The sequence below is a fragment of the Delphinapterus leucas genome, chromosome 7 (genome assembly GCF_059928025.1).
Source record: "Delphinapterus leucas isolate spDelLeu-1000000601 "Yukka" chromosome 7, BTC_Dleu_Yukka2, whole genome shotgun sequence".
NCBI lineage: Eukaryota > Metazoa > Chordata > Mammalia > Artiodactyla > Monodontidae > Delphinapterus > Delphinapterus leucas.
In genome coordinates this window covers 10442883-10585694 of record NC_143135.1, presented here as the reverse complement: position 1 = coordinate 10585694, position 142812 = coordinate 10442883, and the positions used below count along the sequence as shown (strand labels likewise).

The following is a 142812-nucleotide window of genomic DNA, read 5'->3' as shown; positions in this document are numbered from 1 at the left end:
TTGAGTTTATTTTTGAGTATGGGGTTAGGGAGTATTCTAATTTCATTCTTTTACATGTAGCTGTCCAGTTTTCCCAGAACCACTTACTGAAGAAACTGTCTTTTCTTCATTGTATATCCTTGCCTCCTTTGTCATAAATTAGTTGACCACAGGTGCATGGGTTTATCTCTGGGATTGCTATACTGTTCAATTGATCTATATTTCTGTTTTTCTGCCAATACCATATTGTCTTGATGGCTGTAGATTTGTAGTATAGTCTGAAGTCAGGGAGTCTGATTCCTCCAGCTCTGTCTTTTTCCCTCAAGATTGCTTTGGCTATTAGGGGTCCTTTGTGTCTCCATACAAATTTTAAGATTTTTTGTTCTAGTTCCGTAAAAAATGCCACTGGTAATTTGATAGGGATTGCATTGAATCTGTAGATTGCTTTGGATAGTATAGTCATTTTCACAATGTTGATTCTTCCAATCCAAGAACATGGTACATCTCTTCATCTGTTTGTGTCATCTTTGATTTCTTTCATCAGTGTCTTATAATTTTCTGAGTACAGGTCTTTTACCTCCTTAGGAAGTTTTATTCCTAAGTATTTTATTCTTTTTGTTGCAATGGTGAATGGGATTGTTTCCTTAGTTTCCCTTTATGATCTTTCATTGTCAGTGTATAGGAATGCAGGAGATTTTTGTGCATTAATTTTGTATCCTGCAACTTTACCAAATTCACTGATTAGCTCTCGTAGCTTTCTGGTGGCATCTTTAGGATTTTCTATGTATAGTATCATGTCATCTGCAAAACAGTGACAGTTTTACTTCTTCTTTTGCACAGTTTTACTTCTTCTTTTCCAGTATTTATTCATTTCTTTTTCTTCTCTGATTGCCATGGCTAACACTTCCAAAACTACGTTCAATAATAGTGGTGAGAGTGGACATCCTTGTCTTGTTCCTGATCTTAGAGGAAATTCTTTCAGTTTTTCACCATTGAGAGTGATGTTTGCTGTGGGTTTGTCATATATGGCCTTTATCATGTTGAGGTAGGTTCCCTCTAGTCCACTTTCTGGAGAGTTTTTATCATAAATGGGCGTTGAATTTTGTCAAAAGCTTTTTCTGCATCTATTGAGATGACCATATGGTTTTGATTCTTCAATTTGTTAATATGGTGTATCACATTGATTGATATGCATATATTGAAGAATCTTTGCATGCCTGGGATAAATCCCACTTGATTATGGCGTATGATCCTTTTAATGTGTTGTTAGATTGTGATTGCTAGTATTTTGTTGAGGATTTTTGCATCTATATTCATCAGTGATACTGGTCTGTAATTTTCTTTTTTTTGTAGTATCTTTGTCTGGTTTTGGTATCAGGGTGATGGTGGCCTCGTAGAATGAGTTTGGGAGTATTCTTTCCTCTGCAGTTTTTTGGAAGAGTTTGAGAAGGATGGTGTTAGCTTTTCTCTATATGTTTGATAGAATTCACCTGTGAAGTCATCTGGTCCTGGACTTTTGTTTGTTGGAAGATTTTTAATCACGGTTTCAATTTCATTACTTGTGATTGGTCTATTCATATTTTCTATTTCTTCCTGGTTCAGTCTTGGAAGGTTATACCTTTCTAAGAATTTGTCCATTTCTTCCACGTTGTCCATTTTATTGGCATAGAGTTGCTTGTAGTAGTCTCTTAGGATGCTTTGTATTTCTGCGGTGTCCACTGTAACTTCTCCTTTGTTCCTAACTTTATTGATTTGAGTCCTCTTCCTCTTTTTCTTGATGAGTCTAGCTAAAGGTTTATCAATGTTATCTTCTCAAAGAATCAGCTTTTAGTTTTATTGATCTTTGCTACTGTTTTCCTTGTTTCTATTTCATTTATTTCTGCTCTGATCTTTATGATTTCTATCCTTCTACTAACTTTGGATTTTGTTTGTTCTTCTTTCTCTAGTTCCTTTAGGTTAGATTTTTATTTAAGATTTTTCTTGTTTCTTGAGGTAGGGTTGTATTGCTATAAACTTCCCTCTAACTGCTTTTGCTGCATCCCATAGGTTTTGGATCATCGTGTTTTCATTGTCATTTGTCTCTAGGTTTTTTTTGCCTTCCTCATTGACTTCTTCAGTGATCTCTTGGTAATTTAGTATCATATTGTGTAGCCTCCATGTGTTTCTGTTTTTTACGTTTTTATCCCTGTTATTTATTTGTAATTTATCCTATAGCATTGTGGGCAGAAAAGCTGCTTGATAAGATTTCAATTTTCTTAAATTTACTGAGGCTTGATGTGATATATACCAATATACCAAGATGTGATATATTCTGGAGACTGTTCCTTGTGCACTTGAGAAGAAAATGTAATCTTCTGTTTTTGGATGGAATGTCCTATAAATGTCAATTAAATCCATCTGATCTATTGTGTTTCCTTATTAATTTTCTGTCTGGATGATCTTTCCATTGGTGTCAGTGAGGTGCTAAAGTCCCCCACTATTATTGTGTTACTGTCAAGCTCCTCTTTTATAGCTGTTAGCATTTGCCTTATGTATTGAGGTGTTCCTATGTTGGGTGCATATATAATTGTTATATCTTCTTCTTGTATTGCTCATGATCATTATACAGTGTCCTTCTTGTCTCTTGTAACATTATTTTAAGTCTATTTTATCTGATATGAGTATTCCTACTCCAGCTTTCTTTTGATTTCCATTTGCATGGAATATCTTTTTCCATCCACTCACTTTCAATCTGTATGTGTCCCGTGGTCTGAAGTGGGTCTCTTGTAGACAGCATATAGATGGGTCTTGTTTTTGTATCCATTCAGCAAACCTGCGTCTTTTGATTGGAGCATTTAATCCATTCACATTTAAGGTAGTTATCAATATGTATGTTCCTATTATCAGTTTCTTAATTCTTTTGGGTTAGTTTTTGTAGGTCCTTTTCTTCTCTTGTTTTTCCCACTTAGAGAAGTTCGTTTAGCACCTGCTGTAGAGCTGGTTTGGTGGTGCTGAATTCTCTTAGCTTTAGCTTGTCTGTAAAGCTTTTGATTTCTCTGTCGAATCTGAATGAAATCCTTGCTGGGTAGAGTAATCTTGGTTGTAGGTTCTTCCCTTTCATCACTTTAAATATATTGTGACACCCCCTTCTGGCTTGTAGAGTTTCTGCTGAGAAATCAGCTGTTAACCTTATGGGAGTTCACTTGTATGTTGTCGTTTTTTCCCTTGTTGCTTTTAATAATTTTTCTTTCTCTTTAATTTTTGTCAATTTGATTACTGTGTGTCTCAGTGTGTTTCTCCTTGGGTTTAGCCTGTATGGGACTCACTGCGCTTCCTGGACTTGGATGACTATTTCCTTTCCCATGTTAGGGAAGTTTTTGACTATGATCTCTTCAAATATTTTCTTGGGTCCTTTCTCTCTCCCTTCTCCTTCGGGGACCCAAGTAATGCAAATGTTGGTGCATTTAATGTTGTCCCAGAGGTCTTTTAGGCAATCTTCATTTCTTTTCGTTCTTTTTTCTTTATTCTCTTCTACAGCAGTGAATTGTACCATTCTGTCTTCCAGGTCACTTATCCATTCTTCTGCCTCAGGTATTCTGCAATTGATTCCTTCTAATGTATTTTTCATTTCAGTTATTGTATTGTTCATCTCTGTTTGTTTGTTCTTTAATTTTTCTAAGTGTTTGTTCTTTAATTCTTCTAGGTCTTTGTTAAACATTTCTTGCATCTTCTCGATCTTTGCCCCCATTCTTTTTCTGAGGTCCTGGATCATCTTCACTATCATTATTCTGATTTCTTTTTCTGGAAGGTTGCCTATCTCCACTTCATTTAGTTGTTTTTCTGGGGTTTTATCTTGTTCCTTCATCTGGTACAAAGTCCTCTGCCTTTTCATTTTGTCTGTCTTTCTGTGAATGTGGTTTTCCTTCCACAGGCTGCAGAACTGTAGTTCTTCTTGCTTCTGCTGTCTGCCCTCTGGTGAATGAGGCTATCTAAGAGGCTTGTGCAAGCTTCCTGATGGGAGGGACTAGTGGTGGGTAGAGCTGGGTGTTGCTCTGGTGGGCAGAGCTCAGTAAAACTTTAATCTGCTTGTCTGCTGATGGGTGGGGCTGAGTTCCCTCCCTGTTGGTTGTTTGGCCTGAGGTGACCCAGCACTGGAGCCCACAGCCTCCTTGGTGGAGCTAATGGCAGACTCCAGGAGGGCTCACACCAAGGAGTACTTCCCAGAACTTCTGCTGCCAGTGCCCTTGTCCCCACAGTGAGCCATAGCCACCCCCTGCCTCTGCCAGAGACCCTCCAACACTAGCAAATAGGTCTTGTTCAGTCTCCTATGGGGTCACTGCTCCTTCCCCTGGGTCCTGATGTGCACACTACTTTGTGTGTGCCCTCCAAAAGTGGAGTCTCTGTTTCCCCCAGTCCTGTTGAAGTCCTGCAATCAAATCCCGCTAGCCTTCAAAGTCTGATTCTCTAGGAATTCCCCCTGCCGTTGCCAGACCCCCAGGTTGGGAAGCCTGACGTGGGGCTCAGAAGCTTCCCTCCAGTGGGTGGACTTCTGTGGTATAAGTGTTCTCCAGTTTGTGAGTCACCCACCCAGCAGTTGTGGGATTTGATTTTATTGTGATTGCGCCCCTCCTACCATCTCATTGCGGCATCTCCTTTGTCTTTGGATGTGGGGTATCCTTTTTGGTGAGTTCCAGTGCCTTCCTGTAGGTGATTGTTCAGCAGTTAGTTGTGATTCCGGTGCTCTCGCAAGAGGGAGTGAGCGCATGTCCTTCTACTCCACCATCTTGAACCAATCTCCTAGTTTTTAATAATTGTTATCTATATTATCATAATAATAATAGTCACTACTATTAAATACCCCTTGTTTAATTGGAAGTTCATTATCTACTGATAAAATTTCCATACTTTCTCTGCAGATCCTTCCAGTCACAGGTCATATAATTGCAATCCCAAACCCACAGGTTGCCACCATGGGTATAACTTTCTCTCACCTAGTTGAGAGGATCACTAAAGGTGGGGAACATAATTTTCTAGAACACTTACAGTTACTGGTAGCCCTTATTTCCAAACTCTAAACTCTGAATAATGAGCTCCATATTGGCTTAAGAAAGAAGTTTTCTCTTCCGTTATAAAAATGAATCCTTATATTTCAAAACTTAATGTTTAATTAGTAATATTAGTCACTTTTCTGTAAAGCTCAGTTTTACGAACATGTTGCTAAACTAATAATGCAAAAGAGATTATAAAATGATACTACACCTCCTGCCTTATTACAAGCTATAGGGTGGTTGAAGAAATAAGAATCAAAATAATACCTGGCACAATCACATCACTATTGGCGCCAACCACACAGTTATAAGACCAGGAAGGAGAGAGAACAATGCAGAAGTCTTATTAGTAAGATTCACTGCATGGAGGTGGGCCTGGAAGGTCACCAGAAGAGAGATCATTCTGGGCTTAAAAAAACACCATTCATAGGGTTTTCTGCCTATGTTTTCCTCTAAGAGTTTTATAGTGTCTGGCCTTACGTTTAGGTCTTTAATCCATTTTGAGTTTATTTTTGTGTGTTGTGTTAGGCAGTGTTCTAATTTCATTCTTTTACACGTAGCTGTCCAGTTTTCCCAGCACCACTTATTGAAGAGGCTCTCTTTTCTCCATTGTATATTGTTGCCTCCTTTATCAAAAATAAGTTGACAATATGTGCGTGTGTTTATCTCTGGGCTTTCTATCCTGTTCCATTGATCTATATTTCTGTTTTTGTGCCATCACAGCAAGATCCTTTTCGACCCACCTCCTAGAAAAATGGAAATAAAAACAAAAATAAACATATGGGACCTAATGAAACTTCAAACCTTTTGCACAGCAAAGGAAACCATGAACAACACAAAAAGACAACCCACAGAATGGGAGAAAATACTTGAAAATGAAGCAACTGACAAAGGATTAATCTCCAAAATATACATACAGTTCATGCAGCTCAATATCAAAAAACAAACAACCCAATCCAAAAAGGGGCAGAAGACCTAAATAAACATTTCTCCAAAGAAGACATACAGATTGCCAACAAACACATGAAAGGACGCTCAACATCATTAATCATTAGAGAAATGCAAATCAAAACTACAATGAGGTATCACCTCACACCAATCAAAATGGCCATCATCAAAAAATCTACAAACAATAAATGCTGGAGAGGGTGTGGAGAAAAGGGAACCCTCTTGCACTGTTGGTGGGAATGTAAATTGATACAGCCACTATGGAGAACAGTATGGAGGTTCCTTAAAAAACTAAAACTAGAACTACCATATGACCGAGCAATTCCCACTACTGGGCATATACCCTGAGAAAACCATAATTCAAAAAGAGTCATGTACCACAATGTTCACTGCAGCTCTATTTACAATAGCCTGGACATGGAAGCAACCTAACTGTCCATCGACAGATGAATGGATAAAGAAAATGTGGCACATATATACAATGGAATATTACTCAGCCATAAAAAGAAACAAAATTGAGTTATTTGTAGTGAGGTGGATGGACCTAGAGTCTGTCATACAGAGGGAAGTCAGTCAGAAAGAGAAAAACAAATACTGTAGGCTAACACATATATATGGAATCTAAAAAAAAAAAAAATGGTTCTGAAGAACCAAGGGGCAGGATAGGAATAAATACGCAGACGTAGAGAATGGACTTGAGGACACGGGGAGGGGGAAGGGTAAGCTGGGACGAAGTGACAGAGTGGCATGGACATATATACACTAACAAATGTAAAATAGATAGCTAGTGGGAAGCAGCCGCATAGCCCAGGGGGATCAGCTCTGTGCTTTGTGACCACCTAGAGGGGTGGGATAGGGAGGGTGGGAGGGAGACGCAAGAGGGAGGGGATATGGGGATATACGTATTCGTATAGCTGATTCACTTTGCTATACAACAGAAACTAACACAACAATGTAAAGTAATTATACTCCAATAAAGATGTTAAATTAATTAATTAATTTAATTTAATGCAAAAAAACAAAAAAACCACCATTCATTTTACCGTTCTCTTTCTGCTGCCTGGATAACATGAATCACACAAATCATGAGTCACCATGATCCTGTGGTCTTTCTAAAACAAAGCTAAGTTCGTGTTCTCTAAATTACCTTCAGCCTTTGAGCAGTATTATTGCCTGAAATTGTCACTTTCTAAAGCTCAAAGCATTAATAAATCTTCAGTATCTTTTTTGTCCATTTTACATAAGGGAAAAAGAAAACATGGAAGAGGAATCTGTATTCACCATAACTTGTTCAACATACATGTAATGAGTTTACCATGTCTGAGACACTACAGAACACAGGGTGGGGTGGGGACAGACATCGGCCCTGCCCCAAGGATCTCTGCCCGCAAGACATTTATTTGTATCTGTGAGACAGGACTGAAAATAAATAATTGGAATGTAACAGGACACTTGCGACAAATGGAATAGCATGCCGCTGTTAAAAATGTAATGTACAGCACAGGGAACACAGTCAATATTTTATAATAACTTTGTATGGAGTGAAATCTATACAAATATCAAATTACTATGTACACCTGAAACCAATATACTATTGTAAGTCAACTATACTTCAATTAAAAAAAGAATTACAGTAAATATTTGTTGGCATGAAAAAGGTGTTCAGAAGACATTAAGCTAAGCAACATGATCCTAATTGGGTGATTTTCAAAATCACGTGTCTCTATGTGAAATACCTATTGACATACAAGCATTTAAAAATCTAAATAAAACTATTACCATTGAGTTGTGGCATTATGGATGCTTTTTTTTCTTACTCTTGGTTTTTTACTACCTATATTTTCCAATTTTGTTTAGTTAACATATAGGGCATTAAAAGGCAATATGATTCTGCACTAATGAATATCAAAAAGTGCAAAGAGGTTGGAGAAAATGAGCACTTAAGGGTTTGGGGGTTTCAGAAAAGACTTCCCAGTACAAAGGAGAGGAAAGTTGAAAGCACAGCATGTTCCAAAGTTTACCAATGGGCCTATGTATCCACTTAGGGTAGAAGAGTCAATGGTAAAAGGACTTTGGAATTAAATAAAGATAGGAGACAGGTTGGTTTGAAACAAGGAAGTTAAAAAGTACTAATAATATCCAAGTAAGTATCTCAGACCACGTCAGAGCTTGGAAAACGACAGAAAGCAGAGAGGTGCCAAAGGAACGGAGTGAGCCCACTGACAGACACATCTTTACCTATTTCTTCACTCAAATCAATGGGCATCAACGGTGGGGCTGGTCTACCTGCGTGGGTTCTCTGCAGCGTTCTGTTTTCCAGGCTGCAGAAATGGTGCCAACTCTTGACTCTCTGTTGGGCGAGTAGATAAGAAACCATAAGAGGGATGAAGCAGGAAAGAAATGCAAGAAGGGACGAAAGAAAACCAGGAGAGGAATGAAAGAGAACGGCAGTTACTATAAAACAGGTAAAAGATACTTCAAGAAAAAACAATCAAAAGTTAATGCTAAAAAAGGTGACAGGAGGTTCAAATGTATGCCATTCCATGAAGATTAATCAAGGAGGAAGCCGCTGTGAGCAAGTGACGATGGTGTGCAGATCACCCAACGACACAGCACCAGCAGGAAAACTGCAGCACTTCGTTCTGTAATGCATTTTAATGAAGGTGCTTTTTTTAATGGCAAAAACAAAAACAGGTGGGGAAAATCACTCATTTTGACTAGGTCGGTATTGTTGTTTGCAGATACACTGGGTGATACTGCGGAAATGATCTGGTGTTATGTTTTACTATATGCTACAATGTCTTCTCACAGACAGTAGTCAACTTCACCCCGTAATGTTAAAAGTGAAATTAGTGTGGAAGGGAGGTAGAAAGAAACTGGAAACAAGTAAATTTTTCCAATTTTTATTTGAAATTATCTAATCAGAGCAACTTGCTGCGCTTCCCTCTTATTGCTAACAGTCCTGCCTTTTTATCCCATTGGACCTTCTGTTTTTTGCTGTGTTCCTTGTGCTTAAAAATAAATACATTTGCTCTAATTTTTAGGTGGAAAAAAAGGCAACCAACAGTAAATATCTAACCAAAGGTCAAGAGAAAAATTGTACTAAACCAGTAGGTGGAATCTAAGAAAAGAGCTTATTCATTGGTTTCCCTTTTCTTCTATCATTTACAGGATTATCCTCATTTCAACTGAATAATTGCTTAGTTATTCCCCCAAGCATTCTTCCCTCCCTTTGTAACAAACTATATAGCCATTAAGGCTGTTTACACCTTAAGTCACTTTGGCATAAACTGAAAGAATTGAGACTGGCTCAGCTCTTTAATCCTTTTTATAAAACCAGAATTTGAACCAGGAAAAAAATGCATCTGAGACCAGTGTAATCTTTATAAAACTATTAATAATTTGGGTTCTATATGGAGCTAATAGGCCTTGGTCTAGCAACTAAACAGCAGATATGAAGTTTAAAAATGTTGATAAATAGATGACAAGCCTAGAGTTTTCTTATCAAATTACTCGATGAGACAAAAAAAATTACAGTGATCAATAACCAAAAAAGGAGGTAATGAGATCACATACATGTAGAAATAGTTTGGTTTTTTTATTTTTTTAATTTTTGGCCACACCACGTGGCTTGTGGGATCTTAGTTCCCCGACGAGGGATGGAACCTGTGCCCCCTGCAGTGGAAGTGTGGAGTCATAACCACTAGATCGCCAGGGAATTCCTGAAACAGTTTAATACTTTTTTAAAAACTCAAGAAAATTCTTGTTCTGGTTAATTATTGTACTGTGAGTCCCCATCTCCTATCTCCATTGACCTTCTGAAGTTCAATTTCTATGATAAACTTTCCATATGGCACATCCATTGTTTAAACAGGGATAGAAGACTTTTGGCTCTAATAATAGAATGACAGTTACCTTTTCTCAAGCTCTTGCCAACAGTGCTGGGCACTATTCCAACAGCTTCACAGGACTTAAGGACTTAGGATTATCTGATTTTCCCGCCAGCCCCTTTGAACGGCATCATTAGTCTCACTTTACAGTTGCGTCACAGGGACCAACAGGGATCTAGTTAAGAAAGTTAAGTTCCCAGTTAGGGAAGTAGCAGATCGGGGATGAGAGTGAACACTAAGTGACCACAGAAACCAGATCCATGGGGTATAAAAACTTCATATTCTCAAATGTCATTTGAGAGCTACAGTGAGTCACTCCAAGAATCCTAGCTGTGGAACTGATTCTTTTTCCATGTTTAAATAACCATCCGTAGATTAAAATGTTTCCACTTTGAAAAAGTAGTCCCTTTGGCATCAGATGTTTCCAAAATGTGTTTTCTGCCTTTATAGTGAGTGTTCAACCTTTTGCAATTGTATCCAGCATCTGAGCAGCTTAGGGTAAGGGTTATGAGTGTGGGTTCTGGATTTAATTATCTCACTGTGAAATGGGGGTGATGTTATTAGTACCTACCTCATGGGTGTTTGTAAGAACTTAGAGAGATAATATATCTCACCTATTTAACACAGCAATAATAATATAGCCAACCCATGCAGTTGTAACAGGTCCAATTCTAAACACTTTACATGGAATAACTCTTTAACACTCTAAAGCGACCCTATAAGGAGTATATTCTTATTATCCTCATTGTACAGACAAGGAACTAAGGCAGAGAGTGGCTAACAAACCTGCCAAAGACAGAGCTGGTGTTGGAGCCAGAATGCTAACCCCAAGTTCATGCTCATAACCATGACACGAGACAGCCCCCACTGTACCTACGGTAAGCGCTTAATGAAATGCTAGCTCTCTGGACAGCTCACCTGAGGCTCGCTGGGCAGAGGCCTTGCTAACTTAATTACTGAATCACTGAGAAGTCAGTCTGGTTTATAAAGTCCTCCCCACAGCATCAGAAACCAGTAGTTTTGTTTGCTGGGTAGTTACAGGTGCAGCATCAATCCCCCGTCACTCGGTGGCCTGGAAGACAAGCTCTGTAAGCCTCCTGGGTGAGCAGAGTGGCTGGAGGGGGCTCCCCACCAGCACTCAAGAGCCCATATTGTAGTCCTGACTCCGCCACACGTGGCCTGTGTAACCCTGACCCATGCATTTCACCTGTCGTGGCTTCAGTGTTTCCTCTGTAAACCAAGGGGAATGGGACAGGGTAACTGGAAAGGCTCTTTCCTACCCTGAAATTTCAGGATTCTATGAGGACAAGGTCTGAATAAGTGTTCCTGTTAAAACACCAGTGGTGCAAAGCTCCAGTAGGCTAATCACACTTCAAACCAGGGATGAGGGCATCCACAACTCCTACCTTCTTGAGATTCATGTTGTACAAGAAAACAGTTTGAGGAGGAGGTCTCAAAAAAGGAATCTAAGGACAAAGAAGACAATTTTTGTGTGTGTCATCATTTTTTTTTCAAGGGTTAATAATGATTGCTGTCCATATCTAATTGTGCTGATTTGTTTCCAGTAAAATTCCCACCAAGGACTTAAGATACTCTATGCTTCCAGAAGGACAAAAATGAATAGGGAATCTCAAGGGTACTCTTCTTAAAGAATGAGAGAATTAACTTAATTGGTCATAGGTGAATTATCTACCGGAAAAGTATTAACAAATCATTTTAGATCTTGGACTGCCTTTCATATTCCAATCATACTCTTGACCTCTATATTCATTCTCTATGTATTGATATGACAAATTACCAGAAACTCAGTGGCTTAAAACAATACAACTTCATCATCTGACAGTTCTGTAGGTCAGAAATCCAACACCAGTTTCACTGAGCTAAGATCAAGGTGTCAGCAGAGCTGCGTTCCTTTCTGACATCTCTAGGAAAGAATCTGTTTTCCTTGTTTTCTCTAGCTTCTAGAGGCCACCATATCCCTTGCCTCATGGCTCACTTCCTCCTCTTTAAAGCCCGCAGCACAGCATCTCTCCAACTCTACCTCCATCATCACATCTCTTTCTCTGACTCTCTTCTACCTCCCTCTTCCACTTTTAAGGACCCTTGTGATGGCACTGGGCCCACCCAAATAATCCAGGAAAATCTCCCTGTTTTAAAGTCAGCTGATTATCAATCTCAATGCCATCTGCAACCTTAAATACCTCTGCCATGTAACCTAACATATTCACAATTTCCTAGATTAGAATGTGGACATCTTTGGGGAAAGGAGAAGGGTGCATTATTCTGCCTACCACCATCTCTTCCCTCTTTCTGTTGTCCTTCAGATGCAATGAACTCACAGAAGATCAATATATATAAACACTTTACAAAATCAAATAGGAAGGGCTTCCCTGGTGGCGCAGTGGTTGAAGGTCCGCCTGCCGATGCAGGGGATGCGGGCTCGTGCCCCAGTCCGGGAAGATCCCACATGCCGCGGAGCGGCTGGGCCCGTGAGCCATGGCCGCTGAGCCTGTGTTCCGCGACAGGAGAGGCCACAACAGTGAGAGGCCCGCGTACCGCAAAAAAAAAAAAAAAAAAAAAAATCAAATGGGAATTGGAAAGTAAATGCATCCTCATCTTCCCCTCCTTCCGTTCTTTAAAACTGTAGGATGTACAGGATTCCAAAGTCAAATAAGTATCACTCATATTGGTTGTCATTGCCCATTAACTGCTCACTTGCTTTCCTTCATTTGCATAGATAATGGACATTTGACAAGATTTTCTTTAGTTTCCTTTCTGGGTAAATTTATCATTTTGCTATGTTTTGTAATACTTAGGACATAATGATGTCATCCAAGCCAACAGCCTTCCCCAGAATGTGTGAAACCAAACCTAATCCCTACCCACCAAGCTACTCTACGGCTCCTGGGTCTCAACAACCTCTGAGTTTCATCAGCCTAGGAAACCAAGCGCAGAGTGGCCAGCCTCCCTTCATTACTTCTCCAGGAACCTTCACCAAGAGTCGGCAGGGTCCAGGAAATATACAAATGGTAAGTTAAGCTAGAGGAGAAGCAGCTACAAGCTTTAAAGAAGAAGCAAAGACACTAGGGGTAAGTCTACTTACTACTAGAATTTTTATTTTGCATTTGTAAGGTTTTATTGTGCTTATAAGCTATAGGTGGAGAGAAGTTTATGATCTCATGACATACGCCCAATCATTAGAAAGGCTGGAATGCTACCCTGGAAACAGTATCCCTTTTAGGTAGACATAATTAGTCTGCATATAGATTTTGCCCCCAGATTCATTTTACTTTGGATTCAAGCAAAAATCTAATGGGTGACAAAGGATTCTTTGTAGCAGGATGATTCAGTAACACTGACATTCTGGAAATGCCACCACTTCTAGCTTGATCTCACTTTTGCAAAGGATATTCTGGGTACCCTCCATCCTGTCTCTGGATTAGTTTCAAGCCTGGTATTTGTATAGAGGCAAGCTCATATTGAGGGCTGCCTTAAAAACAGAAGGGACTACAAATGGGCTGTCTGGGGAAACTGGGTGTGAAAGAACTAGGGGCCATTCCATCTGCTCTCCCCTCACCCAGTGCCCATGGAGATGTTATGACTTAACTGCAGGTCAGTTCCATACGGGGCACTTTGACCATTCCTAATCTAGTTCATAGAGGCACTGTAAATAAAATAAGCCCTATATGTACGTGAAGACTCCACTGGCATAGGTGGCATTATTCGCTCCTTTGCTGTGCTTTTGAAGAACCTCTTTCACGCCACTAACACAACTCCTCCAAGTGGTACTGTCCCTCCCTGTGTGCAGCTCTAACTTCTCTGCTACAGGCTTCCATAAATTATATTGAGTGCCCATTACATGCCAGAACTCTTCTAGCCATCACAGGAAAGTAAAACTGAGCGTCGGCCCCCCTGCAGCAGGCAGATGTAAGCTGGGAGGTGGCCTCTCAGATCCTCCTCCTGCCAGAGAGAGGAAGTTCCCTGCTCCCATTGGGCCACTGGCACAAACTAGCACACCACACAGCTGGCCCCATACAGGTGCTGGGACTACGGCAGAGAACAAATCAGGCATAACCTCTGCCCTCATGGAGCTCAGAACCTAGTGGGAGAATCAGACTACACACATAATAAAGAATTAAGGTACACAGTGTGCTGGAAGTTGATAAAATATATGAAAAGAATAAAGAAGTGTGAAAGGGATAAACAGTTGCAGGCAGTGAGGGGGTAGCAGTTTCAAGCTGGTCAGAGCAGGCTTTCCTTAGAAGACGACATGTGAGCAAAGACATGAAGTGAGGAGTGAGCCTTGTGGATGTCAGGCAAGAGGTTCCCGGTAAAGTCAGAAGGTCTTTCGAGGAAAATGTGGCATGTTTGAAGAACAGGGAGGAAGCAGATAAAGTGGAATAGAGGGCTTCCCTGGTGGCGCAGTGGTTGAGGGTCCGCCTGCCGATGCAGGGGACACGGGTTCGTGCCCCAGTCCGGGAGGATCCCACATGCCACAGATATGGATATGGAAGAACGGTTTTTTAGAGGAGAAGACTCACAGCTTTTATCAGAGTCTCAACTTCATTATTCAAAAAATATTAATCTCTTAGCATTGTTTAGGAAGCTGTGGGGTTCTTTTCTAATCCTGATTCAATTTAATTGCATTTGGTAGCTACTTGTTAAAGAAATAAACACAGCAATCACTGTATTTTCAGTATTCCTGGACAGATAAGATGTAAACTTTGAAAGAAACAATTAACGTCCAGTCCAATCTAGCAACAGTTATCTCTCACAAATCTGTTTATCAAGGATGAAAGAAGGTATACTAAGAGGTACTGAGATGTATCCACTGTCTGAGAATACATGATGGGCCAATAAGGAAATGTTTGCATACCTGCAATTTGAAAAAGAACAATATAAATGAGTACAAAACTAAGAAATAAGGTGTGTGATTTATATCATAAGATACAACAGAATTTAAAAAAGAAAAACAAGGTAGCTTAAATTCACTGGTACAATCAAGAAGAGCTCATGGAAGAAGTGAAGCTGAGCCTGAGGGGATAGTTAAGACATGGGCTCTGGAGTCAATTTGCTGCATTAAATTCCCAGGTCTGGGGCTTCCCTGGTGGCGCAGTGGTTGAGAGTCCGCCTGCCGATGCAGGGGACACGGGTTCGTGCCCCGGTCCGGGAAGATCCCACATGCCGCGGAGCGGCTGGGCCTGTGAGCCATGGCCGCTGAGCCTGCGCGTCCGGAGCCTGTGCTCCGCAACGGGAGAGGCCACAACAGTGAGAGGCCCACGTACCACAAAAAAAAAAAAAAAATTCTCAGGTCTGCCCCTCAGTAATTGTGTGACCTTGGGCACTGCTATGGTCTGAATGTTTCTGTCCCCCTCCAAAATTCATAAGTTGAAGTCCTAACTCTCAAAGATGATAGTATTAGGAGGTAGGCCTTTGGGAGGTGCTTATTAGGTCATGAGAGTGGAGTGCTCGTGAATGAGATTATTGCCTTATAAAAGAGACTCCTGAGAGATCACTCACCCTTTGCACCATGTGAAGACACAGAGGCACGGGCTGTGAACAGGAAGAGGGCCCTCACCACAAGGTGACTGTGCTGGAATCTTGAACTTGGACTTCCCAGCTTCCAGAACTGTGCACAATAAAATTCTGTTGTTTATAAACCACACAGTCTGTGGTATCTTGTTACAGCAGCCTGAACAGAGTAAGACAGATACCTAATTTCTTAAAGTCTCTGTGTCTCCATCCCGTTGTTTGGGAGGATTACATGTACAATAAATGTAAAGTGCTTAGAAATTATCAAGCATATTGTTAATGCCTAATAAATTGTTTTTTCTTCATTGATACTTTCCCCAGAACTCGGATTACCTAAGCAGAGAACTGGTCCATTTGCAAAACACAGTCATTGAAGTCACAGTTACAGCAATTTTTTCTAAGAGTCTTGGAGGCTCTCAGGGGATGCTAATGCATGCCTATGCAGTAGTACTTTTTGAAGAATCCTTGGGCCACATGAACAAGCCTCCCCAAATACCTCAAACAAGGCTTTACTGAAAACTTCCCTAATATGGGAAAGGAAAGAGTCAATCAAGTCCAGGAAGCGCAGACAGTCCCAGACAGGATAAATCCAAGGAGAAACATGCCAAGCAAGACACATAATAATCAAAGTATCAAAAATTAAATACAAAGAAAAAATATTAAAAGCAGCAAGGGAAAAACAACAAATAACATACAAGGGAATCTCCATAAGGTTAACAGCTGATCTTTCAGCAGAAACTCTGCAAGCCAGAAGGGTGTGGTAGGACAAATATAAAGTGATGAAAGGGAAAAAACTACAACCAAGGTTACTCTACACAGCAAGGATCTCATTCAGATTTGACGGAGAAATTAAAACCTTTACGGACAAGCATAAACTAAGAGAATTCAGCACCACCAAACCAGCTTTACAACAAATGCTAAAGGAACTTCTCTAGGCAGGAAACACAAGAGAAGTAAAAGACCTACAATAACAAACCCAAAACAATTAAGAAAATGGTCATAGGAACATACATATCGATAATTATCTTAAACGTGAATGGATTAAATGCTCCAACCAAAAGACACAGACTGGCTGAATGGATACAAAAACAAGACCTGTATATATGCTGTCGACAAGAGACCCACTTCAGACCTAGGGACACATACAGACTGAAAGTGAGGGGATGGAAAAAGATATTCCATGCAAATGAAAATCAAAAGAAAGTTGGAGTTAGCAGTACTCATATCAGACAAAATAGACTTTAAAATAAAGATTATTACAAGAGACAAAGAAGGACACAACATAATGATCAAGGGATCAAACCAAGAAGAAGATATAACAATTGTAAATATTTATGCGCCCAACATAGGAGCACCACAATACATAAGGCGAATGCTAACAGCCATATAAGAGGAAATTGACAGTAACACAATCATCGTAGGGGACTTTAACACCCCACTTTCACCAAAGGACAGATCATCCAAAATGAAAATAAAAAAGAAAACAAAAGCTTTAAATGATACATTAAAAAACATGGACTTAATTGACATTTATAGGACACTGCATCCAAAAACAACAGAATACACTTTCTTCTCAAGTGCTCATGGAACATTCTCCAGGATAGATCATATCTTGACTCACAAATCAAGCCTTGGTAAATTTTAAAATATTGAAATCATATCAAGTATCTTTTCCAACCACAACGCTATGAGACTAGATATCAATGACAGGAAAAAATCTGTAAAAAATACAAACATATGGAGGCTAAACAATACATTGCTAGGTAACCAAGTGATCACTGAGGAAATCAAAGAGGAAATCAAAAAATACCTAGAAACAAATGACAAAGAAAACACAACAACCCAAAACCTATGGGATGCAGCAAAAGCATTTCTAAGAGGGAAGTTTATAGCAATACAATCCTACCTCAAGAAACAAGAAACATCTCAAATAAACAACCTAACCTTACACCTAAAGCAATTAGAGAAAGAAGAACAAAAAAAAAAAAACAAAGTTGGCAGAAGGAAAGAAATCATAAAGATCAGATCAGAAGTAAATGAAAAAGAAATGAAGGAAACAATAGCAAAGATCAATAAAACTAAAAGCTGGTTCTTTGAGAAGATAAACAAAATTGATAAACCAGTAGCCAGATTCATCAAGAAAAGAGGGAGAAGACTCAAATCAACAGAATTAGAAATGAAAAAGGAGAACTAACAATTGACACTGCACAGGATCATGCAAAGGATCATGAGAGATTACTACAAGCAACTTTATGCAATAAAATGGACAACCGCGAAGAAATGAACAAATTCTTAGAAAAGCGCAACCTCCCGAGACTGAACCAGGAAGAAATAGAAAATATAAACAGACCAATCACAAGCACTGAAATTGACACTGTGATTAAAAATCTTCCAAAAAACAAAAGCCCAGCACCAGATGGCTTTACAGGCGAATTCTATCAAAAATGTATAGAAAAGCTAACATCTGTCCTTCTCAAACTCTTCCAAAATATAGCAGAGGGAGGAACACTCCCAAACTCATTCTACGAAGCCACCATCACCATGATACCAAAACCAGACAAAGATGCCACAAAGAAAGAAAACTACAGGCCAATATCACTGATGAACATAGATGCAAAACTCCTCAACAAAATACTAGCAAACAGAATCCAACAGCACATTAAAAGGATCATACACCCTGATCAAGTGGGGTTTATCCCAGGAATGCAAGGATTCTTCAATATACGCAAATCAATCAATGTGATAAACCATATTAACAAATTGAAGGAAAAAAAACATATGATCATCTCAATAGATGCAGAAAAAGCTTGCGACAAAATTCAACACCCATTTATGATAAAAGCCCTCCAGAAAGTAGGCATAGAGGGAACTTAGCTCAACATAATAAAGGCCATATATGACAAACCAACAGCCAACATCGTTTTCAATGGTGAACGGTGAAAAACTGAAACCATTTCCTCTAAGATCAGGAACAAGACAAGGTTGTCCACTCTCACCACTATTATTCAACATAGTTTTGGAAGTCCTAGCCACGGCAATCAGAGAAGAAAAAGAAATAAAAGGAATAAAAATTGGAAAAGAAGAAGTAAAGCTGTCACTGTCTGCAGATGACACGATACTATGCATAGAGAATCCTAAAGATGCTACCAGAAAACTACTAGAGCTAATCAATGGATTTGGTAAAGTAGCAGGTTACAAAATTAATGCACAGAAATATCTTGCATTCCTACACACTAATGATGAAAAATCTGAAAGAGAAATTAAGGAAACATTCCCATTTACCATTGCAACAAAAAGAATAAAATACCTAGGAATAAACCTACCTAGGGAGACAAAAGGCCTGTATGCAGAAAACTATAAGACACAGATGAAAGAAATTAAGGATGATACAAACAGATGGAGAGATATACCATATTGATACAAACAGATGGAGAGATATACCATATTCTTGGATTGGAAGAATCAACATTGTGAAAATGACTATACTACCCAAAGCAATCTACAGATTCAATGCAATCCCTATCAAACTACCAATGGCATTTTTCACAGAACTAGAACAAAAAATTTCACAATTTGTATGGAAACACAAAGGACCCCGAAAAGCCAAAGCAATCTTGAGAAAGAAAAACAGAGCTGGAGGAATCAGGCTCCCTGACTTCAGACTATACTACAAAGCTACAGTAATCAAGACAGTATGGTACTGGCACAGAAACAGAAATATAGATCAGTGGAACAGGATAGAAAGCCCAGAGATAAACCCATGCACATATGGTCACCTTATCTTTGATACAGGAGGCAAGAATATACAATAGAGAAAAGACAGCCTCTTCAATAAGTGGTGCTGGGAAAACTGGACAGCTACCTGTAAAAGAATGAAATTAGAACACTCCCTAACACCATACACAAAAATAAACTCAAAATGGATTAAAGACCTAAATGTAAGGCCAGACACTATAAAACTCTTAGAGGAAAACATAGGCAGAACACTCTTTGACATAAATCACAGCAAGATCTTTTTTGACCCACCTCCTAGAGTAATGGAAATAAAAACAAAAATAAACAAATGAGACCTAATGAAACTTAAAACCTTTTGCACAGCAAAGGAAAACATAAACAAGGTGAAAAGACAACCCTCAGAATGGAAGAAAATATTTTGCAAATGAAGCAACTGACAAAGGACTAATCTCCAAAATTTACAAGCAGCTCATGCAGCTCAATATCAAAAAAACAAACAACCCAATCCAAAAAGGAGCAGAAGACCTAAATACACATTTCTCCAAAGAAGACATACAGATTGCCAACAAACACATGTAAGGATGCTCAACATCACTAATCATTAGAGAAATGCAAATCAAAACTACAATGAGGTATCACCTCACACTAGTCAGAATGGCCATCATCAAAAAATCTACAAACAATAAATGCTGTTGAAGTGGGAATGTAAATTGATACAGCCACTATGGAGAACATTATGGAGGTTCCTTAAAAAACTAAAAATAGAACTACCATACGACCCAGCAAACCCACTACTGGGCATATACCCTGAGAAAACCATTATTCAAAAAGAGTCATGTACCACAGTGTTCATTGCCGTTCTATTTACAATAGCCTGGAGATGGAAGCAACCTAAGTGTCCTTTGACAGATGAATGGATAAAGATATGTGGCACATATATACAATGGAATATTAACTAGCCATAAGAAGAAAAGAAATTGAGTTATTTGTAGTGAGGTGGATGGACCTAGAGTCTGTCATACAGAGTAAAGTAATTCAAAAAGAGAAAAACAAATACCGTATGCTAACACATACATATGGAATCTAAAAAAAAAGTTTTTGAAGAACCAAGGGGCAGGACAGGAATAAAGACGCAGACGTAGATAATGGACTTGAGGACACGGGGAGGGGGAAGGGTAAGCTGGGACGAAGTGAGAGAGTGGCATGGACATATATACACTAACAAATGTAAAATAGATAGCTAGTGGGAAGCAGCCGCATAGCATAGGGAGATCAGCCCGGTGCTTTTTGACCACATAGAGGGGTGGGATAGGGAGGGTGGGAGGGAGGGAGACACAAGAGGGAAAAGATATGGGAACATATGTATATGTATAGCTGATTCACTTTGTTATGAAGCAGAAACTAACACACCATTGTAAAGCAATTATACTCCAATAAAGATGTGAAGAAAAAAAAGAAAAAAACAAGGCTTTACGCTGAGGCCATGGCCCTAGCGTATGTCAAAGTCTTAATGGCCCACCTCCTGTAGAGGTATAGCTAAATGACAGCATGGATCTTGACAGAGTTGACAATAAATAAGGAGCAGCAGCAATGATAGTGATGTTTCAGTGGTGCCTGAAGATGAAGAAGCAATTTTTAAATGTCCGTTTTCTTTTTTCAGGCAATCCAGATCATGACTGGATTGATGCACATTGACTTCGGAATTACTTGGGGTTTAATGGCCTCTATTTATAACCAAGAGTTGGGTTTTGCTTCCTTGTCTTTTATTGACGGATATCCATTCTGGGGCGACCTCTCTGTGAGTAGCCTGCTGCAACAGCTGCCCTTCTCAGCTTATCAAGTAGAGCTGTCCCCAGTCTATGTACAACTCATCTTTTAATAAGCCCTGCATCTGATCAGCTGGAGAATTTAGATACTAGATATTAATATTAGATATTAATTAGATAGAGAATTAAAGAAAGAAGAGCTTTTGTTCTCCATTTTAACTTGCAGCCTAAACTCACACCCTAAAGTTTACACTAATCAAGTAACCAGCAAACCAAAGTTTTATTTCCCTATTACATTTTAGATGGAAATGTATGTGCTGGGTGGACAGTGGCAAAAAGAGGTGATCGGGAACATGATTAAAAATATGCAATTGATCATGAGAAGAGACTGAGCAGTCAGGTCAGAAGTCATCCGAACAAGGAAAACTTACAAGGGAATGAGGTCTTTTTATGAGAGAAACTAAGGAGAAAAAAGAAAAGGATGTCAAAAGGACATAGAAACCTCGAGAGTTACTCCAAAAAATTGAGAAGTACAAGAGGAATTTTTGAGAGGGAAATATAAATAGGTCAACCTTTCATCATATAAAGAGAAGTATTTCCCAGGAAAAATCAAAGGACCCATCATTTCACAAATAAATTTGTTTCTTTCTACAGTTCATTATTACTGGAGCACTCTCTATTTCGGCATCCAAGCAGTTTTCCCCTTGTCTGGTAAGTTAGAATGTTTCTACTTTTTAACCCCTTTAAAGATTAACTTATTTGGGTAAGAAAACTGAGAAGGCAGATTCAGCAAATAAGAAGGGGAGCATTTTTTTCCCAGAAGTATCTGTGGGTTGCCTCCATGGTACGTATGCCCTCACATGGTCTACACAATTTACCACTCAGAAATGGCAGAGCTCAACATCCCGACTCCTTAATTCACAAAAGTGGAAATTAGTAAAGATGGGGTTGTTTACTTCCAAGGCTCCCTGGTTCAGTGGGGTCACACTGCACGGGGGAAACTCCAAACAGAAACAAAGAAGTCAGGGGACACCCTCTTGCCACTTCAGTATCAAAGACTCTACTATGCATTTGCTATTTCTCAGTTCTGCCTTGCCTTGTATTGTTATTTTTTCTTTGTGCATGTCTCCTAGTCTTATCCAGATTTGACTTTTGTTTTATAGTTCTTCAGATCATCATGAAAAACACCTAGCTCAGTACCTATGAAGAGTCCATAAATCCCTGAGACAGGCCTTTCAATTCTTTCTGTCACAGCACTCCACCTTTTGCAATCTCCTGGTCCACTTTTGAAACAGGAGAAAGAAAATGGTTTGCCAAGAACTAGAGACAACTAGAACAGAAGTGGTTTCAAGATTATATTTAATCCAGCACAAGAGGGAAGAACTGGAAAATAGGAACACAGAGCCATGTTACTCATACTTTCCCAGACTAGAGTACACTTGACTAAAAATAAAATAAAATAAATCAGTCTAATCTTGACTACTCTTGTTGTAATCCAAAAACAAAATAAAATATCCTTTCACTGCATGATTTAGAGATCCTTCCCTCTAACTATGCTTGTCCAAGCATAGAATCTGTCCATTTGGAGAAGAGAGCTAAAATTATACCTAAAGCGATTCTTCTAGGAGCCCTTTAGAGGCCTTCAGAAGACTATCTAAGGCATGCTGAAGCAGTAGCACGTTCCAAAGAACTCCTAACAAGTCAGCTGAGGACTTGGTTTCACAATTATTCTGCTGAATTTCAAAGTCTTGTAGAAACTGGGGAACGTTTTATACTCTGCCCATTTACCCCTACCCTCAAAAGCCTAACAAGTTCCTCATTCTATATCTATCTAGTCCTTAGAAAGACAAGGGTTTCATGAATTCCTAAATTTATCAGCACAGATTTTTTTGTGTGTATATACTTTTCCATCTATAAAATTGGATGCTATATAGTACCACCTCACATAGTGGTTGTAAGAGTTCTACGAAATAACGCCTTTACATGATTTAGTACAGTGACTGTCACAGAAAAAATGCTCGTTATAAGTTTGTCATTTTATTGTTTTAAAAAGGGAATATAATTGTTATTTTGCATGAGGCTTAGACAAATATAATAGATGAGCTTCTGCTTTGTATTATTTACATTTTTCTACAGATCTTAGAAATATCCTACATTTAGGTGGCATATAGAATAGTTTTCATGGTAACTATCCAGAAGGGAAGAGGAAAAAAATCATTTCAATTTTTTTTTCAAGATTTCAAAGATTAAGAACCGTTAGATTTAATTGCTTCTTATTTCATTTAATTTCACTCATCTTACATATGATTTACTTTTCCTGCCATCTCCCTCAGATAAAAGGCAGCCTAGGAATGAACATTGTTAATTCTGTCTTTGCCTTCATTGGGGTGATTCTGTTGCTGGTGGATGTGAGCATTAATGGGCTGCCTAATCAAGACTACTGGGCAGTGGTAAGTATCCCATCACCTACCATGTGCCTCCTCTCTTTCCACTCACTTAGAGTGGATCTATATTTTATTTCTTATTACTGTACAGCAGCTCTAGTAGTAAATCCCTTTTTCTATTCCAGCCCTACTCCTGGTCATGTGATCTCTAGGACTAGAGAATAAAGTGGGAGAGTCACCTCTGTAGATGGACTAGGGCAGAAAGGGCACCCCTTCGTGGTCCATCTCATGGGTAGTCACATAGGGAAGACTCCTAAAGGGTATACAGAAATACTGGGAAAAAAAGCTCCCGGAAATAAAAGAGTAACTGAATTTGCACGCTGAATGAGAATAACCTATACTAGGAGAAAGAGATGCAAAATAAGTGAGATACAGATATAGATACATAGATATCAATACTGATGTTGATACATATTGAAATATATGTATCCTTGTTAAGGCATAAGGTATAGAAAAGGATTCTTTGAGGTTTTAGGCAGAAAAATCAAATTACTTACAAGCAGGAAAAAAAATCAGCTTGACTCAGTCTCTACTACAACAACTTTCAGTGAGGGAAAATCATGGAGCAAAATATCTATAAAGTTTTGATGAAAAGAAAATGTGACTCAAGAATAACAAGTCCAGGGACTTCCCTGGTGGTGCAGTGGTTAAGAATCCACCTGCCAATGCAGGGGATATGGGTTCAAGCCCTAGTCCGGGAAGATCCCACATGCCACGGAGCAACTAAGCCCCGTGTGCCACAACTACTGAGCCTGCTAGCCACAACTGCTGAGCCCGCGAGCCACAACTACTGAAGTCCACACACCTAGAGCCTGTGCTCCACAACAAGAGAAGCCACTGCAATGAGAAGCCCATTCACTGCAACGAAGAGTAGCCCCCTACTCGCCACAGCTAGAGAAAGACCGCACGCAGCAACAAAGACCCAATGCAGCCAAAAATAAATAAATAATTTTTTTTTAAATTTTAAAAATAAAAAAAGAATAACAAGTCCAATAAAATCCTTGTGAAAGTATAAAAGCAACAAGAAGATACTCTCAGTAAAACAACAATAACACACATGGGCACTGCTGCTAAAAAAAAAAAAGAATAGTAATATTCAACCATACATGAGGTAGATTAAATCAAGAATGTAGAAACGCAAGGAGAAGCTGTGTAAGGAGATTCATGAGAAGCACAAAAACTGGGAGGTGAAGAGAGAAGATGAGAGGTAAAACAAGCATGCTAATCTCTCATTTTTCATAATAAACAATCATCTAATAACTGCCTCAAACTGAAACTTGTAGGTTTAAAATGATGTCAACTTCTTCGTGGATTTCGTAAACTTGACTTCTTTTTGTTCTTTTAAAATCGGGTAATACTTTTATTTCAAAATAGGAAGTAAAAACAATTCCATTATTAAAAAATGGTGTTTCCCTCTATTGCTCTCTCATTCCCTCCCTTGCTTGTTCTCCTTTTTTCTCTCTCTTGCTGTCTCTCCATGCAACCACTTTTCTTTTTTTTTTTTTCTATTTTTTTGTCTGCCCTACACGGCATGCCAGATCTTAGTTCCCCAGCCAGGAATCGAACCTGCGCCCCCTGCAGTGGAAGCACAGAGTCCCAACCACTGGACCGCCAGGGAAGTCCCTGCATCCGACTTTTCTATTTGCCTTTTGCCCATACATAGAGTTCTAGAATAACAGGTCTCAGATGTTAATTTAGCTCATTTCTGGGCAGTGGCATTTGGGATGATTGGTCGTGTTCTATGTTACTTGATTTTTTTTTTTTATTTTAATGAGCAAGTAAATTTTTATTAGAAAAAAAAAGCCACTGCAAAGAAAAAAACTCTACTTCCTTTCTAATGTTTCTAAATAAAACAGTCTACTGGCAAAAAGGGAAGTCTTCTGGCATTTTAAAGAAATTCCGAAGTTAATTTACATTCCCCTGAAATAAGCATGTGATGACAGAGAAATGATCCCAGAGCTAGGTGAGTACAAGCAATAGTACATTTGATGAGTCAGAGCTTTTTGAAGCCTGGGTGAAGCCCTCCTGATTTAGTCAACATTTCAGTGTGTTTAATCCTGATTTCAGCTTGCTGGGAAAGGAATTTCAGCCATGCTGACCATCTTCTCTCTTTAGGAGTTTTGCATAACTTGCATCACAGTCCATTTTGCCAGCCAAGCAATCACCAACACCAATGGGGTGAGTGGGGCCTCTTCTGTGGAAGATAATCTGAGTATGTGCTGAAGGAATACAGACTTCAGTGTCAGCTAAGTCCCACTGGGGGCTTACCACAGCGCTCTTGGCCCTCTTCCCTGACGGGACCAGGGAGGTTACTGAACAGGATTATAGTAACAATATTGTTTGCTTGTTTCATTCTTTCCAGTCTGTCCTTGGTATTCCAATTGTGTATGCAAATAGTCCCTTGACAACAGGGTGGTCCTCAGTTCCTCCCAGAAATGATGGCCACCAAGCTCATACCACCTAATACCACTAGGTATTAAAAGAAAAAGGAGGCTCAATGCAATCTCATGGGGTAAAACTACCCACAGAAACTTCTTAAGAAGCGGCCTCGACTCTCCACGATGATTGCTGACCTTTAAAGACTGTGTTTCAGATTTGTTCTTAGTTTATCACGAATGATAACTGCATGGATCTCCCTGCCACTGTTTCTTCCTACATATGCCACTACCACTCACTGGCAAAGGCGAAGGGCCAGAGGACTGGAAATGACTGCAACTCTCTTAAAGTTAGAAAATTTCCTGTTAATGTTACCCTTTCCTCAATAAAATGTTACTAGGAACAGAAGCCTTTTTTGGTATTTTTCTATTCATTTGGTTTGTTATTGGTTGTTAAGTAGGAGATCTGACAAAATGTTGCAAAGCAGACTGATAAAACTTCTTTGATGATGATTTACAGGGTGTCCAAGTAGAAATGTTATATCCTACCACAGAAGTTATATGCCTATTATTAATATGATGCTATTTAAAGCCCTTACGGTAGTTTCATTCTGGAATATCTAAAAATGTATTCATTAATTCATTCATTTGCTCAAAAAAGGTATTACATTACTACTTTGTGACCAAACACTGTGCTATTCAATTACATAAAATTAAGATTTTACGTACTTTTTATTTGGGGTAGTATAAAATGGGATAAAGTGGGCTTTATTGAAATGCCAGTGTACACATGTTTTTTTTTTCAGGTACAAGTAACAAATGCTGGGTTTAAGTACAAAGACTTCACCCCAAAAATATAACTTAAACTGTATGAGAAAAACCAAAGTGCATCCTATATTTAGTCTCTTCATTCCTCAGAAGAATACAGGTTATTATTAGACCTCTAGGGTGTCTTCCAATTCTAAGGTTAATAATTCGTCATGAAATACATGGGTTCAAGAATTATCTTTCCACCCTTGTACACTGTTGGTAGGAATGTAAATTGGTGCAGCCACTGTGGAAAACAGTATAGAGGTTTCTCAAAAAACTAAAAATAAAAACTACCATATGACCCAGCAATTCCACTCCTGGGTATATACCCAAAAAAAAAACCCCAAAACACTAAATCGAAAAGATACATGCACCCCAATGTTCACAGCAGCATTATCTGCAATTGCCAAGACATGGAAACAACCTAAGTGTCCATCAACAGATGAATGGATAAAGAAGATGTGGTACATATATACAGTGGAATAGTATTCAGCCATAAAAAAGAACAATATTTTGCCATTTGCAGCAACATGGCTGGACTTGGAGGCTATTATGCTAAGTGAAATAAGTCAGTGAAAGATAAATACTGTATGATATCACTTATATGTGGAATCTAAAAAATATAACAAAATTAGTAAATATAACCAAAATAAAGCAAACACAGATATAGAGAACAAACTAGTGGCTACCAGTGGGGGGAGGGGGGTGTGCAATATAGGGGTGAGGGAGTGAGAGGTATAAACTGTTGGGTGTAAGATAGGATCAAGGATGTATTGTGCAACATGAAGAATATAGCCAACAATTTTGTAATAACTGTAAATGGAAAATGACCTTTAAAAATGTATAAAAATTAAAACTTTAAAAAAATAATACTTAAGCCAGAAACCAAAAAAAAAAAAAAAGAAAAAAGAAACGAATTCTTTCCAAAATCCATAAATGTATCTTAGATACATACATATCATTGATTCACACCAGGCCTACACAACATTTCAGGAAGCTCTTTTTCCCAGAGCGTGTTTTGCGTTTGTCACATCCCACTAAAAATCAATCAGTCACAATTGTCCCCTTCTCCCAAGGAGCTGGCCAAACCTATCCTGAATTTGGGTGATTGGGAGGGGGCGTGCAGGGAGTCCCTAGGCATCTATGTGCAGGAGTGATTTGAATCAGGGGAAAGATCTGGAGGAAGCTGTGAGTTCACGTATGTGAAGCTTGAGCTGAAAGGCCAGGAAGCGAGGTCCAGTTCCCAGCCTGGCCTCTGTGATGGGTTTGATCCCCCTGGAGAAAGGCATATTCTCCTCATTTGTGCACGGACTATAACCAGGTTCCTGCTCTGTAAGGAGGACCGAAGAAAATGCAAGGCTGTCTGAACACACCCAGGACTCGGAGCTTGAGGGGAGCTGGGAGATAGCAGCTGGGGTCAAGCGGCCTTCTCCCAGAGAAGCAGCTGCAAAGCCCGAGAAGGCTAAGATGTAGAAGGAAACTGGGTGCCCCACACACGCGGCAGAGGCTCAGCGGAGGCCTGCGGTGCTAGAAAACAATGTGAAAATTCTGGGGACTCCCAGAAATACTTCGGAAGTGGGGATGGGCAGAGAGTTGAGGTGTGTCTGGGCAGGTAGGGGTGCAAGCCAGGCAAGTGTGGCCATATCGCCAGTGATTCCTCATTCCCACAGGCTGAAGAGGTCTCAGACAGCAGCATTTCCCTAAAATCGGCTGTTTCTGCCTTTCTCCCTTCATTTCGTAATGAAAACAAAGCCTTTCTCTCTCCAAACTATTCTCTACAATTTATCACGTAGAAATGTTGTTCCTCTCCTCAAGCCCACCTCCTCTCCATGCCTCAGTACCCTGACTTCACTCTAAAAATGGGTAGCTGTTTACTCAATTCTACCAACTCAGCAGTACTCAGCCAGCTTCACTCAATCTCTCTCTCCACATGTGGTCTTCACCCAGTTTAAGCCTCACTCACAATTTTATTTTATTTTTCACAACTCCTCTCACTCCCCCAAATATTTAGCAACACTTTAAAATATGGTACGGGTGGGCTTCCCTGGTGGCGCAGTGGTTGAGAGTCCGCCTGCCGATGCAGGGGATGTGGGTTCGTGCCCCGGTCTGGGAAGATCCCACATGCCGCGGAGCGGCTGGGCCCGTGAGCCATGGCCGCTGAGCCTGCGCGTCTGGAGCCTGTGCTCCGCAGCGGGAGAAGCCATAACAGTGAGAGGCCTGCGTACTGCAAAAAAAAAATAAAATAAAATAAAATAAAATATGATACGGGGATCGCTCAAGATGGTGGAGTAAGAGGACATGGAAGTCGCCTCCCACCATAAACGCATCGAAAATACATCTACACGGGCTTCCCGGGTGGCGCGGCGCAGTGGTTAAGAAACTGCCTGCCAATGTAGGGGACACGGGTTCGAGCCCTGGCCTGGGAAGATCCCACACGCTGCGGAGCAACTAAGCCCATGCGCCACAACTACTGAGCCTGCGCTCTAGAGCCTGCAAGCCATAACTACTGAGCCCACATGCCACAGCTACTGAAGCCCGTGCGCCTAGAGCCCGTGCTCCACAACAAGAGAAGCCACAACAATGAGAAGCCCGCACACCAAAACGAAGAGTAGCCCCCGCTCATTGCAACTAAAGAAAGCCCTCGCACAGCAACGAAGACCCAATGCAGCCAAAAATAAATAAATAAATTTATTTATTTAAAAAAAAATACATCTACACGTGAAAAGATGCTCAACATCACTAAACATCAGGGATATACAAATCAAACCCCCAACGAGATTTTTTTGATCTGTCAGAACGGCTATGATCAAAAAGTCTACAAATAACAAATGTGGCTGAGGATGTGAAGAAAAGGGAACCCTTGTGCACTGTTGATGGGAATGTAAATTGGTGCAGACACTGGAAAACAGTATGGAGGTTTCTCAAAAAACTAAAAATAGAACTACCATATGATCCAGCAATTCCACTCCTGGGTATATATCTAGAAAAAAACAAAAACACTAATTTGAAAAGATATATGCACCCCAATGTTCACAGCAACATTATTTACTATTGCCAAGATATGGAAACAACCGAAGTGTCCATCAACAAATGGATGGACAAAGAAGATGTTGTATATATACATACAATGGAATACTGCTCAGCCATAAAAAAGACTGAAATTTTGCAATTTGCAGCAACATGGATAGACTTGGAGGGCATAATGTTACGTGAAATGTCAGACAAAGATAAATACTGTTATGATATCACTTATACGTAGAATCTACAGAATACAACAAACTAGTGAATATAACAAAAAAGAAGCAGACTCTCAGATATAGAGAACAAACTAGTGGTTACCAGTAGCGTGGGGAGGAGGGGTTATATAGAGGTAGAGGAATGGGAGGTACAAGCTACTGGGTGTAAGACAGGCTCAAGGATGTACTGTACAACACGGGGAATACAGCCAATACTTTGTAATAACTGCAAATGGAAAGTAACCTTTAAAAATTGTATAAAAATTTTTTGAAAATCTACATGTGGAACAATCCTCACTGAAAACTAACTGGAAACTGGCAGAAGGACCCCTGTACAACCAAGCCTGTAAGACAGATACAATATGTAATCAGGTAAAGGAAGAGAAGTGATCAGATCAGGATCTGTGACCCCAGGAGGCAACTCAGAGGAAAAGGGAGATTACATGGGTGGACACCCACCCTAGGGAGTGAGGGTGTGAACCACTTACTGGGCACCACAGCCCAGAGGTCTGACGTGGGGAATATGAGCCCTTGGCTGGTTGGAGAGCTTCTGGGACTAACAGGAAGGCTGTGGGAAGCCTGGACTCTGCCTGTGAGGAGCCCCAGAGCACTGGCTTGCCCCCAAGGACTGCTCTAGTGCATGTCCAGTGTCCCGCAACTGCCCCCCCCCCAGGCAACCCAGCATGAGCGCAGTGAACACTCCAGCCACTCTTACCCTACGTCACAGCTCTGCACTGGACCGAGGGCTGCCACTACCAAGGAGAGAGCTTGGTCTGGGACTCGGACCCGGGGCTGCACCTGAGCAGGGCGAGGGCAACAACTGCTGGCACCTGCAGAGGTGGCACATCGGAGGCAGCTGAGACCTCTGCCTGTGGCCGACCCTCCACAGCCCATACCCTGACACGAGCAGAGAGCCTGCGTGTCCCCCTCTTGCTTCAGCACTGCTCCACCGTGGGGCAAGGGTCCCAGTGCTGGGAGAGAGAAAGCACACACCTAAAGAGAACAGAGCCGACCCTGGGCTCAGAGCTTCTGCCCCAGCAACTTGGGATCTGACCCCCTCACAAGGCATTGTCAGCCACTGAGTAGAGGGGAACCCCACCTCACACACGGCAATGGCTCTGGCCCCTCCATCTCCAGCGTGCCAAGGCTAAATCAGGAAGAAACAGACAATTTGAACAGACCAACCACTAGGAATGAAATTGAATCTGTAATTTTAAAAACTCCCAGCAAACAAAAGTCTAGAGCCAGATGGCTTCAAAGGAGAATTCTACCAAGCATATAAAAAAGTGATAATAAACTATCCTTCTTGAACTGTTCCAAAAAAACTGAAGAGGGTAAAACACTCCCAAATTCATTTCACAAGGCCACCATTACCCTGATACCAAAAACAAAGACACTATAAAAAAAAAAAATTACAGGTCAATATCTTTGATGAATATAGATTCGAAAATGCTCAATAAAATATTAGCAAACTGACTCCAACAATACATAAAAAAGGATCATACACCATGTTCAAGTGGGACGTATTCCAGGGACACAAGGATTATGGTTCGATATTCGCAAATCATCCAATGTGATACACCACATTAACAAAAGGAAGGATTAAAAGCACCTGATCAAAAAAAGAAGAAAAAATACATGATCATCTCAATAGATGCAGAAAAAAGCATTTGACAAAATTCAAGCCCCAGTCATGCTAACAGCTCTCATCAAAGGGGATACAGAGGGGACGTATCTCAACATAACAAAGGCCGTTTATGACAAACTCACAGCTAACATCATACTCAAGAGTGAGAAGCTGAAAGCCTTCCCTCTAAATTCAGGAACAAGACAAAGATGCCCACCCTCGCCACTTTATTCAGCATAGTATCTGAAGTCCTAGCCACCCACAGCAATCAGACAAGAAAATGGAATAAAAGGCATCCAGGTTGGAAGGGAAGAGGTAAAACTGGCACTATTTGCAGATGACATGATACTATATATAGAAAACCCTAAAGTCTCCACCCAAAAACTATTAGAACAAAGAAATGAATTCAGCAAAGTTTCAGGACACAAGATTAATATACAGAAATCTGCTGCATTTCTTTACACTAACAATTAACTATCCTAAAGTAAAAAAAAAAAAAAAAATCTCGTTCAAAAAGAATAAAATACCTAGAAATAAACTTAACCAAGGAGGTAAAAGACCTATATTTTGAAAACTATGAAACACTGATGAAGGAAATTGAAGATGATACAAAGAAATGAAAAGATATCCCACCGTAGGGCTTCCCAGGTGGCAAAGTGTTGAGAGTCCGCCTGCCGATGCAGGGGACACGGGTTCGTGCCCCAGTCCGAGAAGATCCCACATGCCACGGAGCGGCTGAGCCCGTGAGCCATGGTCGCTGAGCCTGTGCGTCCGGAGCCTGTGCTCCACAACGGGAGAGGCCACAGCAGTGAGAGGCCCGCATACCGAAAAAAAAAAAAAAAAAAAAAGGTGTCCCACCGTGTTCTTGGTTTGGAAGAATTAATATTGTTAAGATATGCATACTACCCACAGCAATCTACAGACTTAATGCAATCCCTATCAAAATACCTGTGACATTTTTCACAGAAATAGAACAAATAATTCTAAATTTTATATGGAACCATAAAAGTGCAGTATGTACAGTGCAGTACACGCAGACTAGAGCTGAGAACCATCCCTAGACCTTGTGATTTTGCCAACAGAATTCTTCATGCATTCTCATGACAGTCCTGGGCAGAGTTCTTCCTGAAGGAGGCCTAGAGAAAGCAAGTGAGGTGCAGATTCTGGAGCTAGACTGCTGGAGTTAGAATCACAACTCTCCAATTTATAAGCTGTGAACATGAACAAGACCCTTAACCTCCCCAAGCTTCAGTATTCTCAGCTGTTAAAACAATGACTAACAGGGAGTTCCCTGGTGGCCAAGTGGTTAGGATTCAGGGCTTTCACTGCTATGGCCCAGGTTCAATCCCTGGTGGGAGAACGGAGATCCCACAGGCCGCACGGTGCAGCCAAAAAATACATACATAAATAAATTTTAAAAAATAATAATAATGATAACAATGGTATGTACATCATAGGCATATTGGAAAGTTTAAGTAAGATAAGCCAATGTGTTAAAGTAATTAAACAAGGAGCCCATTAGACTGGGGTGGCTTTGATGCCTTGGTAGCCTACGTCAGCAAACCGAAACCTAGACCAGAGTAAACGTGCTCGAAAACGAAACTTAAGAACAGCTAATCATAAACATCCAACTAGACTTTCCCAAATAAGGCAACCATTTAAACTATAGCCAATCAAATAATTTCCTTGTTTTGCTTCTGTGTCTCCTCTATAAAAACCTTTCCCCTAGCTCCTGTCGGCAGAGTGCTTCTATCCACTTTTGGTTTGGTGCTGTCAGCTTCGAATCAATGTTTGCTCAAACAAACTCTTCAAAATTTTAATGGATTTTAGCTTATCTTTAAACACCTGTTAGCCATATAACATTGCCTGGGCATAGTAAATGTGGGGAAAAAAAGAAAACTAATTTTTAAACTACAGTTGACCCCTGAACAACACGGTCTGAACTGCATGGGTCCATTTATACACAGATTTTTTTTTTCCAATACATAAATACACAATCCAGCACTATACAGTCTGTGGTTGGTTGAATCCATGGATGCCAAACCATGGAAATGGGGGACTGACTACAACGTTATAGGTGGATTTTTGACTGCGTGGGGGTCCCTCGCCTTGTTCAAGGGTGGACTATATAAAAACTGAAATCTACTACATAGGTATATATGTGCGTGTATGTGTATACATACACATATATTTAATTTATATAAATATTTATACATATTGCACTTCTACAATAAACTCAATTGCTTCGGTGCCCCAGCATTCCAGAGATTTATTTCCATTTTTCTTACTAGAACAGTCTGATGTTTGCAGAGAGGAAGCATCTGTTTTCTCCTGAGTATAAGTAAAATGAAATTCGTGTGGCAATTTGGACAAGATATTTTATCAGGGCTTACAGAGTCCTTGCAATGATCCCCAACAGTGGTTTTAACAGCATTATATCAGGCATGGTGGGGTCTCACCACATTTCCTCATAATGTCTTCTGTATCCTGAGAACCAATTCAAGGGAAATTAACAACATAATCTGCATGGAGAAAATTTTAAGACAACAAAGATTAAAAGTCAAATGGGGTGTCAAACCATGACTATCTCTCTTCATTGTTGAAGGATGCAAAATTATTGAGGACCAAAGGATAAAAATTAAAAATAAATGAATTCTGAATTTCTAAATCCAGGTTACAGGGGCAGAGAAAAGTAAGGTTGGCCTACCGATCTGTGATATTATCAGAGGAATTAAGTACCAAGGAACTTGGACTGTCTCGCAGTTTGACTCGCTCATCTCTTCTCACCTATGTTCATACTGAATACATGTGAATGAATATGTATTCATAGTCACTGAATAAATATTAATATATATTTGAACCCCCATCCAAGAAAATCATCAAATCCAAGATAATTTCCAGAGACTGTTGGCTAAACCTTAAATAAAAGGAAAAGATACTTCACTTGTCTCACAATCAATCAATCAATCATGGCAGCAAGTTACAACAGGGCACCATCTCATCAGAACTGACTCTCGTTTCTACTAAATCCATAGTCCTGAGGTTGAAGACACATTCAAGGGAGCTCTTCTTTCTTTAGCACACAGAATGCTTAACATTGTCAGAACCCTCTCTGCTCTTAGACAGGTAACCCTCAGTGATATACCGACCAATACAAAATGTAAAGGTTTTAGGAGACCCTGGCATATTTTTTTCTTGTAATTGGGGAGGCTTTAGAGTCACAAGGTAAGGAAGCTAGCCATGGGGCTAAAGATAAAGTTATTGAGTTTATAACTGATTTTCAGGCTATAAAATAATCGTAAAAGATCTTGGCAGCTTTAAGACATACCTGTAATTGTGCTTTGGCCAAGGGTATTAGTGGCACTTAGGCAACTTCTTTATAAAGGAAAAGTCAGTTTCTCTTTCTGAATGTTTTGATCACTGGCTATCTTTCACTAAATATTTACATCCCAAACCTGACTTTTAACTTCCAAAATGCCAAGATAAATTTTCCTGGAATAAATTACATTTCACAAGGTTCAGGAGCTGCAGGAACATGTGCTCTCCAGGTACTTTAATGCCGAAGTCATAATGGTTGCATTAACAGGGTGATCTCTACTTTCAGCTAATTCAAGATTACAACGTTGGCTTGAGTTCGCTGTTTTCCCACCTTCCCAGATCTGCCTCTTGTCTATCTTCTAGCTGCTGCTACCCCTACTTCTTTACACATCTCTTCATAAACGCTGTTTTAACTACTGTGCACATCCAACAGAAAGCTAATGCCAGGTATAACCTGAAAGCTAAACTCACCTCAGCAGGTAGATCAAAAGGTCATTCCGGTAGCTTGCTAAATAGTCTCTTCATTAATTTCCGTCTTTGACTACTTAACGTTCAAAAAGAGTCAATGACTCAGCTACTTGCCTTTTTCAATATGCCAACCTTCTAAAGTGCATTTGTGGCCACAATTTTTCTTGAGAACGGTGAAGGACTGACTTTTCATCAGAGACCCTGGTCGCTCTGCAGCAGATATATATATAAGAAACGCACCAGAAAGGCAAATACGAGAAACGGTGCTTTGGAGCAGCCATTCCTAGGGACACCCAGCGCTAGTCTGCTCGGCTCGGAGAAAATGGCCCGCCAGACTCTAGTGAGTCTGCGCACGTGCACTCCCCTCCCCCAACACCCCGCTCGCTCGCATGCGCGGAAGGATCTCACGGCAGCTGTGTAGTTGGAGGCCTGCGCCACCCGAGGAGCCTCAGGGCCGGCTGGGTCGTGGGTTCCTTGCGCTCTCCCTGATGACGGCTGGGCAGGGTCTCGGGACCTGGGCCTGAGGGTGCCGCCAGCAGAGATCCGCGTTCTCAGCCGGGCCTGGGCACTGGTGGGAGGACCCAGTGTGGACGAACGCTCACGGGCAGCGCTATCGCTTTCGGTCGCAGCAAGGACCCCCCCTTAGCCAGGACCTGGACCTCGGAGGGCGAAAGGACCTTGAACAAGTAAAATGAGGGGTAATGATGTCGCTTTGCTTTCGGGGTTTGTTAAGTGTTAAAAGCCCCGGCGAGGCATGGAGACCAAATTCAATGTCTCCCCACCCTCACCCGCCTTTTCTTGCCTCTTCCTTCCCTCCCTTTGCAGGGGCTGGACTCACCCACCCACCTGCCCGACCAGTCTTTTTGTTTTGTTTGTTTGTTTTAATTTTACTATAGTTGATTTACAATATTGTGTTGAGTTTCAGGTGTACAGTCTTATTGTTTTCCATTATAGGTTATTATAAGATATTGAATTTAGTTCCATGTGCTATAAAGTAAACCCTTGTTGTTTATCTATTTTATGTATAGTGGTGTGTATCTGTTAATCCCATACTCTTAATTTATCTCTCCCCCTCTCCTTTCCCCTTTGGTAACCAAGAGTTCATTTCCTATGTCTGTGAGTCTGTTTCTGTTTTGTAAATAAGTTGATTTGTATTATTTTTTTAGATTCCCCTTAGAAGTGATATCATATAGTATTTGTCTTTGACTTACTTCATTTAGTATGATAATCTGTAGGTCCATCCATGTTGCTGCAAATGCATTATTTCATTCTTCTTTTATGGCTGAGTAATATTCCATAGTGCATATATATGTGTGTGTGTGTGTGTGTGTGTGTGTATACACACACCACATCTTCTGTATCCATTCCTCTGTTGATGTACACTTAGGTTGCTTCCATGTCTTGACTATTGTAAATAGAGCTGCTATGAACATTGGGGTGCATGCATCTTTACGAGTTAGAGTTTTCTCCAGATATATGCCCAGGAATGGGATTGCTGGATCATATGGTAATTCTATTTTTCGTTTGTGAAGGAACCTCCAGACTGTTCTCCATAGTGGCTGCACCAATTTACATTCCCACCAACAGTGTAACAGGGTTCCCTTTTCTCCACACCCTCTCCAGCATTTATTATTTGTAGATTTTTTGGTGATGGCCATTCTGACTGCTTTGAGGTAATATCTCGTAGCTTATTTCATAAAGTCTGAGTCTCTTGGTTGCAGTGCAGGACTGGCCCTGGACACACAGAAATGAATTCCTAGACTTCTGGGGGCTCACACTGACTTGGAAGCCAGTCCTGAAAATCAAAAGTTAAGACTACACCCTGATAGGAAGTATGCACAGAATGTTAGGGGGTCAACGAGAGGAGTATCTAACAGACTTACGAGGCAGAGGAGGCTTCCCAAAGAAGGTTGCTGTGGCCCCTGTTCGGGCTGAAACTGAGGAAGTGGCCAGGATGAGGCCGATAAGGTGGGCAGGGAGCAGTTCATGAAGGGCTTTATGGGCCCTGCCGAAGAATTTGCCCTTTTTTCTGAAGACAATGAGTTGCACCCCTGCTGAAAATGCTAAAGATGGAGAAGTGGTTTCTAGACATGCGCTCTGTGTGATTCCAGAATTTCTGTGTAACGCAAGTTTAGGGGAGTGAGGATAGGGTTGAGAATAAGGGCTAGGGGCTTTCCTGCAGCTGCTTTCTGGTTTAGTGACGGGATCACCAGAAAATAAAAACAAATAAATGATTAATTTTATTTTTATACTCTACTTTTGGTTTTTAACTGGGTAGTAGAGTAACCCAATGCAGAATTTTTTTTTAACTTCTAACCATCATTTATTGCAGGAATATATTGTAGCATTTATTAGTTTCTTCCTACTGTCAGTTAAATTGACGATTTTAAACACACACACTTTTTTTCTCAGTATTTTAATGAATACTTCATTTGAGGTAGTTTTGGTGGGAGCCTGATGGAGAGTATAGTGATGCTAAATGTTCTACTTCCCAAGCACTCATGGTGCTTCCACCATAAACTATGAATGTGAAAAGACTTTTTCTATATACACAAAAGGGCTTACTATTTTTATTATTTTCCTCTTATCTGAAAAGTGACAAATTATAGCAATCTAGATATGAATTTTCTTCATTACTCTCTATATGAATTCTGTAATTCTGTGTCTTTTAAACCTGACAGAGTGGTTAATCTTGGTTGCCTATTAATCCTGGTTGCCTTTCTTTGGTATTTCTCAAAGGTGATGTTTGAATATATAAAGCTTACTAGTTATAATTCAGTTATTAACATATTGTGTTCTCTATTTGCTTTCACCAGCTCTTGTATTCTTACCTAGCCTTTTCTGTTTCTATACTTTATAGAATTAAGAGACATTCAGGAAATCAAATTTAGAAACCAAAGACTCATTAAAATAATCAAATCATGAGATTTTAAGGGTGCAGCGAATGACAGATCATTTAGTCAAACTCCTCTTTCGTTTCTGGAAGGTCCAAGGCTCAAGTTTTGAGATCATCCTCTAGATGATCACCTGGATGGCTAAATGGTGTAACTCATGTTGTTGACCTAAGTATGCCGTGTTAGAAGATGTTAAACAGTGTAATTTCAGATCCAAAAGTGGATAAAATCCCAGAAGGGGATACAGTTATGAGCCAAGTTTTTAATGTTCGCGTAAGTAAGAAGGTGATTTAAACATCAGGGGGAAATGCAGGAATAGCAGGAAAAAAAAAACAAAACAGGAAGAACCTTTAGGATTGTGGAAGCAACTTTGATAAGTTGTCTAATGGAGGAAAAAGTTCATCTTATAGAAAGAAGAACTAGGTAGCAAGTATGTGTCAGAAAAAAATCACAAGCCCATGATGAATTTAAGTCCAAGAATTTGGTTTTAAAAATGCCAACATGGCATTATGAGTTACACTGAATTGATTATGAACTGCAAATGAACTGTGAACAGCTTTACTGAAAATCCTCTAACACTATTCCTTAGGTGTTCTTTATACTTTATCATCCAGAGACACTGTTCACTACTCAGAGAAAATATCTGTAATATACCAATATTTTTTAGTCATAGAGGGAGGCTTTTCAGTTATGGAGACTGTTATTCAGAACAGGTGGATACAAATTGCCTCTAACAATTAAGCCATGGAAAAGCGATTGCTTCAGAGTTTGGGGAGGTGGTTGCAAAACCATAAGAAAAGAAATGAACTTAAGTACTTTCTTTTGAGCAAAGCGCGTATATGTGTTTTGTACTGTTTTTTGTAGACGTTTGCTAATAAAAATATCGCCAAAGATTAGAGACATAATCATCTAGAGGCAATGCTGGTAGTATGGCTCTATGTGCGTGTTGTTCAAAAGTCTCTACAGCAGATTCTCTTGTTTTAGGGGTAAGTAAGACTTCACTTTAGCTAAATTCAGGATCATGCACTATTTCTATTTAATAAGGAATATTCTTGAATCTGGAGAGCAGCAGATTTGGTTAAGTCAAAAGGGTAAATGTTTTTGGGTTTTTAAAAAAATATTGATAGCCTTCTACAAATGTGATCTCATTGCCCTTTATAAACAAATATGTGCTTAGATATGTGTACTGACTAAATCAATATACACAGAGTAATGGATAAATCAAAAAAGTAATAAAAGAAAAAAAGATTTTTTTAAGTGTGAGAGAGATGTATCGCTGATCCCTTTAATTACTATATTGATGTCTATGCAGTAGGACTATTATTATTAATTTGTCTTTTCTATTAAAGTATAGACAGAGTTTATCTATCTCTCTTAATAAACACCAAGGAATTTCAAAGATCACTTCTGAGGGGGAAAAAAATTTTTCCCATTGGATGTGAACTTCTCCTTTGAATTTGGCTACTGTGCAGACCAGTTATCTAAGTCTCTTACCTGACTTGTTCAGCAGAGATTCTTAACCTCTTTCAAGTCACAGACTTCTTTGGGCATAGGAAGAAAGCTCTGCATCTTTTCCCCAGACTCATATACATATCATAACCCTTTGCACTCATTTATGTGTGTGGAAAGGGAAGCATATGACCTCCTAGAACCCATTCACTGGCTCTAGGTTAAGAATACTTTTTAAATGGGAAAAGCCATTTTGTCCTTCTCCAGATACTAGCAGCCTTGCTTTCTTGTAAGAGCCCTTTACAAGATTTGGCTACTTAGGTATTTCTTAGTTTTATATAGAAAAGCTGCAGTCCATATAAAAGTAGACACTATTTCTCAAGCCCACTCCCTCCTCTTATAGTTAACAGAAAGTCATGTGGAATTAATGTTCTTGGTACTGACGTGCTTGTTCAAGAGGTATTTACTGGGTGCCTGCTCTATGCTGGGCACCATGTTAGAGGCTGGTGACAACAGTGGAACAACTAAATTCCAGGCTCTCAAGGATTTTGAGATCTAGTAAAGGATTTTCTCCCAGTCAGATCCAAAGAACCTTTGAAAATAATTTCATTCTTCCAAATTTGATTCAGAGGAAACCTTAAAATCTGAATCTAAATGCATAAGTTTGTTACCCAAAAAAGTGGGTTTTCTATGAAAAAAAAAGTCTCTAAACCATATCTTTAATATGAGCCAATTGCATTTATGTTTCGTAGATTACTTGCTTTACAAAGAACTGGAACCATTAAAATTAAAACATTAAATAGCTTCCTATTAAAGTTTATGAAAGTGAAGATAATGTATCCTCTGAAATTTTTAAAGAGTAATTAAAAATGTGATTCATAGTTGAAATATCAGTTTACATATAAATTCAGAAATTTACTGGTACATATTTACTGGGATTATAATTGTCTTTTTAGAAATTAAAGTTGAGTAATAATTCTCCCCGACCAATAGGAAGACCTTGTGCAAGTAAGTCTACTTTGGGTATTCTTTGTATCTCTGTGTTGACTCTACCTCACCCCAGCATGCTTGTGAAAAAAGATCCATACCAAATGTGCCTTGAAGGAAAAGAAGTAACCTCAGTATTCTCCTGTCACGTCATTACTTGTTAGGTGGGGAGGATAGCCAGTAGTGGAGTCAGATTGTCAACTTTTCTATGGGAGGATTCACCAGAATTACTATTGAACAATCTGATGCTCCAAGTATGACTGATTCCTATTTGGTAAACCTCAGTACTTCCTGGTAAGGGCCCTCTTTTTGGACTAACCCATCCAGAAATTTCATAGTTAAGTGCGTTTCTATTTTACTTTCATCTTCTGTAAAAAAAAAAATGTTGAATGTTTCTCATAGTCAGCACTTTTTGGAATTATGTTATCACTTACATGGTTTCGGTACTAATAGCATTCTCTTCTCATCATAGGCTATCCAGATTATGATTGGCGTCTTTAGTGTTTTCATGTGGCATCTCCTATTGATTTTGTATATGGGACAAATTAAAGGAGTCTTTGGGACATATGAACCTATAACTTACAAAACAGGATGTTCTTTATGGGGAATTATTGTAAGTAGAATATATTTATATTATTTAATCATTCAGTAAATAATATTCATGCCACTAGTGGAACATAGGGAACAGTTTCTAAACAAAATTTTCAGGAGAGCTAAGTAACTAAATCCCATGTTGGTAATTTATTCAAAATCAGATTTCTTTTTTCAACAAGTATTTTTTAAGCACCTTTAATTTACCAGTACTATTACAAGAGATGTAGATATAGGAGTGAACACACAATGACAACCATAGGTTGGATTGTCCTTAGATGTGTGAAAGACAGGATCTTAAGCATAATCTCCATTAGCATGGTTAATTTTCGTATTTAGGGTCTTTACCTTAGGTTCCTCACACAATGAGTCTATACTCACAAATTTTCTAAATTTGTCATCACCTGCACTCTTCTGTGGTTTCTTACAGCCATAAGGTAGTAGGAAAGTCTGCAGAGTATGACATCCTGAAAGCCAAGTGAACAAAGAAATAGGGAAAGATCAACTATATTAAATTGTGTTATGTTGTCAAATAAGACAAGGGCTGAGAATCGACCATTGGGTTTAGCAATATGGAGGCCAGTAGTAAGCATGACAAATAGTATCATCGGAAGGTGGGGCAAAAGACTGATTGGAATTGGCTTAAAAAATAATGAGAGAGACCCAGCGGTCCAGTGGTTAAGACTCTGCCTTCCAATGCATGAGGCGTGGGTTCGATCCCTGTTCAGGGAACTAAGATCCCACATGCCGTGGGGGAGGCCAAAAACTTAAAAAATGAAATAAAATTAAAAAACAAAAAATAATGAGAGGAGAGGAATTAGTCAGCAAATACAGACAACTCCTTTAAGGGCTTTGGTGTAATGTGGTATAGAGGAATGAGGTAGTAGTTGAGGGAAACTTGGGTCAGGGCAGGGTTTGCTTATTTGTTTCAGTAGGTTGTTTCATGTCTTTTGCTGAAGGGACTGAACCAGAAGAGATAAAATTGATGATATATGAGATAAATGGGGGAAGGGAGGGATTATTAGAATCATGGACTTGGGTAGGCAAGAAATGAAGCATTTTAATACACAAATAACTAGGAGTATGGACAGTTGATCTCTAGCAGTGGTTCTCAACTAGAGGTGATTTTTCCCCTCAGAGGAAATTTGGTGATGACATTTTTGGTTTTCGCAGCTGTGGGTGTACATCCAGTAAGCAGAGGCCAAGGATACAGCTAAACATCCTCTAATGCACAAGACAGCCCCCAACAAAAAATTATCCACCTTTAATGTAAATAGTGTCCAGGCAGGTAACAGGAGGGAAGGTAGAGGGCCAGAGAGAAAGGACAAATTTTATAGGTAGGTAGTCGGGTGTTGGGAGCTTGTGGAACTTTTCTTCTGATGACCTCAAATATCTCAGTAATTTAGGAAGCAAGGTCATGATCTGAGAGTGTGAATGGAGAATGGATTGGTTGTTTGAAGAGAGAGAAGAGAATAGGAAATAGTCATCTAGGAAAAGCAAGAGAGAGTATATGGATTGTGGAAAAGTAGTATGACTTTCATGCAGCATTAAGGACTCACTTAAGCTTTTAGAACATGATTGTCTAGTGAGATGGGTCAAGATGGTTATGTACATCTTTCTCAGGCCATGTTCAGCTGATGGACACAGGCATGTAGTAAGAAGGACAACTGCATTTAATCAAGATTCTGGTTTAACCATACAACTGTGATCAAACAAGAAAGGTGCAAAGGAGTTGAGAGTGTATAAAAATGAGCATTTTTAATAGCTGACCATGGGATTGAAGCTGGTGAAGGAAAGAATATAACAGAAGTAAGGGGCTCAGATTATAGCTCCAGATGGGGTCAAAGGATTGTTAGAGTTGCAATACTGCAGGTTGTGAGCTAGAAAGATGGGAGGTGGTGGACAGAGAGATCATTAAAATTGAGATTTGGAAGGTGTTGCACCTATTGACTGAAATAAGTACAAGAGAATGAACATGGGAGTGAGTGACTGAAATAAGATAGAGTCAAAGGACTAGAGGAGAGAAAGTCAAAGAACTACAAGCTCAGGTTATAAGAAAGATCATATAAGTAATACTCTGAAATTACCAAGGATTAAGAGGTGTGAGAGAAAAGGTTAGAAAAGAATTAAAATCACCTAGAAATAGAAGAGTGACCAAGGGGTCAGTAGATGACTTCAACCAGAAGGGATACTGGGTGATAGAACTTTAACCAGAAGGGATAGTGGGTGATAGAATCTGGTGACATCTGATTCAAAGCTGGAGGAGAAAGAATGGTTGGAAGTAACAGTAAGGGGCGAGGAGACCGCTTACCCGTGCTTAGAACCGGTGATGGAAGGGCAGTAGGAGATAAGATGGCCACCCTTTGAGAGGGCTATAAAGGAAGCAGTGGCCTCTAGGAGAGCCACTGCCTTTGTACATTGGCTTATAGGTGTCAAAGCATTGCCTTGTAAACTAATAGGAGAAAAATGGTAAATTTGCAGATAAAATCCAGATAAATGATTCCTGTCCTTCAATGTTTTTAATCATTCATGTTATAAAAATAGCATGGTTAGCTTCTAGAATAAGTTGTCTAAAATTTCAATTAAATATAATCCAATGCAAAACTTCTCACTTAGGTCACAAACTTTGAAAGGCATTTTGTAAAGCACGTGGTTTGGTAATCTAGTTAGCACTAGTTTAAAATTCACAAGGTATTTTCACTTTGTATTCTGAACCAGTTCTTACCTTCACTGTGTACCTTCTTAGAAATCTCAGTTTTGCTCCAGAATGAAGTGCTGAGTGTGTAGACTTAAGTGATCCTTGAGTAATTAGTAAGCTTCAAGTGTGGCCTTCCCGTATGTGGTGTAGAGTATGAATGCTGTTTTTCCACAAATTAGCCTTTGACTTAGATCTTTGTCAAAACCACTAAAACAGATAAGACAAAAGGAATATTTCACAGGGATTGTGCAGCCCACATTCAAACAATATGACATAGCTTTACACTTCTGGGAAATAGACAAAGTAGCCTGGTATGAAATAATGGAACCTCTTTTTAACAAGACGAACGCAAAAACATGAATAGCAGCTCTTAGGCTAATAATGGCTGCAGTCTCGGTTAAGAGATGTATTTTGTACAAACACCATCCGGAATAGATTCATGGACTACTTTTTTACATCTGGTTTCATACACAGTAATTATAATCAGTGACAGCATCTCAATAGGAAGTATAGCATTAGAAGTAAGAATCGAATGAGTTCAGAAAGCATGCGCAGATATAAGCAAACTTGGTCCCTGATTCAGGACTGCTTAAGTCGTCTTTGGCATATTCCACAACCCACTGTCTGAATTATGCCCACTGTCCCCTATATGTTTCTATTATTAGTGACCATACTGTGATCTTCATTACTATATGATATAAACTTGTCATCACCTCTTCCACTGAAACTTCTTTATATTTTTTTACTCTTAATATTCTAAAAATAATTGACTTAGAAGAGCAAGTTATTAAAAATATTTTTTAAGTTGATGAGCATTGTCAATGAGTATTTATAAATATATGTTTTTATATCCAGTTTATCATTTCAGGAGTCTCCATAATAAGAGTAGCAAGGCATCCATCTCCATGCCTGGTAAGTTAAAATGTTTACGGTACCCTAGAAATCGCTTGTCACAAAGCTAAGTAGGTTTTAGTGAAAAGACAGTGGGCATTAAACAGTGAAGGAATCTACCCTACCTGTAAAATAAATGAAGGAATTAATTGAAAATCTAGGAGCATATAATTTAATGTAGATAAACATGCTGTATTAGTTACAATCATATTATATAAAAGTTTCTAAGTTTAAGTGTGGAGTTTTTTTTTGATTTGGTGTTCTACTTTCTTTTAACATTGCGTGAGTTTTACCGTTAGAAAAAAATGTAATAGGACCTAATGCCTTTATATATAGACATAATTCTGCTGTAAAACTTCATTTTCCTAACTCCAGTTTGGGAACACAATTGTACCTTGCAGCAAAATAGAAAATCTGTTCAGAATAAAGATCCATCTATAGTACAGGTGGAAAGATATTGGGAAGGAAAAAAAACTTAGACTCTTAGAGCTAAAAGATACCTTAGAAATTAATTAGTCTGCTCTCATAATTGTACAGATAAAAAACTAATATCCAAAGATATTGATGGATTTCCCTAGAGAATGAAAACCCAGGATTAAAATTCATTGAATCCTATTTGGCCTGTTTCTACAAGCAGTCATTTTTCATCTTTTTTTTCTTTTTACAGTGGAACTCCTTTTGTTCAAATCATCTATTATAAGCGTTTCTTCCAACTGACTCAGAAGATTGTAAAATATAATACTTTTGAGCCCAAATGGAAGGGTGACACGTATTGGTGTGATGACATTTCAATGTTTCCTCCAGATTAACTGGGTTTCTTATAAACCAGAGAAAGGTTTTACTCTGATGGCAAATATACCAACACTTCTAAAGCTTCAGAAACTAGATCAAAGTTTTAACTAGATTTTTTTTTTCAGCAATACAAACTGTTTAACCAAGTTGTTTATTCTGAGTGTAATAACCCTGTATCTTCTTTTCAGCTTACATGTACTATGGTCATGAACATCTCATGCATAATTGTTGCAGTTATTGCAGTGGCTCTAACAGTAATGGAGTTGTCTTCTTTTGAGTCTGTGTCGTATAGGAGTTACGGACAAGCGGTAAGTGACCAATTCTATAGGAACATCTTAATTTCAAAATTATTCTTTTCAGAGATTTTGAAGCCTGAGGAGGTAAAATAAGGCTTTTTTTGGCCCCCATGAAATTCTTTGATTTAGTAGTAAGCTCTTGATTGAAAGTTTTAATTCAAAAATAACTCTAACATTTTTTTTTGTAAATATTAATAGGATGTTTGAAATCTTGACATGCCCAATTAAAATAAAGTAAAAAATTTGAAGACTTCAGTGATAAGTTATATATATAGTAGGATATATATATACATACATGTGTATGTATACATATATGTATACACACATTAGGATGATTCTCTTAATGAAAGAAAAGTATAATCCTAGGCGTTAAAACCATTCCCCAAAATCAACAAAAGAATTCTGCTGTTGATGCGTCTAGTAGTTGGAATTGTATACAGCTACTCATTTCTGGTTTAACATAGCTATTTTCATCTATAGCCTATTTTTGTGTCTCACATGAATTTTGCTTTAAGTCCTCAAATGCCAAATGTGTATGAATCTGCCTTGCTTCCATTTAATTAAACATCCAATCACATACTTTGTACCAGAAAAATAACTATATTTCTTTTTAAGATAGTAACGTTCTCCAGTAAATGTGAATATCTTTACTGATATTACAGTAGATTTATTTCAGTTGTGTTGACTTTAAATTCGGAATAGCAGAATATTAGTGCTGCAAAAGACTTCAGCAATAATTATAAAAATCTTCCATTTAAATTGAGAACGGATTGGAGTGGAGCTCCTCTTTGTTACTGAACAACAGAATAAAACAAATAACAATTTGAAATTTTAACTCAAAATAATTCTGAGTAGAAGGCTCATTCTAGATGAGGGATAAACTTCCTTCTCCTCCGCTATAGACCCTCTCTCCATACCTGCAGTATATTATAAAGGGGACCATTAGATGAAGGAATCCAAACATGGAGAACAAAAGCCTAGAAGACAATAAGATGATGAGAGAAGATGCAGTAATACCTCCAAATAGATTGTCTGTCATGAATGATGTGTTGATTTAAATAAGCATGCATCAGATTTTCCCTGTAAATTGTAAGAAAATGTTTCATTTGCCCTGGAAATCCAATCTACGTATCTTCAATTCTTATTTCAGGGGCAGAGATAGGGAGGGGTGGAATTAGTAAGTATAGAATTGTTTCAAGTTATTTTAGCTTACCACTCTTACTCATAAGCTTATCATCTTAGTTTAAGATAATATGGGACAATTGCCAAGACTTACCTTTGCAAACAGTATTACAAACCATTTTACACTGTATTTGTCTGACATGAACTCAGTACTAATGATCAATTTCACAATCTCCCAAACACAAGTTTCAGCTTCGTTTACTGTGATTAGTTACACAAAATGAATTTAGATACTGTCTTTTCCTAGAGGCCTTATAGAATTATATACCTACATTTTCTAAGGCAACCAATATTTTACAAGATTTTTCATATGCCATCTTTCTAACATAAAAAAGTGGCTTGGCTAAATCCACAAAGTCATCAAGTTATCAGTGTTCTCAGGTAGGTTCAGCTATCCCCAAAAGTTCATGCCTCTGAAAAATACTTCTCATACAATAAATCCAGAGCTAGACTGCCTTTGTTCAGATACTACCTTTCATATTCACTAACTGTGTGACCCCTTGGACAAGTTTCTTAACTTCCCCGTTCTTTAGTTTCTTTATGTGTAACAGAGAAGATGCTATCACATATCTACTAGTTAACTGCTCTGTCTCTCCCAAACTCCAAGCCTGTTGTTCTAATGTTCTAATGACTTTTCTACTTGGATATGCTTCTGTCATCGTCATCTCAAACTCAGTGTATATACAGTGGAAAATGTTTACCTCCTCAGAAGTACTGTACTGCAAGACTCCCTTATTTCAGTGTCCTAGGCTCAAAACCTTGATGTAATCCTCACCCTTATCTTTTCACTGTCTTCCCAATTGCCAAGTACTGTTTATCATTTACTTACATTTTTATTAATTAGGGATCTTTTGGTTGTGACAAGAAATACAGCCCAAATTGACTTCCCAAAAAAGGACACTTACTGACTTTAGCTGGATTCAGAGGCTTAAGTTATGTGTTGAGAACTCAGTCACTCTTTCTGTTCTTTTCCTGTCTGAACTTCTCTGGCACACAACTTGCCACTTTCAGGGGAAGGGTTTGTCTGAGAATAACACTAACACACATAAATTACGGAGTGTGGGCAAAATTACTTTTTACAGTCTTGCCAACTAAGAGGTCACAAGTACTTCCCACCTAAAATGCTATGATTATGTTTCTGTCAGTAAAATTAAATGAGAATTCTTTACTTTGCCATTTCAAACTCCCTACAGTCTTTTCTTTATCTTCCTGTTAATATCATTGTGAATGAACACTTTACCTGAATTAAACTTGCTTTATCATTTTCTCAAAAAATGTTATGTTCATTCTTGCATTCAGTTTTTTGCTCACATTATCAAACTGTAGGTCATGTGATATATAATTTAGCCTTATTACTGTTTTTTTTAATGTCTCCATTTCTTAAGTATTTTGTCACACTCTTTTTACCATTTTTTTGTTGGTTTTTTTTGCGGTACGTGGGCCTCTCACTGTTGTGGCCTCTCCCGTTGCGGAGCACAGGCTCAGCAGCCATGGCTCACGGGCCCAGCCGCTCTGTGGCATGTGGGATCCTCCCGGACCGGGGCACGAACCTGCGTCCCCTGCATCAGCAGGCAGACTCTCAACCACTGCGCCACCAGGGAAGCCCCACACTCTTAATTTATGTTATTAAATTCTTTCTGAAACAAAATAGGTTACAAAGAAACAAACTAAAGCTGCCTAGAATATTGCTTTCCTCCTTCATTTTCCTTAGTCTTTATTTCAAAGGTCCTACCTCTTTACAAAGCCTTCCTAGATATGAATGGCTTAAGGTGAGTCTCCTGTCCCGTATAATTGTTGATCAAGTTCTTATCCATTTGGACATCTTTAACCTTATCATATGTTACCTTATATTATCTTTCTATATTTTCTATTGAATATAAACTGAGAAGTCAGGAATTTTTTGTCATTTCATTCTTACCATCTAATCTCTACCACCTGATAATTTCTTGCATATAAAAGACATTAAATAAACCCAACAGAAAAAGGGGGGAAGATGAAGGAATTGAAGGAGAGAGAATTATGATGTTATTCTTTCTAGGTCAGAATATCATTCTTGTCTTTCCACAGCCAGCACAGAAACTACATTTATTTTCAGGCTTAGTACCAAATCATCATCGCCATATGTAGTTGAAAGTACCTTTCCAACAGCAACAAAAGGGATGTGCTTTATTTATCCCAGAAATCACAATCACCTTATACTTCCGAGTGAAATGTTTCTCTTTTCGAATTTATTCATTCTTCCATCTGATACTATAGCAGTTTCTGTGTGAGCTTTTTACACACGTAAATTTAAGTAAGTTTGTAATTAATAATGGCTGTTTTAATGATGAGAATCGCTTGATAAAACCTCCTGGTAGCCGTCTTATCATTGGAGACAGAATAGCTAAGTCCTGTTGACTGAAGAGTTTGGATAGTGAGCTGTGCCAGAGACTCTAGTGAAGAGAATGAGGATGAAGCGTTGCAAGAATTGAGACAAGACCACTGAGTGATGAAGATCAAGAATGAAAGCTGTAGATAATGAATTGGAGGAATGAAAGCTAGGAAAGCACGCAGAAGGCACGGGCATAGGAATGCCTGCGGAAGTCAAACGGTGAAAGAGGCTTATTTATTCTTCTGTTTCCCTTTTCCTTGACTCTCACATTAGGAGCTCCTTCCATGACCATATCTGCACTTACTAAAGATAACAATGCAAGTGAGGGCAGTGTGTCCTCTGGGCTTTTCCACAATCTGGGCAGAGGGCCGATCTCCATGTGCTTCCTCTCTGCTTCTTCAGGTTTTCCTGGGTTCTTAGCTGAGAGAACCACATAAGGACTGGGCACTTTTCTGCATGAACGCTCCTCTAGGCAACATCTTGCTTTGGTCATTAGCGCCAAGGCCTGGCCCCACTGAACAGCCTGTAGGCTCCAGTGTTGGCATGGCTCAGGCCAAACAACTAACTAGGCGGGGGACACAGCCCCACCCACCTGCAGACAGGCTGCCTGAAGACATCCTGAGCCTACAGCCATGTCTAGACATGCCCCTTGACACAGTCCTGCCCACCAGAGGGCCAAGACCCAGCTCCACCCCCCAGTAGGCAGGCACTGGCCCCTCCTGCCAGGAAGCCTGTACAAGCCTCTAAACCAGCTTATTAACACGCTAGGTGGCAGACACCAGAAGCAAGAAAACTATGATTCTACAGCCTGCAGAAATGACTCTACAACACAGATCAGAAACTACGCTGGGACCAGCTGGCCGCTGGCCCTTGGATGATGAGAGGGGAGTGTACTGCTGGGATACATAGGACATCCCCTACAGAGGGCTACTTCTCCAAGGTCGATAAATGTAACTAACCCACCATGTACATAAAAATACAAATAGAAATTTAAACAAAATGAGACAGCAAAGGAGTGCACTCCAGAGGAAGAAACAAGATAAAACCCCAGAAGAACAACTAAGTGAAATGGAGATAAGCAGTCACACAAGAAGTAGTTCAGAATAATGATTGTAAGTATGATCCAAGAACTCAGGGAGAGTATATACAGAGGGAAAAGTTACAAGAAGTTTTTAACAAAGAAAATATAAGGAACAACCAGAGTTGAAGAATATAATAACTGAAATGAAAAACATACTAGAAGGAATCAAAAGCAGAATAAATGAGGCAAAAAACGGTTCAGTGAGATGGAAGACAGAGTGGTTGGTGGAAATCACTGCCATAGAAAGGAATAAAGAATGAAAAGAAATGACAGTTTAAGAGACCCCTGGGACAACATCAAATGCACCAACATTTGCATTATAGGGGTCCCAGAAGGAAAAGAGAAAGAGAAAGGGCCAGAGAAAATATTTGAAGAGATAATAGCCGAAAACTTCCCTAAAGTGGGATGGGAAGCAGTCACCCAAGTCCAGGAAGCGCAGAGAGTCCCAAGGAGGAACATGCCAAGACACATAGTAATCAATTGACAAAAAGTAAAGGTAAGAAAAAATATTAAAAGCAACAGGGGAAAAGCAGCAAATAACATACAAGGGAATTCCCATAAAGCTATCAGCTGATTTTTCAGGAGAAACTCAGCAGGACAGGAGGGAGTGGCATGATGTATTTAAAGTGATGAAAGGGAAAAACCTACAACCAGGAATACCCTACCCAGCAAGGCTCTTGTTCAGATCTGATGGATAAATCAAAAGCTTTACACACAAGCAGAAGCTTAAAGAATTCAGCACCACCAAACGTGTTTTACAACAAATGCTAAAGGAATTTGTCTAGGCAGAAAAGAAAAGGCCACAACTAGAAACAAGAAAATTACAAAATGGGAAAGCTCACTGGTAAAGGCAAACATACAGTAAAAGTAGGAAATCATCCACACACAGGTATGATATCAAAACTAGTAATTGTGAGAGAAAGAAAGTACAAATAGAGGATATTTTAAATGCACTGGAAATTAAGAGGTGAGCAATTTAAAACAATCATGGATATATACATAGACTGCTATACCAAACATGTATAATACATATACACACAAAAAAGAAAAAGGAATCCAAACATAATGCTAAAGAAGAGAACAAAAGAGGAAACAAAACAAAAAAAGACCTACAAAAACAAATCCAAAACAATTAACAAAATGGCAGTAAGAACAAGCATATCAATAAGTACCTTAAATGTAAGCAGATTAAATGCTCCAACCAAAAGAAACAGACTGGCTGAATGGATACAAAAACAAGACCTGTATATATGCTGTCTACAAGAGACCCACTTCAGATCTAGAGACACATACAGACTGAAAGTGAGGGTATAGAAAAAGGGATTCCATGCAAATGGAACTCAAAAGAATGCTGGAGTAGCAATCCTTATATCAGACAAAATAGACTTATACTAAAGACAGTTACAAGGAACAAAGAAGGACACTACCTAATGATCCAGGAATCAATCCAAGAAGAAGATACAACAGTTGTAAATATATAATACACGCACCCAACATAGGAGCACCTCAGTATGTATAAGGCAAATGTTAACAGACATAAAAGGAAAAATTGACAGTAGCACAATAATAGTGGGGGACTTTAACACCCCACTTACATCAATGGACAGATCACCCAGACAGAAAACCAATAAGGAAACAGGCCAGACACATTAACATTAAATGACACATTAGGCCAGACAGACTTAACTGATATTTATAGAGCATTCCATCCAAAAGTAGTAGAATACACATTCTTTTCAAGTGCACATGGAACATTCTCCAGGAGAGATCACATGCTGGGCCACAAAGCAGGCCTCGGTAAACTTAAGAAAATTGAAATCATATCAACCATCTTCTCTAACCACAAGGCTATGAGATTAGAAATAAACTACAAGAAAAAAACTGCAAAAAACACAAACGTGGAGGCTAAACAATATGCTACTAAACCAACAGATCACTGAAGAAATGAGAGGAAATCAAAAAACATCCTAGAGACAAATGAAAACAAAAACACGACGATCCAAAACACCTATAGGACGCAGCAAAAGCAGTCCTAAGAGGAAAGTTTATAGTGAAACAAACTTAGCTCAGGAAACAAAAATCTCAAACAACTAACCTTATGCCTGAAGCAACTAGAGAAAGAAGAACAAACAAAACCCAAAGTTAGTAGAAGGAAAGAAATCATAAACATTAGAGCAGAAATAAATGAAATAGAGACTAAGAAAACAATAGAAAAGATCAATGAAATGAAAAGCTGGTTCTTTGAAAAGATAAACAAAATTGATAAACCTTTAGCCAGACACAAGAAAAAAGAGGAGAGGGCCCAAATCAATAAAATTAGAAAATTGGAGAAGTTAAAACTGACACCACAGACATACAAAGGCCCATAAGAGACTACTACAGGCAACTAAATGCCAGTAAAATGGACAACCAAGAAGAAATGGGCACATTCTTAGAAAGGTACAATCTCCCAAGATTGAACCAAGAAGAAATAGAAAATATGAACAGACCAATTACAAATACTGAAATTAATCTGTGATTTGAAAACTTACAATAAACAAAAGTCCAAGACCATATGGCTTCACAGGTGAATTCTGCGAAACATTTGGAGAAGAGTTAACACCTAATCCTCTGGAACTATTCCAAAAAATTGCAGAGGAAGGAACACTTCCAAACTCACTGTTTGAGGCCGTGATCACCCTGATACCAAAACCAGATAAAGATACCACACAAAAAAAGAAAATTACAGGCCAATATTACTGATGAACATAGACACAAAACTCCTGAACAAAATACTAGCAAACTGAATCCAACAATACATTAAAAGGATCATACACCATGATCAAGTGGGATTTATCCCAGGGATACAAGGGTTTTTCAATATCCACAGATCAATCAGTGTGATACACCATATTAACAAATTAAAGAGTAAAAACTATACGATCATCTCAATAGATACAAATGAACTTATTTACAAAACAGAAATAAACTCACAGACAGAGAAAACAAACTTATGGTACCAAAGGGGAAAGGGAGGGGGTGAAGGATAAATTAGGAGTCTGGGATTGATGTATACACACTGCTGAATATAAAGTAGATAACCAACAAGGACCTACTGTGTAGCATGGGTAACTGTATTAAATATTCTGTAATAACCTATAAGGGAAAAGAATCTGAAAAAGAATATATATATATACACATATATATACATACACATATACATATATACACATATGCATGTATAACTGAAGCACTGTGCTGTATACCTGAAACTAACACAACATTGTAAATTATACTTCAATAAAAAAAATTGTTCTAATTTTTACAAAAGATGATAATGCAACATGTCTCCCTATTTTCTGGTTTCAGAAACTTGGGAGAGAAATTTCACGTGTTTTACTGGGCTTCTACCCCTTGGAATTGTGTATTGCTTTCACATACACGATCTTCGGCTGTGTTGGTCTGGTAAGTTTTGATGTAACCCTCTGGCAAATCTAGAGATGTAGGTTTCTAGTAAGCACACTCTAGGAGGAGATGAAGTGTTCTGATACAATATGTTTGGAACTAATAAAAATAGAATTTGTGATAATATTTACTTCACTTTTTAAACTTTTTCTTTTTGTTTATAAAATTACAAAAGTAATATGTGAAACTGAATATTAAAATGTAAGAGAATTGTAGAGTAAAATGTTATTCTCTTAATATAGTCCCCATCATGCTCACATATCAAAATCTATACAAAAAGGCATGCACACACATACATGCACTTTTCTTTCTTACTAATTGTGTGATCATCTTATTTTGTTACATGCTTTTTTTCTCAGCTATCATGAACATCTTTCCACTGTAAGCATATGTAAACAATGCATCATAGTTTTCCTTAGTATTTATTTTAACATTCCTTTATTGCTGCTGCATATTTAACTTCTTTCCAGTTTAAGTTATAAACAATGATGCAGTGAACATCCCACTACATATATCTTTGCATACAAGACTAGTATGTCTGTAGGTGGTTGCTTCCTAGAAGTGTAATTGGAAGTTTAATAACATCCCAAAATGCTGTATTAATTCACAATCCCACAAAAGTTGATGAGACGTTTCCTCTCAACCTTAAAAAAACGAGATATCTAACACTTATTCATTCTTTCACAAATACGTATGGAGGGCCTATTATTTACTAGGCCATGTAATAGGCACTCAGGTTGCAGTGATTAACAAAACAACATCCCAACCATCAAGTAGCCTGCACTCCAATGGGAGAGAAAGACAATAAACAAATATAATTTCAGGAAGTGGAGAAGTGTTATAGAGTAAAACAAAACACAGTAAGGAGGTAAGGCAAAGATTATTTTACATAGGATGGTAAGGGAAGACCCTCTGAGCAGAGACTAACTGAAGTGCATAAGTAACTATGAGACTACATGAAAAAGGATTTTCTAAGAAAAGGGAATGGTGGGGCTTCCAGAATGGCTGGGTGAGGACATGGCAGATTTCCCTAAAAAGAAATTATAAAACTGGACAGGGCTTCCCTGGTGGCACAGTGGTTGAGAGTCCGCCTGTCGATGCAGGGGACACGGGTTCGTGCCCTGGTCCGGGAAGATCCCACATGCCGCGGAGCGGCCGGGCCCGTGAGCCGTGGCCGCTGAGCCTGCGCATCCGGAGCCTGTGCTCCGCAACGGGAGAGGCCACAACAGTGAGAGGCCCGCATACCGCAAAAAAAAAAAAAAAAAAAAAACTGAACAAAATTGTCAATAAACGACCTTTTAAAGATTCTGGAAATTTACCAAAGCATATAACAAATTGAGAAGTGTTTGTTTAAGAAAAGTTACTGAACCTTGGGTAAGAACAGTGGATGTCTGTGACATTTTAGCTTGGAGCGGCTCTAGTTCCTTCCAGCTTGCCCCCTCAGCCCCAGGTTCCTTTCTGCAGAAGTTTACCTGAGTGAGTCAGACTGTGAGGACCACTGCTGGAGAGGGCTTATTTTATTTGGAGCAGAGCAAAGAAAGTTTTATGACCAGGGGTATTAAAACAATAGTGATCTCCATTGCAGACAATCTGTAAAAACCAATATAACACCTAGCCTAACTAAGATTACGATATTTGTTGAGGCAAGAAATTGGCAACCAGCCAGAAACTTAACAGGGAGATTCTGAGAAAAAGATAGCCAAAGTGGGCCTTGATAGTATCCTATTTATCCCTTGTGGCCTGGAATATTACAAATTTGGGTGAGAGTGTGCATGCACTAGGGAGACTGGAGAGGGCCCCAGTAAGCTCTCACTCCTGGCTGAATAAGAGGCGTCGCAAACACAAAATAAAAGCTGTGACAGATTTACAAATGGCCTAAACTTTGAATACCTTCCTTAAGCTATACTGATTCATTGACAAAGTGTGGTAGTCTGACTAGCTTAAGATGTATGTTACTTTGCTGGGGCTGCCATAACAAACTACCACAGACTGGATGGTTTAAACAACAGAAACTTATTTTCTCACAATTCTGGAAGCTGGAATAATTCTAAGGTCAAGGTGTTGGCAAGTGTTGGTTTCTTCAGAGGCCTCTTTCCTTGCCTCTTGGATGACTTTCTTCTCTCTGTGTCATCACATGGTCTTCCCTCTGTATGTGTCTGTGTCCTAATCCCCTCTTCTTATAAGGACATCAATCATATTGGATTGTGGCCCACCCTGATGACTTCATTATGACTTCATTACTGCTTTAAAGACCCTATCTCCAAATACAGTCACATTCTGAGGCACTGGGGGTTAGGACTTTAACATGAACTTGAGGGGGAACACAATTCAGCCCATAACAAGGTGTTTAAGCATGACCTCTAAGCAGTCATTGGCTGCCCACTTATTCTGACCCAGGGGAGAACCCTAGGAGACCAGGGTTAAAAATAAAAACAATAATTAAAAACTAGAAAAAAGTAAGCAGATATATCAGAGGCCACACACTGCAGGGGACACAGACTCCACTAGAAGTAGTACAGGCAGGTCACAAAGGAAAGCAATAACAACCACTCCAGAGGGAAGCTGAGGCAATCAGAATCCAGTCACTAAAATATGTTATCTAAAATATTCATTTTTCAACAACAACATTTGACATGCAAAGGACAGGCAATAGTGTCCCATACACTTGAAAAAAAAAGTCATCAATAGATACAGTTTTTTTGAGGGGACAGGAGAACAAATGTTGGACTTCACAAAGAAAGACTTCAAAGAATTAAAGGAAAACATGTTTAAAGAATTAGTGGATGATGCAGTGACTCATCAAATAAGAGTATCAATGTCTATTACCTTGATTGTGGCAATGGTATCACTATGTTTGTATATATCAAATAGTACACATGAAATATAGGCAGTTCTTTGTATATCAATTATGCCTCAACGAAGCTGTTAATCTTTTAATAAATAAGAATATCAATAAAAGAGATTGAAATTATTTAGAAGCACCCAATGGAAATTCTGGAATTTAAAAATACAGTTACTGAAATGAAAAACCCACTAGAGGAGCTTAAGAGCAAATCTGAGCTGACAGAAAGTAAAATCAGCAAACATGATAGACCAATATAGATCATCCAGTCTGAAGAACAGAAAACAAAAATGGGCAGAGCCTCTGAGATTTGGGGGACACTGTCTAGTGCACCAACATATGCATAATGAGAATACCAGAAGGTGGGGGGGACAGGGAAAAAACTTGAAGAAGTAATGGCCCAAAATTTCCCAAATTTGAAGAAAAATTCTATTCTATCCATCTAAGAAGCTCAGTGAGCTCCATTTAGAATAAACACAAAACGACTCACTCCTAGATGCCTCAGAGCCAAATGGATAAAAGAAAATCTCGAAAGCAGCAGGAGAAAAATGACTTCATGTGCAGTGTCACCACAATAACAGCAGACTCATCAGAAAGAACGGAGGCCTGAAGGTAGGAGGATGGCAAGTTCAAGTGCTGGAGGAAAAAAACAGTCAAGCATGAATTCTATATCCTTTAAAACTATCCTTCAAAAATGAAGGTGAAATAAAGGCATACACAAAGATTACAAAGGCACAGAGGAAGGGGAAGGAATACAGCTACATGTGAACAAAGTTTCTGTATTTTACTGGAATTAAATTAGCATTCATCTGAAGCAGATTGTGAGAAGTTAAAATGCATATCGTAATCCCTGACCAGTGACTAAGAAAATTCCCAAAATCATAGCAAAATAAAATTAACAAAGAAGTTAAGATAATACACAGAAAGTATTTAATTTAAAAAAAAAACAAAGAGGAACGTAAAAGACATGAGACATACAGAAAATAGCAAAGCATCAGACGTAAATCCAGCCATTTCAAAAATAACATTAAAATAAAACTACAATGAGATGTTAAGTACCTAACAGAAAGACTAAATTTCAAAGTACAGTTCTAAGTGATGGTAATGACTATGGATAAAAGAAATTTCTCACACACTCCTAATTGGCATATAAATTACTGCAACAACTTTGAAAATCTTTGGGGCATTATTTACTGAAGGTTAAGCTGTGCATACCCGATCAGTAATTTCAGTCCTTGTTATATACCCAACAGAATTGTGTGTACACATGTAGCAAGATATACTTCCAGGGAAAAAAATAAACATATATATCAGTATTATTCATAATGGTCCCAAAGTGGAAATGCATTCAGTGAGAGGTGAATATATTGAGAAAAAAATTCTACATAGAAATTAAAATGAGCAATAACTGCACTTAACAGCATAGATCAATCTCATATATATAATGTTGAATATTGAAAGGCAAATTCAAAAGAATGCATACTTTTTTATTCCATTCATAGGAAGTGTGAAATCAGGCAAAACTAAAGCTAAACTATAACGTTTAGGGAGGGATGGAAGCTGTTGGTAAAATTAGAAAGAAAAGACAGGATTGATTACCTAAAAGTCAAAACGGCATTACTTGCAAGGGAAGGAATGGGTAATAATTGGGAATGTCATGACAAGGTGACTTTTGGGGTGCCGGCATCTGTTCATGTTGCAGAAGACCATAAATATTTTATTATAAAAGTCTGGGAGGGGGCTTCCCTGGTGGCGCAGTGGTTGAGAGTCCGCCTGCCGATGCAGGGAACACGGGTTCGTGCTCCGGTCCGGGAAGATCCCACATGCCGCGGAGCGGCTGGGCCCGTGAGCCATGGCCGCTGAGCCTGCGCGTCCGGGGCCTGTGCTCCGCAACGGGAGAGGCCACAACACCGAGAGGCCCGCGTACCAAAAAAAAAAAAAAAAGCCTGGGAGTATACCAAAAGTTACAAGTGGTTCAATAGCAAGTAAGAGAGTGGGTTGAGGTAGAGATGGAACAGAAAGAGGACAGATGGCACTTTAACATTTTATTCTATAAACATTAGTATTGCTTATATTTTTAACAAACTAAGTACTTACTACATGTATGATTTTAGGAATCATAATGTGATTTATAAGAAGTTAATTTTTTTTTCAGTGTCACAAAAATGAAGATGATCATACAGCTGTTACAGAGGAAGCTGAGAGTGCTTTTTAAAGACGTTAGAGGGGCTTCCCTGGTGGCGTGGTGGTTGAGAGTCCGCCTGCCGATGCAGGGGACACGGGTTCGTGCCCCGGTCCGGGAAGATCCCACATGCCGCAAAGCGGCTGGGCCCATGAGCCATGGCCACTGGGCCCGCGTGTCCGGAGCCTGTGCTCGGAAACGGGAGAGGCCACAACAGTGAGAGGCCCGTGTACCGCAAAAAAAAAAAAAAAAAAACCTTAGAAATGTGAGAATTTTCCCGGTGCTCTTACCTGATGTGAGCCCTGATGATATATCTGTGTAACAAAGCTGCTACAAAGTCCACAGATTTTGTGCAAGAGAAAATACAAAACAAGTTGAATTTTTCTTTTCAGTATTTCAGAAAATTCTTCACACATATTTTTGTAGGCTCCAATTGGAAAGCTTTTCCCTAATTAAATATGATATTATTACAAGGAAGAATTTATTTTCCAGGTACTCTGAAGAGCTGTCACCTCTTCCTAATGGAGCTTTTGTAAGAGACCATAAAAAAAAGACTTGCGACTGTCTCTAGAGTACAAGCTACACAGGCTTGGAGCATGATATTGTATAATTCTCAGGAGAATTTTAAATAATTTATGCCTCTACACGTGAAGAGTACATTTCAGTCTGAGTTCTTCTACCTGAGCTAGCTACCTGAGCAAAGTAGGAATCAGAAGTCATCCAATTCAGTCCCTTCATTGACTGCTCCTCTCATTAAAGTTCCTTTCTGCCCTGAAAGTCTCTGCTGTTTTTTCTTCCCTTTCATTCCCCCTTCTTATTTCTTCTCATTGCTTGGATCACCTGTTCAATTGCTTTTCAAAGCAAACAGGCTGCTTTTCCATACTAAGGAAAATGTCCCAAGGATCTGTTGTGAATTCAGATTCATCCTTTCTTCATATGTGGAAAAGAACTTCAGAAAGCCTTGCTCAGCAATATGACTCATGCCAGTGAATGTGTGTAGCTCTCTTTTAAATGTGCTGCTGTTTCTTATTTGTTCGTTTTCTGCCTTGTCTCTCAAGAGGTTTCATCAATTGTTATCTAATAATACAAATTAAGTTTTTGTGGTTCTAAGAATGTTAAGCTTAGCTTACATACATTAATTGAGTGTCCACAGTGTGCCAATGAATATATTAAACTTTGGCGTATCAAAAAGTCATAAGGTGCTTCATCACGAAGAGTTTTTATTTTAAGGGAGGAAACAAACAGGTAACAAATCAGTACTGCAGTGTGATACATGTATTAACAGAAGTATGAGAAAAGTAGCACAGAAAAGATAATGAGCCTTCTATTGGGAAATAAGAAGGAATAAAGTTTTACGAAGAATGTGACCTCTGAGCAGGGGATTAATCATAGTTTACGAAGCAGATTGCAAGGTGGGCGGACATTTGCAATAGAAAGATTAGCTCATGCAAAAACAGAAATGTGAGAAAGATCATAGTATATTCCAGTAGCTAAAATAAATATATATCATTAAAACATAATAACAGGGAGGGATAGGCTAAGAGTGAGAGTTGGAAAAGTAGGAAGAGACCAGGTGATAGAGTCAAATCATCAAAGACGATGACTAAAGTGTTGAACTGTACCTCGCAGACGGGGAAACCACTGAAGAGCTTTTTTTAAAAATAAAATTATTTATTTATTTACTTTTGGCTGTGTTGGGTCTTCGTTGCTGCGCACAAGCTTTCTCTAGTTGCAGTGAGCGGGGGCTACTCTTCGTTGTGGTGCACAGGCTCCTCATTGCAGTGGCTTCTCTTGTTGTGAGCATGGGCTCTAGGCACGTGGGCTTCAGTAGTTGTGGCTCGTGGGCTCTAGAGCGCAGGCTCAGTAGTTGTGGCACACGGGCTTCGTTGCTCCGTGGCACGTGGGATCTTCCCAGACCACGGCTAGAACCCGTGTCCCCTGCATTGGCAGGCAGACTCTTAACCACGGCACCACCAGGGAAGTCCCCCCCGAAGAGCTTTTAAGGAGGGAAATGATAAGCTTGGATTTATGCTTGAAAAAGTATTAAATAGACGGAAATGCATTAGAAAGGACAAATTTGATACGACCAACTAGAGTGTGTGTGAGAGTAATGGATAACTACTGCAGTGACTCAGACAAGCAGTGGAAAAAGGGTAAGTTTTAGTTTTGTTGACTGATTAAACATAAAGTATGAAGGGAAAAAGAAGAATCTAAAATGATCCCCCCATTTCTCAATTGGGTGACACCTGCAATGATACAAAATCTAGAAGACACAACAGGATTGAATAAAGTGATAAATTCCATTCAGAATAAGTTGAGTTTGAGATAACTATGAGATATTAAAGTAGAGATGTTAGGCTTCCCTGGTGGCACAGTGGTTGAGAGTCCGCCTGCCGATGCAGGGGACACGGGTTCGTGCCCCAGTCTGGGAAGATCCCACATGCCGCGGAGCGGCTGGGCCCGTGAGCCATGGCCGCTGAGCCTGCGCATCCGGAGCCTGTGCGCCGCAACAGGAGAGACCACAGCAGTGAGAGGCCCGCGTACCGCAAAAAAAATAAAATAAAATTAAGAGCCAGCCTCTGAAATTGAATGAAAAAGGAAAATAGATTAATGCTACACACACACACACACACACACACACAGAAGTTCTAATGTCTGATAATGGTATCTCCCTACTTACCAGACAATGAGACTCATTCAAAAATAGAGATTTAGGCAAAATGACTTCATATTGCAATGGCAACTTGACCTGTGCTAACCAAAGGAAGAAAGCGTGGCATATTTATAGGACGGCAAGTAGTTTGGCGAAGATGAACCATGGTGTCTATTGGAGAGAAGGTGGGAGGTGAGGCTACACAGTAGACAAGGGGAGAATATGATATAGTTTGAATGGCACGCTAGGGCATTGGAATTTCAGCCTGTCCATGGTGGCCCACTGTGGACACACAGTAAGAAGCATCATCAGACTTCTGGCTGGATCCTTGTAGTCGGAATGTGGAGGGTCTGAGGTGGCTGTTATTCTAAACATGGGTTACCTAGGTTAGACAATAACTGCAGTTTTCTAGAGGAGAGATGATGCATATTACAACTAGAATAGTGGGAGATGAAGACGAGGAAAAGCTTGACACGTACGTGGAAGAGAAAATCAACAGGATTTGGAGATTGGTTATATTTGCAAGTGACAGCAGTGCTGGGGTTTGGGAGTTAGCTGGAATAGAGGGAAAAGGAAAGCTTTACAGGCAAACGATGAGGAGATTGGTTATATTTGCAAGTGACAGCAGTGCTGGGGTTTGGGAGTTAGCTGGAATAGAGGGAAAAGGAAAGCTTTACAGGCAAACGATGAATTTAGATTGGATTGTTCTCTATCTGAGGTGCTTTGGGACAACCTACGTAGAAACATTTATTAGGAAGTTGGAAATATGAGACTAGGAATTCAGTAGAGAATTCTAACATGGTAATTCAGCTTTTATTTTTATTTTTCTGTTTTTTTAACATCTTTGTTGGGGTAGAATTGCTTTACAATGGTGTGTTAGTTTCTGCTTTATAACAAAGTGAATCAGTTATACATATGATCCCATATCTCTTCCCTCTTGCAGTAATTCAGCTTTGAAGGTAGTGCACTCCATCTATACAAATGGCATTTCCAGTCAAGAAAGCTCAGATCCAGGAATCAAATGTCCACAAGAAACCAGGTATAAAATGTTACAAAGTAATGGCCAGATGGTGTCTTAGAGAACCCAGGCCCCATCTAATGGCCTTAAAATCAGAGTGAAAAAAAACCAAATCACAATATTAGTCAAATAACAAAACCTCTTAAAGTTTGTAAACTAAATTGTTTAGTCCAAGGGTCTTTCTAATTGTGATTTCTTACAAGAGGGAAAATAGAAGGGACCCTAGGGAAGAATATCATTTAAGACCCAAATATAAGGCCATGGAAAGGAGTCCACAGAGAACTAGGAGAGAGTCAAATGTTGGAAACTAAAGGAAAAGACAGACATGGTGAAAAAGCAAGTTGTTTTACCCATAATTACTTAAATTAGCTTTAATCATTTATTTTTAATTTCTATAATTTACAGTAACACTTAAACATAGATTCTAATACTACCCAGCCACATATGTTCTAAATTTGACTAAAACATTAAATATTCCTATGTTACCATATATATAATCAATCTTTATTGCTTGCGCTCATTTAGCATCTATTTACGCATCCACCCTTGTTTTAGACCCTGGGTGTAAACAAAGACAGACGTCTAAGACCCCTACTCTAATGGAGCTGAAGGAGAAGATAAATGATACATATGTTTGTTTGTTTTTTAATGAGTTAGCAAGAGAATTTTGGAAGTGTGGCATTAGAAAATGCATTTCAGGAAATGAACAGGATGATGGGAAGAGAGGTGGGGTAGGTAGTTGGCACTATTTTGGATAGGAAATAAATGCTTTTCTAAGAAGGTGATTTTTCAAGCCGTTTTCCGAGTCAGAAGACAAGTGCTCCGAGCAGAGGAAATAGAACAAAATCCTGAGAAGGGAAAAGGATTGGCTGGTTTGAGAGGGTGGTGTGTCTAGAACTCATTGATTAAAAAGGAAGGTGAGGGCTTCCCTGGTGGCGCAGTGGTTGAGAGTCCACCTGCCGATGCAGGGGACATGGGTTCGTGCCCCGGTCCGGGAAGATCCCACATGCCGCGGAGCGGCTGGGCCCGTGAGCCATGGCCGCTGAGCCTGCGCGTCAGGAGCCTGTGCTCCGCAACGGGAGAGGCTGCAACAGTGAGGGGCCCGCGTACCGCAAAAAAAAAAAAAAAAACGGAAGGCGATTAAGGATGAAGCTGGAAAGATAGGCAGAACCAGCTCACATAGTGCCTTTTTGGCCTTGTTAAGATTTTATGTAAATGTAGAGAAAAGGCATCAAGAAAATGAGCTGAAAGAGGGAAGAGGTTTATAGGAGAGTGAAAAGATCTAGAATAGCTCTATCCAATAGAAATATAATATGAGCTATGTGTGTAATTTAAAATTTTCTAGTAGCCACCCTAAGAAAGTAAACAAACAGGTGAAATTAATTTTAATAATATATTTCCTTAACCAGATATTTCAAAACTATTTAGATATTTTACATTCCTTTTATCATATCAAGTCTTGAAAATTTGGTGTGCATTTTACACTTAAATGCACACCATTTTACACTTAAAATACATGTCAGTTCAGACGAACTACATTTCAAAGGCCTGACTGCCACATGTGGCTAGTGGCTGCTGGTTTGGGCAGTATGGGTCTTGAAGTTTCAGCAGAATTCACAGAAAATATACTCATCATTCACCTACCCGAGGACTCTTGGTTCCAGAGAGTGAGCAAGTGCTTAGAAAAGTATTGCCCTCAAAACAAAGCAAGGTTTTTCAGGCCAAGGAGGTACAGAATGTTTCTTGTGAAGAGGTTAAAGACGTAAAGGCGACTGTGCCCAATAAAAGGCAGGTTCCAGGGGACACAGTCAAAAGACTTCCCACTGTATCCTCACTTCAGTTGATGACATCAGTTTTTCCCTCTCTTCTGGATCACTCCCACAAGTGTGTAAAGCATGTTAATATTTCTCCTGTTTAAAACAAAACAAAAACCTCTTGACTACTTCTCCCTCTACCTATGACTCCATTTCTTTCCTTAAAAACAAAACTCAAAAAAAACTTTCCATATTGATTATTCGCAAATTATCTCCTCTCATTCTCTCTTGAATCCATTCCAGGTTAGGGTTTGGCCTCTACCTTGCCCCTAAAACTATTCTTGTCGGTGACAGCAGTGACCTCCGTATTGCAAAATCTAATGAGCAATGCTCAGTCCTCATCTTAATGGACCATCCGGGAGGCTTTTAACATAATTTTCTTAGATTCCAGGGCTCTTCAGGTACCTTTCTGGCCACTCTTTACCTCCTACGCTGGATCCTGTTCATCTCCCTGACCTCCTAACACTAACGCTCATCACTTCCCTTCACCCTGAACCTTCCCACAAGGTACGCTCCATGAGGTGCAGAAATATTTTTTCTTCACTGCTTTTACCCCCAATATGTCAGACCAGTACCTGACACATATTGATGCTTAACAGATAATTTGTTCAATAAATTATACAATATGTAAAAGACCAAGCACCTAAAGCCTCAACAAATGCTAATTACATTCCCTTACCATAATGTTGTCTTTAGTTAGCCATCAAAGCAAATCATTTATATTCTTAAACTGGGACTCAGTATAAACGAGGGAGTTTGAATAGAAAACATTTTGGTCATTTATTCACTTCTACTATGTGTCAGACACAGACACAGTGCCTTTACAGACTATTGAGTTGTTTTTAAAAAAAAAGTTCTCCATAGTACCCGGCATCATGGAATCATGGACATGGCTCTCAAGTTAGGATTCTAATATATTCGGTTTGGGGACCTGATTACAGCATATTTTAAACTTGTATAACCCGATTTCAGTTCTCAGAGTGTGAACTTAGTGTGAACATGGGAGATACACAGAAAATATATTATCTCATTGTACAGAAAAACAGCCTAAGGAACAGGAAAGATAAATATTTTGCCCAAGCACTTATGCACCTAATAAAAAGGAGAGTTAAGGACTAGAGCCCAGGTTTGCTGAGCAGTACTCTTCCCTCTACACCTTGTGAAGATTAAAGGTAGAAAGACTGTTGCTGATACAAAGCTAGCAGAAAAGTGGAGAGGAGGGCATGTGTTTGATGGATGTCCCTGCAGAGGCAGCCAGGGAAATCAGGCATGACCCAGATTGTGATGCTAATACAGGCAGCAAAGGGTTTTGTCTCTGTTAACTCCCTCCCCCAACATCTCATTCCCTATCCGTGTCCCGGGAGCCTGCAGATCCATCAGAGCTCCAAGGCCCCCACCGCGCAGGTATCCCCGCGGGGCTCCTCGCGCAGCCGCGCCCGGAAGCCGAGCTCTTGGTCACAACTGCGGCGTTGGAACCGCGCGGGGGGCGATGAGGGGCACAACCGAGGAAGCAGGACCCACTCGGCAAGTGCTACCGCCAGGACTTCCGGAGCCGAAAAGTCCGGAACTGAGGGCATCACCTGCGAGACCACGCCCCTCTATTTAGCCCTGTGATGAAGTGAATGCAGGGATCCGTGGTCGGTGTAGACCGCCCTGAGGGCAGGCATTCCCAACGCAAGTTCTTCAGTTTTGTACCAGTTTCTCTTATTTGCTCCCCACACAATCCTACAGGGTTTTTTGGCCGCTGAGGAAACACCCTTTGAAAGAATAAATGGTATGGGTAAGGACAAGATTTGAACTCAAATTTGATGACCCTTTCCACTATACCTTTCTACCTCTTCTCAGTTTCAAGCGTCGACAGGCCTGCTTAGAGAACTCAAACCTTAAGAGTTCCAGTAAATGGAAGGAAAAGTTTATTCGTGAAGAATTTAAAGACAAAGTCTTAAATTTCAGATATGGCTATAAAGAAGAGGCTGGGAAAAAAATAAAAAGAGGCAGACATTGGAGATTCAGGAGAGTAGATAGAGTGGACTGCCATGTGAGAAAAGTTAGAAGACAAAGAGAATTTTTTAAAGACATTTTGGTTGCGAGAAACAGAAGCTCTCTCTTACTAGTTTTAGCAAAGTGAAGGTATATTTGTTGTAATATATGAACAGATATGATTATATAATGTAAGGGCAAGAAGTTAGCCAGGTTTCCAAAAGCAATTGGAACTAGAACATTGAAAGCCATCCGAAACTCAGCAAGTTCTGCTACTTCTCATCTCTTCTTTTCTCTGGGTGTCCTCTCTATTTCTCTCACTCTCCAAACTCACTTTCTCTACAACTCTGTCCATTAGGGTAGGGCATGGCAACACCACTGCTCCCAAGGTTTTACATCTTTCCATCAAGAAATCGGCCTAAACAACCTGGGAGAGAGTATATTATGATCCCACTTTGCGTCAGATGTTCACCTTTGGCCCAGCTAGCTAGGACTAAGGAAAAATTCTCATGGATATTAAATATGGAGTCTAAGGATAACTGAAATGAGTTATACAGAAATCTCAGAGGTTATCCACAGCTTTAATGATAGCTGTCTGTGAGCTTTAAGTGTCTTATCTATTGAATACCTTTCCTACATTTTCATAGGTTCCCCAACTTGGGAAGCCCACCTTTACAAAGTAGAATATATAGCACTTTACTTTTTAGCCTCCTGTGCAGCTGACGTAGACATACGTGTTCTGCCAGTCAGGCGTCCCTGCACCAGACTTTAGTTGGAAGGAGACAATATGGCGTAAGAGGATAAACCATAGCAAGAAAAAGTCCAAGTTTTCTGAATATGGGTAATTTCTAGAGGGACTGACGGATGGGAGCAGCCACAATATGCTACTTACTACGGTCCAATGTAAGGTTGTCACATGAACAAAACTACATGAGAACTAATTATTGGATCTTTCAAGATAGTAATATTGATGGTTTGATGAAAAACATCTCTCAGTGAAGTGAAAAATGAGCAGCTCTAGGATTAGATTTCCCTCAATTTTAAGTATCTTACCCAAGAATATAATTAATATTTACTTGTTTTCATATTTTCCTATAGAAAAGAAACATTTATCTTTTCATTTCTCTATTGTATCTTAGTGAAAAATGCCACGAAATCGTGTGTGGATAAGAGAGGAAACAAGAATGTTGGGGGTAAGAACTAAAGGCTACTTGAGTGAATAAATGACTGTAGTGTTGCAATTTCTAAATATAAAAAGGAGAAGACTTTAACCACCTCTATTATGAACTCCCCAAATTAAAGAGATGTCATTAAAGTGTCCTGAAATGGTTATGTAATAATATCTGCATTCTCTACATGCCGCCTGAAAGTATCAACTATAGATCAGGGTAAAGTTAAATAAAGCAAAAATTATCAATCTATCAGCCACATTTAAATACCCCAAAACCACTACAAGCTAGTAGTACTCCCAGCAAATATACTGAGTCTGGAAATGGGTATAAAATCCCTTTTTGGCATCTATAAATTATCTATAAATTATCTGTAAATTATCTATAAATTATTGTAAGCTGAGCTGATGATAACATGGTCCCAAATGAGGTGGTCAGATTGTGGGAATTATATTCAGGAGAAGCTGCAGACCACAGAGCTTTGTGGACGATAATCATAACGGCACCATGTTCTTGACATCATCCCCCAGACATGGCACTGTTTTCCCAGTCAACTCCCATCAAATCTAGCAGGTTATATCCTTTTGCATTAGCCACCCATATTGTTGGATGATGGAGCCAGATTAGGAATTAAACCAGCAGGAGTAAAGCTTGGTCCAGGAATATTCCCAGCATCTCAAGTCTATTATTGCCTTCCCTTATTTAAGACCTACCTGATCCTCTACAAGAATTGTACTAAGAGCCTTATATAAAGCAAGCAGTGAACCCAAAGTTTCCTCTCCTCACTCCCAATTTTATGGTGTTAAAGACTTGGATTCCTAACCCACTTCTCCACTAATCTGATCTGGGTATTGAGAAGGAACAAAGTGTTTCTGAGAATATGTCTGTTACTGGCCACATTACTGTCCTTCTAATGATATCGACCATTATCCAAGGGTTTAGGTCTCATTTCAGTCAAGAAAACATTCTACTTTGCAATTTTGGACAAGATAAGGTAGATACATTTCTCCCTATTCCTACCACTAATTACAGCTAAAACTTTGGATAAATATAAGGAAACTGAAAGGCACAGAGGAGGCAGAAGAGCTAGGGACCTTGGCATCCAAAGAACGACCTGGTGGTGAGTTTCCTGAGGTTTTTTTGTTTGTTTATTTGTTTGTTTTTCTTCAAATATCCTGAACTGGGTGCTTAAGAAGCCTATGACCCAAAAATACTATTAAGCACAGACAAAAAAATAAAAACAAAACCAAGAAAACCCTATTTTCTCAGCCATAGATCGAGGAAAACTTTCAGACAATAACTGACCCACTCTACCCAAACACCACAGGAAAATCTATGGCCCCCACCTCCATAAACAAAGGCCATGTAGGAACCTAGACTTCCACCCTTACCTGGCTATAAACATGACACCCTTCCCCTTCCCCCGGGGTGGTGCCAGAGACAGCCAAGTGGGAGGCTGAGACTTTCATCATCTCTCAGCAGAAATGAGCACCCTTCCCCAGCCTCCCCAGTTTCAGTATAGGCTACATGGGGGAGCAGTAATGTGGTGATCCTATCCCAAAGAGCCATGGGGGTGTCACTTAGTGGTGAACCCTAAGTAAGGTGCCCCTCTTCCTACCCCCACCCACCAGTGTCAATGGAGGCTGAGTGAGGAATCTACCCCACCCAGCAGTATCAAGGCTGCCCCCGTGCCCTTGCCAGCAGAGTATCAGAGAAGATTTGCTGAAAAAGAAGATTTAAGTAATACATATTTTTAATTGTACTAAAATACACATAACATAAAATTTACCATCAAAAATGATTTTTAAGTGTACAGTTCAGGGGCATTAAGTACATCCACATTCTTATGCTATCATCACCACCATCCATCCACAGAATTCTTTTCATCTTACACGCTAAAACTCTATACCTATTAAACAGTAACTCCCCCATCCCCCCGTCCCCGCAGCCCCTAGCAACCACCATTCTCTCTGTCTCTATAAATTTGACTTACTCTAGTGCCTAGATAAGTGGAATCGTGCAACACTTGCCCTTTTGTGATTAGCTCAGGGAACATGTCTTCCAGGTTCCACCATGTTGTAGTATATGTCAGAATGTCCTTCCTTTTCCAGGTTGAGAAATACTCCATTGTGTATATAACCACATTTTATTTATCCATTCATCCGTCAGTGGACACTTGGGTTGCTTCCACATTTGGCTATGGCAGATAATGCTGCTATGGACAGAGGTATACAAATATCTCTTCAGATCCCTGCTTTCAATTCTTTTATACATATACCTAGGAATGGAACTGCTTGGTCGATTGGTAGTTCTATGTTTAACCTTGGAGAAGCTACCAAACTGTTTCCATAGCAGCAGTACCATTTTACAATCCCACCAACAGTGCATGAATGGTCCAATTTCTTCACGTCCTCTCTAACACTTGTTGTATTCTGCTTTTTTGATGGTAGTCATCCTAATAAAGTGTAAAGTAATATCTCATTGTGGTTTTGATAAACATTTCCCTAATGATTAGTTATGTTGAGCATCACTTCATGTACTTATTGGCCATTTGTATATCTTCATTAGACACATGTCAAGTCCTTTGCCCATTTCTTAATTGGGTTGCATGTTTTTGTTGTCATTGAATGCTAGAAGTTCTTTATGTTTTCCGGATAGTTACTCCTTATCAGATACATGATTTGAAAATTTTTATACAGTTCTGTGGGTTGCCTTTTACTCTATGTCCTCTGATGCACAGAAGTTTTCAATTTTGATGTAGTTCAATTTATCGTCTTTTCTTTTGTTGCCTGTGTGTTTAACCTCATATGCAAAAAAGTCATTGCCAAATCTAGTATCATGAAACTTTTCTCCTATATCTTCTACTAAGAATGTTGTGTTGTCCCAGCCTATCAATAGTTATATTCTTAGCTGGGAATATCTGAGACAATTTCTGGGCCCAGATTTACTCATAGTGAGCCCCACAAACATTCCCCACCCCACCCCCACTGGGGCCCATGTTGTAGCTGGACCACCCCTTGCGGTTCTTATGATCACAGGGCACACTTCAGCAAGAAACCATCAGGGAACTTTTAAGAACAAGATTTATTACTCACAGGTCCTGGAGGTTACAGAGCAAGCCTTGGAGCCACACAGTGAAGTTGTGGGCGGAGACAGAGGAAGGGAGCCTGGACCTGGGGCTCTGCCTCATTAGAGCCCTAGGGTGGAATGTCTAGTGTTTCATGAGTTCACTACTACTGGTGAATTTAAAGCATAACAGCGGGAATTAGGGCATGAGAAGGGAGAAGAGGTGTCTCTCACGCAGTCAGTTTTCTCGGTTACCCAAGGCTTTCTAAAAGGAGAATTTCATAGGTGGAGGTGGCCTGGTTCCTAATCTGGTTGTTTTGTTAGATGCTATGTCAATACAGTTGCAATATGTTTATTTGAGAGGGATGTCTTTGAAATGGATACCTGAGCAATCAAAAGCTTAATGTCAAACATTTATATCATAATCAGAAAGCTTAATGTCAGGCATTTACACTACAGAGTTTTATAGTATTAGGTCCTACATTTAGGTCTTAGATCCATTTTGAGTTAATTTTAGCATATGATGTAAGATAAAGGTCTAACTTCATTGTTTGGTATGTGGATACTCAGTTTTCCCAGCATTATTTCTTGAAACGATTGTTTTTCCCCATTGAACGGTCTTGGCACCCTTGACAAAAACCATTTAGCCATATATGTGAGGGTTTATCTCTGACGTCTCATTCCATTCCATTGGCATATATGATCATCTTTATACCAGTACCACATTGGGCTTTTTGCTTGTTTCATTCTGTTTGGTTTTTTTTATTAAGACTTTAATTTCTTAAAAGTAGTTTTAGGTGCACAGCAAAGTTGAAGGAAAGGTACAGATACTTCCCATATACACCCTGCCCCCAAAATGAATAGCCTTACTCATTATCAACATTCCTCACCAGGGTGGTACATTTTTTATGATTGATGAACCTTACATTGGCACATTATAATCACCCAAAGTCCATAGTTTATATTGCGATTTACTCTTGGTGTTGTACATTCTATAGGTTTTGACAAATGTATAAGGACATGTATCCATCTATATGATATCACACATGGTATTTTTCACTCTCCTAAAAGTCCTCTGAGCATCACCTAGTCATCCTCCACTACCACCACCACCACCCAACCCCTGTCAATCACTGAAATTTTTATTGTCTCGATAATTTTGCCATTTCTAGAATGTCATATAGTTGTAATCAAACAGTATGTAGATTTTTCACACTGGCTTCTTTCACTTAATAATATACATTTAAGTTTCCTCCATGTCTTTTCATGCCCTGATAGTTCATTTCTTTTCAGTGTTAAATAATATTCCATTGTCTGGATGTACCTCAGTTTATTTATCCATTCACCTACTGAAGGACACCTTGGTTGCTTCCAAGTTTGGGCAGTTATGAATAAAGCTGCTAAAAACATCTGTGTTTTTGTGTGGACATAAGGTTTCAACTCATTTGGATACATACGAAAGAATGCAATTGCTAGATCATATGGTAAGAGTGTGTTTCGTTTTATAAGAAACCACCAAACTGTCTTCCAGAGTGCCTGTACCATTCTGCATTCCCTCCAGCGATGAATGAGAGTTCCTGTTGCTCCACATCCTCGTCAGCATTTGGTATTGTCAATGTTCTGGATTTTGGCCATTCTAATAGGTGTGTAGTTGTATCTCACTGTTGTGCTAATTTTTGTTTCCTTAAGACACGTGATGTGGAGCATCTTTTCATATGCTTATTGACCATCTGTTTATCTCTTCAGGTCTTCTGTTCATTTTTTAATTGGGTTGTTTGTTTTCTTACTGTTGAGCTTTAAGAATTCTTTGTATACTTTGGATAACAGTCCTTTATCAGATGTGTCTTTTGCAAATGTTTACTCCTAGTCTGTGGCTTGTCTCTTCATCCTCTTGACATTGTCTTTTACAGAGCAGAAGTTTTAACTTTTAATGACGTGCCACTTATCAGTTATTTCTTTCATGTGTCATACCTTTGGTGTTGTATCTAAAAAGTCATCACCATACCTAATTCATCTAGGTTTTTGCCTGTGTTATCTTCTAGGAGTTTTATAATTTGATGTTTTACATGTAGGTCTGTGATCCATTTTGAGTTAATTTTTATGAAGGGTGTAAGTTCTGTGACTAGATTAATTTTTTTGCATGTGCATGTCCAGTTGTTCCAGCACCATTTGCTGAAGAGACTGACTTTGCTCTATTGAGTTGTCTTTGCTCCTTTGTGAAAGATCTGTTGACCATATTTGTGTGGGTCTATTTCTGGGTTCTCTATTCTGTTCCATTGATTTATTTTCTATGCTTTGGCCAAAACCACACTGTCTTTATTACTATAGTTTTATACTAAGTCTTAAAGTCACGTGCTGCCAGTCCTCTGAATATTCTACTCCTTCAGTATTGTGTTACGGACTCTGGGTTATTAGCCTCTCTGTGTAAACTTTAGAATCGGCTTGTTGATATCCACAAAATAACTTGCTGGGATTTTTATTGGAATTGCCTTGAATCTATAGATCAAGTTGTGAAGAACTGACATCTTGACAATATTGAATCTTCCTACCCATGAACATAGAATATCTCTCAGTTTATTTAGTTCTCATTTGATTTCATCTGTCCGAGTTCCGTAGTTTTCCTCGTATAGATCTTGTTCATATTTTGTTAGATTTATACCTAAGTATTACATTTGTTTGAGTGCTAACGGAAGTAATATTGTGTTTTTCATTTCAAATTCCACTTGTTCATTGCCAGTGGAAAGAAATTGCCTTTCTCTTTTAACCTTGTATCCTGCAATCTTGCTATAATCACTTATTAGCGTCCGTAGTTTTTCCGTCAATTCTTCTGGATTCTCTTGTCTTATTGCATTAGCTAAAGCTTCCAGTATGATGTTGTAACGAAGTGGTGAGAAGGGACATCCTTGCCTTTTACCTGATTTCAGTGGGAAAACTTTGAGTTTCTCACAATTAAGTATGATATTAGCTGTGTTTTTTTTGGTAGGTACTCTTTATCAAGTTGAGGAAGTTCCCCTCTATTCCTAGTTTACTAAGAGTTTTTATCATGAATGGTAATTGGATTTTGTCAGATTCCTTTTCTGCATCTATTTATATGACCATGTGATTCTTCTTTTTTAGCCTATTTATGTGATGAATCTCATTGAATGATTTTAGGATATTGAACCAGCCTTCCATACCTGGGATAAATTCTACCTGGTTGTGGTGTATAATTCTTTTTACACATTTCTTATTCAATTTTATAATATTTTGTTGAGAATTTTTGCATCTGTGTTCATGGGAGATCTTGGTGCATAGTTTTCTTGTAATATCTTTCTCTGGCTTTGGTGTTAGGGTAATGCTGGTCTTGCAGAATGAGTTAGGAAGATTCCCTCTGCCTCTGTACTCTGAAAAAGATAACAGTTGGTATAATTTCTTCCTTAAATGTTTACTAGAATTCACCAGTGAACCCATTTGGGCCTGGTGCTTTCTGTTTTGGAAGGTTATTGATTATTGATTAAAATTCTTTTATCGACATTACCTTTTCATATTTTCTGTTTCTTCCTGGGTGAGTTTGGCAAATTGTGTCTTTCCAGGAGGTGGTCTGTCCAACATGAGTTATGAAATTTGTGAGCATAAAGAAGTTGTTCATAGTATTTCTTTATTATCTTTTTAATGTTAATAACGGTTTGATTTTATAGCTCTGAGGTAAGTTGTGAAATCAGGAGGTGTGGGACTGCCAGCTCTGTTCTTTTTCAAGATCGTTTTGATGATTCAGAGTCACTTGAGATTTCACATGAATTTTAGGATTTATTTTACTGTTTCTGAAAAAAAGTTTTTTGAGATTCTGGTAAGTGCTGCATTGACTTTGTAGATCACTTGGGGTAGTGCTGACATCTTAACAGTGTTAAGTCTTCCAATTTATGAACATGGGCTACTTTTCCATTTATTGGTGTCTTCTTTAATTTTTTTTCAGCACTGTTGTGTAGTTTTCAGTGTACAAGTCCTTCACTTCCTTGGTTAAGTTTGTTCCCAAGTATTTTACCCTTTTGGATGCTGCTGGAAATGGAAATGGTTTATTAACCTCTCTTTCTGTTGGTAGTTACTAGTGCACAGAGACACAGCTGATAATAGTTATATGTTGACTTTGTATCCTGCAACCTTGCTGAATTCATTTGTAAGTTCTAAGATTTTTTTGTGGAATCTTTAGGTTTTTCTACAGACACAATCATATAATTCCTCACACAGTTACAAACTGCAGAGGTGACTTGCTGGGGGATCATAACAAATCCTTTTCCAATTATAGTGACCAGGTGTTTCCAGATGTTCTGTAGCTGTTACTCTCTCTGTAGTTCTCTTTTGCAACCAAACAGCATTTTAGGAGACGTTTTAAAGGCTTGCAGATACGTTCTTGGTAAACAGGGGCTGTCAGCTGGCTGGTCTCAGGGCCGGACAGGCCTGTAGGCACAGAATCTTGCAAGGTGCATCACAAAAAAGACCCTGTGGAGGTGGGCTGGTGCTAGGGAGGAGAAATTTTTCTTCCTATTTAAGGGTATTATCTACTTAAGTACTTACCTAATTATCTACATAAGGGTATTAGGGTAAAAGGAACACTAATTTCCTTTTCCACCAGCTATGTGAGTATTTACGGATAGAAACCCAAGTTAACGGGAAGCTGATCTCTGATGACCCCCTGTGAAGTTTCAGTGTTCCTCTGAGTCAGCTGGGGAAGCTGCCCACCTGGCCAATCCCCCCTGGACCTGCCTCCTCCAGGAAGTCCTCCTAGGCATTCCCTCACCCTCAGAAGCCTCAGCAGGTAAAACCCTACAGGTTTACCACTGCGCCTAGCTTGCCTTGCTGGGCCGGTGGTCTCACAGACTTCAGTCTTACCTCTCCAGCTGGACTCAACATAACTTGAGGACAGCATCCCCACCTCACACTTATTTGTGGTTCCCCTGCCACTCAGCACACACCAGGCAACAAAGGTCGTCTGAATCGATTCTTTGATGATTGATGCTAAACCTCTTTCGAGGAGTGTCCAGGAACAAATTCCTTGACCAAACTGCTGAGCACAGACCTGAAATCCAACTGCTCATCACACATTTAATGATTCATTTTTTCCTTTATTTCAAGAAGAGGTTGGGACTCTTAACTATGAATTATTAATTCCTAACTCTTTTAACTATTCCATATTATTCTCGCCTCTTCTCTAGTCTATTCTCTACTATGATTCACAAGAAATTCCCACTACAGTGTGAGCTTGCCATTATCCAAAAAAATAATTTTCTATTATGATAATAACTAGAACCTGATAATGTTAACTAAATTCTCTTGAGAAATCATTATCAAAAAGTGTGCTCACCTGATGTCTCATCTGCATTCGCTCATTCATTCAAAAATTACTTACTGAGCAACTGCTAAGTACCAAGTACTAGTCTGGGCTCTAAGAATGTAGTAACATACAGGGCTTCCCTGGTGGCGCAGTGGTTAAGAATCTGCCTGCCAATGCAGGGAACACGGGTTCGAGCCCTGGTCCAGGAAGATCCCACATGCCGTGAAGCAACTAAGTCCATGAGCCACAACTACTGAGCCTGTGTTCTAGAACCCATGAGCCACAACTACTGAAGCTCGCACACGTAGAGCCCGTGCTCCACAACAAGAGAAGCCACCGCAATGTGACGCCCGCGCACTGCAACAAAGAGTAGCCCTCGCTCACCACAACTACAGAAAGCCCGCGCGCAGCAATGAAGACCCAATGCAGCCAAAAATAAATAAATAAATTTATACTAAAAAAAAAAAAGAGAATGTAGTAACATACAAAACAAAACAAAAATCCTGTCCATGGGGAACTAACATTCTAGTCAGTGGGAAATAAACAATAGACAAGTAAACAAGTAAAATGTATTAATACACTGAGACTAAAGAACAAGGAATCTGCTTCTGCCATCAATCTGCCTCTAATAAAGTCATGGGGCTACGACTGGGTGTCGTCCTTGCCAATCACACCTGCCCCGGGAGAAGGTGCAAAAGAGGCCACCTTGAGGTAGACTCCTGATTATGAGAAAATATCCTGGTTCCAGTTACTATTGCTGTGTAAGAAACACCCCAAAACTTAATGGTGTAAAACAACCATTTCATTATGCTCACAGATTCTGTGGCACAGAACTTGGACATGGCATAGTGGAGAGAGGTTGTCTCTGCTCCATGATTTCTGGGACCTCTCCTAAGAAGACTCAAAGTTGGCAGTGACCTGACAAGTGGAAGCTAGAGTCATCTGGAAGTATCTTTGCTCATGCCTGTCAGACAATGTGGGTTGTCAGCTGGGACATCAGTTGGGCTGTCAGCTGGAGCACCTTCACTGGACTCTCTGTGTGGTCTCTTCACATGGGATGATTTGGGCTTCCTCACTGCATGGCAATTAAGCTCCAAGAGTGAGCACCCCATAATAGCCAGTCAGAAGCACGTGACATTCTTATGATCTAGGCTTAGAAGTCCCAGAGCAACACTTCTGCCATACTCTTTTGGCCAAGGCAATCACAAAGGTCCTACTACTCAAGGGAAACGGTGTCAAGGTCACACTGATAGAAGAACACATGTATGGGAGGTACCATTGCAGCCAACTTTTTTTTTTTAATATTTATTTAGTTGGCTGCACCGGGTCTTAGTTGTGGCTCGAGGGATCTTTGTTGCCACGTGCAGAATCTTTAATTGCGGCATGCAGAATCTTTTAGTTGCGGCATGTGGGATCTGGTTCCCTGACAAGGGATCAAACCCGGGCCACCTGCGTTGGGAGCATGGAGTCTTAACTGCTGGACTACCAGGGAAGTCCCACAGCCAGCTTTTAAAATTGTAATCTCCTACAACTTCTGTGTCTGATTTCCAAGAACAAAAACGTGGGGTATCTAGACCTACCCACAGTCATCTCACAGGCAGAGATCTAAAACAACTCAAGCAGAGCCTGATAATATCTGAGTGTTGTGTAATATGTTATTTTGAAGAGAAAATAAAGGAGCAGCAGAATAACCAAGTAAGCAAAGTTATAATCAGTAACTTTGATAAGTCCTGCTCTGTGTGGAAGGCATACAATTTCTTAACAACATGAAATTTCTGCCTCGGGACTTTTTAAAGAATCGAAAATTACGCCTAGGCTAAAGAAAGGATTTCTTTTTTATTTAAGTCAAGTGCCTAAAACACAGAAGGCAGAGTGGTATAGGTGAAGGTATACTTGCTTTGGAGGCAGAGTCGTGGATTTGAATTCTCTCTCTGCCTGTCCCCAACTGCCCGTCCCTGAACACTTTCCTTCACCTCTAAAAACCAGGGCAGTAGGATTAATTTCCTCATAAGGTTGCCTGAGATTAAATAATACCTGCAAACGCCCTCCATGCTTGGTAGCCACTGTGGACAGAATCTGTATCATTTAAACTGCCAGTGGAATTGGTATATTTTTGTGTTTTTCTAATCCACAGCAATAAAATGTCTTCTCATCAAATTTGCTATAATTTTTGTCCTTAAAATTTACCAGAAACACTATGCTTTTAAATCTGTAAGCATATGAAGGGGTCTTTAGGGTGAAATGATCTGTTCCTTTCTATAACGATCCTTCGGTAGAGCAAGCCTTAGGGTGTGGGGTCCAGAAGAATGAGCCTAGCTGATCCACTGGGCTCCAGGAGCATGAGGTTTTTTTGGGTTTTTTCCCTTTGCGGTACGCGGGCCTCCCACTGCCGTGGCCTCTTCCGCCGCGGAGCACAGGCTCCGGACGCGCAGGCTCAGCGGCCATGGCTCACAGGCCCAGCCGCTCCGTGGCATGTGGGATCCTCCCGGACCGGGGCAGGAACCCCGCGTCTCCTGCATCGGCAGGCAGGCGGACTCTCAACCACTGCGCCACCAGGGAAGCCCGGAGCATGAGGTTTTGGACGCAGTGTGAGAGGAATGGAGAAGCAAGACTACTGACTGAAGGGAAACCTCAACTTACCAGCTCAGTCTGATACAGGGCTGTTTTTTGTTCACTGCTAGAGTGTGCAGAGGGGGAGAGAGAGCAGAGATTCCCTTGCCAAAGGCCCAGCAGATTCCCATCCTCAAATCAGGGGCCTCGTTGGTCTGTGCTTCAGAAAAGGGGCCTCATAATTTGCGCCTTGGTCACCATGGCAAGGTCTCCAGGGGTTGCCGTGGAGATGAGGCTGCCATATTGGATGGAGGAGACCACCCTCGCTGGAGCAGATATGGCACCGAGGAGGGGCCAGAGCTGCAGAGGAACCAGATGTTAGAGGAAATGAGAGGAGAGGGGTAAGTGAACAGCGAGGAAGGGTGGGGAAGCGAGTCACCGTGAAACTCTGCAGTTATCCTCTGTGTGTGGGTGTGTGGGGAGGTGTGTCTGTCTGTCAAGCTCACCTTCCATCCATAAGAATGAAGCCCCCAGCTGTCACCCACGGACACGTGTCCAGGGTCTGTATCTCTGCCATCGAAATCCAGCCCCATGAAACTGAGATGTTTCACAGCCAGGGGATGGTGGCCAGATTTTGAGTTGAGAAGTCCTGAGTTCAGGCTCTGCCACTTAACATTAATGTGGCTCTCAGCAAGGCACGTAACCTCTCTGTGATGCTATTTCCTCACCTGTGAAATAGGGATGATGATTCTTGCTCAGCTTCCTTCAAAGGGTAGTTCTGAGATTCAAGTGTTTAACACAAGTGCCCCAAGACAATGTAAGTGCCATCGAGGCAGGGACCACAACTGCCCTGCTCCCTGCTCTACTAGTGCCTCTCAGAGTAAATATTCAATCAGTATTTGGTGAATGAGTAAACGGTAGGATGATGGGGAACTCAGCCCCAGCCCCGTCCACGAAGGTGAAACAGGAAATCTCTCACTCCCTCCAGCAGGACACAGCTCCCCTAAGTGTGGTCCACGTACCAACAGCAGCATCACCGGGGAGCTTGTAGAAATGCAGAATCCCAGGCCCACCCCAGACCTACTGAATCATCATGTCTGGAGTTTGGGTCCAGAAATCTGGCTTTTAACACGTCTTCTGTGTGATTCTGATGCCCACCCAAGTTTGAGAAGCATTGCTATTGGACACATTGGGGTGAGGGTGAGATGCGGCACGAGTTGCCATGCCCCCCTTCTTGGGGTATCTTCCTCCCACCTGGCACAGGTGTTTATTCCCCAGCCCACCCCTGCGCTCCCTTCCTGGGCAGCGGACCAGACTGTGGAATCTGGCGAGGGCCCGGGGGTGTGGGAGGGCAGAGGGAGGTCTTGTCGCACCGGCAGTAGCACATCCACCCCTTCCTGTTTCAGCAAAACCTGCAAATGCTGCGAGGGGATCAGGAGATAAGCTTTGCGGGTTCACGAGAGCTTTGCAAAGGGGTCCCTTCCCAATCAAGTCAGCTTCTCTGCACCCTGGCAACGCCCAGGGGTCCCAGGTGCCACTCCTGCCTGTCCTTCCCCCTGGCCCCTCCGCTGAGGTCTCTGCCCCCTCCTCTTGAGGATCTGAAACTCCTTGCGAGCTGCTGGGAATGCGCAGAAAAGATGAACCTCCAAGATTAAGAAAGAACCCATGATAAGAACAGACATGATAACGTCGCTTTTGTTGCAGGTTCTCAGGAAAGCCTGATCCACGGTGCCCAGAGCAGCTGTTCACACGCCCACAGGAGGAGGGGGCAGCAAAGATTGAAGGAGGAGAACTGGGTCTCCAGAGGGGTCAAAGCAAAATGTAGCATGGCCAAATGACACGTTCCGCACTTGTCTAGAAAAGCCAACACTCACGTCCAGGATCCCGGGATCAGCAGCTGGAACCAGACAGTGTTTCATTTGGCAGCTCACTGTTGAGAAAAGAGGGTGGGTGCCTGGCCATACTGAGAGGGACCATGGAGCAGGGAGGTGACAAATCCACTCGGCTCTCTGTGGGACAATCAACCCTGGGTGCCTGCAGGAGCTCTGGACACCACAGTCTGAAGGCTGTAGAGAACCAGTGTCTTCCCCAGAGACTGACCGCTGTGGGAGAGACAGCTGGAGGAGCAGATGTTCAGCCAGGATAAAAGACAATTCTGGGGAAGCTACAGGAAAACTGTCTTCGAATACTTGAGAACCCTGAGTGGAACAGACAGCAGCCTGGACCCACGTGACCCAGTGAAGGGCAGGCGTGGGCAGGTCAAGTGCAGTGATGCCTCCGCCTCGTCGGGGCCTCATCGGGGCCGTGCTCTCACACCAGCCACACTCAGCGATGTCCCAGTCGCCAGATCCACCCTCCCAGACCGAGGAAGTCCTTACACATCCTCAGCCCCCGTCTCCTAGTCCTGAGCACAATGCACGTGAGAGTGAGCGCTTGGGTTTAGAGTCAGGAAGCCCCGAGTTCCAGCCCTGACCTTGCACCTTGCACCCTCTCCTTGGGTCACCCTGTGCCAGATCACAGCCTGTCCCAGCCTTGGATTTCCTTGTTGGTAAACCGCAGATGTTCCTCCCTGCCCGTTCACTTATACAGCAAACACTCATCCAGCATGTGCTGCAACCACCCTCCTGCACCGACGTCCCAGGGGATTAATGAGCACCCAGGGGAGGCCCGGCACTGAGCAAGTGCTCAAGGAGTGCGTCTGGTGACTGCCAGGACCCATTCCCCAGCCATCTCTGATCTTGGCGCTGAGCGAGGATACAGGGATACGGGTGCCTGACATCTCAAACCTGATATGTCAAACCCTCTCAACCACAGCACCTGTGGCTGGATGGAGGCTCAATGGCTCTGAGAAGAGCACCTGATCTGTATCGGAAGATCATCTGTGGGCACACAGTTTCCTTCAGTCAGCAGATCTCAGGTTACATAAACGAGCCCGGTATTGCTGATTCAGCACACTCCGCCCTGCGCGTGCGCACACAGAGCCTCGGCAGGCCCCCTGAGGCGACCTGGCACCGAGCATCTCCCAGTGCGCAGACCAAGATCAGTGTGAGGAACGGTTGAGGGAGGCCCACGGGAGGGACAGTTGCAAGGCAACTAAGCTTGTCAGCACCGGAAATGTAGTCCTTGTTCGTCGATGTAGAGCTGTGTGACTTTAGGCAAACAGCTTAGCTTTCCTGTGCCTTGGTTTTCTTACACGGAAAACAGGGAGATTTACTCTTAAGTGTTGTGGCTCTGCAGTCAGAAGCCCACATGTGGATCCCGCCTCCACCATCTCTCTGCTGTGTGACCTTTACAAGTGTCCCAGCCTCTCTGTGCCTCAGTTTTCTTTATCTGTGAAATGGGAGTAATAACAACAGCACCTGCCACACAGGGTGGTTGTGAGGATTAAGTGGGTTTGTACATATAGAGCACTTGAAAGAATGCCTGGTCCAATAATTGCTTGTCCCAGTGTTTTTGGCCGGGTTCCTCCACAGCTGACTCTGAGACAAGGATTTAAATGCAAATAGTCTATTCAGAAAATGACCCCAGCAAGGGGACTTCCCTGGCGGTCCAGTGGTTAAGACTCCTCACTCCCAATGCAGGGGGCACGGGTTCCATTGCCTGGTCGGGGAACTAAGATCCCACACACCACACGGCGCCGCCGAAAAAGAATGAAAGAAAATGACCCCAGCAAGCACCTATAAGGGAGTGGGAAGCTGAGACAGGAACAGGGGAGAAGCCAAAAGGAGGTGCACGAATGACCAGGTTGCCTTCATAGAAACTGGGGCTCAATCCTGCTGGGGCCTCTGGGAGACTGTAGAAGACCCACCCCCCTCAGCATCCTTTCCCCCGAGGGCAGGAGGCTGGGATGCCTGCAGTAGAAAGACAAAGAGCATATGAGAACAGAGTTCCAATAGCAACTGTCACACCAACCTTTTCTGAAAAATTCAGGAATGTCCCCTGGGCCCCTGCACACCATTTATAATGACAATGACAAACTGAGCCTGGGTGGAAGCGATGGTTCTGGGCCAGAGATCGCTTGATGCCTCCACTGACTAGGGGTCTCCTCACCTGATCTGAAGGATGTCTGTAAAGCATCCCCTGCTCTTACATCACCTGGCAGGGACCTGAGATCACCCTCTGAAGTATTTTAAGCGGAACCAGGATACGACCTAATTGGCATTAGAGAGTGATCCCTCCAGCTGAGGACGGGTGCTCAGGAAGCCAGGAGAGCTGAGGGGACCCAGGGTAGGGCAGGGCAGTGAGGTGGTGTGCCGTCTCCACAGCCCTGGTAATGCATGCCAGGTGTGGCTCTGAGTGGCAGGCCATTTCGGCGTCCAGGCTGGGGCAGGGGATTTAAGGAACTGAGAATTGGGGTGTTGGAAGAGCTGGCCAAGGAGGGGTCTGAGCTGCTTCTGCAGCGGGGAGCTGCACTGCTGCGCTGGGGCACGGAGACAAAGCCTCACTGCAAGGATTTCCTTGGTCCAGGAGCAAAGGGCCCAAGGCCGCTGAGCCTGCAGGTGGAGTCTCTGAGAGCGGCCAGGAAGGCAGGGACAGGAAGGCAGGATTACAGCACAAGGGTGCAACTAATTCTGACAACCTCTAAGGTTAGTGAAGAAGCCTGCCATCGCCTTACCCTTGGGGAGGTGATTTCAACAGGCTAAACTCATCGGGGTGCATTTTGGATGCTGTGTGGCACCAGCCGAGGGGTGAGAGGTGTTAAGGAATCCTCAATCCACCTTTCCGTCCTCCAGGAACCTTGCCTGGGTTTTCCTTCTCCTCACCTCCTCTTGATCAGCAGTCAGGACACCCTGGGGCCCATTTGATACGCTGATACTCTCACTCCTGCTGCTGTGTCCTGTCCGCAGTGACTCAGCAGGTGGGGCTGTGCTCAGCGCTGAAGCTGAGTTAGCAGTAAAGAAGTGAGTTAGCAGCAAAGTTTCTATCCAGCCTTGTCTACAGGCTCCCTGGATCTTTTTCCAATCCTCTTCTCTCCCGAAAATGGGACCCCTTCTACCGTTTTCCGCCTGCACACTCTCTTTCCCCTCGGGAGACTGGGCTCGCAAGCAAGGTGAATACGGATCTCAAGCTGGGACTCATTCTTCAATCACAGGTAAATGAGCCAAAGCGCTTTGCGCATGCGCTTAGTAAACCCAACGCCCGCTCTCCCCGGACTCCTCCCTGAGCCTTTTCGCCCGTCACCAACATGGCCTCCGAGGCAACAGCCCCTCCTGCCCGGCGCAGACGTAGCGGGGTTATAACGTCATAGGACGGCGCCGGTAGTCCCGGAGACTGCACGTGGGCTCGCGTTTGGAAACTCTGCGCGGGCCATGGATACGCCGCTGAGGCGCAGCCGGCGGCTGGAAGGACTAAAGCCTGAATCCCCCGAGAACCCCACCTCAGTTCTGCGGGCGAGACGGGCCCTTGTGGAGTTCGAGTCGAACCCAGAAGAAAGGAGGGAGCCCGGGTCTCCTCGGGGTGTGCGGCCACCTGGCCTGGAGTCTCCCAGACATCAGCCGGAGACAAGCCCTGAATCACCCAGTTTACGGGAGGAGGCAGGCTTGGGGTCCCCCCGAGAGCAGCCAGAGCCGGGCCCAGGGTCGCCCCAGCGTCAGCGAGACCCAGGCCTGGAGTCGCCCCAAAGACAGCCGGAATCGAGTCCTGAATTCTCCCGACTTCAGCCACAGCCAAGTGGGGAGTCACCAAAGTTTTCCCAGGACCGAGAAGAAGCGGATTCGGAGTCGCCCAAGAGTAAGGAGGAGCCGACCCCGGGGTCCCCCCGACATCAGTTGCAGCCGAGCCCAGGGTCACTAGAGCCTTACCCCGGTCAGCAAGCGCCGGGTCCCGAGCCCTCTCAGCCAGTGCAGGAGCTGACACCCCAGTCGCCCGGCTCCCCACGGGATCAGCGTGAGCCGAGCAAGCCACCGCCGGCCGGGCAGCCGGAGAGAGACGGCCTCGGGCCAAAGAAGCGAGAAGGTTCTTCAGCCCAGGCCGCAGCGTCCAAGAAACCGAAGAAGGAGGAGGTTCCTAAAATCCCGAAGGGGAAGCCCAAGTCTGGACGGGTGTGGAAGGACCGCTCAAAGAAGAGGTGAGGTGGGGGACAGCTGAGCAGGGATGGGGTTTTGTGTGGTGCTGGAGCCTGGGTGCAGCCAGGAGATAGCCCGTAGGTTGGAGAGATCTCACATCACTGGGGGAGTCACACAAAGAGGTAATTATAATCAGAATGTGGTGAAATGCACTGGGATCTCAGGGAGGGGTGCCCTTAAAGGACCCCTGGATAGCACCTCATCTGTGTGTTCATTCAACACGCATTTATCCTTGTCTCTGCCCTCTCTGGTAAGGGGGCAGAAGCAAGTAAACCAGCAGTGAGGTCTTCATCCACCATTATCTGTTACAGTTATTTGCCTTTTTGATAAAAGGCACTACCAAGCGCTGAGTATATAGGACGCTGCTAAGCACCCTAGTACGGATTGGCCAGGGGAAGGGCCTTTCAAACAGGGAGCAGCATGCTTCTTGGCATTTAATCAGCCCATCAGCTCAATGAAGCAGCAGGCATTAGGATTATCCTCATTTTACATATGAGGGCACTGAGGCTCAGGGAGGCTAAATGTGTGGTAGAGGCAGGACCTGAACACAGATCTGATTCCAAAGTCTGCGTGAAAGCCCTTTACCCGTGCTCTGTAGAACCGCCTTGCATTGAATTGCAACCTTTTTTTTTTTTAACTTTTATTTTATATTGGAGCATGGTTGATTAACAATGTTGTGTTAGTTTCAGGTGCAAAGTGATTCAGTTATACATATACATGTATCTGTTCTTTTTCAAATTCTTTTCCCATTTAGGTTGTTACATACTATTGAGCAGAGTTCCCTGTGCTCTACAGTAGGTCCTTGTTGGTTATCTGTTTTAAATATAGCAGTGTGTATGTGTCCATCCCAAACTCCCGAACTATCCCTTCTAAAGGGTAGGCGTGAGGTCTTGTCTTTCTGTGCCGCGGGCAGTAAGTGCTCAATTAAATGCTTGTTGAGTGAAGGAACAAAGAGGCGCAACTGAAGAAGGAAATGTTTAGGCTGCCAGGAAGAAGAGGTGGGGTCCAGTTAATGTTTTAGCTACTGGGAACCACTGGGCAGACAGGAATTCGTGGCTGTGAGGGCCCATAGGGGAAGGCAGTGATTTTACGGAAGAAGCGGACGTTTACTAAGGGATGACTGACGCGTCAAGCTTTGTGCTAGGCCTTTTGCAGATGTCATTTTGCTGACCCCCTAAACCCCAAGGCGGTGGGCATTATTGCCCTTCCCCAAGCCCCTCCCTCCTTAAACAGAGAAGAAACTGAAACTGAGGGAGTGATTTCCTACAAGTCACCAATCAGAGACTTTGAAGATGGAGCGACTGTTGGACTTGGAGAAGTGGGTGGTGGTGCTGCCCCTCCACCTCGGTCCCAGCAGGTCCCAGAGAATGGTGGGGCCACTGATGGCCATGCGGGACCAGATGAAGAGGTTGGTTCCGGTGGGGAGAGGATGGTGAGCAAGTTGAGTGTGGGAGCCTGGAGTCCTGGCACTCGGGAGGTGGGCGGCGGGGAGAGGAGCTCACTGAGCGTAAGGAGGCTGCTCCGACACACAGGCCCGGAGAAGAGAGGGTCAGCAGAGGATACCAAGAAGCAAGAGAAAGGGTATTTTGTCCCAGCTTCCTGCCCGAGCGGAAATGCTTCCCAGCTTCCTGTTGTTTGCTTGGAGCTGCGCTCCAGACGTCTTCCTCTCCCCTGCCATCTCTGCCATCACTAAGAGTCTCCCACACTGGCCTCCCCTCTGTGTGCCCCCTGTAGGTGATGCTCCCTCCCAGCTCAGGGCCTTTGCACATGCTGTTCCTTCTGTTGAAAGGCTCCTCCCCTGGCCATCCCCTGCTCCTCTTCCAGGGCTCCACTTAAACATGCACCCCCTGGGAAAAGCCCTCTTTGTGCAACCCAGCCAGGGTTAAGTCTTCAAGCTGTGTGTTGTCATTGTACCTTGTATCTTTTGTAACACACCCATTTGCACAAATGCTTGTTTACTTGTGTGATTCTTGTCAGCTGCCAGCTTCCCCTCTAGACCAGAGGCTCCAGGAGAGTGAGGATTTACCTACAATGGCTAGATTCTCCCCAGCGCCCAGCACATGGTAGGCACCTCAGTGCCTACCTCAAACGAGTAGATGAATGAGAACAGAAGGTAGTTCATTCGTTCAACCAGTTTATATTTCATTGAGCTAGGATCTGGGGGTAAACATGGCTATAAACGAAACATTCTAGTTGTGAGAAATGGGTAACCAACACGTAATATATACATATATCAGTAATTAGGGCAATACAGGAAAATAACAAAGCAAGAGGTGCAGGGCGTTGCCACAGTGATTACAGATGGCTTCACTGCCACAGGGATGTGAGCAGAGGCCTGAGTGAACATACTGGGAAAGAGTACCCAGGCAAGGGGAACAGAAAGTCCAGAGGCCTCGTCACTGGGCACAAGGGGAGCGGTAGGAGGTGAGTGAGGTCAGAGTGGTCACAGGGCCAGGTCACGTGGGCCCACGTGGGCCCTTGCAGGGACCTGAGTGAGCGTGAGAGCCATGGGGGGTGTTGAGCAAAAGAGTGACGCGATCTGACCTCTGCAAGGACCGGTCTGGCCTGTGGAGAACAGACCTTTAGGAGGGCAGAGGGGAGACCAGGGAGACCAGTAAGGAAGCTGCTGCAGTAGAATTAAAGCACCTCCAGAAGCGGCGCCAGGCCTGTGGGTAAGGGCCAGAGGGGCTGTTGAATGGATGTTTGGGACCTTTGAGGAAGCAGCTTCAGCAGTTGGTGAGTGAGCCCCGAGAAGGCAGGGGCAGCACCTGCCACACGAGGTGTCCCAGCAAAGCGGGGATGCGGGGGGAGGGGGCCGAGGCTGGGAAGCACACGCCCACCCACCCACCCCCCGTGCCCAGGCCTAATGCCACCTTCTGCCCAGTGCTCCCTGGGTGCACCGTCTCCCTTCTCTGAAGGGTGGATTCACTGAGCATCTACTATACGCAGAGCACTGTGCTGAGCGCTTCTCGGCCGTGAGCCATTAATCCTCCTACCACCCTTTGTGATGGGAACGGTTCTTGTCTCCACGTAAGGGGAGGGGGAGAAGAAGCAGTGGGGTGTGTGCTGGGGGCAGGCAGGCAGAACTGGGGAGCGGGGGCGGGGGGTAGGCAGAACCAGGCTGAGGACGGACAGGCGTGGGGTCAGGGTCCAGGCTGTATGTGCAGACTCCTGTGGAGCAAGAAAGGGGAAAGATGAACCCGAAGAGCCGTATTGACCTTCCCCAGGGGCGGGAGTGGGCTCGGCCTGGTGCCCACTGCAGCCCACTGCTGTGACCGCTTGGGGCATGGTAGAGTGGACGTGGGTAAACAGGAGCTCTTTTGGAAGTCAAGAAATTATCGAGGGAGGCGGAAAGGCCACTACGAAAGGAAGTGTTGAGGGGGAAAGAAGGCCCGTGGGACACCCGAACAGGCTTCAAATCGTTCAAGGAGAAAGCTTCCGGAAAAGGGGCGGCACGGCTGCATGAACCCCCAAGCCCTCATCACCAGTCTCGGCAGCCCTCAGCCTTTTCCTGGTCTAGTGTCCTCTTGCTCCTTGACGTTTTTCCGTCTTCCCGGAATGTTTTACAGCACGTCCTAGATTTATCGTCCACCCCTAGATCCTGGCGGTGTGCGTTCTTACAGAGGTAACCTCGCTTCTGTGACCGTGTCACTATCACTCTTTAGAAAATCAAGACTTCCCTGATGTTCCCTAGCACCCACTCCATTTTCACATTTCCCCTGCTGGGACAGAGGTTCTGAATCACTGCAGGGGACCGTGATCATTTGCGCTGTTCTGAGATGAAATGGGCGCCCCAGTAGGGAGTGAGCCCCCTCTCCAGAGGCGTCCACGCCCAGCCCTCTGCGCTCGGCCGGAGCAGCGGAGCTTGGCGGTGGAGGCCGTGCGGCCTGGACTCTGGTCACAGACGGCTGCTCAGGAGCAAGGTGACCTTGGGCAATTCCTTAACCTCTCTGAGGCTTTGTTTGCTCCTCTATAAACTGGAGGGAACAGGAGTTGCCACCTCAGGTACGTAACCAGGGCTTAAGAAATGGCAGTGGGCGTGATCAGTGCCCTTTCCTGCTCCAAGTTTCTACAGACCCGGAGGGTCGACTGCCGGGCAAGCAGGCAGGTAGGGAAGGAGGCCCAGAGGGAGGGCACCGGGGCATCCCGCGGACTCCAAGAGCACCCAGTGTCCCCCATGCAGGTTCTCCCAGATGGTTCAGGACAAGCCCCTGCGCACATCCTGGCGGCGGAAGATGCAGGACCGGCAGGAGAGGAAGCAAGCCAAGGACTTCGCCCGGCGCCTGCAGGAGGAGAAGGAGCAGCGCCGGCAGGTGAGGGGCCGGCCACGCCGGGGTGGGAGGGGTCGGCCAGGCCGGGGTGGGAGGGGCTTGGTCAAGAGCCGTTCACCAGGACTTCCCTGGTGGTGCAGTGGTTGAGAGTCCGCCTGCCGATGCAGGGGATACGGGTTCGTGCCCCGGTCCGGGAGGATCCCACATGCTGCGGAGTGGCTGGGCCCGTGAGCCATGGCCACTGAGCCTGCACGTCCGGAGCCTGTGCTCCGCAACGGGAGAGGCCGCAACAGTGAGAGGCCCGCGTACCGCAAAAAAAAAAAAAAAGAGCCGTTCTCCAGCCTCGGGGCCCCGGGGAAGGGTGGGAAGGGCATACAGATTGGAGGCCTCATCCGGGTGTTGCTGGCATGCCCCAAGACACAGCTGCTACACATCAGCGGAGTGGACGGCCTGCGCGTTCCTCCAGCTCTCCCTCACGCTCATCTCAGGGCCACAGGTGCCCTGTTAGAGGTTCACGCCCAACCTCTCTAGCCTCCAGGAAGCCCCAGCTGGCAGACAGGGAGGTGGTGGTGTAGATCCACCAGGAGCGGACTTCTCAGTGGGACGTCACTCACCTCGTGGTCCCCAGGCCACCGGAGGAGTCAGACACCTCGCCCCAAGCCTGCAGTCCCTGCCTGGCCATGAGGGGAGGGGGTGGGTCAGCCACTTGGTCATCTGTCCCCTGCTTTGGGTTGCCCCAGCTCAGCCTATGGCCGAGGCCCTGCAGACTGTGTGGCCTCCGCCTCGTGCTGAGGCCTTATCTAGCTTCCTGTGTGGCCGTGGCTCCCTCTTGGGCAAGAGAGAACCTTCTTGTCACCGTCCCCTTTAGAGGTGCCCCTGCCCAGCCCCCAGTCCAGACCTTCCCCTGCGCCTCCGGGAGCTCAAGTGTCACTTCTCCTTTCTCCCTCCGGGCCCAAGCCACCCTTACCCTGTGTTGCCAAAGACGAGGGAGGCCCCTGACCATGCACAGCCTTGGGGCCACCGTCCCTGCCCTGCCCCACCAGGGACAGCAGTCAGCGTAGCCATTCCCAAGGAAGACTCCGTCTACATTCATCTTCTAAGTGTTCCCAGTGGGCTGGTACTATTCCAAGCCCTGTATGTGTGTTCATTCATTTAGTCCTCAAAACAATCTTATGTAATTATCTTCACTTTAAAGATGGGAGTTTGAGGCACAGAGCTTAAACCGCTTGGCCAAGGTCACACATTTAGGAAGTAGCAGAGTCAGGATTCAAACCGGGACCAGATGCTCCGGAGCCTCTTCTCTGCAGCCTCCACCCTTCCCAGCCCTGCGCCAGGGTGAACCTAGGAGGCCAGCCCTCACCCCAGCCCTTGCATTCTAGGGGCTCGTGGGCTTCAGGGGGAGAGGGGAGACTCTGAGAGGACGGGAATGAGGGAAAGGGCCAGCCACCCCTTCTCCCCGGGCAGTTGATGAGGGCCGTGGTAAGAGGAACCACTGTCTACATGGGCCTGAGTTTCCAGGTGGGGTGCCACCTGTGTCTTACCCCGCCCCTCCCCCTCCAACCCCAGTGTCCTCAGCCGCCTGACCAGGCGCCCCCCTCCTCAGGTGAAGTCAGGAACTTCCCACCGGAGTGGGCCTCTGGATGCTGGTCCCAGGGGCACAGGGATGGTTCCTTGCTGCCTCTCCACCCCCCAGCACCAGGAACAACCTGGAGCAGGGATAAGTGGGCCTTTTGCCCTCCTCCCTGGGAATTCTGTCAGCTCTCACTGCCTGGGAGACCAGGGCCGCCTCGGCTCCCAGACCCAATCCCCTTCCCCTGTGTGTCCAGGAGAAGAAGCAGCGCCGTGCCGAGAACCTGAAACGCCGCCTGGAGAATGAGCGGAAGGCGGAGATCGTCCAAGTGGTGAGCGTTGCCCTGCTTGCGGGACGGGACGCGGCCAGGCTGAATGTCGTGTTCCAGACACCCCGGCACCCCTGCTTCACGGCCCCCGCTCGTGCCGCAGTCCCAGGCCCCCCACGGTGGCTTCCCTTTCCCCGGGGAGCAGGGCGGAGACTCCAGCCATGCTAACGCCCTCCCTTCAACCTCCCCCAGATCCGAAACCCCGCCAAGCTCAGGCGAGCGAAGAAGCAGCAGCTGCGCTCCATTGAGAAGCGCGACACGCTGGCCCAGCTGCAGGAGCAGCCGCCACGGCGGCCAGCGGCCAAGGTCTGAGCTCAGCGTGGCCGAGGCCAAGCACCATGTCACACATGGCGGCCACACGCCTCCGCTGACCCAGCACTCCAGCTCCATGGCTCCACCCGAGACGGGGCTCTGAGCCTTCAAAAGGGCTCACAGGCAGGTCTTTGTGGCACAGAGACCCAGAGGTAGCCTGGGGCCTGGCAGAGACTGGAGGAGGGAGGAGGGTCAGCTTGCTCCTCCGCCCCTCCCCCCTCCCCCCTCCCCCCTACCCCCTCCCCTCCCCTCCCCCCTCCCCCCTCCCCCCTCCCCCCTCCCCCCTCCCCTCCCCTACCCCCTCCCCCCCCTCCAAGTGCCTTCAAACCACAAAGAGTAATTTCTGGTTCCTCAGGGAGCTGGTGACTGGCGGGTGACTCCCCAAAATATGTATGTTCTGTCTCAGAGTCCTGGGTCTAACCCAGGCCAGGAGGCCGGAAGTCAGGAATCCACCTCCCCCCGACACAGCTCCCCAAAGGCTGCTCTGGCTCCCTCTGCATCCCACTGACCCTGCCACCCAGCAGACTGAATCCAGCTCCGCCCCACTTTTCAACACTTAAGGTTAAAATGGGGAGGTTGCAGGGGGCAGGGTCTCTCTAGCTCCCCCTTTCCTGTACCAGACTCTGCAGAAGCCCCAGAGATCTGATTAACTCATGCCATCCAGTCTACAGCAAAAATATTTATTGAAGGCCTGCTGTGTACAGGCATAATTCTAGGTGCCAGGGAATACAGACAAAAGTCCCTGCCCTCAAGGATCTTTCATTCTGGTGGAGAAAACATAATAAACAAGTAAAATGTACTGTGTGTCAGTTGGCGCCAAGTGCTCGGTGAAGCAGGGGAGCAGGTAGGAGGGAGCACGGGCGAGTTCGAGATGGGATGCCCGTTCAGCCAGCTGTCTGTCGACCGCTCCATTTGCCAAGCGCTCGCTGTGGGCCGGGCCCTGCCTGGCACTGAGTAAACGCTGGGAGCTCAGCTGCGAGTGGTGGCACAGGGAACACTGGACCAAGATCCCAGGAGAGTTTCTCCCCTGGCTCTTCCACTGACGTTCCATCCACCAAGCGTGTACCGCACCAGCTCTGCACCAGGCCCTGGGATGCTGAGCTAAACAGACATGGTAGAGTGGAGATGCTCTGGTAAGTTACCCCTCACGCCTACAAATTGGGGGTCAGTGCTGCAGCCCTGTGCAGTCGGGAGGGAGGTGGGTGCTGCACAGATCTAGGGATTACCAGCATTGCTCAGAGGGCGTCCCAGGGAACTGTAGGCTGGCACGTGTGTCAGATGAGCTAGGAAATATCACCGGCTGTGGTCACGGAGGTTGCGGGGCTCATCTAAACACTAAAGACCTTCAATAAGGATGTCCATTGCACTTTGATTAGCACAGGTTTCCCAAACTTTTGACTACAGCACCCCTTGCTTTTTCCACTTGGGGCAATGCTGGGTCGGACAGGTAGAGATGGGGGCTCCCATGCAGCTGCTATCTGAAGGACCTTAGGTATGTGGGGGGGGTGCCCTTTCACGTACTAAATAGTAATTGAACAGGTAATGCCTAATGGTTGGTATGCAGTCCCTGCACCTTGGGCAGGTTACCTAACCTCCCTGCACCTCAGTTTGCACATGGTAAAAAGTGGGGCTAATAGAACCTGCCCCTGGAGATTGTGGGATAAAGCGTGTAGTTAAGTAAAGCGCAACTAAATGACCAAAGCGAGAAGGTTAGACCGGAAGTGCTTCCCCAACTTTTCCTCTCTCGCTTTCTACTCCAAAGCTGCGTCACTGGTTTCATGTAAAGCCCACCCCGCCCGTCATCTGCTGAAAACAGCTTCGGGAGATGCGTCCTGGGTACCTTGGGGCGTCCACTACCCTAGTTTGAGATGTCTTAGCGTTTTAACCTCGCATTCCTCAGAGTGTGGTCCCATCGCCTCCTGGGAGCTTGTCAGAAATGCAGATTGTCAGCACACCCGCCCGGCGGCCCGTTCAAGCAGACAGGATCCCTGGGTGACTACCGCATAAGAAAGTTTGAGAAGCACGGCTTTAGCTCACTTCGTTTCTGAAAAGGATACACTGAGTCACGGGGGGCGCTTTAACATGCAGATTCCTTAGCCTCCGACTAAACGTCCGGGCCCTGGGGAAGCTGCTGCGCGCGATCGCTCCCTGCTCTTGCCTCCCGGGGACGGGGGGAGAATGGTCCGAGCCTGGCGATCCCCGGCCCGTGCCTCCTACGCCGAGGTGGTGCGCAGCGCCCGGTTCAGGGGGCCCCGCTCGTCCTGGGATCGGGCCCGGTCCCTCCGCGGGGGCGCCGCGCGGCCACCCCGCAGCCAGCCGAGCAGGCCTGCGGGCCCGAGCGGGGACAGGCGGCGGCCGCGCAGCGAGGAGGAGGAGGCCGAGGTGTTGGTGGAGGAGGTGCGGCGGCGGCGGCGGCTGCTGCCGCCCCCGCCGCCCAGCTCGCTGTCGTCCACCAGCACGCTCTCCAGCACGCTCCGCAGCGAGCGCCGCAGCTTGCGCAGCACGTCGGGGCAGGTGAACACGTAGAGCAGCGGGTTGACCACGCTGTTGACGAAGGCCAGGCTGCTGACGAACGGCAGCCCGCGCCACACGAGCGGCCGCAGCGCCGGGTCCGCGTGCGCCCGCGCCTCCAGCACGCTGAACACGTGGTAGGGCCCCCAGCAGAGCGCAAAGGCCGCCACCACGGCCGTCACCAGGCGCACAAAGCGGCCGGGCCGCCGGCGGCCGCGGTGGCGCAAATGCGCGCTCACGGCCACGTGGCTCGAGGCGATGATGGCCAGCGGTACCGCGAAGGCCAGCAGGAACTTGCTGACGGCCAGGGCCGTCTGGCGCGAGTTGCACGTGGCATCGCGGTCGGGCCCGGGATTCAGGAGCAGCACGTTGTAGTAGCACATGATGCGCCCGTCCGCCCGCGGGATGGTGTCCCGGAAGATGAAGTAGGGCACGGTGTTGAGCACGGCCAGGGCCCAGAGCGCCAGGCATACCCTGTGAGCCACGGCCACCGTGCGGTGGTTCTGTGCCCACACGGGCCGCACCACCTGCAGGCAGCGGTCCAGACTGATGGCGCTGAGCAGGAAGCCGCTGGCGAACATGTTGAGGAAGAAGATGGAGGAGTGCAGCTTGCAGAAGGTGGTGCCCAGCTCCCAGGAGTGGCCCACGGCCAGGAAGTAGGTGAAGAAAGGCAGGGAGGCAGTGGCCAGCAGGTCAGACAGTGCCAGGTGCAGCACCCAGGTGGTGACCACGGTCTGGCGCATGCAGCAGCCCACCACGAAGAGGATGAGTCCGTTCTCCACCAGGCCCAGCAGCGAGGCCAGCCCATGCAGCAGCACTGACGCGTGGTCAATGTAGCGGATGCTGGAGTTGCTGTGGCTTTGGAGGCGGCTCATCTGCTCCAGGAGGGGACAGAGGGGCTTCATCGTGACGTTGGCCGACATCGTGGGCTCTGCGGCGGACAGAAAGAGGCACTGTGGTGAGCGGTGCCAGGAAACGGGCAACCCTGGCCAGGAGATGGGACTCTCACCCATGACAGTTATAGGTGAGGCCCCTGGGGATCAATGAAGTTGAGCAAGGGCAGTAAGGTGGGGGGATGACATCCCAGCCCCACCACCTGCTCACTGTGCAACCTTGGGCAGTACACTTAACCTTTCTGAGCCTGTTTGCTCCTCCGTAACATGGATGGCTGTCATACAGGGCAGGGTCTAGGTCATAGGGTTGTTGGTTGTTGAATTAAATGAATTAATAATATATATAAGCATTTCAAGCAAGAGTAAGCGTGCAGGAAGCACTGCATCAATGGCGCTGTGATTATCATTAAGCAGATGGCCTAAGATCACTTGGAGAAATAGGAACCAAGGTCAGGCCACGAAGGGCTCCTTTTCCCAATCCCCAGAGCACTGGGGTGTGAGCGAGGCCCCCCTGAAGGGCAGGAGGATTCAGCTGGGCTGGAGGATGGGAATGGAAGGCAGAGTCCGTGCATTTAAGGGATGCCCCACCCACGCACCCACCCACGGCACCCCCGGACCTTGCCTCTCTGCAGATTGTCCTGTGGCCCTTCGCTCCCAGAGTGGTGGCTGGTTGGGTGTGTTGACTGCAAGCAGTGGAGCCAGCCCCTCCTTTGGTAGATTAAGAGGAAATAAGATAAGAGCAGGGAGAGAGCTGGGCAGAAGGAACTACCAGATTTGGGCTCCGGAGGCCCGGTAGGGCCAAAAGACCTCTCCCCTGCTCAGGGGCAGCCACAGGCGCTCGGCCAGCCCCAGGAAACCCAGCCCTGTTCATACTCATTCAACAGCTATTTACTGAGCGACTACTCAGCTAAGCGCTGGAGAAGCCAGCCCCTGGCCAGATGTGCAGACCCACAGCCTCATCAAGAACCTGAGGCTGGAACTTGCCTGGTGGCGCAGTGGTTAAGAATCCGCCTGCCAATGCAGGGGACACGGGTTCAAGCCCTGGTCTGGGAAGATCCCACACTCCGCGGAGAAACTAAACCCATGCGCCATAGCTACTGAGCCTGCGCACCACAACTCCTGAAGCCCGCGCACCTAGAGTCTGTGCTCCGCAACAAGAGAAGCCACCGCAATGAGAAGACCGCGCACCGCAACGAAGAGTAGCCCCGGCTCGCCGCAAGTAGAGAAAGCCCCGCGCGCAGCCACAAAGACCCAACGCAGCCCAAAATAAGTTTATTTTTTAAAAAAAATAATAAATAACCTGAGACCATCTGATGTGGAGCCAGTGGAGATCAGTGAGGGCAGAGGAGGTCAGGGTGGGAGACTGCCTGCAGGAGGTGGGGACCGACAGATAGCAGGGGGTGGGAACTCGGATTGTCCTGGGCCCCCCATGGCGTACCAGGGGCTGCGGTAGGGCCTTCGCATAGGTGCTCTCCTGCTACAGCTCTAGAAGAAAACTGTCCGCACTTCTCTCCATCCCGTTCTGCAGATGAGGAAACTGAAACTCAAGTGTTCAAAGCTTCCCGAACAACACAGGCACGCGGAGGAACGACAGTTTAGCGCTCAGCCTGTTCTCTTTCCTCTACCTCTGCTCTAAGCACGAGATGATGGAGAAAGAAGAGAAGGAAAGTGGGGTGGGGGGGGGAGGTGTTCTTCAGTATTCGTCTTTCCACCGGAGGCACTGTTGGCCAGGATGAGAAAATCCACACCCTTCTCCAGGGACCACGGTCCTCCGTAGGGTGAGTGTGCCGGATATCAAACTAGAATTTCCTTGGCAGGTGAGCCGCTTGGAGCTGGGGACACGCAGGTGGGGGGAGGGGAGCTGTTGTCCCTGTGCTCCCTGAAAATGCTCGTATTTCCCAAGCTCTAGAGTCTGCAGAGCGATTACATTCACAATGACCCTGTGAGACCGCATTTTTTAGAAGAGGAAACAAAGGTTCAGAGAAGCACAGCAACTTGCCCAGTGTCCCTCAGCTGCAGTGGAAGGGAGAGAACCCCACTCCCAGCAAACACACACGAGCCATTCCCACTCTGCTGAAACATTCCCTTTGGCCCCATCTAAGCCCCATGGGGATGCTCAGACAGCACATCCTGCTATCTGCTGGGGACTGAGTATGCTGCCCGCATGCCCAGCTGGGAGGTAAGCTGCTTCCCCTTGCCGGCCCCCACTTGGCAGTCTGTGCCCAGAGCAACAGTGTCACCTCCCCGGCTGAGTGAGGTGTCCTCGTTCACAAAGCACCCAGTATGGGCTTCCTGGCTGACAGAGTCCGGCCTCCAGCCTCCCCAGGTTCTCAGGGAGCCCAGCAGCGAAGGTCCTGTTTTGACAGAGGGCTGGGGTCAGAGAATACCAGCTTTTGGTGTCAGAGACCTGGCTTTGAATCCCAGCTCCTCGGCTTCCTGGCTGGGTGCACTTGGGTGATTTACCTTAAGACTGCTCGTGTAACCCTCCCCCCAGATCGCTCCTGAGTCTGGAAAGAGAAGCTTTAATGGTTGACCACTGCACCTGGCATCTAGTTATTCCCTAGGAAAATGTAGTCCTTTCCTCCTCAGAGCAGAAAGTCCCCTCCAGTCTTTGGTAAGCCCAACCCTCCGCCATCCTAGCTGGTAACAACCCTCTCCTTTGATAAAACTGTGCCTTCTCTCCTGGGTCCAGAGAGGGCACTGAGGCTGCCCAGCCCTGGGGCCACCGTCTCCTTACCTGGGCACAGAGGGAGCACAGGATTCCAGCCCCAGAGGCAGTCAGCTTCTGCAGGCAGCGCGCAGGCAGAGGCAGGGGAGGGAGGCTGAGGGAGGAAATAGATGTCAGCCCCAGAGTGTGTGTGTGTGTGTGTGTATTTAGGGGTGGGGTGGGGGGAGGCGGGGACAGCTAGAGAGTGAGTTGTCACACTGGTGTTCAAGTAACATCCATCTCCATTGATGCGGACTGGATGTAACTGCTGGCAGCCCAGCTCATCCTACCTCCCTTTACGAAGGAGATTTTGCAAAAGCCCAAGGTCGAGTACAAGTGCACGTGGGGACACAGGTGTGAGCCAGAAAGTGTGAGCCCTAGTGTGCATGGGGGGTGCTTTTGAGAGCGGCAGGTGTGTAGGAGAAGTGAGGAGGAGGGCGTCCTGTCCGTCTGTCCACTGTCCTGGACTGCCCACCCCTGACCCCATCACCCTCAGGAAAGAAACTGGTGCGGCTCCTCCCATGTGCCTGGGCAGCATGGGGGGCCCGTCTGCGAGGGCCCCCAGGGGCTCTATGGCCAGGAAGGCAGGGCGGGTCCGTGGTAAGAACACAGGCCTGGCTGTCCATGCTGCCCGCATGCCCAGCTGGGAGGTAAGCCACTTCCCCTTGCCGGCCCCCACTTGTCCATCTGTGACCAGAGCGACAGTGTCACCTCCCAGGCTGAGTGAGGTGTCCTCATTCACAAAGCATCCAGCACACAGTAGGTACTCATAAAAATCAGGTTTCTTCCCTCTTGGGGAAAAATGGGTATAGGCTGCAGGGCAAAGGCAGTACAGCTTTTATTTTAAATGGGCTGCGAATTCCCTGGAAGTCCAGTGGTTAGAGCTCCACGATCTCACTGCCAAGGGCCCAGGTTTGATCCCTGGTCAGAGAACTAAAAACCCCACAAGCCATGTGGTGCAGCCAATAATAATAATAATAAATAATAATAAAATGGGCTGGGCTCAGAGCCCATGGATGAGATGATTGAACTGTACACATTTGCATTGACCTGTTCCCTAAGTCTTCACTCCTGTTCGCTGACCAAGATTCCTGGGACCTTTCCTCCAACCTCAGCATCCCAGCCACCGGGATACTCAAAACATGTTAAGAACTCAGTACCCCCAGATCAGGGCCAGGGCACCCCCATAGGATTGACTCTACAAAACTCTTCCATTTGGGTACAGACTTAATACAGGGCCTGGCACTGGATAAATCTGCTGACACACTGCAATCCTGAGTGAAGAATGTGACGGGGAAACTATTGCTCACCGTCATCCAAGACGGAGGATCAGTAAGAGCCTTGATTAAACAAATCAGTAGCACTAGGGTAATGTCCCCTTTCCTCTTAGTGACAGAGGGTCTCCGTCTTCTGAAGACAAGTGCCTACAGCCCTCCCTAGGTGGGTGTTTCCGTTCTACTCGGGGGAAAGTACCTTCATCCCCATCCACCCCCCTCCACACCCAACTTGCTGAGCCACAGACATCCTCTAAGGCCATGCAGGCAGTGAAGTGTGGCAGGTGACCTTGGGCAAGTAACTTCACAGCAATATGAATTTTTTTAAAGGTGCTCCTTCTGCACAGTCCCTGCCCCAAAGTGGTGCACAGACTGCTCTTTGGGCTTAGAAAGAATCCCCGCTTGGGAATTCCCTGGCAGTCCAGTGGTTAAGACTCCATGTTCCCAACGCAGGGGGGAACAAAGATCCCGCATGCCACGTGGTGTGGCCAAAAAAAAAGAACCCCTCCTTTCCTCCTATAACATATCTTAGCTCTAGGGAATCAGGCTTGGGGTGGGGTCCAGCCCTCCTCCTGGCTCTCAGCCCTCCCTCACCCCCTCCACTAGGTACCCTTGAGCAGTGAACACTCTGCACAAGCCCTGATGGCGGCCCTGCTCACCTGCAACGCTCACTCCTCTGCCCCTTCCCCCAACCCTCGTTTCCAATCCTGTAGCCACTGTGGTGACTGTCTCCCAACCATCCCCGAGGACAATTTATGAAAAGTTACTAAAACAAAGGAAGAAAGTACTCCAGATGAGCAGTGCCCTAAGGCATTTTCTAAACAAGGAGGCAGGGATGTTGGTTCCTGTAGGGCCCTTGGCTGCACTCCCACGGTGTAAACCTGCCTCCCACACAAGTCCCTCAGGCTCCACATGGAGGTGGTCTGGGCGGGAAGGAGTTCGAGTTGGGGTAGGGGGTGCAACGGGGAGGATGTTCCGCACCAGACACTTGAGAGAAAAAGTCTCGTGAGCCGTGGGGACTCTGAGCTGGGGCTCCCTGGCTGAAAGCAGAGGACAGGCGCCTCCAGGAGAAGATGCGATCAGAGAACCCTGCAGAGCCCTTCGCAGTGTCGGGCTGGCACTGTAGGCAGGAGGACAGCCAGGCTGCCAGATGGGCCCGTGTGGCGCTCGGAGTCCGGAGGAGAGTGACGTGATCAGGGCCGTGGCAAATAGACCAGCCAGTCCCACTTTGAATGTGCCTCAGAACCTACTGGAGGGCTTGTGACGTCCAGACTGCTGGGTCCCCCACCCCTAGTGCGTGCGATCCAGCGGGTCTGGGGATGCGGCCTGGGCATCTGCATTCCTAGCAAGTTCCCCAGAGCATGCTGATGCTGCTGGTTTGGCTGGGATGGAGAACTCGGGTTCCTTGCGTCTGGTGCACTCGGAGCGGGGAGCGGCAGCTGGGTCCTGGTGGCACTGGGGGGGGGGGGGCTGTCCAGTGACCCCCCCCCAGGACCTGGAGAAAGATGCAGCCACCCCAGAGCACAGGCCATAGGCCCTGAAGCACAGCCTTCTCCATGGCTGGCAACTTGACATCAGAGCCTGAAAGAGCCAAAGTCAAGTCTGTCTCCCCATCAACCACACGTACTGCCCTGGAGGAGACGAACCAGAGCGTCACAGAGCTCTGCGGGGGTTCTGCTGCCTGTGGGAACTGTCCAGGTTCTCAAAGCAGCCTTCAAGTCCTCTCGGGATCCAGCACACCGCCCGCCAGTCCCTGCCCCCTTCCTCTCGGCTCACCTCCAAGCCTTTGCACTCCCGGCTGCTGCTGCCTGGAATGCCTCTTCCCTCCCCCACTCATCTTGCAAGACCCCTTTCTTTCTTTTTTTTTTTTCTAACATCTTTATTGGAGTAGAATTGCTTTACAATGGTGTGTTAGTTTCTGCTTTATAACAGAGTGAATCAGCTATACATATACATATATCCCCTATCTCCTCCCTCTTGCATCTCCCTCCCTATCCCACCCCTCTAGGTGGTCACAGAGCACCGAGCTGACCTCCCTGTGCTATGCGGCTGCTTCCCACTAGCTATTTATTTTACGTTTGGTAGTGCTTATATGTCCATGCCACTCTCTCACTTCACCCCAGCTTACCCTTCCCCCGCCCCGTGTCCTCAAGTCCATTCTCTAAGGCAAGACCCCTTTCTGTGATCATCAGTGTCTCTGGGCTCCCAAGAGAATGATCATGGCATCAAGTGTGTTTAACGAACAGTCAAGGGAATGGGCCAACTACCCCCCAGCCATGGGGCCAAGCCCAGAAGGGCTTTCTCCCTCCGGCCCTGCCTTAGGAAGCAGGCTTTCATGTTCCTTTCTGTTCTCTTTAAAGAGTCAATAAAACAGGAAGTGAGATGCACAAGAGGAAGCAGGTGAGGCATGCCCTGGACCCTCCATTCTCTCGTACTTGGGAGGCCCTGGAGTTGGCCACACACAGCAGAGGGGCAGGACCCCACAGGACACCTTGCACCGGGTGGAGCACCCTAATGCCACCATCACCCACAGGTGGAGGCTTAGCTCCTCACATGGCCAATAAGCCCCTCAGTGATCTGGCCCTGCCTGTGCCTCCACCTTCATTTCTGCTTCTCCCTAGTCACCTCCTATCGTCAGTCAGCATTCATCACCCTGGACGTACCAGGCTGTTTCTGTTCCCTTGTGCTGTTTGCTCCCTGCTCTAGAATACCACTTCCTCCCTTGGCCTCTCTGTGAACTCCTATTCATCCTTCAAAATGCTGCTCAGAGGTTACCTCCTCTGGGAAGACTTTGCTGAGCCTTTCAGACCCTACTTCCCACACCCCTGCCTCTGCACCTCTGCCCTCCATGGTAACTTTCACACAACTGTTCCCCACCCCATCACGAGCAACTGGAGGACAGAGACAGTTCCTATTTTATCTCCTCATCACCAAAGCCAAGCAGAGGGCCTGATGTGTGGGAGGGCTCTCAGTGAGCGTTTGCTGCACAGCGCGAATCTCTAGTATTGGAGATTAGGCCCGAAAAGAACCCCCAGTTCCTCACGGTGACCCATCTGGATCCACTGTTACTCATGGCCTGATGCAATTCTCCCAGACTCTGTTTTCACCTGTGGTGGGTACAACCCTGGGGACTAGTAACTCTCTGTTATTATTAACTAATAACTTCTCTCAGACCCACATGTATGCCAGTTAATCCTCACCAAAAAATATATACATATATAGTTTTTATATGCATTACATATATATGCTGCACCCAGGTAATCCAGGATGGTAGGGACTGTTATCTTACTCACTCCCAGAGAAGAAAACAGAGAGGTTGAGTGGCCCAGCCAAGGCCACTCAGCCAGTGGGCAGAAGAGCTGGAACTCAGAAGCACGTGCTCCAGGGACTTCCCTGGCGGTCCAGTGGTTAGGACTCCATGCTTCTACTGCAGGGGGCATGGGTTTGATACCTGGTCAGGGAACTAAGATCCCGCATGCCACGTGGTGCAGCCTAAACAAATAAATAAATAAGTAAAAAATAAATAAACCAGGAAAAAAAAAAAAAAGAAGAAGAAGGTGCTCCAGCACCAGAACCCAGCACTTCCCAGATGACTGGACTCTCTGAGGTTCATTGTCATCAGCTCTGCAGGGTAAGTAGGGCTGACTTTCAGCTGTTAAACATGCTCCACAAGCTTCAGGAAGCATCTCTGCAGCCAACAGGATCCACAGGTGTTACCGAGTCCAAGTTCGTGCTGTTTGCCACACTGTTTGCCAGTAAACTGAGAGACCAATTGTTGGGGCAAAGGCCTAGCGACCTATTCAGAAAGCCAGGAGACCAAGAAGATGGTGGACTTGTGTCCCAAAGGATTATCTTGCCTGAGTTAGAACTCAGGCTTCTTTTATACTAAAAGTTGTGTGTGTGTGGGGGGGGGGGGTAAAGTCAAACACCTCCTGGTTCCAGCCAGACTCCAGAGGGGATGTGTTAATTTCTTCTTTCCTACAGCCATTCACAGGTGGGCTTGGTCAGGATGTTTCCTGTGAGCTAAACAAAGGGATTTTAGCTTAACACTCATTACCTGGGTGGCAGGGTTCCCAGAGATGGGCCATTATGTATAATTTAAGCTTATAGGCAAAATCCCTTTAGTGATTAACTTGTAGCAAAAGCAATAGAATACAAAGGTTAAAGTAAAAGAAACAGATCCAATATGGAGTCAGATTTGTTCTTCCCCATGACACAGGGACCATGCTAGGGCTTCCCCTGGGTCTGTCTGCAAGCCCCTGGGGTGAGGTGACCTGCTTCCTGCTGGGTCCCGTACATGCTTTGGTCCCTATGATTTTGTGTGGGTTTTTTTCCCCATGACACCAGCTGGGTGGCCTGCAATTCAATTCTGACACTATCTCCCCGGAGATATAACATCAGATTCCACAGGGTAAGTACTCAGTCCTATAAGACTGTCCCCTCCCCCAACTCAGACACCAATCACAAGTCCAGGTGTCACCTCTTCTTCTGACCTGAACTGGCTATCAGTCTGAGGTTCCAACGACCCTCTCCTTGGGTTTGATTAATTTGTTAGAACAGCTCACAGATCTCAGAGAAACGTTTTTCAGGAACAGCCAGATGGAAGAGATGCACAGGGTAAGGTGCACGGGAGGGGCGCAGAGCCTCCGTGCTCTCTGGGTGCTACTCTCCCCATATCTCCACATGTTCACCAAAGTGGAAGCTCTTAACCTCGTCCTTTGAGGGTTTTATGGTGGCTTCGCTACATAGACATGATTGATTGAATCATTGGCTGTTGGTGATTGACCTCAATCTCCAGCCCCTCTTCCCTCCCAAGAGGTGGGGAAGGGGGGATGTGCTCTAATCCTCTAACCGTGTGGTTGGTTCCCTTGGCAGCAAGCCCCCATCGCCAGGTGCCTTCCTAAAGGAACCTCAACAACATAACAAAAGACACCTTTGTTTTGCTCTCCTCCCAGGAAATTCCAAGGGTGTTTAGGAGCTCTACCAGGATGGGGACAAAAACCAAATATATATTTCTTATCATAAATCACAGTATCCCATTCCCCGGCAGCCTTGTCTTTCCAGCCTAGAAAGGCCCCTTCCTCCACTGGCACCCTCCCTCCATCCCTGGCTTTTATTAGCAGAACAGATTGGGTGAGAACTTCCCTGATGGTCCAGTGGTTAAGACTTCGCACTTCCACTGCAGGGGGCACGGGCTTGATCCGTGATCCCTGGTCTGGGAATTTCCACTGCCTTGTGGTGCAACCAAAAATAAACAAAAAACAAAAAAACAGATGGGGTGGAGAACTGACATGGAATTCTGAGCACCTCAGTGACTTTGACCTTATTTTTTTTTAATATTTATTTATTTATTTCGTTGCACTAGGTCTTAGTTGCAGCAGATGGGCTCCTTAGTTGTGGCATGTAAACACTTAGTTGCATCATGCCTGTGGGATCTATTTCCCTGACCAAGGAACAAACCTGGGCCCCCTGCATTGGGAGCGTGGAGTCTTAACCACTGTGCCACAAGGACAGACCCATGACCTTATTTTTAATCCCACTTTACAGATTCAGAAACTCAAGTCCAATTTTCAAAAATAAAAAGGACTAAGTTTAAAAAGGTGAGAAAGAGATAAACAAACTGAGGTTTAGAAAGAGGCCAAGAGGGAAGCCGAGGTTCCAAGTCAAGTCACCCTGATCTGACCCTCTGTCCTCAACCATAAAAAATTATGGTGGTTTTCATGACTATCACGTTCAAATGATTACCACACGCAGATTGTCCTCAGTGCTTTACATGGGTTATTTATTTAATCCTCAGAGCAACCCTACAAGTTATGTACCCTTATTAGCCCCATTATACAGATGAGGAAATGGAGTCACCAAGCCGGTAGGTGACTTTCCCAAGGTCTCTAGTGGGTAAGCATTGGAGCTTCAGGCTTGAGGCAGGAGATAGATGGGCCCCAGGCTGAGCAGCCAGAGTCTGTTGCCTGCGGACAGATACTCCAAGATGAGGAGCAAAAGAATAGCCCTTAGCTATAGCCCTGGTGGCGCAGTGGTTGAGAGTCCGCCTGCCGATGCAGGGGACGTGGGTTCGTGCCCCGGTCCGGGAGGATCCCACATGCCGCGGAGCGGCTGGGCCCTTGAGCCATGGCCGCTGAGGCTGCGCATCCGGAGCCTGTGCTCCGCATCGGGAGAGGCCACAGCAGTGAGAGGCCCGCGTACCGAAAAAAAAAAAAAAAAAAAAAAAAAGAATAGCTGAGCTGTGCCCAGAAAAGAGATAAAAGACCAAATATTCCTCATTCTTGAAGTCAAGGAGTCCTTCCCAACTCTACATGTGCAGAAAGGCTCCTCAGAGGTCAAAAGGGAGGGGGCATCATCTCATAGTAAGTGATGTCAACCTACCCATAGCTCTCTTCGCTAGAATCCATCTTGGCTAAGAGATGCGTGTGCACACATGGGAGGACTCTGAGATAAACCAAATACGGCCTCAGAACCAGGCAAAGCAAGATGATTGGCCAAAGGAAACCGGGAAGGAATGCCCCATATAAGTGATTCAAACTATCACAAGGGCATGACTCTCTCTCTCTCTCTCTCTCAGCCCGCCCGTGTGTCTATCCACACGTAACCCTTTTCCTCCTAATAAACACTTTACTTGTTTCACTACTTTCCATCTCTATATGGAAATTCGTCTCTACACAGCTGATGGGCCAGGGCTTTGTAACTGGCCACTTGTCCCTTGTGGTCTAGTGACTAGGATTCAGCGCTCTCACTGCCGTGACCTGACCTCAACCCCTGGCTGGGAACTGAAACCCTGCTTCAAGCCGCTGCAGGCTGAGGCCACCCAGCATCGGGCAGATGAGCTCTGGTGCCCGTGAGTCTTTGCGAGAATGTAGAGTCATGGCCAAAGTCTCAGGGCCCTCTCTCTCCAGGACAGCTCAGCACCACTTTTCTCGAAGGCATCCTTCTGCCCTTGGCCATGAGGAAGCTCCCCTGCTCTTTCTTTGCCTTTCCAGGGACTTGGGAGAGACGCCTTCCTCATGAGTAAGGTCCGTGATCCGTTAGAAAACACCTCTCTGAGTATTATCTAATTCCATGCCTATTTTACAGATGGGGAAGGTCCCTTGGCTCCTGAGAGGTGAAAGCAGGATAGAATCCAGGTGTCTCAACTCCTCTGTCTGGTGTTCTCCCTGGCACCTAAAACCCCCCATCACGGAAAGCTCTCTGTTACAACAGAATGCGAAGCAATGTATTGACAGAAGGAATGATGGATTGGAGAACCAGCACACCAGGGGGTGAATGTTTGCTGAGAGGCGGGATAATTGAGTAGTCTCAAAATATCTCCCCATAATATACTTTCTATTTCCAAAGAGAAACACGGTAGCTGTAGAGTGGAGAAACCTGGCCAACCCCATCTCGCCCAGTGATCAAAGATCTATCAGCAGTAATAGGACAAGCCGTACGATGAGCCTTGGGTTTGAATGCAATTAGAAGGACACAACATCACCTCTGGGGTGTTGCTGCCTGTTATGGGTTGAACTGTGCCTCTATTCATATATTGAAGCCCTAATCCCCAGTACCTCAGAATGTGACTGTATTTGGAGATGGGGTCTTTAAGAAGTGATGAAGTTAAAATGGGGCCATTAGGGTGGGTCCTAATCCAATCAGGCTGGTGTCCTTAGAAGGAGAAGAAATTTGGACCCATAAAGAGACATCAGGTGTGTATGCGCACATGTGAGGGCTTAGCAAGAAGGCGGACACCTGCAAGTCAAGGGGAGAGAAGCCTCAGAAGAAGCCAGACTTCTGACACCATGATCTTGGACTTCCAACTTCCAGAGCTGTGAGAAAATACATTTCTATTGTTTCAGCCACCAAGTCTATGGTATTTTGTTATGGTGGCCCTAGCAACCCATACATCACCAAAAATGCACAAACTGCGTCTAAGCAGGGGGAAACACGAGACAAACCCAAATGAGGGCCATGCTGCAAAATAACTGGCCTGTGCTCCTCAAAAATATTCACGCTATGAAAGACACAGACAGAGGGATTGTCCCAGATTGGAAGAGGCCCAAGGAACATGATCCTGACCTTGGACTGGACCTGGCCTGGGAAAAAATCTTTCTCCTTTGCTGTAAAAGCATGAGGACAATAGGTGAATTGAATAAGGTTCATAGATTAGACAGTTGTGTCATACCAATGTTGAATCCCTGATTTTGATCTTTTAACTGTGGTTGCTTGTTTTTTAAGAAATACACACAGCAGTGTTCAGAGTCCGTCACGTCTGCAACCAGCTCTCTCACGCTATATGGAAGAAATTGTGTGTGTGTGTATGTGTGTGCGCGCGTACATACAATCAGAGAGAAGGTGAGCGCTGAAACAAATGTAAAAGGAAGTTAACAGTTAACGTTTGAGCAATCTGGGTGAAGGATATATGGAACTTCTTTTCAGTAAGAATGGAAGTATTTCAAAATAAAAAGTTGAAAACCTCCCATCGTCCCGCAGGAAGGTCACCTCACCAGCCCCTGCCCCCCGCCAGCCACATCTCCTCCCCTTCCCAGCCCAGCTTAAGTCCGATGTTTCCCCACCTCTCTATGCCCTGCCCTCCCCACCCCCCAAATCCCCTCCGCTTCGGCACAATACCGCTCCCCCCGACGGCACCCCCTGTGCCCACTGGCGCCTCTGCTTCTGCTCAGGCAGCCTTCCCTCCAGAAACTGCCCTGCCTCTGGGTTCGCAGGTTCTACCTGCTCTGCTCCCAGGGCCCTTAACGCACGGAGCTTCCCCCACCTCGGCGCTAACCACAGTAAAAGCTGATCACTACCAAGTGTTCAGTCATTGTCACAAATGACTTATCACCCCCAGTATTTGTCTCTTTCAGTCTCCCGTCACCCTGCGAGGTAAGCAATATCAACCCCAATCCACAAACGGGAAACCGAAGCTCAGAAAAATGATGTGTCCCAGGTCACAGCCAGAAAGTGACCAGGGAGCTGGACTGGAACCAGACTCTAACTACCAGGCCACATGCTCTCCCCGCTGCTATGAATTATAACGACCTGTGGGGACTAACGCTGGCTGAGCTGGGCTCCTCCAGACCCTGCGGTAAGGCTTCCAGGAGATGAGGACTGAGGACAGGGACAGCCCCTCCCTCGGAGGACGGCCCCTGATGAGCTAATACAAGCAAGGCTTGGGACCCTGCTGGGCGCGTGGGAAGCGCCCCTGTCTGTGAACCAGGCTGGTTGTTGTTAATAGACTTTATTTCTTAGAACTGTCCCACATTTACAGAAAACCTGAGAAGATAGCACAGAAAGTTCCCATATACCCCACACAGCTCCCCCCTGTAATTAACATCTCACATTAGGATGGTACATTTATTACAATTAATGAACCAATGTTGACACATTGTTATAACTAAAGTCCATTTCCTTAGCTCTCACCTAAGGTCCTTCTCTGTTTTAGGATCCCAGCCAGGAGGCCACATTATCTAATTGTCTGTTCTCTTGTTTGTTATCGGTAACAGCCACGGTGGTATTAATGGCCTTAATCCCCCAGGAGACCTCTAGGAGGTGCTTCTTCTCCTGAGTGGGGAGTCTTCTCAGCAGAGTCCAACGGCCTCTGGCTTCCCCCTTCAGCATCCGTGACTCCTTCCCTGCATCCCTGTCTCCCCTCCCCCCATTCCAGATGAATTGGGAACCCGTCTGAGGTGAACAGCTGCTCCATCTGTCATCACGGGTGACCGCCGAGCCCCAGGGGCGCACGGTCTTTTTCTGCCAATTACAAAGACTGCCATGTGCTGGAGAAGGTAGGGATCTCACTGCTCTGGGGGAGACCCCACGGCTGGGAACCAGCTTGCCCTAACACAGTGTCAGGCTAGAGAGGCCCCTCAAGGACCAGGGACACATCGGAAGCCAAGGCCGCTCAGCGGGCTGGTGGGCGAGGAAGGCTAAGTCCTGGGCACTGATCCTTCCTCTGCCCGGATGCTGCTCCCCTGTCGCCCTCTCTCCTGTAGGATGGGCGCTCCCACCTGAGGGTGTTCATGGAAGCTGTGCAGCCCGGCGGTCACTCTGATCACCTGTCCCAAACCTGATCACACCTGGACTCCAGACTCCCGCCTGGCACCACCCACCACATTCTCACTTCCTGCCCCTCATCCGCATCCCCTCCGCCCTACCCCAGAGGACAGCTTAGCCCATTTAACCCCTGCCTCACTGTCCCTGGACCCACCCACCCCACCCTAGCTCGACCCCAGCGGGGCACCTTGGAACACGGTGGGGAGCCGCTGACAAGCCAGCTTACGGAGGTACGGAGGAGTCCTCGTTACGCGCACACTCTGTCGGGAGCCTTCCTGAGGATCGGGGGGACTGACAGCCCTTTGCTGGGCTCTACGAAGCCACTGCCCTCCATTTCCCTGGAGGTCTGCAGCCCACGTGGCTCCTTCTCATGTCCTCACCACGCTTGTCCCCAGCCCTAGGTACCCTCTGACTCAGGAACAGTGCCAGGTGGCCTCCAGGCACATCCCCCGCAGAGTGAGAAGAAGTTCAAAGGAAGCCCATCAGCTGGCTGCTGTCATGACAACACCAGAGAGGGTCCCTCTTACTATGGCAACACTGGTGCCACTTTCCAAACCAAGCAAGGCCCTTGTCCCCTGAATGCTGAAGGAATAGGAGGGCTTCCTCCCCCACCCCATCCACCAGCGATGAAACTGCTCCACGCCCCGTTCCCAGGAGAGCCTGGCCCCCAGAATGGACCGCAGAAGAGATCTTTAGATGTGGTGACCACCTGCCCCAGCCTGATAACAGTTAATCTATCTTTACATGTAGCCCTACCCGTAGATCTAGAACATTCCAGCGTGGATGATAAATTAAATGGTGACCCTACTTTTAGAGTGTAGTTTGCCTGTCTGTTGCCTGCACGAGAAAGTCTGGTCTGTGAAGGCTTTGCTGGAGTTACCACTGCAAGAAAGGGCAGTGAGAGAAGCCAGGTCAGCCCTCAAATGCTGACGGTCGCCCAGGCCCTCCCCACACTGTGTTTATGATGGACCCTGAACCCCAAGGCACTGACCCTCCTCTTTGATCTGCCTTCGTCCCAGTGACTGTCCAGTGCTTCAGAAACAGTCACTTCGTCCTGGTGGTGTCCCGAGAAACAGCCTTGGTGTGCAGGACACTAATCAATGTCCAACTGGTCTGCACCGCCCCCCAGCTGCTCCCCAACCAGGAGGCGGGATCCTCCGTGGTCTCCACGGCTGGCCCTCTCACCTGCTGTGACACCACAGTCCAGGTAGAGTGGGGGCCACACTGGTGCCCATGACCACCCCCTGGGAGGGCCTCGCCCAGCTGTCTCTTCCTACAGGTGGACAGCATCCAGCAGAACCAGTTGGTGTCCAACATCGGCATCTGGATGGGGCCACACGGTTCCATCATGTGGGACGGCGCCTTCCTCACACAGGCTGGGCCGCGGGCTTGGGTGTGAAGGGAGCACAGGTGAGCTTAGCACAGGCTTTGGAGCCATCTGGGGTCATGTCCAAGCTCTGCTATCACCTACTGTGTGACCTCGGATGAGCTACTTACCTCTTCCCAGCACCACCGGCCCCCCAGGCCGGGGCAACGCCTCTCAACCAGAGCTGATGTGAGCATTAGACCGGGCCTGCCCACGCCTGGCAGGCAGAAGCCACAGCAGGGCCTGAGAGGGCCGGAGTCCTCGAGAGCCCTCACCTTTATCCCTCCAGGAACTGAGCTGAGAAACGAAGCACCAAGGAGCTGAAAAGTCCCCTTCCAGGCCCCAGGAAGAAGCCAAGGCTGTGCCTGACCGTTGCCACCTCCTGATCTCAGAGGTTACAAAGCCACAGATGAGGCAGAAGACAGCTGGGGCTGAAGCTCTGAGGGTACGGGGTGGGGTGGGGGAGGAGCTGAGGGAGAACCCCTCACTGAAAGGGGCCACCGGCACCTGCTGACTCAGGTGGCAAAACGAGCCAGGAACCCAGGATGCCAGGGGGTAACCCCTGAGGACATCTGAGCTTGTCACACCTGTCTCTGAACCCCAGCCGCCAGGCGCCAACCTCAGCCTGAACTAATACGGTAACCAGGGGGTGTAGGAATTCTGTGCTTGGCACTGAGTGGTTTCCAGATGTCTTTTTTTCCCACCCTTCCTGCCATGAGGGCTGGGGCAGGCTGCTGGCATCAGGGTTCAAATGTCTTTTCCATTAAAATGTTATGTATTCCCAGGGGGACCGGGGGACAAACCTGTCATGCTTTGGACGCCAGGATTTAAAAGCTACGGGAGCTAGCCAGAATTCATCACAGAAGGGAAGTGTAAGGCGAAACAGCTGTAGGCCATCAGGAATGAGCTGGAGGGCCCCGCAGAGGAAAGGCCTTCCGGTCGGGGTGGAATCACTCGTGTGTACTGACACCTTCTTTGTGCCAGGCCCTGGTCTCCATTGGTAGGACGTCCTCCCCAAGGGCACCGGCCCAGGCCCGAACCCAGGGCTCTGCCACAAGTAGAAGTGAAGGTCGAGCGCTCAGGAGCTGGGGGAGGGTGGGTCAGCTCTTCTTGCAGAACATCTCCGGGTGCCAGCGTGCCCCTACCCCCACCGGGTGTGTGCAGTGCCACGCAGGCCAGCCAGGCGCACGGGACCCAGTGGCAGACCAGCCACAACTGCAAGGACAAGGATGACCCCAGCGCGCTATCTCGTGACCTCACTTGATCCTTAAGCACAGCCTTTGGAGGGAGGGGGTCAGCGCCATTGTGCAAATGAAGAAATTGAGGCTTAGGTTAAGCGGCCAGTGAATGCTGATAAGATTCAAACCTGGGTCTGTGAGATGACAGAGCTTTCAGAACAGGGTGGGCATCTGTCAGCCCCATGGGGCTCCAGCCTCTCCATCTAGAAGATGGCCTGGCACAGCAGACTCGAACTGTCCCGAGAAGACAAGACGTGGTGGGCAGAGGACGGGGCAACGATGCACATCACCCAGGTGATTGCAGGTGGCATCCATCCGCCCCGCTGGACCAAGCCTCGTATGTCGCATCCACATAGTACAGTAATCTGGATGCGCTGATTCTGTGTCTTCTCTCCTCCATCCTCTCCAACTGGGACTTCAGGCTTCACATCCACTGTGTCTTCAATGCCAGTGACTTCCTGCCCCTCCAGGCGTCTCTCTTTCCTCCCCCATCCAGCCACTGTGACCCAGTACAGCCCCCTGAGGCTTCAGCTGCAGATCGACAAGGAAAAAGGGTACGGTGTCCCTGTGCTTTCTCTACCCACCCCCACTTCCCAGACATATAGCCGACCGAAGTTCATGAGCCCCTCTCCCTGCAGACAAGGCTTTTAGTTCCTACCACAGGGAGGGGGACCACCCCATTGTGGGGCTGCTTCAAGAGTCTGACCCCATGGAGGTCTGGCTCCTGCAGAGGACAGACCCCATTCTGGTCCTGGTGCTGCACCAGCACTGGGCCGCTCCCACCGCCAACCCCTTCCAGTGGCCCATCCAGTCAGGCGAGTGGCGGTGGTGCTGGAGCTGCCCCTCCCCTCCCCGTCCTTGACTTCTCACCTCCTCAGGTGTCCTTTTGGTGACAGCTCAGGACCTGAATGATGGCCTTGGAAGGGTAGCTCTGCCCTGCCACTCTCACTACCAGTGCTTCACCATTGCCACCTTCGCCCCCCTGGACACTGGCTCCTGGAGGGCCCGCGGGGGACCACTCAGAAGCATGTGTTCCTCCTGCCTGCTCCCCGTCTGCTAGGCAGGGATGAGCGGGTCACCAAATCCCTCCAGCCCCCTGCGAGCTAATGCGGACAAAGGTCCCCGGACGGGACTTGGTCTTCCTGAGTGCTGTGCAGGGCAGTGAGCCCCGACCTGCAAACCACTCCAGAGGGAGGAAGGAAAATGCCGGATCGCGAAGGCAATCAACCCTAACCTGAGCCGGGCATGGTGCTCCAGAGTGGCCTCACTTCTGACTCTAGAAATGATGTGTTCAGCATAATTCTGCTTTGAATTTTATTTTAATTCATTAGTTTATTTTTGGCCGCGTTGGCTCTTCGTTGCTGCGTGCGGGCTTCTCACTGCGGTGGCTTCTCTTGTTGCGGAGCTCGGGCTCTAGGCACGTGGGCTTCAGTAGTTGTGGCTTGCAGGCTCTAGAGCATGGGCTCAGTAGCTGTGGCGCACGGGCTTTAGTTGCTCCACGGCATGTGGGATCTTCCCGGACCAGGGCTCGAACCCATGTCCCCTGCACTGGCAGGCGGATTCTTAACCACTGCGCTACCAGGGAAGTCCCTCTGCTTTGAATTTTTATAACTCAACTTCTGCGGAAGGTAAATATGGATACATTTAGTGTATATTTAGGCTTTTCTACATAATCTATAAATGGCACCATAGGCCACACACTGCTGTTTAACTTTCGTTCTACTGAACAATATAAATCTTTCACCTTAATATAGACAGATCTCTCTCTCTCTCTCTCTCTCTCTATATATATATATATATATATATATGTATTTTAAAAATATTTCCCAGTCTTTTTTTTAAAATTTATTTTTATATTTATTTTTGACTGTGTTGGGTCTTCGTTTCTGTACGAGGGCTTTCTCTAGTTGCGGCAAGCAGGGGCCACTCTTCATTGCGGTGTGCGGGCCCCTCACTATCGCGGCCTCTCTTGTTGTGGAGCACAGGCTCCAGATGCGCAGGCTCAGTAGTTGTGGCTCACGGGCCCAGTTGCTCCGCAGCAAGTGGGATCTTCCCAGACCAGAGCTCGAACCTGTGTCCCCTGCATTGGCAGGCAGATTCTCAACCACTGCGCCACCAGGGAAGCCCTCTATATATTTTAAATAGATGCATGACATTCCATCAGATGTAGACAGATGTCACTGGTTAGCACCTGGGAGGGTGGCTGAATAACCAGCTCAGCTGCGTGCCTCTTCCTGAGCCAAGAGACCCTCGCCTGCTGGATGAAGGGGTACCTGTTAGTTACGCTGCTGGGTGCCGGTTCAGGTCAGTTCCTCCTGCTTCTACTCCTTTTTTTTTTTTTTTTTAATTTATTTATTTATTTTGGTTGCGCCAGGTCTTAGTTGTGGCACGCAGGATCTTCACTGCGGCATGCATGCAGGATCTATTTCCCCGACCAGGGATCAAACCCGGCCCCCCTGCATTAGGAGCGTGGAGTCTTACCCACTGGACCACCAGGCAAGTCCCGGCTTCTACACCTTTTGGGAGCTGCCCGTGGCTTTGTGTTTCTGGAAGCCATGGTAACCCGCCCCCCCAACCCTGCCCCCCAGTCATTGGTCATTGAGGGCCAGGAAGATAGGGCGCTAGACATCTGCTCTCCTGCTGCCCAGTTAACACCACGTCCTCGGAATCCCCTCTCCCCATCTGTCGGGTGGCAAAGGGAGCAAGTCGGCCCTCCCAGGGGGACTCTGAAGGCCGGGGCCAGGGCTCTACACGGCAGAGCGGTTCCCTCCCGCAGGGTCCACTACTGCAGACGTGAGCCATCCAGAACGAGGGAGGCACAGATTCCAAATTGGGAAGCGGCACCTATGACTCTGTAACTCGTGGGACTTGGGCTGGTCAGCATGCCCAGATCTCTTCCCTCCTGCCTGGCCGGCAGCAGTGTGGACCTGGGCTGGGTTCCAGACGCCATGTCCCTGCCTCAGTGCTTCGTGCCCAGGGCTCTAAGCCAGCCCCATGCCTTGATCTTATCCTCATCCCGCCAGGTTTACTTCCTTTGCGGCACCTCTGCCTGCTGCCCCTCAGGGCTAAAGACTTACTCGACCACATGTAGCTCTGGGGCTGCAGGTGAGTCCAGGGTGGAGGACAAAATAGGGGCGTTCTTTGTTCTTTCATGTCTGCAGGCCTGTTCCTGGCTTCTGAGCCACGTGGGGAGCAGGACGGCAGTGAGCCTCAGGTCACCACAATGACATTGCCAGGCCCAGAGCATGGTGAGCTCTCCCGGGCCACTGGGTTTTGAGGATTCCTACAGGTGGGAGTCTACGCTGGGGCCTGCAGGTATGAGGCTGTGGGCAGGCCCCTCAGGCCTTGGCCCTCCAGGGTGCGCTGACAAAATGGGGAAGCTCTGGCTATAGTGAGGGCAGGAGATGGTGTAACTGAATTCATTGGGGAACTAAGCTAAGCTAGCCAGGGTCCACCTCATCTGCCAAAGGGCAGCTTCAGCTCTGCCCAGTGTGATTACCAAGGGCTGGGCTTTGGGGAGAGAGTTGGAGGGGCCCTTGCCCAGCCCTGCCATCCTCCAGATCCCTTTTGTCTGGCAGGCTCCACCATGAGCTGCAACCCAAGACCTCTCCTCTGGGTAATTCTTTTGCTGTTGGCTGTTGCCCTGGTCCGAGGGGTTGGCGTCTTTGTGGACCTGAGCCAGGCCAAGCCCAGAAGCTCCCGGAAGGCAACAGAAGGTGAACAGGCTGAACAGACCCTTGTTTCAGGCCTAGTGAAGGCAGGTGTGGAAAAGCTACTTGTGGTGACTAGACAGAAACATTCTCAGCTTAGACACTTTGTGTCCTTCCAGAGCTGTGGCCCCTGCTGGGTAGAGGCCAGTGCCTCCCAGGGCTGAATTTAGGGGACTTTGCCTCTCCGCAAGGAAAGGCAGCATTCCGGGCAGAGAAAGCAGGACGAGAGAAGGTAGGGGGAGGCCAACTCACCGCAGAGTCAAAGAACAGCAGTAGCTGGGAATCGGGAGCCTGGCGGGGCTAATGGCCTGTGAGGGCTTGTCACCTTCTCACAGCCACAGGAGTTCTGACTGGGCATCCTCGAAGCATGCCACTTGGTTGCCATCATGGATGAGGGAATCCAGAGCTCCCGGGGCCGAAAGAACTAACCTTGACTTGAACAAGCTCCTCCCAGGCCCCCTCGAGCCTCCCAGCCTCCCATAGAGGATGCTGGCTACTCCTCCCCTCACCAGCCCCCCTTCCCACTTACTTGGCCCCTGGGACTGGTCCACACAGGGATGGTCGGCACAGGCTGAATGGCAGCCTGTTGGCCCTGATGCCATAGTGGGCACGGCTGCCAGACAGGTCAGTACCAGTGCTGGCTGTGCTGCCGACCGTCTGCTCGTGTATGACATGGGCCTTCACCTCTGACTTGTGGGTCTGGAAAGGTCTTTGCTGCCATGTAGAGCTTCTAGGGTGGGAAAGGTAACCCAACCTAGGTGGAATGGGTTGGGTTCAGCCGGCCGCTGGAGAATCTGGTGGGGAAGTCAAACTTGGTTTCAGATACCTCTCTGGCCTTTGGTAGGGCATGAGTTAGAGAGGTGGCGTAAAGGGAACCACAGTGCTTGAGTCAGGCCCGTGGCCTTGACACCATGCAGGCACTCTCCAGCCCTGGCCAGCTCCGTCTTTTCTGTTTTCAGGATACTGGTCGAATACAAGCCAGGCTGTTTGAGTTATAACCCTGGCTCTGCCTCTTACTAGCTGTGTGATATTGAGTTATTGAACTCTTCTGGGCCTCAGTTTCCTCATCTGTAAAATGGGAATAATATCTATCCCCATAGGGGTGTTGGATAAAATGAATTAATAGATAAGAATCCTTAGAATAGTACATAACAGCCAACATTTACTGAGTACTATTAACTACCAGAATTTCTCTTCCTCCTGCCCCCAAACTAATGCTTACCTAAATTTTTTTTTCTTCCCCATACGAGGACAAGCTTATAGCTCAGGATGAGGAGGGGCTGGGGAAGCAGCTGCCTTAGGCTCTTCTAGCAGAATAAAGCACTTAGGCAGGAAGATCCAGACACTTGTTACGGAAGTTAGTTAAGGAACTCCCCTTAGCTGGGACTGTTTCCCCATCTGTGACTAGGGATGACTTGTTCTGTCCAACCTCCTGGCTTGTACAGGGCCTACGGGATATACTTTTCAGGGTTAGTGTGAAATAAGTGAGGATTCTCAGCTTGGATGTTATTTGGAGGAGCCAGGCTGACAGGCTCTGAGGGGTCAGGGATTCAGTTCCATCCAGGGCCAACTCTTCTTACCATTGCCTTCATTGCACAAGCTCATTGTGAGCGTTTAAACAGCACGCAAGGGTGGTTCTGGGAACGGCATCGATGCTGTGTTTAAACCAAGCATGAGTCTATAGATGCCAACTGGGCTCACATTACGGAACCACCTTTTCTCTTTAACTTTTTTTTCATGCGAAGGTAGACATCTTGTGTCCTTACCTATTACTTTTAACAGCTGCATTCGCCTTCGTATCATGGTTGAACTATATATTGGATCTCCTTTTTTAAAAACAATTTTTTTTAAATTAAAAACAAGTTTTAAAAAAATTTTTGACCAGGCCACATAGCTTGCAGGATCTTAGTTCCCTGACCAGGCATTGAACCTGGGCCACGGCAGTGAAAGCAGCGAATCCTAACCACTAGACCACCAGGGAACTTCCTGATCTTCGAATACAATTATGTAAGCGTGTAATTCTTCGTCTACCATTTTCTCAGAAGAAATTCTTAGAACTGCTGGGTTGAAAGCTACACCCCTCTTGACAGTAGGGCTCTGGGAACATACGGGTGCCTGTTCCCCACACTCTTGCCACCACAGGTCAGTAGCGTTCTACGGCTTTGTCTATCGGAGCATCATTGGGTAAACAGCATTGCTGATTTAACACGGACCTCTTTGATTAGACGCCAAGCATCTTTACAGCCGCTTATATCTTATAAATCGCCTCTTTGTGTCTCTTATCTATCCTCCTGAGTTTGTTTCCTTGTCTGTAAAGAGCTTTCACAAGTCAAGGGGTGGATATCCTCATGTTTCAAGTTTCCCACTGAGTTGGCCATTGGTTTTTCTTCATGGGGTCCTTCCATCCTGCTGTTTGAAAGGATTATGTAATGATGAATATTATTTCCATCCTATTTTTATCTTTAAATGTAGCAAAGACCTTCCCTACCCTATATACTCATAAAAGTATCCATTCACTTTTTGTAAAAAGTTAATGCAGGTGTTTTTCTCCTGCTGTTGCGTGTATACAGCCTCATGATTTTGATAGGTAACTTCGGCAAACGCTATTTCCATTGTACATAGATTTCTGTCAACACTTCCACGTCAAAGGGTCCTGTTTACAGAAACAAATGTACAAAGTATGTGAACAATGAAGGTCCTTGCAGCGCTAAGTTCCCTGTGCTTTCCCTGGAGGGAAGCAATCTAAGTTTTGACTTTCCTGGATATCAAAATCCAGTCCAAATTTGCCCAATTTAAAACTTCTTCCCTCACCTGAAACCACCTCCTGGTATAAGAAGGCACCTGAGCCTTGAGAACAGTTGAGTCAGACTTGATGGGGATAATTAACAAACCACTTTTGCTGACTTGCGGCAGGAAGCAGAGCTGCTCGGCGCCTGTCAGGTTTTCTCTCTTCCTGCCTTTTGGGGAGAGGGCCAGGGGCCGTGACTGCAGCTAGGGGATACCCAAGGGGGATCTCCTCCCTCTCCATCTACCCCTGGCTCCCTCATCTTTACACTGAGATCATGGCGCTTTGCCTTAAATAAAAAGGAGAATACTTCACAGCCTGTTTCTTCAACTTAAGCAAAATTCAACTCTGTAAAGTGTGACTCCATGCCCAGACATTTCTGTAAGGGTGTTTTACATAAAAGTGCCACTCTGGGGCTTCCCTGGTGGCTCAGTGGTTAAGAGTCCGCCTGCCAGTGCAGGGGACCCGGGTTCGAGCCCTGGTCCAGGAAGATCGCACATGCTGCGGAGCAACTAAGCCTGTACGCCACAACTATGGAGCCTGCGCTCTACAGCCTGTGAGCCACAACTAGTGAGCCCATGAGCCACAACTACTGAAGCCCGTGCGCCTAGAGCCCGTGCTCTACAACAAGAGAGGCCACGGCAATGAGAAGCCCGCATACCACAATGAAGAGTAGCCCCCGCTCGCTGCAACTAGAGAAAGCCTGCACGCAGCAACGAAGACCCAACACAGCCAAAAATAAATATAAATAAAATAAATTTAAAAAAGAAAAAGTACCACTCTGTTCCAGCAGTAGGAAGACCAGATACCCAGGTCAACTTTCAGAAGCAAACAACTAAAATCCCAGATTATTTATGTGTGTGTGTTTTTAAAAACATGTTTAAAACATTGCTGAGCTAATATTAAAAAAAAAAAAAAAAAAAGGCATGCACAGAGGCCAAAAATAAAGTAAAAACAAAAACTCTGGGAAGTGAGCCCAGCTTCTATTCTGGGATTTCTGCAGAAGCCTGGAGGTCTTGACATTCTGCTTTGATGAGCACAGGGAACTGCAGATCAGCCCAGAGGCTGCCAGAGATGGGGAGCCTAGTGTAGGCCTCTGTCCAAGCTGGGACTCAGGGGGCTTCATCTTCAGGCCAGAGTGAAGGAGAAACAAACCACCGCACGGAAGTGGGCAACAAGGGATCTTGCCTATCTTGACTATGGTGCTGGATGGATGAAAAAAAAAAATCTACCCTGAGGATTAAGAGTACAATTCCCTCTTCTCTGGTCCAGATTCTTAGTCTAGGGCAGGGGTGAGGACTCTTGAAAGTTCAGTTTGGAGAAAACCTCAAGGGCTGAATTTAATTTAAAGTGATCCCAGGGTGAGAATTAAAGTGGTCTGGGCTCAAGCAGAAGCAAATGCAAACCCTGACTGAAAAAAGAAGACATGATTTCAGCCAAAGTCTCAAAGAATTCTCAAAGTCACAGATAAAATGAGCATTTCACAAACCCCAAATCACAAGACACCATAAAAAAGAGTGAAAAGGGGCTTCCCTGGTGGCGCAGTGGTTGAGAGTCCGCCTGCCGATGCGGGGGACGCGGGTTCGTGCCCCGGTCCGGGAGGATCCCACATGCCGCGGAGCGGCTGGGCCCGTGAGCCTTGGCCGCTGAGCCTGCGCGTCCGGAGCCTGTGCTCCGCAATGGGAGAGGCCACAGCAGTGAGAGGCCCGCGTACCGCAAAAAAAAAAAAAAAAAAGAAAAATATATAGTGACAAAATTATAGAAGCAAAGGAATAATCAACCCCTATTTCAGGGTAGCAGTTTCCTCTGCGGGGGGAGAAAGAGGGATGCATTCCTGGAAGGGCACACAGAGGGCCCCCAATGCTGTCTTTGCTAAGCTGAGTGGTGGATACAAGGGTGGTTATTATCCTTTAAACTGAAAAGATATGTTTTAGACACTTCTGAATGAATGTATCAAAATAAAAAACGAAAAAACTTCTAAAATGTTGGTTAAAGACCTGTTCCAAATTCTGAAAAACTTCAGATGAGATCTTAGACTTCACGCTGCTGGTTTGAAACCAGCCACCTCCCAACCTGCCTTACGACGACCTGCTGGGCGTTATTCCACCATTCCTGCCCTCCACCCTCCACGCTGTCCGTCTTCCCCTTCTGGCTCTCTCCTCCCTCCTCACTTCAGCAAGGCAGTGGGGCTGCCAGAGCCTCTCCTTCCACAAGCCACCCCTACCCTGGGTCCACCTAGTGAATTTTTACTTCTCCAAAATGTGCCTATGTCGCCTCTCCCCAGATTTACCTTTCATAACAGCTGCACCCCGTCCTCTGCATTGGCACCTCTGTGAGAACTCTACAGCCCCACGGTTGTATCACCTGTGTGCTCCCACCTCCCTGCCTAATCACGTTCCACTTCGTGTTATCAGAGCCTTATAAACGTAAGACTTATGAAGGAAGAAGGCCATGTCAGCCCTCACCTTTATAACGCAGGTGTGGAGGGTCACGGACCACCAGGACCCCAGCAGTGTCAGTGGATGCCAGTGCAGACAGGAGCAGGGAAAAAGCAGCCAGCTATGGAGTGCTTCCCATGCTCTGCACACAACAGCCCTGTGCAGTAGGCACCATTAACTCAGTTTTACAGGTGCAGAAGCTGAGACACAAACAAATAAGTCATAGAGAGCTGCAGCTCTGGGATTCAAACCTGGCTTCTGACTCCAGAGCCCACGCCTAACCATAGCACTACATCCTGGAACACCGTGGAGCTGCCCGCTCCTGTCTCAGCTGTTGATGGAGCAGTCAGCTGTCTCTGTAGCCAGAGAGCTTAAAATCCCAGCTCTACTACTTATGGTTTCCAGTCTGTGGAACGGGGAAAACAGGACCCAGCCGTGGTGCTGACAGCTCGGTCCTGGGGCCAGTGTTACTGGGGAGACTAGTGTAACTACAGTGCCCCCAGGTGGCTGCCTTGGTCAGTGCTCCAAGGCCAAGCAAGCTTCAACAGTGGACGGGACAAGGGTGGGTCTGGGGACTGGGTCCTCGGGCATAAACGATCCAGGAATGGATCGTCAAAGGGGTCAAGCTCATGTAGGATGCAATAAGTATTAATTACAAAACTTCATGAGCCTAATAAGGGTCCGGAATAGGTGAGCCCTTTAGAATCTACCAACTGAGCCCTACTTCCAAAAGGTTCACCTGCAAGACGGCTGAGCTGAGATCTGGGGAGACGTGGCAGGGATGACAGCTCTCCATTCCATTCTGGCTGAAATAACGAAGTCTGTCATCCATTCCCCCCACCCCTCCCCACCCCCGCCTTTTGTTTCTGCGGAGAGACAGAGCACCTGGGCTCTGGTCTGAGCTCCAGGTTTGAATCTGTCTGCCCCTCAGCAGCGGTGAATTGAATGCCAGCAATGAGTGCACGGTCCTGCCCTCGGGAGATTAAAACCTAGTTATGAGACAAATGCATAAACACCTCCAAGGTAACGTGGTTAGAACTATGCCAGAGGCGTGAACCCGGGCTGAGTGAGGGCACTCGCCTGGCAGGGCAGGGACCCTGGGGAGAGCAAACAGTGTAGCGGTAGAAGTAGCAGCAGCAGCCGTTAAAATGTGTACGGCGTTCATCACGGCCATCACTGCCCTAAGCTGCTCACACACTAACCTGCTTACGCCTTACAACGTCCCTAATAAGTGCGCTATCCCCGTCTTCCAGATGAAGGCACTGAACAGACGGGAGTTAAATCATCTGACCGAGGCCCCTCACGACTAAGCGCCAGAGCTGGGATTCAAAACCCAGAGTCTGTCCCCAGAGTCCCAGAGCCTATCTCCCACCCTGGACTGCAAAGGGACGTGAAGCCCCGTGGGGGGGTGTAACACCAGGGGTTACACACACATACACAGAGGCTCTCCTTGTCAAGTATTTATGAGGAAACTGGGTCAAAAAGTTAAATGGTTTCTTTGCTGCAGGAGTTTCAAGGGTTTTACTAGCTAAGAGGCATTCTGACCCTCCTAGAAGACACGGCACGCCCGAACCGACGTGGCCACACGGCACGGACCCAGCGAAGCACACGCGGAGGGCTCTGCTGTGTCAACATGGACTGCTATGCTTTGACCCCACCGCCACCCCAAGGGGACACCCCATTTCTTGGCTCCCCTCCCTGGCACGATTCCTTACCTACCATCACTGCCTCCCACTTTCTCACTTCTCTCGCCCCAACACTCTACTGGGACCGCTCTTCTCAAGGGTACTGATGATATCCCGGGGCCACACCCAGTGGTGCCACACTCCCGCCACACTGGCCTCCTTCCCCTGCTCCACGCACCTTGACCATTCCATTCCAGCCTTAGGACCTCCCCTCAGTCTGCAACACTCCACCTCCCCTTTAGCTCCCGTCAATCAGGCTTCAACTTAAGTGTCATCTGCAAGAGGCCGTCCCTGACCACCCAAAGCAGCCGCACTGACCACCCTCATTTCCCTAATTAAATAGGGCATTCGCTGACCTTTTGCTTATTTACTGTTTGCTGGCTGTCTCCCCGGGACCAGTTCTATTTCAAATCTTCAAACACCAGAGTTACAGAAACCCTTCTGATTCAAGCTAGTCTGGGACAGATGTTCTGTCACCTCGGACTAAACGACTGAGGAATCCCTCCTGGCGTGCCGGCAGCCCCTCAGCCCTTCCCCCTCCCTTCCAGGTTCGCGTGGGAGCCAACCCCACGAGGCAAGTGACATGAGGCCCTATGAACACAAAGTCAAGGCCTGCAGGGACGGGAAGAGTCATTCCGGCAAGTGGCTTGTAGGCTTCTTTTTGTTTTCTTTTTTATTTCTGTTGTGCAATTGAAAAAAAAAAAAGAACGATGGGCATCCTGGTGGTCAGAGTCCTACTTGGTGCCCCTCCCCTTGACTTTCCCTGCTACAGACACACAGAGGAAGGTGGCTGTGTTTGGTGTTTTCTTTTTTTAATGAAAACTAGATCGCTGCTTACAAAAACCTGCCTGAGCCCTTGGCCCAGCCCCTTCACAGTTCCCGTGGCTCAGCCTCACCCCGACTCTGCCCCACGGCTGCTCCCAGCGGGCCCGGAGGCTGCACGGATGAGGGTGGTCCATGCCACCGCGGCTCTCAGCCCGCCGCCCGGACCAGAGGGAAATGATGCGAATGTCCCGCCCCATACACCCCCCACCCCCCAGTAGTCTCTTTTCCCCTGTCCCCACCCCCCACCCCTAACGCTACCCCACTACTGAGATGAGGCCCAGCTCCCGTCAGGAGGGCCGGGGCCTACAGGCTGTAGAACTTGAGGCTCCTGTCCATGCCTGTTGAAGCAATGAACTTGGCGTGGTGCCCAAAGGCCACCCCCGTGGTCAGGCCGCTATGCTCTGTGGGGAGAGACAAGAGACAATGGTGAGGAGGCTTTTCTTCCTCGGGGTCTCAGCACTGACCCCTGATGATTCGCTCCCAACCCATCCAGTCCTCCCCCGTCAGTGTTCCTCATCCTGCGGGCCTCTGCCCGTATGGACCTCCCCGTGGCCTGTCAATCCCCGAGGACAGGGCTCTAGTCTGACCCGCACAGCACTGAGCTCCAGGGCCTCACTCGGTGCTGGCCCACGGCAGGCACTCAGGTTTTTGTGGCTGGGCTGAGTGGAACGCCAGTCTCCCCCACCTAAGCTTTTGGAGCAGCTACAATTCGGCTCTGCTCGGCTCGGTTCAAGTCCGAGAACTGACTGGGAGCTAGGCTGGTTGGTATGTATTTAGTTCTGACTCCCTGTGTGTAACTGGAATATTCTATCAGCTGGTTCTAGCTCATGGGGTTAACTCCAGGAAACTTGGGCCCCTGGCGCAGGGCAGGGCTGGGGCAGGGGCAGAAGAGGCTGGGCAACCCTCCTCGCCGGGCTCGGGCAGTTCATGGGCATCAGTGCAAATTCCTAGGATCACAGCCGGCCCACCAGCTCCCCACTACAAAGCCACCCTGTGCTTCCAGCCCTCCACTCCACCTAACTCTGCTCCAAACCAAAGCACCAGGGCCCAGTGAAGGTTAAAACTCGTGGGCCACACAGTCAGGCCTGGCCACCTCTGGGACACACACACCGAGTAGAATCTGGGGTGGGAGAAGGTGCTTGTGCCCTGCCCACAACCTGCTAATGAGGACAAGAACTTCATCAACAAAGACAACAGCAGCTGCCGTTCACTCAGCTCCTGAGGGTGCAAGAGGCACCCTGTCACCGCGCAGGCGCCTCCACAGCACCAGCTGGCACAATCCGCGGTGTCAAAACGCCACTGAAAGATGGAGAAACTACAGCTCCAAAAGGGCCAGCCACACACCCGAGGCCACACGACTATGAGGCTGCCAGCCCTGCTATCCGCTGTCTCAGCATTTCATGCTCGTCTTCTCTAGTACTCAGCACCACACTTGAGTCATCACTGGTGAAGTCCCTCTACATCTGCCTCCCCAAGCTGACCAGAAATTCCGTTAGCGCAAACACTGGGTCTGCCTTATTTATCGCTCTAATCCACCGTGGACTAAGACACAATATTGAATGATACAGTAGCACATCCTTCCTACGTGCCAGACACTGTTCTAAACACATGTGTTTATGTGTATTGCTATTCTGTATTTATACGTTTATACATTATGTACATTTGCATTTTATATGTTTATATAAACTCATCTAAATACATGTATGTATATATAAACTCAGCTAAACCTCACAACAACCCCACTGGGTGTGTATAGTCCTCCCTTGGTATCTGAGGGGTGCTGGTTCCAGGAACTCCTGCAGACACCAAAATCCACAGACGCTCAAGCCCTTTATATAAAATGGTGTAGTATTTGCATATAACCTACACACATTCTCCTACATACTTTAAATCATCTCTAAATAATTTATAATTCCTAACACAACATAAATTCTATGTAAATAGCTGTAAATATAAGATAAATGTTCTGTTAACAGCTGCCAGGGTGTGGCCAATTCCAGTTTTGCTCTATTTTCGACCCACAGTTGGCTGAATCTGTGAAGGATCAGCTGTACTATTATCATTCTCCAGAGAGGGTAAGTAACTTACCCAGTGTCACACAGATTCAAGTGGTAGAGCCAGCATTTAAAGCCAAGCAGTCTGACTCTTTGAGTTCACTGTCTTAGCCATTAAACTCTATTGCCTCCGATAGTGATTAAAAGCGGCCTTGGCAAATGCAAGCCTACCCCTAGAAATTCCTAACACAGTGAGATCTTCCCACTTTCCTCTGGGCCAGGGCACCCAGAGACCTCAGCATCCCAGGGCCAGCCTCTACCTGTAAAGTGAAGAATCTCCGTCCACTGTTTGCAGATGTAGATCTGGACATCCGTGCCCCCAAGGGCCAGGTAAGTTCCACTCTGGTCAAAGATCAGTGACTTTACCTGCCAGGATCAGGAGAGAGGTCACATGAGAGCAGCAACTATGAGCAACTGGGGATAAACAGAGGCAGTTTAGAGTAATTCAGTGAATAACCAACAAATGAGGAGGAGAGGCGACCAAGAGAGCTGGGGGAAGGAAGGGGGCGCACCTCAAAGTTGTTGTCCAGCTGCAGCGTCTTGAAGTTCTTCAGTTTGCGCAGATCCCAGAGCTTGACAGCGGAGTCGTCAGCCGCCGTAGCCAGGTAGTAGCCGTTCTCGGAGAAGGCGATGCTGGTGATGGGGCCCGAGTGGCCAGGGAAGTTGGCCACGTTGGTGCGCTCCTACAGTTGGGGGGCAGGGAGTACAATGTCACCCACTGGTCAGGGGGAGAAAATGGAGCTCATCCAAGTCCTACTTCTGAGATGTCCTCTTCCGTCCTTCAGGGAGGACAACCAGCAGGAATAGCAGGGGTGGTGCCCAGCCTGGGGCCCCAGACCACACCTACTGTGTCTCACACACACACACACACACACACACACACACACACACACACACACACACACAGAGCCACTGTCCACTCCTGGGACACCCCTGGGGCCAGGTGCCATAAACACTTCATCACACTGCACAGTTCCAAGAGCTCCAGCCCTGGACCGCAGATGGAGGTCACCACGTCCTACCTTCAAGTCCCAGATCTTGATCTGAGAGTCCATGGTTCCTGTCCCGAAAATGAGTCCGTCAGGGTGGAACTGCGCACAGGTGAGGGCTGCGGAGAGGGGAGACGGCCGTGCGTCAGAGCGCACCAGGGGAGGCTAAGACTAAGCGCAGCCAAGGCAGGCTCCTCACTCTTCCCACTGCTCACCGGGCTGGCACCACACCTGGCACTCAGCAGGTACTGGTGGTTAAGTGTGTTTTTAGAACAAATGGGCAAATGACTAAATAAAACATTAAAATACACAAAACATAGCAAATGAAGAGCCCAGCGCTTCTGAGGCAACTTACAGCAGCCAGAAGTTTCATCGGTCACCTTGGTGAGCACACGTCCTGTCTGGATGTCAGAGAAGGCCCAGTACTGAAAACACAGAGACAACGGAGCCAGTAAGACAGTGGGTCCCCAGGTTCTGGTGGCCCCTCAGGAAGGCAAAGACTCTAGGCCGGCAAACCCTGGCAAGGCCAGCCCCTCTTGGTAGAGGGAACATTCTCCTTGGGGTTCTGCAGAACCGGCTGTGGTCGGTAAGATGTTCCCTCCTCCCAGGATATCGGAGTTTGGGGACCAGGAGCCTCTTTGGGTCCCTGGCTGGGACCACACCTGGTCATCAGAGGAGCTCAGGAGATAGTCACCAGTGGCGTGGAGGCTGAGGCCTGTCACAGCACTCTCATGGGCCCGAACAACCTGTACACAAGAGGCGTTCGGAACAGACCAAATCCTGATAGTGGCATCTGGGGAGGCAGAAAACACCAGCTCCTAAAAGGAACGCAAGGAGACAGATGATCAGAGACAGAGAAGAGATGGACCACAACCATCTTACAAAAGAGGGCTGGGGGGCTTCCCTGGTGGCGCAGTGGTTGAGAGTCCGCCTGCCGATGCATGGGACGCGGGTTCGTGCCCCAGTCCGGGAGGATCCCACATGCCGCGGAGCGGCTGGGCCCGTGAGCCATGGCCGCTGAGCCTATGCTCCGCAACGGGAGAGGCCACGACAGTGAGAGGCCCGCGAAGAGGGCTGGGGACAGCCACAGCCCTGCCCTGCCTGGAACCACCCATCCACCCCTACGATGCCTAAGAGGGCCCCAGGGTAAACGCTATTAGAATGGGAAATTAAGCAGCCTTTGGCCAACGGCAGGAGGCCCCGCCATCTAGTGGTAAAAAGGATAACTGCACCAGAGGGAAATTTCCCACAACCCTTTTCCAGGACCAGAGAGAAATGTGGCTAGTGCAATTGAGAAACTGAATTTTAAATTTCAGTTTACTTAAATAGTCTGGGGTGGCACAGGTCTGAACAGTACCAGGCCCGGAAGGGGCTGCAAGGGCATGTTCCAGTGCATCCCACACTTAAGGATTCCGGGGGCAAGTTAATTCCCAGAAAAACTTACGTGGTGTCACCAACCAATTATTTTGGTTAGTTAGGATGTTAAAAACTATAAGGTAAAACCAACTACCATCTTCCATCAATGCACTTGCACGAGAGAAATAACATTAACTTGCAGAAAGCAGGAAAACAGTGCTTCAATTGGAACGTATCTAGTTTAGTGAAAAGCTCACCATGTTATTTTTCTATTTCTAATTTCCTTAAAGGTACAGAGAAAAGACTCTGGGAAGAGCTGATCCATCCAGCCACTTGTTCTACAGTCCCAAACTGTCCTAGACGTAAAAACTCAAATCCCATAATGTCATTAATCTGGTCAAATGAGCTGCTTACCCTCTAAACCAGCAGCTCTCCATCTGTTTTAACCCACACCCCTTGCAGCGGTTAACGTCAAGTTTTCACCCTCAGCCTGGAGGACCGTAGGAATACAGACCCATCTGTCCTCCTCAGATACATGAGGCAAGATTCTGTTGAGCTTTATTTACTACAGTCTGTGTTATAAACACTGTAGGGTTTTTTTCCCTTTTCCTAACACAAAACATTTCAACGAATATGCTTTTCAAACTACACAATTCCTTTCTCCGCCCCCCCCCCCCCCGGTTTGAAGGCCACGCTTCAGGAGCTCTGACGCAGAGCAGAGGGCAACCCCACGACCCCAAGCCCAGCCCCTAACCACCAGAGCTGGAGAGTCGGCACTCCTTCTCAGGCCCGTTTCACTTCACCAAGGAGGCAACGGGGTGGGAGTCTGGTCCTGGGCCCCTAAACCACCGAAACAGGGCTCAGGAATGAGGGCTGAGGGTGCTAGGAGAGCCCTTACCTGGGAAGGGTGAAAGACCACGCTGGTGACTTTCTTGGTATGGCCTTTGAGAGTGGCCAGGATTTGCTCAGAACTCTTGTCGAAGACGACGACATTTTTATCTGCCCCACCTGAGGAGGACCAAAATGAGATCCAAAAATGCGTCAGGCCCACCCAAGTCCCTCTGCTGAAGAAGGTACTTTTGTCCCCAGGCCCGCTCTCACCAGTGAGGATCTTGTTGGTGTCGGAGGGGCAGAGGTCCAGGGCAAGGATCCCGGGAATGCTAGCACTGTGCAACCCCTGTGCAGAGAGAGCCACATCAAACCCAGTCACGGCCGAATCAAGGCAGGCCACAAAGCCGCCCAACTGCCCCGGCCTCGGCCCCCAGGAACATAAGTGACTCCTGTTCCTCATCCACTGCACTTGGACTTCTGCCTGGATGCAGTCAGTCCCTCATTGGCTACTGGGAAAGCCAGAGCTGGGCAGGAAGAGAAGCCTGACAACTCAGCGGCCAAGACTAGAAATGGGGCAGGGCCAGAGGCCATGCTGACCTGCCCCACCCCAGAAACAGCCTGGGAGGGCCGTGTCTCCAAGTCTGCAGGACTCCGCCACTCACCACGTGGGATGCCACCTGCCGGTATTTGCTGAGCTCTTCCGGCTTCACCAGCTCCTCAGGCACAGTCTTCCCTCTCTGAGAGAAAGAAAAAGCCCCCCAAGAAAAGAGGCAGTGAGTGCAGGACTCGGTCATCCCCCCTCCTCCTAAGGGGCCAGCCACGTCCTCCAGGCCAGCTCCCGCCCCTGGCCCTGGGAGGACTCACCTTCTTCCGCTCTGTGGTTAGCACAGTGGCCTTGTCTTGAAGCTGGGGAAGAGAGAGGGAAATAGGCTCAACGTGAGACAAATTATTTTGCCAGGAAAACAACACGGTGAATGCCGGTCACATCTACGCTTCACGAGCATCACCAAGAACTCATCACCTGCCAAGCTCTGTGCTAAAGGCTTCTGCGCATGATCTCTGTTTACTTTCATTCCAACCTTATGAAGTGGGTGCTGATGACCCTATTTCACAGAGTAGGAAACTGAGCCTCAGAGAAGTGAAGTCACTTGCCCAAGGCCACAGAGGCAATAAATGGCACGGTTCCCAGACCACACCTGCGCCACTAAGATGAGAGCTGAGATGCATGCTGACAACCTGAACGGCTTGGAAAAGACACACACTATCAACTCGTACTAAGGAGGATCCCCTGAGTATAACAGAGCACTGGACTTGGACTCAGGGGCCAGCTCTGCCTCTTGTGAGCTGTGCCTTTGAATCTGAACCTCACATTCTTTACAGATTCTTCATTTGTAAAATGAAAGTGATCACTCCTGTCCTGTCTCCCTCAAAAGGACAAAAATGAAAACGTGTAACAAGATGTTTTAGTGTCTGCAAAGAACCCTAATGAGAGCAACAAACGGTACTTAACAGTAATCAAAACCTTTAAAATTCCCACAAGTCTATAAAGCAGGTACCAATATCCTCACTTTAGAAGGCAAATTAGACACAGGACTGGTTAAGTCAGCCCAGGGTCATAAAGCTTATAACTGGTGACATCAAAACACAAAGCCAGGCAGCCTAGTCGGAGTCTGTGCTCTGTACCACTGGACTTCATCTCCAAATGGATGGGATTTTTATTCATATTGGACTCCAGGCAGACAGTGAAAAGGGAGGACCCATCAGCCTTCCCACCAAGTGAGAGCACGACATACCTTCTGAATAATCTCGGGGGTCATTCCCACCAGCTCGCCCAAATCCATCGGCTCGCCTGCACCCTGAAGAGCAGAAAGGTGAAGGTGAGAGGAGCACAGAAATGCCAGAGAGCCTTGCAGAGGAGGGCTGTGTGAGCCACCACGCGCGTGTGCGCATACACACACACACACACACACACACGTGCGCGCGGGCTGCTGGCGAGGCTGGGGGGACACTCACCACAACACTCGGCTGGGAGCTCGGCACAGCCTGGGGCACGATGAGACCAGCCTGCGGTTTCAGGGTAGCCAGAGCTGGGAGAGAAGACAATGTCAGAAACGGGCTATTATAAAACAGGCCCAGCCCAGAGTGGGGCATGGCAGGCGAGAGGCTCTACCTTCTCGGGCAGCAGTGACTTCCTTGGTGAGACGGGCGATGACACGGCAGGCGGCATCGTGCTGGTACAGAGCGTGGGACAGCTCTTGGCGGGTGGTCTGCAGCTGCTGGCGCAGGGTGAAGCTGTGGAGCATGACTGCGTCCTGGGAGAGGGAGATGCCACTGAGGGGGCGGGGAGGCGCAAGGAGCACCCAGCAGAAGAGTCAGCCCTTGATAAGAAGACTAGACCAGTACTGGTGACCCGAGCAAGATCTGAGTGACTCTGAACGCTTTGGGAGATGCCCCCAAGCTCCTACGCACGCCAAACCCTGGGCACACAGACAGGAGTGGGAGCCAACTCTTTCCCATCCCCATCTTCTCTAATTTATCGGCACATCTCAGATGTCGTGCCGTCACCTTGTCAAAGGAAATAAAAATGCTACAGCTGCTATTTATTGATTGCCCTCACTGTGTCAGGCACTACGCCAGACAATCCTCAAGATGTAGTCGTTCATTCACATTTTGGAGCACCTACTATGTACGTGGCGCTGCTCTCAGTGCTGGGGCTCTATTGATGAGTAAAATAAGCCTCTGACATCATGAAGTTTATCCTCTAATCTTATTCTAATTCTCCCAAAACCCTGAGAGACGGGCACTAATCCATGTCATACGGTCAGGAAAAGCAGGACTTGGATACGAGCAACTTGCCCAGGGACAAGGCAAGTGGGCAATGGAACAAGCGTGGAGCCCAGATCTGTGTGAGGTCAAGAAGCAGGCTCCTCTTCTGCTCTCACCCTCCCCTCAAAAGAGAAAGTAATGCTCCATCCCTCCCACCCCCACGTCCTAATCCAGTGATTTTTGCGGTATGCGGGCCTCTCACTGTTACGGCCTCTCCCGTTGCGGAGCACAGGCTCCGGACGCGCAGGCTCAGCGGCCATGGCTCACGGGCCCGGCCGCTCCGTGGCATGTGGGATCTTCCCGGACCAGGGCACGAACCCGTGTCCCCTGCATCGGCAGGCGGACTCTCAACCACTGCGCCACCAGGGAAGCCCCAGTGATCCCTTCTTTTCAAGTGGGTAAGATACCAGTTCTCTTCCAGGGCCTTACCCATTCGTCCTGCAAGGCTTTCAGAATGGCTGGGATGCTGGTGGCTGAGGGAGGCTTGGGCCGGATTGGGTGAGCAACTGCCAAGAGAGGGAAGGTGTATGTGAAAACCCATAACCCAGGGTGCTCTACCCCTCCCCCGCTCTTTCCCCTTCAGCCTGCACTAACAGACCACCGTCCCCTCCCTGAGTGCACAGGCACCCCCTCCCACCCTCCCAGGCTCTGGGCTAGGACGGCCCTGGACTGAGGCAGCCAGCAGGCACCTTTGATATCAATGAGCTGCTCCTCGGACAGAGGCTGGTTGTTGATGGGATCCGTGCCATTCTCTGCAATATACTTCTCAATGAGCCGCCGCTCGTAGACGTGATTAGAGACAGGGGACACACACGGGTGCTCTGGTACTTCATTGGAGACTGCGGAGAAAAGGCAGGCAGTGAGCCTGGGGTGGTGAAAGGGCCACAGGGATGCTCCACCTACTGCTGGCCGCCACAAGACCACACGTCCCTGCACTCCGCTAATAGGAATCAAGACGTGACACCAAGCCAGTTTCGGGCTGTACCCACAACATTTTCCAGCCACCTAACCAGCTTCTCCATCAGTCTCCTGACAGGCAGATAGATAGTCAATAAATAATTATTACAGGACTACTAAAGCCAGGCACCTAGAGAGCAGTCAATAGTCCCCGCCCATCTCATTTTTGAACAAAGCTGCTTAGGCGCCCATTATACCATACCGCAGGACAGAGAGATACACACGAAGCCATTCAAATCTCAAACTATGAGCCTAGATGGATTCTCAAACAAAGAAATTACAAAGCGATGTACCAAGTGCTATGATAACGAAAAGCATTTACATGGTGTTTACTAGGTGCCAAGGGCGACCGTAAACATTCTCCACCGATTAAGTCCTCCTCACAACAACCCCCAACAGAGCTATCATTTACACCCCTTGAGGATAGGGGTTATAGCTGGTCTCTGCCTTCCAGAACAATGCACATGCCCAGCGGGCACTCAGTAAACATCTAACCGATGAGCAAAGGACGGGAAGGATGGCGCTGGGAAAAACAGAAGGGAGCTTTCTCAAGGTTCAAACAATGAATGTGAAAACACTTTGCACACCGTCATTTCTTTAAGGCGTAAGGTTCCTTTTTCTAGTCACATTTCCTTTCGCTCCTTCTTCCCTTTGTATTGGGTTTATGGAGAGGTTCTGAGAAGAGTAAAGGGCTTGAGAGTTAGGAAGCCAAGAGAGAAAAAAATGAGAAACTAATGCCCGGATGAACAATGAGAATGCAAAACATCCGCACGCCTCAATAAAACACCTAAAGGAAAGACAGGACAAGGCATTTGAAAAGAGCATGGATTCAGGGCCAGAGAGCCTGGCTCCATCATGCAGCTCTGCCACTTACTAGCTGTACTGTTCTACAAAAGCCACATTCTCCTTGAGCCTTACATCCTTATCTGTAAAGCCAGATGTTTATTTCTGCTTTGGAGAATTCTTATGAGGATATAACGAGATCACAGTCTTGCAGGTGCGCCGTAAACCAACAGAGACCTGGCTTCCAGCCCTGTCACTGCCTCTAACCTACTGTGCAACTTCTGCAAATTGCAGAAGTTCTGCCTACCCAAGCGAGGCCCCTCAGACAACAACCAGTGACAAGGCCTTCATTTTGCAGATGGGGAAACTGAGGCCCGCATCCCTGCGCCAGCGGAGGCGGATCCTGCACAAGCCCTAGGGTTTCCTGTTTCCCCTGCACCTGCTCCCCTCTATCCAGGCCTCAGTTCCACTGCGCAAACGAGATGGGTGGCCTCAGTGCTGCCTGCGACAATACGCTTGAGGCGTTACGTAAACTGTGAAGCGCAGCGCAAATGCACCTCACACTTAAGAAGGACCCCCGGGCTGACAGGCCGCCGCCCTGCCTCCCGGGAGCCCCATTTTCACCTCCGCCCCAACCCCGGCGTCGCAGCGGCCCGCATATCCTCCCGCTCGGCTCTCCGGCCTCCTGCGACCAGAGATCGGCCGCAGCCGATACTCACTAGAGCAGATCAGGGACATGGCGCCGTCGCTGCGTTCCAAGGCTCTTCACACCGGGCTCCGGGATCAGCTTCCGAGCCTCCGCGGGCCACTTCCGGTTCCCCGCTGCTTCCGGCACGCTCCGCTAAGAGCGGGGAGCAGCCCCGCCAAGCGACGCTCGCTTAGGGCTTCACGTGGGACCGCGACCGGTCGCGCGCCTCAGCCTCGGGCACTTAACGGAAGCTGCCCTTTCCCAGAATGCAATCGGGCAGGAAAGGGCGCGCCAGGAACTACTCGGCTATTTCCGGGCCCTCTCGGCTCGTTCCGTAAAGCGCTCCCAGGGGCTAGGAAAGGAGATCCGAAACTACATTTCCCATGATGCAGTGGGACTTTAAAGCCAATCAATTCAGCGACACCCTTTTGAGACCGGAGCTGACGGGGACCGTGAGACCGTAGTCTTGCAAAATTTGGTGTATGCGAGAATTTCTTAACGAACTTCTTAAAATGCATCTTCCTGGGGTCTACTTTAGAGAGTATGCGTTGTCAGTGCGTGCCCCACTTGATTCTCGGGCAAGTGTTTCTCGGAATACGCTTTGAAAGACCCAGTGAAGTAGGCGCAGGTGTAGATGGGTAGAGAAAGTAACACTGGCCAAGAAACTGTTCTGGTCTTGCCTCTACTACCAATTTGCTGTGTGATTTTGGGCAAGTCCTCACCTTCTGCTCATCCACACTGGCCTTTTAAGTCCTCAAACTTACCCACTCTGGCTGGTTCCAGTTATGTTTGCCCAGAACACTTTCCTCAACTCCCTCTCTTCTTTCCCTCTCCTCCCATCCGCTCCAAAGTAAACTCAATCACACCTTAAATGGTACTTCCTCTGGAGCGTCTTTCTTGACCCCTGACTGAATTTTAGTCACGGTGCCCTGTAATTCTCCCCTGAGCCGCTCTGGATAACTATAATCATTTAATTATTTAATTATGTACAAGTATCTGTTTGCTGTCTGGGTTCTCCGCTAGGCCATAAAGTCCGTGATGGCAGAAACCATGATTGTTCCGGTCACTGTTGTTTCTCAGAGTCTAACACGGTGCCCAACACAGAGCAGGAACGTTATAACTATTGTTGGTTGAATAACAGGCTGCGTGACAGGCCAGGCATCTTAAGTACTTGGATGTGGTAGGAAATAAAATGGATCCGTTTAGAGGGGACCTTGAACCTGAGGTGGTTAGACTTGATTGGGTTCACAGCCGGACAGCAGATCAGCTATGGAGTGATAACCACATTTCCAGAAGATTCCTCTGGAAGACATTAACTGGATGGGTTGGAGCGGGAGAGAGAAAGACCCAATAATTCATTTGTTGGACAAATCTATTGAGTATCCACTATGTGCTAGTCAGGCTCTGTACTTGATACTGGGGATAGCACTCTGAGCAAAACCAGAGGTGTCCCTGTGCTGGGGAGCTTATGGCTGTGACAGAAGATGGAGGAAATGGGGAGTCATTTCAAAGCTTCTGAGTTTCAAAACAAGCCCCTCAGGGAATAGAAAGGATTCGGGGCAATTGATTTTGGAGTAACTATTACAGGTGAGAACATGATCTCAGTTTCCTCCCCACTGCCCCCAGTCTCAATCTCCCCACAAAGGAGATAAAGATTACCTAAGGCTGGGAAGGAAAGAGGTGGGGGAATGGGATATATGCATAGCTGTCAGTGGGTTCTTGAGACTGGAACTCTATGCCCTGCTCCCCCAGGCCAAGGCTGCTGCTCCTTGGGAAGCAAAGGTACACTTTGGTCAATAACCCAGAAGCTCCATTTCTCAGGAAGATTTAGTTGCAACCTGTGTGGACAACTGACGGAGGATTAACCAGGACAATGCAGCTCAAACAACTAAGAGGATTAGGTGAATTCTTCCCCTCCACCCTTTGGCCCTATGTTAATTTTCCAAAAGGTGTGTACAACCTGTAAAACAAGGGTGGGAAGAACCCTGAACTGTCTAAGAGTGTTCCTACCACTCAGATGGAAAAGAGAGTTGAAAAGAAATTAACTTGTCATAAGAAAAAAAAAAAGTTATATTTCCTGCACAGGAAAATCCAAGTGACATGAGATTGGTAGTCCTACAAATCAAAAACGATCTCACAAGCAAATGTGAAGTTGCAACTGTGAGAAAGGCTGGAAGGTGTTGCCCAGGATGCTACCAGAGCCTGTTCTGGAAGAAAGAGACCCTTAGCCAAGGCAGGAAGTGATGAAGGTCCAGAGGAAGATGGATGTGTCTGAGAAACATCTGAAGGAAAGAAACAATCTGACATGGGGACAGACTGATTGCTACTCATGTGTAGTCTGTGTGCAACAAAGAATGTCACTTATCATCCAGTCCTATAAGGATTAAATCATTAGCCACTATAATCACAGCCCTACAGTACACCCTGAAAGGAATTCAGGACAAAGAACAGGATGAGGCACGCTGTGCTTTGGAAAAATGCACAAAACAGGCCCTTAGATGTAACAGGAGAATTTTTATGACCCCAATTCTTGCATCTTCCTACACTTTAGAAAAGCACTAAAATCGTGAACTGAAACGGACTTCCCTGGTGGTCCAGTGGTTAAGACTCCACGCTCCCAATGCAGGGGGCCTGGGTTCAATCCCTGGTCGGGGAACTAGATCCCGCATGCCACAACTAAAGATCCCGCATGCCACAACAAAGATCCTGCACACGGCATCCCCTGTGCTGCAACTAAGACCCAGTGCAGCCAAATTAATTAATTAATTAATTAAAATGAAATCCCAAACATTAAAAAAAAAAAAAATCATGAACAGAGATATCTGTTCCTCGTGACTGGCAGTAACCTTCTACTGAGATGTTGGATTGTACATACTCCTTGGCCAAAATCACACATATACTGGCCTCTCTTCCTACCTCTTTGGAGCAGTTCCTCAGAGCTATTGGAGAGGCTGTCTCCCGGGCTCTAGTCCTCAGTAAGACAATGCATAATACTCAACTCACAGCTCTTATGTTGTGCACTTTTTTGTCAGTTGAGTTTTGGTGACCATGAGGGGAGAAACCCAGAGCAGACTTCTCTCCTTTGTGTAAACTCTAGGATCCAGACCCTTGGTACCAGCAAGGGCCCCTTGCGCCCGTCCGCCTCCTTGGTGTGTCCAGATGAATTTATCTGAGTCTCTCCTAAGCTCAGATCTCTCATCTTGGTTGACAATCCTGAGTTTAATTCAGAGGTTGTTAAACTTGGTATGAGGAGCGGGTTATCCTTCAACTTAGGTTCAAGAAGAGGTGCCTTATTCCCCAGTTGAGAGACACTGGGAAGATTTTGCTCAGTTGCTGAAAGACACTGACTGAGGAGTCTTTCAGTGTGATTGGACTGGGTGACTGGGTGGGAGGCTGACCTGATGTCTTTCCTCAAATCGGCTTCATAAACTTTAACAGGGTTTGTCAGAATAAAAGTGAAGATAGCATATGAGAGCTTTCAGCTCCAAAGATAAGAGACATAGCTCTGCCCAGTTGGTTTCAGCTTTCTCAGGCAACTGAGAAATTTATGGGAGAGGGGGAGGTGAGTCCTCATACTGTACTGAAGCCCAATAGGGAAACCCACTCATTAATTTATGTTATTTTTTTTTCTTATAGGTTTTTGGGGTCTTTTTTGTTCTCTGTTGTTCTTGTTGTTTTTATTTTTTTTCTAATTTTGGCCGCACTTTCTAGCATGCGGGATCTTAGTTCCTTGACCAGGGATCGAACCCGTGGCCCCTTCAGTGGAAGCACGGAGTCTTAACCACTGGACCGCCAGGGAAGTCTCCCACTCATTAATTTAAAAAGTCACTCATCCAGGGATGCACACATAAGGATTGGCCATCCGGTGCTCTGAGCACCTGCGGGGGATTTAGATTGCTAGAAGGAGAAACCGAGACAGGTAAAAGAGCTGAAATGACCCTAAGGTGACACCTTAGAGGAATTAAGCTTACAAACAGCACCTGGGCCCACCATACAGTTTTCAGTAGTAATTTTATCCTGACAAACCAACTTTAAAAAGTGGGATAGAGTTTCCCAAAAGAAGAAAAGAGGAGCATCAAACAGCCAACCTCCAACTAACACCCCAGTCAGGTTCATGTATTCACAGAACTTACACTTTTGCAAGTACTTACTTAATTGGGACCTAAAGGAAATCCCACCCTGAAATGGCCAAGATGGGGCTCTTTTAACATTCCAAAACTGGTTTTTGCATTGTTGGAGAAATCGGTTTGATAAAACATCTTTTCAAAATTCTGAACCTAACGGAACAAAAGTCCTTCTAGGAGGAGCTTGCATTTCTCTCCCTGTGCCTTTGAGATGTAAATGTTCTACCAGGGCTCTCAGGAACTCTCACCTATCGAGACCATCTCCAATTCCTGAGACTGGAGACGAAAAAATGGAAAAGAGGCCTTTTTAAACTCAAGCAAGTAAACAACTTATTCTCTTAGATAAACAAATGAGTTTTATACTGTAATATCCAATTCATGACTAAATTTTAAGTGAAGCTTTGAGATCTCTGGTTGTGTTGTCTACATGTTTGTGTGTATGTTATAGATATGATATGTTTCTACCTGCAGGTGATATTGCCAACATTAATTTGTAAATGAGTTCTATTTAATTGGCTTAAGTGAAATTAAGCACTTATATAAATTCTCAGAAATATAAATAAACTAACCCAAATGGATTTCAGGTTCATATGATCTGGGAAATATTCAGTATTAAATTAATATTTGGTATTAAGTTAGTTTAAGTTTGTTGGTTTAATTAATACTGGTAACTTGGTAACTTGAGATGTCTTTAAAGTAATCAGCATTAAGTGTAATATTTTTATTGTAGGTAGGTTTACTAAAAGTCAAATAAGATCTTATTATCTCTATTACAAAATTTGTCAGCAAGAAAAATAACTTGCCGTAGTAAGATTTTTACAAGTCAATTAAATGTAAATGAGGTAAGAGTTTTTAGATGAACTCTTTAGGAAAAATTACGTTTTATCGTATGTCTTCTTAAAAATAGTTTCTCCAGGTTTTTGGTAACTTGAAACTTTAGAGTTTTGCTAAGTTAAGTTAAAGTTTATTGAATATCTAGAAGTTTATTGACTATCTAGATCCTTTACAAATAAAATAAGATACTGAAACAGTAACATAGGCTTCCCTCTACAGAGAAACTAATAATATTTAGAACTATTAATTGAGACTTTTTTTAATAAGAAAGCACATGTTTTTAGAAATTATAAATAGAGTTAATAAGTTTGCCATTCTACAGAGTGCTAATTAAGAGACAGTTCATAATTGCTTACCTCTTAGCTTTTACTAGAAATTAAGGTTTTTAAAGGTTAAAGAACGTAATTAAAATATATAATTAAAACTTCCAAAAATTAATAAGGAAAATATATTTGTGTGCAAAGGAAAAAGAAGGTTTAGGGAATGGAAATGAATTTTGTTAAGGGAAAAGGAAGTAATTTTGTCCTAAAAAGAAGTGAGAGAGAGAGAGAGAGAGAGAGAGAGAGAAAGGTAAAGCATAGGACAAAATCTGAAGGTATAAAAGAAAGTTATAGAAGGTTATCTAGGAAAAGAGTTTTGTATGTGATAAGGACTGGTGAAGACTGGAATGAATTTAATTGGTTGAATGAGTTTTAATATTAAAAATAAGCTGGTACAAAATTAGAATTTGGTTTTCTCTCTCTGTTAAGAGAGGCAAAGTTTTCTTGGAATATTGATCTGCTTTCGATAGCAGAATGTAAAGTTTCTCTACCTTTTAAACAATCTGTTGCAACTTTTTGTATTTGCCTTTGAAATCTTCTATTGTCACTTGATTAAGTGAATAAATATTGTTTCACAGTGACCGATGATCTTATTTGACCAAGTGTTTTGAAATCTTTTGATATCTTTGACAAACTTCCATGCGTGCATCATGCGGGATGTTACCAGGGAACTCCCAAAGTTCTTTTGACTTCTAGCTAACTTTGGGATACTTCAGAGAATACTAAAACATCTCAAAGAAAGATATTAAACTAACATCTAACATACTATTTCGTATGCTTTGTTTTTTTAAATTTTTAAATTTAATTTAATTTTTATACAGCAGGTTCTTATTAGTTATCTATTTTATACATATTAGTGTATATATGTCAATCCCAACTATTTGGTATGTTAAATTACAGGGGAAGCATTGTCAACCTTCTTAGGTTATAGTTTATGGGTAATTGTTATTAACATAAATGTTCTAGAAATTATATGAAATTTCTAAAATTTGAATGTAGATATAATGTTACATTATAACATTAATAATTTTATCAGTCATAATATGTTATCAGTCATAATTCTCGTTATTATTTCAATATTCTATGTCACAAAAATAACTAAATTTCTCTGACAATTGCATCGTAATCAGGTCTTTAACTATGCCTTTTAAAGTCTCTTGTCATTTATAGATAATTACTGTTTTGCTCTGATGCTTTTGCAAAAATGCTTCATTTTCAAGAAGATTCATAGAAAGGACTTTCTGATAAGTACAGGGTTCTGATAACTTTCAGATTATACTGCTGAATTGGGTAAGAAAGTAAAGAATTCGAATGGAAAACCTCATGGCTTCATAAAACTATGAAGTATCAAGATCAACAAGTGTGACTTTTTGTCTGAAATATTATTGACTTTTAATCTTTGTTTTCCAGATATACGCAAACCTTTCCCCTTAAGCTGTGACTTACAGCAATTTGGTAAATTATACCTTTGTAAGCAGAACTGAAACATTTATCTTTTCTCTCTACCTGATCCCTCCAGAATTTGGAAACTCTTAGTATTCTTATTTTCATGGCAATATGGTTATTTGCATAAGTTCAATAAGAATCTACTCTCCTTATAACAGCACACAATTGGAAACATTCATTATACTATCAAGGCTTTGATTGGAAGAGAGATGTGCATAGGCTCAGATATGACCAGACAGTTTTAAGGAACTAAGATTGACTTTATGGAGCCATAAATCCCTTGAAAAAACAGTCTGGTATCTTGTATACAGGGTCCCCAACAGCCTTATCAGGTGAATAAAGAAAGCCACTTCCTGGCAGATGCAAGGACCTCAAGATATTTTGTACCTCAAGAAGAAAGAGATTCACCCAAATTTATAGGTATTCCAAACAGAATCTGATGGCAAGTCCTTGGCATGTCTTTCCTGGCCTTGAGAGGACTTTTAAAGTTCAAATCTGAGATTCCTTATGAAAAGTTCCAACAAAGCCAATTTAAAAGAGCATATATGATCAATTATACTTATGTAAATAATCAGGCCAAGTTTATTGAAACCAGACTCATTTTGCAAGCAAATTAGTCTTAATTTGGCTATATTTGGTAGAGATGAAGGTGGTTTTGGAGATAAGAATTATGTTTCAGTAATACCTTTGTGGATATTAAGTTCTAGTGCTGTTAGTGGTCTTTGAGTTTCGGTATTTACTGCCGAAGACTCACTTCCTAGATGGCTCCTTTTTACTAAGTTGCATTATTGTAAGGTTTAATTGAACTTTTAAAAGGTTGCATGACCTGCAACCAGGAGATTGTGCATACTGGAAAAGACATCATTTAAAGAATTCTCTCCAACCTAGATGAAAGGATCCTTATCAGGTACTCTTAACTAGCTCATGTGCAGTGAAACTGAAGGGAATTGACTCTTGGATTCATTATCTCCCACTTTAAAAAAGGCCTCTGGGGGGCTTCCCTGGTGGCGCAGTGGTTGAGGGTCCGCCTGCCGATGCAGGGGACACGGGTTCGTGACCCGGTCCGGGAAGATCCCACATGCCGCGGAGCGGCTGGGCCCGTGAGCCATGGCCGCTGAGCCTGTGCGTCCGGAGCCTGTGCTCCGCAATGGGAGAGGCCACAACGGTGAGAGGCCCGCGTACCAGAAAAAAAAAAAAAAAAAAAGGGCCTCTGTACCAGACTGGTCTATAGAGAGGACTGCTGACCTCAACATCAACTTAAAACGACACTCAGAGGAGAAACTACACCCGCACCAGGAAAAAAAGACAACACCAGAAGTAGACAGCTATTCCAAGATGCTGGGCCTGATCAATTACAACGTTTTCTTGGTTTCTACAACCGGTACATAACTCCTATGCAGAGTTTAAAAATCAATCCAGTTGTTGGGTTTATGGTCAATTACCTGTGTCCAGTACTTCTGGTTTACCTTGGTGGATTTCTCCACTCCAAGGCTCTGATTGAATGGCCCTTAGGAAATTTTTTCTAGAAGAAAGAAGTTATAGTTCCGTTCAGGCCACTATTGATATTGCTAGATGAGACCCCCTCACTTGGCCAATCAATCATACCTGCTCTGACCCTGGCCATCAAATACAAATTTTTTTTAAAGGTTACTCACTCAAGCTCAATTGGAACAATGAGCTAAATTTCAGTCAAAAACCATAACCTCCTGCTTATTGGGAGAGACTGTCCCTCAATTATGGGATGGATTTTTATGGTTAACACCAGGCTACAGTCGTTTAAATTTAAAAGCCCCCTTATGTTGGGAACAATTAAATTATACTAAGGATAATAAGATTAATAACATTGGGAAATTGGGCTGAGTACCTTATGAACAATGCCAATTTATCATTACCCTTAAATATAGTGACTGGTATGGAACAGACTGGGTCAGATGACCAGGGGCTGCACCTAATGAAAGCTCTTAGTTTAAATTCCTACTTCAGACTTCATTAATGCTGCTAGCTATACTACTTGTACTCTGCTTATTCTACAAGATTGTTATTTCTTGTATTACCCAATGTGTAATTGAGCCTCCAACAAAAATAATGATGACTAAGCAACTTGAAACAGTTGACCAAATATATAGTTGTATAAAAAATTTAAATGATGGTAACAGTGTAACTCTAGATATGGGAAGAAGCAACAAGAGAGAATCATTCCCTGAACCATAACAGACTAGTAATACAGGTGGTTCAGATACTTCTATGGCTACAATTAACAGGGTCTAGTCCAGTAATGTCACATTAGGCGGCATATCCACGAAATCCTCGCCTGACCTAGAAATAAGCCTTACTGGCCCCATGGGACAAATTGGTTATGAAATGCCTCCCAAACCTTGGTTAAATTTATGACCACAGGGGGGCACTGTAAAACAAGGAATGCCACTCACCATCCAGTTCCACAAGGCTACTAGGGACTAGTCTACTACTAGTCCTTAGCCGCTATACTTGCTGACCTACAGTACACCCTGAAAGGAATTCAGGGTGAAGGACAGGATGAGCCACTCTGTGCTTTGAGAAAACAGGTCCTTAGATAGTTAAATATGACAGGAAAATTTTTTATGAACCCAAACTCTTGCATCTTCCCATACTTAGAAAAGCCCTAAAATCATGAACTGAGATACCTGTTCCTCATGGCTAGCAGTAACCTTCTGCTGAGACATATGCTGGACTGCACATACCATTTAGCCAAAGTCACAGATATACTGGCCTCTCCCACTACCTCTTGGGGTCAGTTCCTCAGAGCTATCGAAGGCTGAATTAGACAGCTGATTCAGGGAGGGAGGGGGAAAAACGCTCTATTTTAGAGTGTTGAGTTTCAGGAACTGTTTTAACATCAAAGGGGAGCCTGCCTATGGCAACCAATGTGATAGAAGCATTTGGACAGCTACTTGGATGTTTTTAAAAACATGTTCACCCCCCTTACTTCATTGAATCGCCACACCTACTGTGCATTGAAGAGGTATTTTTAGGACCTTCTAGTACTTTATACAGTTAAAAAACAAAATTCAACCCAGTAAATTTCAAAGATCTAATTAGCTATAAAAGATTCATGAATCAGGCAGCATGCCATCTCTCCAAAGGGCTACAGTAAGGGAAGGGTATTTAAAGGCAGGACATGGAAGTCATAAAC

The 142812-nt window shown here is 45.3% G+C and overlaps 6 protein-coding genes across 9 annotated transcripts; 4 read left to right on the top strand and 2 right to left on the bottom strand.

The window, feature by feature from the left end:
* The first annotated feature begins 12591 nt into the window (after positions 1–12591).
* LOC111184052 (membrane-spanning 4-domains subfamily A member 12-like) lies at positions 12592–26647 on the top strand. The gene is given in 7 exon segments (XM_022592243.2): positions 12592–12933; positions 20772–20909; positions 21532–21588; positions 23211–23327; positions 25389–25499; positions 25684–25766; positions 25768–26647. Coding segments are annotated over 7 exon segments (807 nt in total). The 5' UTR covers positions 12592–12666; the 3' UTR covers positions 25802–26647.
* A 14310-nt stretch (positions 26648–40957) lies between these two features.
* Positions 40958–54581, top strand: MS4A13 (membrane spanning 4-domains A13). Its single transcript, XM_030764384.2, has 4 exons — positions 40958–41098; positions 44630–44686; positions 45646–45765; positions 53736–54581. The coding sequence occupies exons 1-4, from the start codon at positions 40970–40972 to the stop codon at positions 53862–53864; spliced, it is 435 nt and encodes a 144-aa protein (XP_030620244.2). The 5' UTR covers positions 40958–40969; the 3' UTR covers positions 53865–54581.
* Positions 54582–82870: 28289 nt separating this feature from the next.
* On the top strand, positions 82871–91189 carry CCDC86 (coiled-coil domain containing 86). 2 transcript variants are annotated; one of them, XM_022591879.3, is made up of 4 exons: positions 83256–84480; positions 88662–88791; positions 90576–90650; positions 90840–91189. In XM_022591879.3, exons 1-4 carry the CDS (start codon positions 83723–83725, stop codon positions 90957–90959), a joined length of 1083 nt encoding a protein of 360 aa, XP_022447587.1. In that variant the 5' UTR covers positions 83256–83722; the 3' UTR covers positions 90960–91189. The 2 variants fall into 2 exon arrangements, with proteins under 2 accessions (XP_089770884.1, XP_022447587.1); XM_089914758.1 differs by lacking the exons at positions 90576–90650; positions 90840–91189 and having other exon boundaries at positions 82871–84480; positions 85233–88665.
* A 429-nt stretch (positions 91190–91618) lies between these two features.
* On the bottom strand, positions 91619–97211 carry PTGDR2 (prostaglandin D2 receptor 2). 3 transcript variants are annotated; one of them, XM_089914750.1, is made up of 3 exons: positions 96604–97006; positions 94981–95071; positions 91619–94401 (listed from the first exon to the last, which is right to left on the bottom strand). In XM_089914750.1, the coding sequence occupies exon 3, from the start codon at positions 94391–94393 to the stop codon at positions 93173–93175; it is 1221 nt and encodes a 406-aa protein (XP_089770876.1). In that variant the 5' UTR covers positions 94394–94401; positions 94981–95071; positions 96604–97006; the 3' UTR covers positions 91619–93172. The 3 variants fall into 3 exon arrangements, with proteins under 3 accessions (XP_089770876.1, XP_022447582.2, XP_022447586.2); XM_022591874.3 differs by lacking the exons at positions 94981–95071; positions 96604–97006 and adding an exon at positions 97101–97211; XM_022591878.3 differs by lacking the exon at positions 94981–95071.
* Positions 97212–97642: 431 nt separating this feature from the next.
* ZP1 (zona pellucida glycoprotein 1) lies at positions 97643–115334 on the top strand. The gene is given in 18 exon segments (XM_089914225.1): positions 97643–97720; positions 108019–108117; positions 108325–108383; positions 108385–108525; positions 108730–108863; positions 108866–108925; positions 109405–109592; positions 109665–109778; positions 111346–111479; positions 111481–111548; positions 111628–111808; positions 111868–111884; positions 111887–111915; positions 111918–111992; positions 113953–114094; positions 114186–114230; positions 114233–114347; positions 114434–115334. Coding segments are annotated over 18 exon segments (2109 nt in total). The 3' UTR covers positions 114864–115334.
* Positions 115335–122661: 7327 nt separating this feature from the next.
* PRPF19 (pre-mRNA processing factor 19) lies at positions 122662–133148 on the bottom strand. The gene is made up of 16 exons (XM_022591872.3): positions 132948–133148; positions 131178–131327; positions 130918–130994; positions 129833–129974; positions 129676–129749; positions 129456–129518; positions 128527–128568; positions 128325–128399; positions 127933–128008; positions 127730–127839; positions 126138–126293; positions 125831–125900; positions 125509–125594; positions 124999–125169; positions 124747–124852; positions 122662–122833 (listed from the first exon to the last, which is right to left on the bottom strand). Exons 1-16 carry the CDS (start codon positions 132964–132966, stop codon positions 122736–122738), a joined length of 1515 nt encoding a protein of 504 aa, XP_022447580.1. The 5' UTR covers positions 132967–133148; the 3' UTR covers positions 122662–122735.
* Positions 133149–142812: the final 9664 nt, after the last annotated feature.

What these genes read in the sequence shown, in the direction of transcription:
- MS4A13 (XM_030764384.2), top strand. Translation starts at nt 40,970, where the DNA reads ATGATTGGCGTCTTTAGTGTTTTCATGTGGCATCTCCTATTGATTTTG. An exon ending in GTTCTTTATGGGGAATTATT is followed by an intron (nt 41,099 to 44,629) that starts GTAAGTAGAATA and finishes TTTTATATCCAG; the next exon opens with TTTATCATTTCAGGAGTCTC. An exon ending in ATAGGAGTTACGGACAAGCG is followed by an intron (nt 45,766 to 53,735) that starts GTAAGTGACCAA and finishes TTCTGGTTTCAG; the next exon opens with AAACTTGGGAGAGAAATTTC.
- CCDC86 (XM_022591879.3), top strand. Translation starts at nt 83,723, where the DNA reads ATGGATACGCCGCTGAGGCGCAGCCGGCGGCTGGAAGGACTAAAGCCT. An exon ending in AGAAGGAGCAGCGCCGGCAG is followed by an intron (nt 88,792 to 90,575) that starts GTGAGGGGCCGG and finishes CTGTGTGTCCAG; the next exon opens with GAGAAGAAGCAGCGCCGTGC. An exon ending in AGGCGGAGATCGTCCAAGTG is followed by an intron (nt 90,651 to 90,839) that starts GTGAGCGTTGCC and finishes AACCTCCCCCAG; the next exon opens with ATCCGAAACCCCGCCAAGCT.
- PTGDR2 (XM_022591874.3), bottom strand. Translation starts at nt 94,393, where the DNA reads ATGTCGGCCAACGTCACGATGAAGCCCCTCTGTCCCCTCCTGGAGCAG.
- PRPF19 (XM_022591872.3), bottom strand. An exon ending in AAGCCTTGCAGGACGAATGG is followed by an intron (nt 129,975 to 130,917) that starts GTAAGGCCCTGG and finishes TCCCTCTCCCAG; the next exon opens with GACGCAGTCATGCTCCACAG. An exon ending in TCAAGATCTGGGACTTGAAG is followed by an intron (nt 125,170 to 125,508) that starts GTAGGACGTGGT and finishes CCCCAACTGTAG; the next exon opens with GAGCGCACCAACGTGGCCAA.